Here is a 142,258-nt window from a genome sequence, read left to right as displayed (position 1 = left end):
CACTGCTTAATAAACATCTTCTTGAATTGAACAAAATTAGGTACTGAAAAGTCACTAGTTAATTAATTATTGTAACCAAGTCCTACACCCTAAATTCTGTAGTTGCGAGGCAATGAGGTATACTCCCATACCTCACTTGGTTTCTAGCCGACTCCAATAGTCTAGTAATGGCTCCTCACTAGAAGATTCTTGCAATGTCAATTGAAGCTAAAATTAAACACCACAACGTCGCATGAAGCATGGGCTTGGGAGAGCCCACGCTTAATCAAGGACTATAGGCCTGCCTTTTAGGTAATACCTGTCACGACCAAATTTTCAGATACACCACCTAAAATTAGGCTAATGGACTACTAAGTCTAAGCCTAGCTCGAGCTCTCCCAAACCCATACCAACTCGCGACTTAGGTTCAATTTCTTAACATGCAATTGATTTTTCAATTAGGAATCGTCACTAATCTATTTTTGGTGGGTCGATTAGAAACCCAAACAAAGTAACGGAAGACTTACTTTACTCCTACGAACCAAAGATTTATGAGTTCGGGGACTTGGTTACGCTAGATTTCTCTAACGCCATTTCAGTACTTTTCTCTTTTATTTTGAAAAATGTTTGGCAGACAGCTTGAATTGATTTTAAATCTATTTCCTAACATGTGAGGTGTTCATGCGGATGCGCAAACCACCAATTTAACATCCAAAAAAAGCAATGAATAAATTGCAAGACTTACCTCATAGCAACGAAAGCATCTGCGTTGTTAGATCAGAATTCACATCAACAGTCATAGATATTATTTCTAATTAACACGCAATCACTTAATTTTTGTTTTCACTTTATTTAATGAGAGTCATGCAATGCATGCTAATAATCTAACATGAAATAATATGACATAGTAACATGACCTAAACTATATGACATGAGTAAATAATTCCTAAAGAAATGCAATAGTTAAATGCAATCTAAATTAACCAAATGACCTAATTCTAATGATGGGCAATTTTTAATTAAATGACCCTAACAAAAATCACTAAATGACGTGCATTTCATAAACCTAAATTATATATGACGTACACATGATATTTCTAAAAAAACGTGCAATCTATCTAGAAGAAATTATCTAAACCTATAATATGCAATCCTAACATTTCTAATGACGGGCAATTTCTAATTAAATGACCCTAACAAAAATCACTAAATGACGTGCATTTCATAAACCTAATTCTATATGACGTACACATGATATTTCTAAAAAACCATGCAATCTATCTAGAAGAAATTATCTAAACCTATAATATGCAATCCTAACATGTAATGACGTGCCAAGAATGCCCTACTTATACATGACATATGCATGATATTTATTAAATTTTTAATAAAATTCGAAATTTAAAATTGCCACATAATTAAACAAGCAACTTAATTAAACAAAAACTAACATCCTAAATGAATGCATTTTTTTTGGATTTTTTTATTTAACAAAATAAAATTGATTTAACGAACATGACGGCAAATCAGATCAAGATAAAATCGATATCTGTAAATTGACGAACCATATCTCGCACATGAGATTAGGTTGACCAATTTCAAATAAAATCGTGAATCGAATCTCGAGCGTTGTCGATTTTCCGTGCGATTGCGAGTCGTATTTCGAGCGTGAAATCGGGCTGTCAATCATGTGCACGTTGTGAATTTAGGGAATAAATCCTTAATTTAAAAAGATTTTCGGGAAACTTTGGATAAGATACATCATTGGAAGATTTGAATTTTAACGCAATATCAATGAATTAAGTAGGGAAATTATCAAATTAAATTTGGATAATATCTTTACCTATTTCGTAGATATCATTCCCGAATTTGGACTCGTCAAAAGATGGCACTGGTGATGGCCTATGGTGAGCTCGACGCGGTGGTTCGATTGGGTGTGTCCACGGCTACAGGGCACGCGAGAAGACTACATTGCTGGAGGAGTTTATCGTGCTTGATGGTCTTGGACCACGGTGAACACTAGAAAACCTTTTATTCCAAAGGACAGCACCCTCCAGTGGACATAACGTGCGAGAATTTCTGCCACAGCTACACGCAATCGGAACTTGTCCTAGCGATTGATCAGGTGAACACGGAGGACCTCAGTCACCAACGGCATGAAGGAACTGCTGGGTCAAGCAAGACATTGACGTTGATCGTGTCGATGGGGCTCGCCAAGGCAAAGCCGCGGCAAGTTTAGAGTTAGTCGTGACTTGGTGATGCTCTCCAACGGGCACCGCCCAAGGGGTGCCCAACAGTTCACGGCCAAGGATAATTCACGGGCTGCTGGCTTGCCGTGGATGGAGTCCTGAGCGGTGTCTTGTGGACTCAAGGATGAACGGCAAAGGGGCTGTTTGCCAATATGGCTCGGCTCAAGAATCTGCAAGTGAATCTCACTTGACAACCTGCAAAACAGAAACTCGATGTTGCTAGTTCGATGGCTGCTGCTAGTGGCACTTGTGGCGAGGATCGTCGTTTGAAGGTTCACGGCTTGGCTGTATAGGGACTCCTCGACAGCAGTTGGTCATCGGCTAGAAGCAATGGCGCTGGGATTGCGGAGTTGGAGGAACCCGTGGACTGGGAATCGTGGTGATGGACTCAGCTATGCACCTCCTAATTCTCAGACCTGTTGCCAAGAGGAGAGTTCCTTCTCTTGTTCCTGTATTTCATGGCCATATATTCTCCATTGCGTGGCCTCTAAAACTTCGTGATTGTTGATCACCACTAGACGAGGGGTGCACGCTGCTACTTTATCATCGGAGAGGATCGCGACAAAGCTGGCCGTTGTCAATGCAACGGACGATTGGGAGCAGGGTCGGCGTCGAGGCACGGCCACAAACTTGACAAATTCATGGCCGTGAAGGGGTTTCAACCGTGACTTGTTCAGCTCTCGCGAACGTGCCCTCTCTCAATCGTCCCTTCTCACGTGTGTCTCTCTATGCTCTCAAAATTGTGGCCATCCCCCCTTTTGTCTATAGTGCGCCCATCTTTTATACGTCAAGGACGTGACCGAAATTTCCGGCCTATAATTTTTTTCTTTCTTTTCTTTTTTTTTTTTTTTTGGTGACCCAGAGAACCCGCGCACCGTACCAACACGGACAGCCCAAAAAGCCCGGAGTAACGGGGATAAACCCTGGGGGCAACACGTGCTAGCCACCACACACGTGCCACCGGGCAATTCACCCCGCGACACCCAGGAATCGAACTCCTCCCCTTGCATTAGGGGAAGAAGCTCGCCGCCAACAGCGCCACCCAGGTGGGTGGTTTCTTTCCTTTCTTTTTTTGCTCCAATGGACGCACAAAATCCTGTCTGTGAGCATCCATGATATATATTGAAATTCCTTTTCCTTCCTCACCCTTGCGTATCATGCATTTGTAAGCCAATTTTTCTTTATTTCCTGTTTCTTTTCTTTTCCAGCTCACATATGAAATCTACCATGAAATATTTCTTGTCTTGAAACATTGAATATATCACTCAAGATATGCCCCACGTGCGATATCCCCTCTTGATATTTCATCCTTAAACTTCCAATCTTCAGTAAATATATCACTCAATGTATAAATCGCGTGAATATATGATATATTTACCGAATATTAGAAGAATAATATGAATTATTTCTGAAAATACTGAATTGTCAACTTGTAAAAATGAAGCTCATCCGCCAATGAGTGATAAACAAATGAATAAGTGCAACTGAAATTATATGCTATGCAATTAATATTTTTTCAAGGATAAAATTAACCCCTAATTTTTTAATGCAATAAATGACTAAACGGGTCGCCTAAATTTAGATGTCAACAATACCCCTAAACTTATGTCTTTTCCCCTCCGGATGGAAAAAGTAGTTCGTGGCAACCATCACAAGCAAATTTGATTTATAATTGTCTCAAAGTAATACTTTTGAAGAATGATTTGCTTCCTTCTTTTAAATCTATTTTGTTCTGTTAACTCCCTTATGCAAAGTCTTTCTATTTCATATTATCCATGAGGATCCTCAACTTAAAGAACAATTGCTTCAAATATATACTCTTTAGGAAATCCCTTAAATTTCAGTTATCTTAGTCCCTTTACGATTCTCTTCATGTTAAATTGTTAGCATGTTTTTGATAGAGTGCTATATTTCTTCACAAGATTCCCTAGCCATTTTGGATTCCTAGCTCAAATTTACATGTCAAATTCGACCAAGGGTTGAAATGTTGATCAAATTCATCCTGTCTGAAAAATTATCTTCTAATTTTATGTTATGTTCATTCAAGCATTAGATTTTTTATGCCATGTAAGGTGTTGATGCTTGCTCCGGATCTTCGAAATAGCAAGATATACTATATCATGCTAACTAGGATAAAAGAAGGGATGGCATTTTGATATGGGACATTTAAACTAAAAAGAATTACATGTGCAGGTGGTTCTGATGGGAGATATGAATGAAGTGACTATGTAAAATGGACTATTTGTTTTGTCACCAGGATGAACGCATAGCTGGACGATGTAATTGCTTTGTGAGAGTTTTGGTGTCAAGACTACTCTGGAAAGATGGAGATTCCTCACGAGCACATTATGGCATTGGGGATTCCTCACGAGCACATTATGGCATTGGGGATTTGGAAAACTTGAAAATTTTGAATTTTGCTTACAATAAAAAATTGAGTAGTTTACCCAATACTATTAGCAAGTTGGACAAACTTGAAGTGTTACTTGCCTCATTTTGCCGGAGTCTGGGAGAAGAAGTTTCTATATATGGGTTGTCTTCATTGGAGATCCTTCAATTAAGTTACACGTGCATTCTAGCTTCCCCAAAGCAATTGCAAAGCTTTCTTGTCTCGAAGAACTTGATTTGAAGGATTGCAGCATGATGCCAATATAAAAGATCTAGTAAACACCTGTCATCTTCGCACATTGCCTCAACTTTTTGACCTAATCTATCTAAAGTAGCTCAATTTTCTTGATTGCAAATTGCTGGAATCTATGCCAGAGCTTCCCTCAAGAATATTGAAACTCTATATCTCTGAGTGTTATAAGTTGAAAGACTTGCTAAGTTTGTCGAGTTTGGAACTCTTGCCAGAATTATGAGTCAAAGTGTTCCAAGAGCTGACAGAAATCAAGGGTATGGAAGGATTAAAATCCTTAAAAAGGCTATATATAAATGAATGCAACAAGTTGTCCAACCTAGACTGCCTTGAACATTTGGAGTCTTTGAAATGCTTGGGATTGGGGATGGACTTAGCCAAATGCAGGGGGTTGTTCGGATATCTACAGTTAGATGCTCCACTAGTGAATGATGATCTATTTCAAGGCCTTGACAAATTGAAAAAATTGGAAGAGCTGACAATATATCGCTGCCAGTCCCTTAAAGACCAGACCTTTCACATTTAACACGTCTGAAGCTATTGATGCTCACGATTGTTACAATCTAATTGAGATTAAAAGGTTGAAAAACTTGGAAAGATTTGATATCGAGGGTGCAACTTATCGGAATTTTATATGTTCATGGCGCTCCTATGGCAGAGAAAACTCGGTTCATGAAAAAAAAAAATGCTCTGATCAATCGATCACTTTGGCCACGAAGTCAGAACGATTCACGATTCCCATCAAAGGTAAAATAAAGCAGGTGACACTATTCATTGTCGAGATGTATTGCCAATTTCATCAGCATTGCATATGCATTGTACTTTTGTCTTTGAATAATTTGAGGTAAGGAGACGCTGGTCGTGGAAGTTAGACACAATGCTTCATGGGTAATAGTCATCCCTGGATCATTGGAAGCGTTAAGATGGGTCACACGGTGCCTCATCAAGTAATAGTAAAGTTAGCAGAAGACATTATCTAGATATAAAGCTCTGTAAGTAGGATTCTCTACTATGCTTTTTTGGTCTCAATTTTGGCCAAAGAAAACGTCATTTCATGCCCTGCACCACATGGGTTTGGTACTATTCCAAATCAGATAACCAATGAGAGTATCCAACTTTGAGCTATGTGCATTGCAAAAATTATGTCATGTTTTCATATTTTTAGTTAAGAAAAATGAAGCCATTTATGGTTTCATATGAAAAATGTCTTAAGGTGAACTTGGAGTGAAATTAGTTCTGAAAGTAGATATCATTTATCATCCATTGTTGTTGGACACAAAAGTATGGTGATGGTAACACAAAAATTATAATGAGTAACTTGGGACATACTGATTTGAAAGTGCGGTATAAATATTAATAGACATATAAAATATATGTCACCCAACTGTCAGACATATTCTCTATGATCGATAGAAGCTTACAAATACTATTATGATTTTTTTTTCTCACATGACATGCAAAAACACTTGGAACGAAGTGGACTCTTTTTATTTCTTTCCCACGCTGATGAGTCAACTCTTTCTTTTTCTCCTCAATTTGGAGCCTGCAAACTTTGAAAGAGCCTCAGCTTTCATGCATGACTTTAATAGCTCCCCATCTTCATGTTCTTGCAAAAGCATCTATCTATCATACACCTCCCACATAGCTCCCTCCCATTATTACCCTTGCTATTTCCTACACATCAGCCTCAACAACGAAAATAATTTTCTGATAATTATTTTCGTCGAAGACAAAAATTATGGTATCTCTTCTGTGTTGGTCGCCTCCTTTCAAAAATTGCAAATTGGCACAAGAAAATTTATAAATGAGGGGAACATGAGGTCACATAATAAAAACTGTTTATCATCAAAAAATAGCGAAGACCAATATTACTTGGAACGGTCGGCCAAAAGTCAAGGCAGAGACGCAAGAACATTTCTTTCCCTCACATATGGACGAGCCAGCTCTCTTTTTCTTTCTATTAGCGAAGCTTTGCATGCTGAAGCTTTCTATTGCCCTATTTATAGGCACCAGTCTACTGCTGTAGGAACGTTAGCTATTGGAACGAAATTTTTCGAAATGTGTAGCCAAAATTCCTGAACACAAGAGTCGCACGTTTAGCCACGAAGATTGAAGCCCATAAATTTTGAAAGGCAAAATCCTAAACTTTATGAACCTCAGCTTCACGTACGACATCAAGAGCTCCTCGTCTTCTATTTTCTTGTGAAAGCATTTATTGTATGTCTACCAAATAGTTCCCTGCCATTAGCTTACTATTCGCTGCCCGGTAGCCCACAGATCCAATGATGCCCCGCCGCATGGTTCATTTAGAGGACAAAAACTTCGCGCGGACGTTTCTACGAACGTACTGATTGTGTAAGCTTCTCCTTTTTCCTTTGGACTAGCAACCAGGGCTTTTTCACGTTGACCCTAAAAAGTAGAGGTCCATGATGGCCTTTGGAGACTCGGAAAGGAAGAGCAATTGGGACGAAAGATAAATAATTGATGAATGCTTTTCCATAGTATGATGGTGATTGTCGTCTCTATCTTATCCCCTGTTCCATTGGAAAGTTTGGTATAATCGATTGAATTTAGGATGCATTTGATTGAATTTTTGAAAAAAATATAAAAGACTTTATATTAAAGGGATCTTTCAAAACATAAATTGTGTTTGATAAATTATAATCTAAAGGCCCATTGTAAAGTACTTTTGAGTAAAATAGTGTTTGAACAAATTATATTTATAAAAGACTTTTATTATTTAAAAAAGCTGGCCGATGAAGGGTAGCAGCCACCGACGATCTAAATCTATCGTCAGCAGCCGTCGTCTAAGGTTGTTGGACCTCAAGCGACCCCTAAAGACCATAGGTGAGGACTGCTTGAGGTTGGGGGACACCTAAGACCCAGCCAAAACCTTCGCCTAAGGTCGCGCAGTCTTGTTCAGGGTTGCCTGTGATTGGGCAACCCTTAATGCAGGTGGCCCTCGTCGAGGCCACACAACCTTGGCGAGGGTCTCCCGAGTCACACGACCCCCGATGAGGGCCACCTATGGTTGGGTGACTCCTAGCGACGGTCGTGCGACCTCAAGCAAGGGTCACCCTTGCGAGGGGTTGCGTGGCCTAGATAGCGCGAGGGATCGCAAGATGTGACCTTCGGTGATGGTCACCACTAACCTCTCTCTTGCCACTCGTCGACCCCCCTGCAACCCTATGTGACCCCGCCGGCTGCCTCTTAATGGAGAATATGCATAATCAAATAACAAGGGCAAAATCGGAAAATAAATAGTTAAGGATAATTTTGGAAGAAGTTTTTTTATTAGCCTACCCAAATTTGTATGCCAAGAAGGCCGAAAGCCCTAAGCACCCCAAGACCACTCTAGGCTTTTAGCCTTTAGAAGGCCAACTTTCCCTTAATGGAGTTTGTAAATTTTTTCCTAAATACCCAAATATTGGCCAAAGGGCTTTTGAGTGTCCAAAGCCCATTCCCAATGCAAATTCCAACTATATCCTTAACCTATTATGTACGAGCATTTAGTAAACACTTGAATTCATTTGGGATTTGAAATATAGGAAAAGTTTACATATTGTTAAAAGAGAGAAATTGAGTAAATTTTACGCATTTCTAAAAGGAAAATTTTGCTACTTGAAATTGTGTGTGGATATGTGGTTTCATTTTTTTTTTTTTTTTTCTTTTTGGTTATTTTAAATTGCATATAGCATAGACTTTAGTACTTGACTGATCAAATTCGGGATTTTGATGATGGTGGCAAAGTGTTAGTAGAGTCAGAGATAAGCGTTATCATGACCAAATCTAATTTTCTCGAAGTACTTATTTTGAAAAATAATTCGCTTCCTCGGCTTAAAATATATTTGATTATGTTTATTCCCTTACGCAAATTCTTTCCATTTCATATTATCCATAAGCATGCTCAATTGGAAGAACAATTGCTTCAACTAACCCATATGTTCTCTTCAGCAAATTCTTTAAGTTCAGCTATCTCAGCCCCTTGACAATTCTTTTCATGGTTAATCATTAGTATGTTTTTGATCAACTGTTATATTTTCTTCACAAGATTCCGCAGCTATCTTGGATTCCTTAAACAGATTTATATGTCAAACTTGACCAAGTGCGGAATATCAATCAAATTCATTCTGTCTGGAAAAATCATGTTCTGATTTTATGTTATGTTCATTCAAGCATCAGAATATAGCAGTTGAGGCCCAAAATGTATGTGAAGTTCAAGTTGAGGCACTGGACCAAGGTAGTGCACACAAGCCCCCCAAACAATCACCGTGTAGGTAGGTTTCTTGAAGGTTCACATTCCTTGACCCCAACTAGGGGAAAGATCTCAAGAGATGGTCCACAAAACGCGTATGATGGTCAAGCCACGATGGAGACAAAGCAAAGTGGATCCCCCCTTTGTCATTATCCCCATTAACTCGTGTTTGTACTCCATCCATGCCAGCCACATACCGAGCTTTCATGGATAGTGAGCGTCAGCCCATCCGTACAAATGCATTCCTCATTTTTGCAATGACTCAAAAGAGCAAATCTCACAAAAGCTTCCAATAATTTCAGCAGTAGTGCCATATCGCTACTATTGCATCACGGGTCACTTGCGAAAACAATCTCGGTAGAATATGACAATTTTATCAACTTAATTATACAAAATTTTATGTGAAATATCAATGTGACAACTTAATTATCTTGGATTGTCTAGTGGTTTCCATCAAAAATTGGTCACGAAAACTATATTGGAATATCGCATAAAGGTTTTAAATTAAATTGACTAAATTATAAATTTTAAAACTAAATTGGCATTCATAACTAAAATAAATTTAGGATTAAGTGGACGATTTTCTTGATACAATAATTGGTTTAAAATACGAAAAAACATTCATGAGTATGACGTTTGTGGCATTTGGTATGATGCATGTGATCCTACCTACCCATACTTGTCTTGCTCCCACTTTCTTATCTTTGAGCTATGAGCTTTGCAAAAAATTATGACATGTCTTCAAATTTTTAATTACAAAAAAAATAGAGGTCATTAATGGTTGAAAAATCATTTGGAGGTAACTTGAGGAAATTCGTTCTGAAACTAGATATCATTTGTCATTCATTGTTGTCGAGTACGGAAGCATGGTAATGGCTGTATAAGAAAATTATATGAGTAACTCAGATCGGGACATACTTAATTGAAAACACATTATGAATACTACACACACACAAAATAAAATAAAATTGTCACACAATTGTCACACACATAATTTATAATTAGTGAGAGCTTCTACTTACTATTACAATTTTTTTTCTCACATGACAAGCAAAAACACAGAGCGAACTCTTACATTTCTTTCCTGCATGGATGAGCCAACTCCTTTTTTTTCTCCTCAGTTTTTGGAGCCCGCAAACTTTGAAAGAACCTTAGCTTTCACGGATGACTACAGTAGCTCGTCATCTTCATGTTCTTGCGAAAGCATCTATCTATTGGACGTCTCCCAAATAGTTTTTTTTTTTTTTTTTTGGTAAGACAACGTCTCCCAAATAGTTCCCCGCTACTAACCCCTACTATTTCCTACACAATAGCCTCGATAAGTAGATGCTGATTTCTAATAGTAGTTTTCGTCAAAGACAAGAATTACGGCATCCCTTGTCAATTTTTGCGTGTGCTGCACAGAACTTGAATAAGAGCGGATAAATGAAACGTACTAACTTGGGAAGTGTATTGATTGATGGGGGCTATTTAAGCCTCTTTTCCTTTTCTTTTTTTTTACTTTTGAACGGCCGGAGGCAACCAGTGTTTCACATTGATGCAAAAAAGAAAAGGTTCGTCGCCTTGCAAACTCAGAAAGAATAGGACGGATGAGAAAACCGACAAAGGTCCTTGATTCATGAGATAGAAAGACCAATTTTTCCATTTGCGAAATACAATGATAGAAAAGGCCATCGACTGATGCAGTATAGGGTATAATTACATGTCGTGATGCATTGCTTGGTAACCGTAAATGAAGGGATTCTGGTCCTTCTTCCTTCAAATATAATTGAGATAGGATACCACTTTTGATTTGTAATTAGTGGCCGGCGCCACCACACATCCCCTTCCCGATGTAAAACTAAAGACGTCCTTCCCATTCACACCTCGACTCTATATTCTTCCCTTCTTTCCTATTTTATTCTCTCTTTTTCTTCTTTTTTTTTCAACTTTCTTCTTGCCGTAGTTCTTTCGCACCCAAACACAACCTTTTTATTTCTTCAGGAAAATATACAATTACTTACTCTCTCTTGATCTCAAAAGGAATAGGAGGTTCTTTTGGTAGAAAAGAAAAGGATATTTAACCAAAATAAATTAAAGGAAAAGGAAGGAGAAAAGGGGGCGTTGTGCTTCATGCAGCAATCGTCGAGGCCTTTTCAGTCTCTTAATCCTGAACAGAAGCCTGCACTACTTGCCATATCTCAGCGATTGAGGCGTCATATTATTTCCGATAATAATTTTTTCTCATGTTCAGTGGTAGTTAATCTACTGCTCGGAGGTTATCACTACTCCACTTACAGCTCCATGAGGGAAAGTGTAGCCAAAATTTCCTAAACAAAAAATTCATTGAAGCCCACAATTTTGAAAGACAAAATCCTTAACTTTTGGAGCCTTAGCATCCCAAATAGTTCCCTATTGTTAGACTTACAAAAACATTGATTTATCGATCCAATGATGCCCCTGCTACACAGAAGTTCAATCGAGAGGAAATAAGGCTTCACAGACGAAACTTCACACAGACGTTCCTGGGAACGTAGTGGTTGCATTTGTGCTTTAAAGTTCTTTGCTTTTTCTTTTGGGCCGATAATGGCGTTTCACATGGACAATGAAAAGGAAGAGGTTCATGACGGCCTTTGAGACTCAGAAAGAAGAGTGGTGGGGCTAGTTGAGAAAAATAATTGGTGAATACTTTCTAGTAACACAAGGGTGGTTGTCGTCTCAAAATCGATAGTGCTAATGTCATTTGGGCCAAAAAATCAAAGAAAAGTAAGAAAGAACATGAGTGTTCAATAGTTACGTTTATTATCTTTTGTCATTTGCCGAACTTCATAAGTTATTTAAAAGTAAATTTTGTTGATGTGCTTGCACACAGAGAGAGAGAGAGAGAGCATAATTTCTTAGAGATATGAATTAAGCTTATAAAATGAAACATGTTTCATATATAGATATAAAATAGATACAGTGGATATATCTTATCAGATAAATGTAAAAGTGATTTTCCATAACACTTACTTTCAATGGGTAATTAACAGATGACACTTTCATGAGGGATGTCTATCTTAACTTATTTTTGGACAATTCTCCTTTTATTTTTCCATTTTAATAGAACTAAATATTTTTTGGCTTTAATTCAAGGAGCGTATAATTACTCTCAATATTGTGGAAATCTCTTATTCTAATGAAGATAAAGTAGAGGGTTAATACCCTGAATAACCGCAAACTGGTACACTTGTGATAAATTTACCTCAAACTATTTTTTTTACCACCAAAAACCCTAATAGTATACCTTTGACAAATTTACCACAAACTGGTACACTTGTGACAAATTTACCCTATGTTAGTTTTTATTATTTTTATTCTCAAATTATTAAGTTAAATGACACGCAACGGTTGACCAAGATATACCAATTTAGGATTTTATGCTCCGTTTGTCATAGTTTACAATTTTTGTGATTTTTTTGTGGTATTAATCCAATTTAGCAAAGGGTATATTTGTCACAAATTTACCATTTTGGAGTTTTTTGCAGTCGAATAAATTAGTTTGGGGGTAAATTTGTTATAAATATACCCAGGTTTAGGGTTTTTTATAGTCGATCGGGGTAAATTTGTCACGCAGGTATACCAGTTTGGGGTTTTTCATGGTTAAAAAAATAGTTTGGGGTATTTTGTCACAAGTGTACCAGTTTTGGGTTTTTCAAGGTATTAACCCTAAAGTATATTTCTTGAATAATTAATTTTTGTGATCACGGTAATATAATTATAGTGGCAATATAGCTAATACGTTCCTTCATTTTCTTTTCTTTTTTTTTTCATAATGGGGGCAGTTGCCAAGGCCAGCAGGGAGCAGACGTCGAGGGCAAGGAGTGAGGAGTGAGGACCACAAGAACTGATTTTAGTCAATTAACAATTTAAATTTTTTTAGTCAAAATTCGAACAGGTCTCTGGATCCCAATATGAACACGTGAAATATATGAAACGACAATCCTGCTTCGTCTTCCAGCCTTGTCTCTGCTTTGCCTTCTTCCTCTTTACCAGCTCGAGTACGCTTCCAAGCTGAGGCCCTAGCAGTCGAACGGAGCCATCTTCCTGGTTGACAAGCAAACCACTGTACTCACCCCCTTCTTCCAGCACCTCAAAAACTATCCACAACAGCCGAGTCTCAGAGAGAGAGAGAGAGAGAGAGAGAGAGAGAGAGAGAGAGAGAGAGAGCTGCAATGGGAAATTATTCCTCAAAGCAACAACGCAAGCGTGTTAGAGACACCGATGCTTCGAGTCCGACCATTTCGAAGAAACAGAGACACGAAAAATTGGTTGAATTACAGTCAGAGCAGTGCGAGAGCGAATCGCCTCTTCTTCTTCCCTTTTCGGACTCTTTGGAGAAGATCGATGTGCCATCAGCATCCGAAGCAAATTTTAACCTACCTGCTCCATCCACCTCTGAGAATGGAAACAATTACTACGTATTCTTGAGCTTTAGAGGGTCTGATACTCGGAAAGGCTTCGTCGATCACCTCTACCAAAGACTCAAAGCTGTGGGCCTGAGGTGCCATGCAAACCCTGTCTTTAGAGATGATGAGGACCTCCCCTTCGCCGAGAATATTGGTGAAAATCTCATTAGTGCAATCGAGCGCTCTAAAGTTTCAATCCCAATCATCTCGGAAAATTATGCTAATAGCAAATGGTGCCTCCGCGAGCTCATCCATATAATGAAGTGCAAGGAAAGCAGAGGACAAATGGTCTTGCCCGTGCTTTACAAGGTGACACCCAAGGACGTGCGACAGCTAGAGGGGAGCTTTGGAAAGGCCTTCAAATCCTGTAAGGATAAATTTGAGGAGGAGGTCAAGCAACAGGGGCCACTAGCTCTCAGAAAGGCAGTTGATCTTAGAGTATTCGAATCAGAGAAATTTGCTGATGGGTACCTCGTTTACCTTCTTTTAACAGATCCTTGTCGGAAGAACTTTTCTATTTATCATCTTTAATCTATGTTTTGTGGAGCCATTAATAAGTTCTTATGTGTTGTGTTGTGTTGTTTGACAGGCGTGAAGGGGAGTTGATAAATGAACTCGTAGAAATAATATTGCATAAGCAACAACATGATTTTCAACCACATCTTCCCGTAAACTTGGTTGCAATCGAGGATCATGTGGCTAAGGTTATGGAATTGGTGGATCTTGCTTGCCGTGACACTTGAATTATTGGGATTTGGGGGATAGGTGGCATCGGTAAGACAACTCTGGCTACGATCATCTATAAAATGCTTTTTGACAAATTTAAGTGCCGGAGTTTTCTTAAGGATATTAGAGAAACAATTAATCGCGAAGGTGTCAAATGTGTCCAATCTCTACTGCTCTCAAATATAAGGAAAGGTCATAAAAGTACAGTGCATGATCTCGAGATGGGGATTAATATGATCCGATTAAGTTGTGAAAAAAAGAAGGTTCTTATTCTTCTTGACGATGTGGATCATCCAAACCACCTCAATAATTTGATTGGAGGTTGTAAATTCTCGTTAGGAAGTAGGATCATTTTCACATCTCGACATAAGGCCATTAATTGTCAAGATAAGGCCTTGTTGGAGTCTACATACTGGTATGAACTCCAAAAAATGAATATTGAAAACTCTTTGCTTCTGTTTAGCATACATGCCTTTGAAAAGAAACCACCTCCAAAACAACTAGCGACTCTTTCTCGTGATATTGTTACCATCATAGGAGGGCTTCCCTTAGCTCTCACGGTTATAGGTTCACGCCTCAAAGGAGAAGAAGATCAAGGAATATGGGGAGAAATGCTAGAGAAATTGAGGAATGTGCCTGATGAGGAGGTACAATAGCAGTTGAGGATAAGCTATGATTTATTAGAAGATGTGGTTAAGAAAATGTTTCTAGACATAGCATGTGTTTTCATTGGAATTGACAAAAGAATTGCCCCCTACCTATGGGATCACAAATTATGTCCAAGAATTGGATTGAAAAAGCTGATTGACCGCTCATTAATATATGTTGATTATGACAATAAGTTGAGAATGCATGATGACTTAAGAGATTTAGGCAGAGCTATCGCCCGTCCAGCAAATAAGAAGCTTTGGGATTGTAGCAGACTATGGGACAAGGAAGCCATGATAGTTCTAAGGCGCAAGGTAACAATTACGTCTACTTTTGCCTATTCCATGTCCTTTAATGGTAGCACCTGAAATAACTATTATTGTTCTTTTTCTCTATATCTTTGACCATTCTCAGTATGTTTTTAGCATTTTCTTGGTAAAAGCTACATCCAGTTTTGGCCTTTTATTTATAAAAACTTTGCACTCGTGACAATGAGACTCAGAAAATGGCTATTGACATTTTTTTAGCATGTATGTTACTCCTTCTTACCATATTGCTTGTTGAAACGCACAGGTTTGAAAATTTACTTTATGCCACTTATATATCCAGCTCTAATATGTATATAAGTCATTACAAATTTAACAAAAACTTTACTATCAATCATTACTTTCTTCTTCTTCTTTTTTATACTATCTTCCCAAAATATATCGGAAATTTATTTTTGAAGTACGTTGACATGAAAATAAATACATGGACGTGAAAATAAATGCATGGGTTGATAAATGTTAATTAAGAGTATATAACCACATGCTAAACTATCAAATTTACTTTCTTTTTTTTCATACTTAAATGGATCTGCTTAATTCATGGATCACATATTATCCACCTTTTTCACCCTTGAAATGTACTTCTGTATGATATATGTGATAGTATCCTTCTTAAGAATATAATGCATTATCTCATCTTTAATTTTCAACTGTGAATAGGTGCAATTTGCTCGAGTGCAGGTCCTACTTTATGACAACAAAAATAAAGCTTTTAGTTGAATTATTTGCACCGCATGACTATACTTAAGATTTTGTTCAATTCGAAGTAATAAAATCTTATGCAGTGGTTTCATTTGTACAAGGAATTTTTACAATTTCTTTTGCTAGGATTTGCTATGCATGTTCACAATTTAAATCCAATATTATAGTGTCAATGCTTAAGTGCATGTCTTAACAAAAAGAAAATTGAAAATTTAGTCTAAATTGTATGACTCAGTGAATGTCATTAACGTAATTGAAGAAACACCTTGAAATATATCAATTTTTAGAATAATCTAGAGATGCATAATTAGGTTAGTTGATTACCTGAAACAACACTACATAGTTTGATGACTATTACTCGATAATTAATAGAAAATCATTAGTTATCTTGTCAGTTAAAGCACTAGTAAATTTAAAAAATTACATTTAAATTTTCAATTGTGGATTTAGCTTTTCTTTTAGTGTCACTTTTAGTCAAATTAACAAATTGCATAAATTAATAATGGAAGATTGTTCAAGATACATTAATTTATAAAGGAAGTGGCATGGTTAAGGTTTTTTTTTTTTTTTTTAGTTTTTGTTATGAGCTCTGCACGTGTATCATGGAACAATCATGTTCATTGATATGAAAGATGAGAACTTGAAAGATTTCGATATGTGACATAACAGCATAAGGCTACTCTATGCAGTTTTCATAATGATATCCTAGTGTTCGTGCTAGTGGGATCTAGTCATAGGTATTTTGGGCACATCATTCAACATTGTGCAAAACTAAGGAATGGTTATTACAACAGAAGAAACTAAATAACAACTGACATATGATTTTGTACATATTCTTACAAAGTAATTTTCAACCAAAAACTGAAAAGGAAGATCAAATTTAAGAAAGTAAATGATTGAAGGAAGTAAGTGACGGAATAGTGGAAGGTGAAAGATATAGTATTCTCCTCAATGTATCTGCCTTTGGTGTCATACAATATCCACCTCTATTCTGTAATGAGCGAGCCTTTCCTGGTAGGGATTAGTTGAGCCTTAACGCACCCACACAAACAAGAGAAGAGACAAAAATTTACCGTTAGATATCAACAGTGAAAAAACATATAATTAATTTATCAAATAAGATAACTGGAAGAGCAACAAATAAATGATGCAATGCAAAAAGAGGAAAACGATAATAATTGCTATCCTTTGTTTACTAATTCTTATATTTTTATATGAATGGGTGAATGCAAAAATTCACCAACAAATTCTTAAGATCAAGTCGAATTTTATGATTGAATGGGGCAAATTCAATGATGACTAATTGAGTAGTGTGCTCACCTTAGAGAAAAATCATCCGATCAAATTCAATGTCAATTCGGTTATAAACTTACCAATTTAGCCCTGAATCTTGGCGCGAAATTCCAATGTAGTCCTTCTAATTAATTTTTGTCTCAAATCGTTGACATTGAGGGCCAATAATTTTCAGCCATCCTACATGGCACACTATCACTTCAATGATTTCATATGAAAATTGACCGGAATGACTATATTGAAATTTCATGCAAAAGTCTAGAACTAAGTAGGCAAAATTGATAAGTTTTGGGTTGATTAGACAATTTGTCCCTTGTCTTAGGATTAGTTGTTGAGCTTTGAGCTTGAATATCCAAAAATGAAAAGTCGAGTTCAATAGACCAAATTCTTGTTTCCATCCAGCCGTATGCCAAAACCAATAATATTTTATGAACATGAAGGGAATGAGTTGGCATCTTTTATGAATGCAAAAGTCTGATTAGGTACTTTTTTGTTTTTGAAATGTGTAATAGTTCTCACATATGTCAAAGGGACAATGGTTGTCAATATTATGTATGTTACAAAATTTAATTTCAAAATCTATAAGAAAAATAGGCTAATTTTATATAGGAGTTTCAAATAAAACATAAAAAAATTGGGGCATACGAGTGAAGATCGACATATTACATGATCATATAATTGTAGAAGATTAGATATATTTCTTTTTCCTTATAAGTGTAGACAAAATGCATCAGCCACAATAACATGCAAAGTACACTAACAAAAGGAGGGTGGATGGTATTTACAATCATCAATTTTATTTTATTTTTTGTAGGTGGAAAATGAAAATATTGAGGCACTACGTCTAGACGAAAGGGGCTCCAAAGAGTTCATGAAGCAAGAGAGCTTCAAAAATATGCCTAACTTGAAGTTCCTTCATGTGAAGGATGTGGATTTTGATGGAGATTTTGAAGGATCACTTGCTGAATTAAGATGGTTAAAGTGGGGGAGATGTTGTGACTCTTTCAAGGCGACCAACTTTCATTTGGAGAAATTAGTCATACTTGATTTATCAGGTGATTTCTTTAATGGAAACTATATTAGTGAAAATTGGAGAGGATGGAGTTCAATTAAGGTAAAGATGAAGAAGGCTTTTTATTTTGTTACATTTGATAATAAATCATTCTATATCTAACTACTAATCTTGGAACATGTTTCTTTCTTATAGATGGAGAGGTTGAAAGTTCTCGATCTTTCGCAGTGCTCCAGACTAAAGACCACCCCTAATCTCTCTGCATTTAAAAATTTAGAGATGCTAATTCTCAAAGAGTGTGTTTATTTGGAGGAAATTGACCCTTCCATTAGAGATGTCAAGCGCCTCGTTTCCTTGAACTTGAGCTATTGTAGAAGTCTCAAGAAGTTACCTGAACAACTTGGCGAATTAGAAAATTTGGAGGAACTTGTCGTAAACAAGACTCCAATAAAAGGAATCCCTTCTTCAATTGGAAAGTTAAGAGAGTTGGTTGAGCTGGACTTGTCATATACACGTATAAAAGAATTACCTGAATTTATTGGGCAATTGAACAAATTGAAAATTCTGAAGATTTCTTATAGCGACATAAAAAGGTTACCAAGCTCTATCGGGAAATTGCAAAGCCTCCAAGAGCTCAATGCCTACGGATGCTTTCACTTGGAAGGACAAATTCTCGTTGATAAAGGTGGATTGTCTTCTCTAAAGACCCTTTATTTAAAAGACACCAATATTTCTGGCTTGCCGGAAAACTTAGATCAACTTTCTTCTCTCGAGCACCTCTATTTATATCGCTGTTATGGGCTTCAGTCACTCCCAAAACCTCCTTGTAGCTTGTCATCCCTGTGGCTCACCTGTCGGAGCAATGAGCTGCCATCACTCTCTCACCTGAAGCATTTACAGGAGCTCACCCTTGATTCTTGCATGTCTCTTCAAAGCATCCCAGAGCTTCCCTCTTGCATACGGAAGCTTTGCATTTGGAGATGTCCCAAATTGGATGGACTGAAGCAATTGGATGGATTGGAAGCTTTAAAATCCCTAAGAGAGTTGAGCCTGTCACTATACTCTGATGAAGAGGCAGATAATCTCCATGCGATACGAGGCCTTGAAAAATTGGGATCCCTGGAAGTGGTGGATATCTCTAAGCGCAAGCACATTCAAGAACTAGACCTTTCAAAGTCGGAGCATCTGAAGTGGTTGAATGTTAGAAATTGCAAAAGCTTAGTTGAAATTCGCTGCCCCAGTAAATTCCTAAACCTCTTTGATAGGCGTGGGTGCAAGTCACTCGAGAAATTTCCGGACTTTTTACCACACGACGGCCATTATTTTTTAGGGAAGAAATAGCAAGAAGCTAACCGAGGTTTGCGGGCTATAATCGGATCTTCATGAGGAAGCCAACGAGGTTGCCGAGGACGTGGTGCTATTCTGGGCATTGGGGCAAGAAGAGAAGGAGGGTGGAAATCGAGCACAGAGAGAAGGGGAAGAGATTGAGGGGTCCAGCATCATCTAGTGGTCCGTTTCTATCTTCTTCCGGTGGATGACGATGGGACGACTGATTCAAAAGTAAGATTCATGCTCACATGCTCAGCTAGCTTAGAAATGGATTTTGACTTGTAATCTCACCCACTCACCGATTGCTTTGACCCTTTGTTCTCCACCCTGAAATGGAAGAGAGAGAATGTTGGAGGCGAGGAATCTGGTGAACGATCTTTGTGTTGGGTCTTCATTGCTTCCGGTTGCCATATCTTCAAAGTCAAGACCCTCTTAACATTAATCCACTCTTGTCGCCGATCAATCGGTTTATTCATCGGTTGATTCTTGGCGTGATTGGTGCATGTGCATTCTAGTGATTCGAGGTTTTTAGTCACTATTGTTGGTCTAATTTTGGATGTTCAATGTCTACACACGGAGGAAATGAATTGAGACTAATTCGAGCTTTTCTGCATGTTCAGCGAAGCATGTTTAGTTGTCTTGTTATATTTATCAGCTTGCAATTCCTATTAGGTGTAGAAATCTGCTCAGTTATTCTCTTCTACCAATTTGTTATGGTGTCAATGGTGATGAATTTTCCTTATGTTATCTGAGCGGTCGTAGAGTGGAAATTGACTGCAAAGTTGTCGGAACTAATGTGTACTAACTTTAGGTTGAATGGGAAGATTACCTTGATTGATGAGGTTCTACTTTCACAGCTACATCTTTCTTGTTCTCAGATCTTAAAGCACCTTGAGGGGTGATGAGAAGTGGAAAGGTGAACAATCTCCTGTGACCCATTTGTTTGTACCTATGATCCAAAGTAGCATTTTCTCCATGAGTATGTGAAAATTCCTTCTCATAAAATTCTCCAAGGATGTCTTCACTCATCCCAGTTAGCTAATAACGTAATGAAGTGGTGTTGAAGGCTACTAATTTCACACGGAAAAGGATGCTAATGTCCGAATTGTTGTGATGGTGATATGGCTTGTTCATTTTGTCCTTACCTTTTCTTTGCTAGCTTTCTAGTTGAATGGAATTGCTCCTTATCTCCTTCTGACTGTGGGAAAATGCAAAAGCTTGAGCTGCGATAATAGAAGTCCGTTGGTTTCTTCTTTCACCAGGAGTTATCAGGCTCTGACATTGTGGTGTGTTTGGAAGAACTTTTGCTTTTAACTTTCCTCTATACTATTATTTTTAGCATTTGCAATGCGTCTTTTATTCAATACTCAGTGCTTCAAACCCTTAGAAAGCATAAAACTTTGCCTTTTATGGCCAATTATGGCAAAATAATTCTTGTCTTGCCGACAAGGTCAGGAGGTACATTTTGATTTCTAACGTTGAAACAGAAACACCATTAAATTTGTTCCTATTTCCGTGGTTGGTTTTCATTATGTCATCCTTTGTATGGATCCTCTATAATGTGATGGTCTTGCTTTTTGAAGGTTACAAAGTCGATGCTAGTCGATTGTTGCCCACACTGATGCATAATTCATAGTACAGAGCTAACTGAATTTGACAATAAGTGGCTTTTCTTTTAAGTTAACTGAAGATTTAAGTTCACAAAAAGAACAGAGGATTTCCACTATCTTGTGGATAACAATGTGAGATCCAAACCAGAAGTATGGAGGAAGTCCTTAAATCAACCGTATCGCTTTCATGTTTTTTCGGATAAATATGACAAGCAATCAATGGGTAGCTAGAAAGGTGTTTTGCTTTAAGTCTTTTTATGTTTGAGAGCTGATCTAGATCTCTTAATGCCATCTTTTCTTGAACTAAAGCTCATATCAGAATGTTTTGTTACAGCTGCCACAGAACATAATTGGAAAGCCACTCCTGCAATAACTGTGGTTTTGACCAGAAATTTGCACCATTTTTGGCTAGCTGATGGCAGGGACAAAAAATCTTCAGAGCTTGGGTATTACTTAGCTATTTATGGCACTGAAATGAAGTAGGAGGAGCTGTGCATATGATCATTAATTCTGTGGACAGCTTAATTGGTACCGCATCAGAAGCGAGGACTTCCCACTATAACTGTAATCTTGACATTGGAATAGCTCATTGGCAATATTAAGAGTGCAAATTGACTTGGAAGATACTAGTCATGTTCTTTTATTATTATTTTCACAACAGTTTGATGCACGTCTCTGAATCCTGATGAAAGAAATCATGTTCTTTCATTACAAGTCACGCAAAAAGAATTCCAGAATGATGGAGAACACATATGCCTCATGTAGAATTATGAAGAATATTTGCATGATAGCAGCACAACCGAGAGCTAGTTTTGGAGATCATCTGTGTTTCCTAGTAATTGTAAATATAGCAGGTAAAGTATCATAGTCAGTTAAGAGTACCTACTTGACATTAGTAATTTCAGTTTGGCATGGGGTTGTGTCGATGCCTTATTGTTTCTTGTCTTATTTCAAGTAATCTCAGGGTCGCCTAAGTGAATGCAATGCTTTAGCATCATCTGGCTTGTGATCCTGGTAGGAATGAAAATAGATAAGAATGCCTTTGAAGCACATTGGATGTCATTATACGTCATCAGTCACAGAGAAAGACTCTTCATCCTTGACATCACATGAATATGTTCTTATGCAAACAGAGAGTATTACCTTTTTTCAAGTTCTGTTAAAGTTGGTTTCCTAGAGCATAGGATGTTTATTATGTGATTCTTTCTTTCATTCATGCATAATAAAACAGAACTTCATTCATTGTTAGCAAAAGTTCCACCCAAAAGCTTATGTCCACTAATTAGTTAGAGGTAGACCGCATGTATATAACCCTTATTCATACCCTTTATTCAATCAATGTGGAATAACACTTCTAAGGATTGATCGATCATAGCAAGTACTCATGTTTATGTGGTTTTGATTGCATTTTTAGTGGCTTATGTCCACTTTCTATCATGGATTAATTAGCCATTGAAGGTACCATCATAAGATTATTACTTTTCTCAAATTCAGGACACTGATGTTGAGATGATGAATATCCATGGATCTATATTCCGCTTTCTTTGTCAATTGAAGTGCTAATAGATTGCTCAATTTGATGATGGATTCATGGCCATGATCCAAAAGTAACATCTTCTATAGTGGAAAAACTGGTAGGAATCATGTTGCACTCTTTCTTGTTTTTCATCTTGCCTATATCCATCTCACATGTTCAGACCGTCAGTCAGTGTCTTTAATATGTTTGTTCTTCATTTGGCGATGACAAATTCTCATGCCCCTAAAGCTTTAAATGACCAGGAGCTTCACTGTTGTTTTTGGCAATGATGTGAGATACGAACCAAACATCTGGGGAATGGATGCAACAAGGACATTCTTTAAGCTGATTGCATTGTGTCGTGCTTTGTGAATGGGAGTTGTCTGTCATAGTAATTAAAATAGGCGCTATACTTCACTCCTGGAAGGTTTGAGAGCTGATCTAGATCCGTGAATGTCTATTTTTCTTGAACTCACTTAGTAACTACTCCTTTTTCTTTTTCTTTTTCTTTTTTTGAAGGACAGTAATTTTCCTCAAAATAACCCCACCTATATGTACTGAGTATCCTCAAATTTAAAAATGTCATGACCCAAGTTTCAGAACAAGTCTGGCCTGAAGAAGATATGAAAAACTTAGAAGACCCAATTCCCCAATTAAGATATATATGTTACTGAAGTTGCAGGACTTGATAAGTTGCTGAAGTAGATTACCATTCATTGGCAGCTCATTGAGATACACGAATGGAGCATTAGTTCAGATAAAAGTGAAACATGAAAGTTTTAATAGATATACAACTGTAATGTTCTGAGTAAATTTACCAGAGAGGAGTAGCTCAAGACGTTGAAAAGAGAATAGGCTTACCTGGAATTCTGTAATTCCCTTTCAACATCATATAATTTTTCTAAGTTCCTAATTATTACCGCCTCACTCCAACCTAAAACTCAACGAAAGTTCAAAAAATTTCAAAATTAATTAAGCAAACCTAACAATTAGTGGAGGAGAGAAGATATGATGATAAAAATCAGGTCAACGGAAACTGGGACTCACTAACATCAGGCTCCAATGTTGCTCTGTTCAAGTCAGAAACAAGCTTGCTGATGGAGTCTTTAGTTCCATTCTACATAAAAGAAATGTCAGAAGATGCAACAGTTAGGCTAAAATTAAATGGTACACAGAGAAAATGTGTAGATACCATTGTGGTTAGCATAAAAAGGCAGCTCTCATGAAGTTGACGAAAGAAGAATTTTGAGTTTCCAGAGTTTGCAGTCCCCGCGAATTGCCAATGCAGGCAGATCTAATTGGGACCACTTTCATTATCTTTCTACACCTACATTTTCATCTACCACAAGTTAAATTAGATTGCACAGCTAGATATAACGGGTCTATGTAATGCCATTCAGTTTAGTATATTTAAAAAGCCATCAACCCTCAGTCTACCATCAATTTTCCATTCAAGCCAACAGGATAAGAGAGCAATTACACACTTCCAGTTTCCCCCTGCGAAGTCCGCCTCTAAGTAGAAAGTCCATCCTGATTCAAACAGCCAAAAAGAATGAGTAAGTTCATAAATAGCATCGCTCCCAAAATTCGATGGAACTGAAAGGTATGCTTTGGCGGTGATCACCCTTCGCATCCGGTAGAAAATACATGCTTATCTTTTGAGCATCTTCCATTAGGTCCACTCCATTCAACCATGGTTGGTGCAGGCCATCTATGACAGAGAGGACCTGGTTTATCGCCTTCCCAGGCAGAAAAGCTATTTAAGTGAATAACAAGAAGACCCAGATAATATTTTTTCCTCAAACACGAGGTAGCCCACATCAAAACTTAGCCTATGAATTTCCCCACTCTCTAAATTATTGGTCCATGAGGAGAATCCAGAACGTGCGATAGCTTCAACACATACAAAGTCCACTCCTTAACCGCTAATCCAACACGGGTAATTGAGAGACCTCACTAAATATTAATCCCGAGATAAGAACAAACAGTTCATGGCACCCCATTGCAAAACAGCTTGGAAAGGAAGAATCTGTGAGAAACCTGACCTGCATAAATCTCTCCGACGAGGGTTGTTGCTCCGCGTCCGCCACTAAAGACTGGAGGTCGTGAATGAGAAAATCTTGTACTGAGGCAAAGAAAAAAAAAACCCATCCAGAGAGAGAGTCAAAATTCGGTGAATTGTGAACCAGTAAATCCTCTCATCTCCCTATGCTTTCCTCAAATTGAAATTAGGAAATCAAGAATTCCATTTAGAATTCTGATTTTCAGACCGCAAGTGCTAAGATTCTTGACTTGATTACGAAAAATTCCAGTGAATTAGGACCAATGCGTAAAGAAGACGAAGCCCCACGCCACGAGCGAATCAAAGGAGGAGCAGCAAAGCCCCACGCGAGCACCCACACATTTTGATGAACATTGAATAGAACCCAGAATGCGAGAGAGATCGAATACGCACCCGACAAAGGTGCTACAGCTTCGGATTGAGTAAGGAAGTTGTTCTCCGAATCGACCATGGGAGGGGGGCCTCCTCCTCCTGCTACAAAGCAAGGGACTTAGCTCTGCAAAACCATAGAATGCAAGGAGCGAAGAAGAGGGCAGCGGCAGAATTGACGAGAGGGCACAGTCGTCAACAGCGGCGGCGGCAGCAATGGCGGCGACCGCGCAGCGGCAGCAACGACGGTAGAGTCAATGACCGGAGAAGGCGTGGCGTCTTGTATCCTGTTTGGGTTTGGAACTTTGGGTGAGAGGAGAATTGTTTCAAACACACGAAGTTAATAATGTGTTTGGAACCGAACAATATTTCGACCCTAATCCAATCCAAAACATGTTTGTTTTCTTGTTTCATAACAATTACCCGAACAATTTTAAGACCTGAAACATGTACTCAACTTATTTTGTGTTTGGGTTGTGTTCGGGTCGGGTTGGGTTGAGTTTTTGGACACCCCTACCAGCAATTTGGAAATGTTTAACATCTATGATTGCCCAAGCTTCATGGCTATACCCAAATGGCTGCCCAATCATACAAGTCTCAAGGAAATTCACTTGATTCAATGTCACAACTTATCGTCCATGCCACAAGGAATCCAATTCCTCACTGCCCTTAAAGAATTACACATCTAACATTGTGGTGAATTGAGCGAGAGATGTCAACAAACAACTGGCGAGGACTAGTCCAAAATTGCTCACGTTCCTCGAGCTGTACTTGACCATAAACGGGTACAATGGACGGAGTGGTAGGTACAATCAGCCTCATTCTTCATTTCTTCTTCGTGTACATTGTTTCCTGACTTCCTCGCTTGACAAAACTTAGGATTGGAGAATAATGCATTTTGCACGTTCATAATATTGTTAGCTTAGCTATATATTTGGACAACTTTTGACAAATCTCAATTTCCAAGTTTCCCGTGCCATATTGAAATTGAGATTTGATTCCCTATGATGAAATATCGTTTTCTATTTTAACTGGAAAATTGGAATCTAAGGTAATGAAGTATACTTTTTCTTTTGATGATTATTAGTTTAGAACGATGAAAATTTTCCGGATTCACTACTTCAGTACAATCAGCACTTTGTTAAAAAATAATGTGAACCATCAAACATTGTGCACAACATATAAAAAGTACGGTTCCATGTGTTATTTCGCATGCATACCTCTTCGGAGTCATGATTCTATTATTTAAAAAAAAATTGAGAAAAACTTTTAAGAGCCAAAGTTTTCACATATTTTTATACGAAACAAAATCTACATTAGCTTTTACCGAAGGAATCTTACATCCATATATAAGTTGATTTTCATATCTATTGAAAAATATATGGGTAAAAAGAATATTCAACAATGACAAATTCGCATGATATTATTATGTTATAAATGCGTCAAGTTCATTCTTTTCTTATTTTTTTTCCTTTTCTTTCGAGCGCAGATAAACTTCCATGGTTTATTTGCCACGCTACGTGAATCTCTGGAATTTGAATGTGTACTCAGCTATTCCTTCATGAACAAAATGATTTTGAGATTGTGCTTATTACTTTCTTTCCTTTAATAAGTGTCGTCCTTTAATATTTGCTTGTGTTTGTATGGTAAATTTCTCTATTGACAAAATACCTTATTCGCATTGCATGCTATCTCTATTTGAATTTGTTGGAACAATATTTATCTCTCATTTATGGACAATGAATGAAATCGTGCCGCATAAATTAGTGCCAGTTACTAGATCTTTTAGAATTGCTCTTGTTGAAGAGTTTCCTAGGATAATGCATTTAAAACCATATCCTTTTCGTTTTTAATTTGTCTTACTTCGCTTCTGCATGGGAAGATCTTGTTTTTCTTTTCCTTCTGCTCCTAAGAGTGGACTTATGAATATGAATGCAACAAATGCTAATTACATGAGCAAAAGTTATTATTATTTATGTGGATACATAAATTTTACCATTTGTTTTTGTGACCTTTAGACCACTCACGCTAATACCCTGCATAAACCCCTCCCCTTCGTGAGGGGGAGAGGGCCCAAAGCCAGCAACGCCACCTAGGTGGGTGGTTTTTTTATTTAGAACTTAATGGCATAGAAAATCATGGATTAGTCTCTTAAAAAAAGAAAGTAAAAATAAAATAAATAATTTTTGTTAAATTGCATCACTTTTCATTAAATTGCATGGCATATAGATATAAGGACCATTTGCATTGCTGATATTAAAATTAAAATAAAATTATTTTTTTAAAAAAAGCAAGATCGGGCTAGGAAGGCCGTCCCTTTTTTTCTTTCATGTTCTTCCTCTTTCCCCTTGACCCGCCCGAGGACTTCTTCCCTCCTCCTCCTCCCTCAGCATCGCATGCAGTTTGCGTAAAGGGAGAGAGGAGGTACAAGGGCAGAACCTCAGCGATGACCAAGGCAAGCAGTCGGGGGCTAGGCTAGCAGGACAAATGGCGGTGACGGGGGCCATGCGCACCTACCGGCCAGGCTTAAGAGGAGAGAGGAGGATTCAATTCAAGGGGGTCTTCGAATAGAGGGAGAGAGAGACCAAGAGAGAGCGAGGAGTGAGGCCACGAGTGAAGGGCCTCCTCCTCTGGTAGCCACCATGCCTGGACTTTGGCCACCAACCCTCGCCGACGTGCACTTTTCCTTATGGTAATGGTCAAAGCCGTGCACCGTTCGCCCCCCCCTCGGGGTGAGCCGAGGACCGTCAACCTACCTTCTTTCCCTGCTTTTGCGCTTTTTCTCATGTTTTGCACAACATACTAAGCCCGGGTGTGCGTGTTGGGTTCTCTTATGCTGTCCTTCACCAATGTTGAGCATTCCTTGCCGACTCGTGTTTAACTTTGATCTGGTTTTGAGCCCTATTCTCGTCCGTGGTTTCCTTTCATCTATCGCACACCACATGTTTGACAAAATACCTTTGAGAGTCGATTTAAAATGGTTATGGTTAATTTTGTTAAATTGCTAAAGGGAGGAGATATGAGGCTTAAACTTCATCTCACATACAGAACAACAAAGTCTTTTATAAAAGACAAATACATAAGGTAAAAACACCACTAAAATAGGACCCATAACTACCCATGTTCTACATAAAGCACTTACTCCACCAACACCTAAAAACTAGGACAACTAACACACATTACTCCACTAACTCTAATAACTGAAAAATCAAATCAGCAAAACTTGCAAAAGGAAATAACTATTATTTCAACAATCCCTCCCTTAAACTAATGTTTATTAACATTCAGTTTAAAGCCTTGACTGTTTTCAATGTGCAAACACCTAGTAACCTTCTAAGCTTCACAAATAACTCCATCTTGAGGGCCTTGGTGAATATATCAGCAACTTGATCTTCACTCCTGCAGTAGATTAGATCAATTGTTCCATCATTGCTAAGATCTCTCAAGAAATAAAACTTCACATCAATGTGCTTGCTTCTTCCATGTAACACTAGATTCTTGGAGAGTTTGATTGCTCAGTTGTTGTCACAAAAAAATTTAGTAGCTCCTGGTTGCTTGAATTGCAGCTCCTCAAGAATTCTCCTTAGCCAAATAGCTTGACAAGCACTAGCTGTTACAACAACAAATTCAGCTTCTATACTTGACAATGTGACAATCGGTTGCTTCTTGGATGACCACGAAATAGCACTTGTCTATAACATAAAAGCATAACCCGAAGTGCTTCTCCTATCATCTTGATCTCCTGCATAGTCACTATCAGCAAATCCCAACAAATTGAACTCTTCACCCTTCTTGTAAAATAGCCCAAAGTCTCTAGTTCCTTGCAAATAATGAAGGATTCTCTTGGCAGCTAACAAATGCATTTTTGTAGAATTCTCCATATATCTACTAATTAAACTCACAAAATACATTATGTCTTGTCTTGTTGCAGTTAGATACATCAAACTACCCTTAATTTGTTTATAAAGTGTGATGTCAACCTTCCTCCCTTCATGATCTTTTATAACTTTAAGCCAAATTCAACTGGAGTGTTTACAGGTTTACAATCCTTTATCTAAAACCTGTCCAAAATTTCTTCCACATATTTCTTTTGAGAAATAAAGATCTCATCATCCGATTGTACAACTTCTATACCAAGGAAGTAATTCATCATACCAAGATCAAACATTTCAAACTCATCCATCATAGATTTCTTGAATTATTCAAACATGCCATCACAACTTCCACTAAACATAAGATCGTCAACATACAAGCAGACAATAAGCATTTTCCTTTATCTCCAATCTTGACAAAAAGCGTATGCTCATAAAGACATTTTGAAAAACCAACTTTAAGAAAATAAGTTTCAATACGACTATACCAAGCCCGAGGGGCTTTTTTTAGCCCATAAAGAGCTTTCTTCAATTTATAAACTTTATGCTCATTTCCAATCTTGACATAACTAAGGGGTTGCTCGACAAATACTTGTTCCTCCAAGTACCCATGCAAGAATGCCGTTTTGACATCTAACTGGAAAATAGGCCAAGAATTATGTGCCGCCAATGCAACCACCAATCTGATTGTGTCATGTCTCGTAACTGGAGAAAAAACTTTTGTATAGTCGATCCCATATTGCTGCTTGTATCCCTTGGCTACCAAACGTGCTTTGTATTTGTCAACTTCACCATTTTCTTTTAGTTTTGTTTTAAAGACCCACTTTACACCAATGGTTTTTTGTCCATCTAGAAGATTGGATGGCATTAATTTCATCATCCATCGCTTTTCGCCATTTTTCTTTTTTGACAGCACTTTCAAAAGTTGTAAGGTCATAATCTGAAAATAAGGCAAAGTGAGTAGTTGAATCTCCAATTCCAGTTATCTCATAATCTTCCATTCAAGCAGGCCTTCTTCTAACGCGGCGAAGAGATTTGGCTTCTTCTTCATTGACTTTAGTGCCTGTTGGTGAAATTCTAGCAACTATAGAAGTTGTATTTGATGAATTTTTGGGCATATAAGGTGCTGAAATTTTCTCCTATTCAACATCATTATCATAAAGAACTTGGGTAGACTACTGTCTATTCTAATCTCAAGTGTTCTCTTCATCAAAAACAACATCCCTGCTAGTCACAATCTTCTTTGTTAGTGGATTGAATAATTTATATGCTTTAGATGCTTCACTTACACCAAGAAAGACACATTTTTCAACTTTGTCATCAAGTTTCTTCCTTTTCACATCCGGGACATGGGCATATGCGATGCATCCAAAAATTATGAAGTGATCTACAACCGGTCTTCTCCTACTCCAAGCCTCTTCATGTTTCATATTTTGAATAGCAAAAGTTGGACTTCTATTCAAAATATGAATACTCTAATTTACTGCTTCGGCCAAAAGTCTTTGGAACTCTTCCTCTTGTCAATAAGCTTCTCGCCATGTTGAGAATGATTTTATTTTTCCTCTCAAATACACCATTCTGTTATGGTGTATATGCAGCATAAGCTCTCTTCGAATGCCATGCTTTGCACAAAAAACTTCAAAAAATTTTAGCAATATTCACCACCACGATCTGTTCGAAAAGTCTTTCCTACTTCATTTTCAACACGAGTTTTGAAGCTTTTAAATGTGGAGAAAGCTTCTGATTTTTCCTGTAAAAAATAAACCCAAGTTTTTTTGGAAAAATCATTAATGAAGGTAATTAAGTATCTTTTACCTCCATTAGAGGATGGATTTATAGGACCGCAAATGTCCTAATGCACCAGCAGCAAAACATCATTTGCTCTCCATGACTTCTCTTTTGAAAATTGAGAACGATGTTGTTTTCTAACAATGCATTCTTCGCAGACTTGGGAAGGAACAGTAATTTGAGGAAGACCTGTCACTATGTTTTTCTATTGGATGGTCTTCAATCCACCAAAACCCAAGTGACCATAGCAAAAATGCCACAACCATGAGGGATCTTTCTTTTCAGCCATCAAACAAGATTGAATATTTTCAATCTTTAATGGAAACAATCTATTTGAACTCATAGGAACAACTACAATAGCACCTCTAATAGAATCATAAATTTCACAAGCACCTCTCTGAATGGTGATTACATAACCATTTTCTTGTAATTGGCCAGCACTCAATAGGTTACTTTTCAAGTCAAGAACATACAACACATTAGAGATCGTTTCCACAAAACCATTCTTGGTTCTTATCTTAGTATCACATTTTCTCATCACTTCCACAGTAGAATGATCCCCAAAACTCACAATGGAATGAAAATCTTCATTTAGATGAGAAAAAAAAGACTTATTTCCACTCATGTGGTTACTACGTAGCTATATCCACATACCAAATATCTTACTCGGGCTTCTTTTCATCTTGAACAGCCATCAACAATGTTTCAACTTCTTTTTCTTCAACAAAATTTGAACTCTCTGCCTTTTCTTTATGATTAGGCAGCCTAGTATAACATTTAGATGCATAATGACCAAATTTATGACATCTAAAACACTCTACCTTGGATTTGTTAGGATCCCATCTTCTGCCTTTGCCTTGAAATTAGTCATTGTTGGCTTTAAAATTCCTGCTAACATCTCTATTTCCTCGATCTCCCCTTCCTCTACCTCTATCCCTTCCTCTGAAATTGTTAGAATGAGTATTGGTAGAAGCTTTCAACGCTTGCTCTTCTACTGTTGAACTTCTGTTCATCTTTTGTTCATGGACCAATAAGGAGCTTCACAATTCATCAAGAGAGAGCACATCTATGTCTTTCACTCTTTAATCGAGCAGACAACATAATTAAACTTTGGTATCAAGGAACGCAAAATCTTCTCCACAATGGTGACGTCATCCATCTTCTCGCCATGGAATCACATCTTGTTGCCGATCTCCATTGTTAGTGCACAATAATTAGTGACAGATTCTCCATTCTTCATCGCTAGTGTCTCAAAATCTCTTCTCAAGGCTTGAAGTTGTGCACGCTTCACCCTAACAGAGCCTTGATATTCCTTCTTCATAGAATCCCAAATATCCTTGGAAGTTTCTTTGCAAAAAATAGTCTCCAAGATGGGACGATCAATAGGCTGAAAAAAATAATTTTGCCTTCAAGTTCTTCAACTTTCTAGCTTCCAATTCTGCTTTCTAGAAATCTGTCAAAGCCATGCCCGCTGGTGGCTCTTGAATTCCAGATTCGACAATCGACCAACACTTCTTTGATTGTAAAAAATTCTCCATCAGTAAGCTCCAATGGTCATAGTGACCATCAAAGCGTGGAATTGCTGATTGAACAAAATTGTCGGTGGCCATTGGAAATATTGCTACTGCAATTTTCTCACGAAAGTATCTCACACCTCTAAACCTTCATTATCTTTTTTTAAAAGAACTCACTCACGCTTCTCTCAGGTTCTGATACCACTGTTAAATTGCTAAAGGGAGGAGATATGAGGCTAAAACTTCATCTTACGGACAGAACGACAAAGTCTTTTACAAAAGACAAATACATAACGTAAAAACACCACTAAAATAGGACCCATAACTACTCATGTTCTGCATAAAGCACTTACTCCACCAATACCTAAAAACTAGGACAACTAACACACATGACTCCACTAACTCTAATAACTAAAAAACCAAATCAGCAAAACGTGCAAAAGGAAATAACTATTATTTCAACAAATTCGGCTATGGTTTATGTGAAATCGGTTGAGTAATGTATATTAAGCCTAAACTCGACACATAGTGGGTTGTCGAGTACTTTATTAAACTTTTATTTTGTCATGTTCTTCCTATTTCTCTCTTCATGATGAACGTTGGTGAGGAGAGTGAGTGAGGGTCTCTGTATGCATATTACCGAATCTCTAGTGATGTTTGCATTGAACTCGTGTTACGTCCCATTCTCTATATCCATGTTTTCGGTATTTTTGTGAAGTAATGAGTGCGAGTGTCGAATCAATGAATGATGGTGATATTTCAATGATAGCCGATAGAGATAATTTGGTATACACTCGGAGTGGCGAGGAGGGTTTCACTCGTGTTGTGGATGTCTTGTTTTAGATTTAGATGGGTTGTTGATTTTCTTCTAGCGTCTCATTTCTTGAGTCTGATTGAAAGAGGGGATCTGGGAGGTACTAATGCTAAAGAGGGAAAGTGCAGGTGTCTGAGAAGGGAAATGTGAGAAGATTTGGCTGTGGGCTCATTGGACTTTGGGGTTTAAAGGAGATTTATGGGCTTGAACTTAGCTAAGATTGGTAAATTCGGGCCGGTTTGGACTAAGGGAGTTTGGGCTAGTTTGAATTAGGTGAATCTGGGCTGGGGCTTGTCATAAGTGATTTTGGGTCTCCTCCGATTTTGGCAAATTGGACTTCGCTTGGTCCTTTTCTCAGAAGGCTTGCTCTGACAACCAATCTTTTGTGCATGAAGCCAAAATTTGTGTGACTAGGCTTCTGTCCTAACCCGAACGGGGCCCAAGGCCGGGCCTAGCTCTTCTTTTCTGAATTAAAAAATTAAATTAAATATTTTTATAAAAATTAAAATTAATTAACAATTCCAAAATTTTTGTTTTATTAAATCAGAAAAAGATTTTTAAAAAATTAGTTTTTTTGGGTAGTTCTCCCTAAAAGTGTGAGAAAATCCTTGATAAATATTTTCTGCTCAAAATTGAACAAGCCTAAGGCTTTACAATAGGGTTCGAATGGTTCTTTGATACAAAGGTTTTGACTGCACCATTTCCATTTGATGATTTTGGCCTCCCCTTGCTTAACCGGGATTGCATTAATTTATTTTTTAGTGATATATGTTTGCTTTTTCATGCAATTTATTCAACATCACTTTGGTTGTCAATTGTTATGTTAATAATCAACTTACATGTTAGTGAAGAGATATCAAATCAATTTAGACTACCTAATAAAAATCTTTTTTTAATGAGCAAAACTCAACACCAAAAGGGCATTAATTAGTTAATTAATGTAATAAAGTCTCACACCCTAAATTCTATGGTTGCGCGGGAAGTGAACTACGCTCTCACACTTCATTTGATTTCTAGTTGACCCTAATAGATTAGTGGCAATTCCTTTTTCAGAAAATTCTCATAGCGTCAATTTGAACACCCAACGTCATACGAAGTATGGAATTGAGAGAGCCAATGTCTAAATTATAAGCTGTAGGCCTATCCTTTAAGTAATATCCTTAAACAATTTACAAGTTTTACTCTCTCAAGCACTTTTGGTTGAATATTTGATTGTGTATGCTACAGTTTGTCATAAGTTTAGCACCGCCTCAATCAATTTTGGGTGCGTTTGGGAACTACTTTCCCAAAACCCCTTGGGTGTTCAAAGCCCTTTGGGCCAAATGCTTGGTGTTCAGAAAAAAAAAAATTGAGCTCCCTTTGCCAAATGCAAGCCTTCAAAAGGCTGAAAGTGCCTTGGGCTTTCTTGGCATGCTACCCTTGAGGGCTAGTGAAAAAAATTCTCTCAAAATTGTCCTCACTAATACTTTTTTATTTCGATTTTGCCCTCGATAACTATTCATCTTCATCTTCTTCCCTTCTCTCTATTAAAGAGGACCAGCGTCTACGCGTGGTCATCAACAAAGGGTAGGTGAAATCAGCTAGGGTCATGTGACCCTCCGGCGAGGGTTGCCGCACAAAGGACAAAATGAGGCGAGGGTCACCACAACCCAAATCACGCAGCCTCAACAACCTTCGCATGGAGGTTGTGGCACGGCAGGTCATGTGACCATCCGGCGAGGGTCGCCACAACCCGGATCTCGCATTCTAGGCTACCGCGACCCAGATCTCACAATGCGACCTCCTTGCGAAGGTCATGGCGCAGCACGCGACCATCCGGCAAGGATCGCCACAACCTCCGTGCGGCGGTCACTAGGGCTACACGATCTAGGTCATGGCGACCCTTGCCGCACCGCGTCCTCCGCACGGCAACCCCAGCCGTACCACCTATCCTTCGTCGATGACTATTAGCTCTTCGCCAATAGTCGTCGGCCAAGCCCTTGGCCGGCCAACTCTCTCTCTCTCTCTCTTTTAATAACAAAAGTCTTTTGTAAAATTAATTTGTCCAAACACTATTTTACTCAAAAGTATTTTACAATGGACTTTCACAAATACGATTTACCAAACACAATTTGCATTTTAAAAAACTTCTTTAACTCAAGGGCTTTTGTATTTCCTCAAAGACTTTTTCCAAAAGACTTCTCAAACGCACCCTTCATGATTACACAACAGCCACAGGACTGCTTAGAATAAATATCCTAGAAGATGAAAATGAGGTTGAGGGGGCTTGGTTCGTAGATTCAGCCAAATCGATATCCTAGGCTTCAACTTCAAAGCTAAAAAATAAAGAGATAACCATTAACCATTGTGTACTAAGACAGTGATCAACTCGCACCATATTAAAATCTCAATGTCCAGACCATTGCTTCTAAAGCAAAATGATTATTTTAGTTGTAACGGAGTTTAGTGTAGCCATTATAATCACTCGCCAAAGACGAGACAATTTATGCATTCATGAAGCTCTCTCGAGATGCCTTGTTGTTATTTCAAAGGTAAGAAAAGAAAATAGCCAAGTCAATCCTTCTCATCATCGCAAAGAGCGGTCTGAGGGTGGCAAATGGGTGGGTCGGGTCGAAAATGGATCGACCCATATTTGATCCATTTAACCCGTTTTGACCCATATTTTTGTATTGTAAATCTAGTGACTTATACCCGACCCAACCCGTACCGACCCATACCCGACCCAACCCGTATTGCTAAAACTTATTAATATTCTAGGAAAACCCACTTCTACTATATGCTAATTGGATTAAAACTTCAAATTAAATTAAAAATAGTAAATAAAATAAAATAAAATAAGTTGAAAAAACCTATAAATTGAAATATTTATAAAAAAAAAAAATTAGACTATGCACATGCTTCTCTTATTTGAAGTGAACATACCATTGAATAACTTAAAACTATAACATAAAAAAAAAAATTTAACTAAACCTAAAAAAGCTCATTTTTATGATTTTTTTTTAAAAGTATTTTTTTAAAAATTATGCAATACAAATTTAATGGAAAATTTTTATAAATATTTTTAAAAAATTGAATTTTTAATTTTTTAAATATAATTTTTATTTTTTTTTTTTAAATATAATTTTTATTTATTTTTATTTTTTACAAATATAATTTTTAATTTTTAATTTTTAATAATTATTTTTTTTTTTTCTTCTTCTTTGGCCAGCCACCTGCCACAACGACGGCGGCGACCGGCCACAGCAAGATCAATCTCGCCAAAGATCCGGCGAGGCCGAGGCCCCACTCGATGCCGGCGAGGCTCAACTAAGCCTCGCCGGTCGTTGGTGACCTGCCGACGAGCTTGAGCCTCACCTGGCCGGTCGCCCTGCCGGCCTCCAGCTAAGGAAGGAAGAAAAAGAAAGAAAAATAATTTTATAATAAAAAAATTTCATTTTTATAAAGTTAAAAATGCCATTTTTTAAACTTTAAAGAATGCCATGGGTTTAAACTTTAAAGTGGGTTTCCTAATAACTCATTTAGACCAATTTCTTTTTGTATTTTACTTTCTCATACCCATTTCTGACTCATATTTAATTTTCACTTGACCCATTTCTGACCCATATTTAATTTTCACTTGGCCCATATATAACCCATTTAACTAAAGATGGGTCATAATATGGGTTTATGACCCATTTTGCCAGCTCTAGTCAGAGCCAACTTGGATGGCATGCCCTCCGATAATCTAGACGGGAGGCTTTGGCAAAGTCGTGCTTATTAAGCTATGCACAACGACAAAAAGGTCCAAGAACAATTTGATTTTAGAATATGGATGTGCAATTCCATGGTTTTGATTTAAAGAGAGCTCTCGAAAAAGTCTTGAGAGACTATTAATCAAGCTAGATCAAAATTCTAGCTATTATTAAATATCTGGGACATTGAAAATTTATAGACCCATTTGTGAGGAAAATTATCAAAAAAAGTTCTAAATCTATTGTAATTTTTTTCAATTCAAACCTTTTTTTTTTTTTTTTGGCCAGACTAACATGGATGCCTGCTAGGCACTAGTGAATAATTTTTAATAATATTTTATTTTTTTGAAATTTTCTCCTTTTTTTTTCCCTCCTCCCTCACTCTTCCTCTTGCTCTAAAGGGGAGGGCTAGTTGCCGGCCAATGGTGAGCTTGCCTCGTCGCTGTTGGACAAGGGTGAGCTCACCTAGTCACTAGCAAAGCAAGCCCTTGCCAAATTTGGTGAGGACTCGCTTCGCTAGATCTAAGCGATGGACGACACCCCCAAGTGCAAGCAAACTAGAGAAAAAGAGAGAGAGCCCATCGACCGATGTGCACGTCGAAGGGAGGATCACCCACCATCGTTCGGAGGAGGAGAAAATGGTCTATGTGATTTTGTGGTTGAGGCACTCCAATTTGTCTCCTCCATGGTGCAAGGGATTTCTTGTAAGTTTCGAGACAACCAAACCATATGAGACCCACCTCACCGATCCACTGGCAAGGTCAACCTCGTCGTCGCTAGGCGAGGCAAGCCCTCGCCAAATCCGACAGGGACTCACCTCGCCAGCGGTCGGGCAAGGTGGGCTCGTTATTGGTCGATGACCGGCCCTCCCCTATGGTCGGTCGTCAAAGCAAGAGGAGGAAGGGGGAGGAGGGGTAAAAAAATAAACAAAAAAATAATAAATAATAATAAATAAAATCAAAAAATAAAATATTATTAAAAAATTATTCACTAACACCATCTTGTGTCCACTTTAGCATCGGCAAAATTTGGCCGAATGGACTAAATTGACATAATTGTGCAAAACATTTAGAACTAAATTGAAAAAACTATAATGGTTTCAGATTTTTTGGTAATTTTCCCTCCATTTGCGAAAAATTTTCATGTGCTTGATGGTGAATAAGACAATGGTCGTCCTCGTAGCATGTGGAATGAGATGAGAGGTTTGTTCATGGTGGAGAGGGAAGTTTCCTGAATACGATGACCAGTCACAAAGTCATTTCCCGGGATCTATATTAATATTTAAGTTCAAAGCCTTTGTTGCTTCAAATGGTGCATTCGACTGCAAGCAAGAAATTGCCTGCTACGCAAAACAATCAAGACCGTCAAGAAATGCAAGGTAAGGGTGTCAATGGGTCAGGTCCGACCGAAGTGGGTCAGGTTTCTATAATACCCGACCTGATCCAAGATATTATAGAAGTATGCTTGACCCTACCTGACCTAAGACTCGAACAGCAAATAACCCAAACAATCAGGTCGGGTCGGGCCGGACCTAGTCAGGTGGTGGCTGTGATGAAGAGGAGGGTGTGTGCCGGGAGAGAGAGGAGGAAGAGCTGTTGACGGCGATGGGGTCGACAAGGAGGATGGAATCACAAGAGCTTAAGGCAGAGATAGCAAAGGTGTCGAGCGTCGAAGGACATCACCCTTGGCTTAGATTTGCATTTGAAGTCAAAGGCACGGACACTAAGACAAACAGGCATTTGGGGTCGAACAATATTAAGATCCTCACCCAACTCAAAACATGTACACTACCCGTCATTTATCCAAACAATATTAAGACTCAACCCCAATATATCCCATTTCTTGTAATCTGGTCTGGTAGGATCGAGCTGTTTTGACAACCCTTATTGTAAGGAATTCCTCTTTCTCTAAAATCTCTCAGAGTCTTCCCTATCGACGATGACATGCGTCGATAAGAGAAAACGGCAACGTCGAGAATCGGTACAATGACGAAACAACATCCGTCCTTTGCTCAAACTTAGTCAAAATCTATGAAATTTTATATCATGACTTATTGGCTTAGACTATTGCAAAATTCTTTTTTGGGGGGGGGGTTTCTCCTCCTCTTAATCAAAGTATTTGCATCCACTAGGTGCAATTACATAGAAGTATATAGACTATAAAATTTTCCCAAAATTTTGTTATTTTGGGAATAATGTGCTAGTTTGGTATTGACCTTTGCCCTTAAGTGCAAATTTGACAGTGGATTAATCAAGGACCTGTGCTGTGCGATGGGAGTTAGTGTAACCTAAGGGTTGTTTTTATAACGTTACAATGTGAATTATGCTATTTAAAATATTCTTGTAAATTATATAGTACGAATTTTCAACTTTTAAGAAATACAAGTTTCAAAATCTAGAGAGAGAACTAGAAAGATAAAATACATCTTGTTGGGAATCTTGTTGGGAACTCAGTTCGAACAATGTCGGGCAAATGAATGACCCAAAATGAAACGAGATTCCGTATCAATACATCCAATTGAGCAATATCACAAGTAGAAAAGATTTTTAAGTTTTCATATGGAAGTAGACATATTAAGACACACAGCATCTTGAGCTATCTTTCAGCACGTCTCATATGGCAAGTTGCTAATCGAAAACTCGAGTCCATGCATTCACTGACAGATCTAATTATGCCTACTTTTTACTTAAAAACTTAAATCGATAGATTATGAAAAAAAGTGCACATATTCATCGTTCTAAATCACGTCAATTTTTTGACATGGGAAAACTTTCATCAAACACCTTGACACATGTGCATGTACCTCGTTGTCCCCGCAATTTTTTTTCACAATATATAAGTTAACGTTTATTGAAATTCACGTGTACGTTTATACAATGACCAATCGGTTTAGGGGTGCATGACAACCACCTATTTCATTCCCGAAATAATTTTTCTATTCCGATTTGTTTCGGAATAGAAATCTATTTGATAAACATATTTTATTTTTCTATTTTTGAAATAGATTCTTGTTCGAGAAATAAGTTTGGAATAAAAATCAAAAGTAGAAATTTTCTACTTCTCTATTTCTGAAACAAAAATGAAAAATAAAAATTCTTCTCATCGTTCGTCAATTGCTCCTTCATCCGTCATTGTCGACCACCGTCCCACCGCCGCCACCGCGATCGCCGATTGCCACCGCCGCCGCCATCGCCCCCACCGGCCACCAGCCACCACAAAGGCCTGGTCACCGCCACCGACCGCCGGCCACCTCTGCGCCACCACCCACCGCCACCGCCACCGACAGCCGCCGGTCCACCGCCATCCATAAAGAAAAAAATTTGTGTCATTATCAAATGAATTTCTATTTTTAGAGTAGAAATTTTGTCGTTATCAAACGGTTATTTTTGTTTAGAAACTCTTCTAAAATAGAAATAGAAAAATCTATTTCTACCCCCTTAGAACTCTCTCTCTCTCTCTCTCTCTCTCTCTCTCTCTCTCTCTCTCTCTCTCTCTCTCTCTCTCAAGTTCGCGTCAACTAGGGATGCAAGCCGGTCCTAGAGGCATTTTTGGGTCGGCCCAAACATACCCGGCCAAACTTTGCTTAGCTTGGGTCGAAACATACCCTGACCAGACTTACTCGGTTCAGTCCGAACCGGTCGGGCCTTAGCCCATGATTTTTGCTTTTTAATTTTTTTCAAAAATATTTTTCATTAGCAAATTTCAAACTCTGGCACTCAAATATTAAATTATTAAAACAAACTAACTTAAAATTCATAAATTTCATCAAAAGAAACGAAGGTCGCACATCTTAACTTTATCACGATATAATTTTTTATGACTCGGTTGAAGTTTGATGGTTAAATTATTGTTTTATACAACATCACACATGTTAACAAATCATATGACTCGTCTCTAAATTTTGTGTTTTATATTTTTCCTAATTCTAGGCATTTCTTGTTTGTTTAAAACATTTTAGGCCAGACCGGGCTAATTCGAGCCGGAGCACCTTAATTCGGGCTAGTTTGATATGTGATTTTGGGCCTTCCGGACATTCCTTTTTTTTTTTTTCTTTTTGCATCCTCACGTCGACGCCATTCGTGGCAACTTAGAAAATGGACCGTCCCTATGCCGATCGGGAGGAATTATTTTTACTTATGGGTTGCTACAATAATATTATAATGCGATTCCATTTTTTTTTTTTTTTTTTTTTGCAAACTCACAATGTGATTTTTCCAACTTTTGAGCAACTTATGTGTCAAAATGTGACCATGTTTTAAAAATATTCTAGGATTTTTCTATTAAACTAACGACCACAATCGAATTCAAATTGGAAATGAAAGGATCCTAAAATAAAAGGATATTTAATTGTGAATCGAGTTCAAACAATGCAAAAAAAATATGAAGAAAAACTAAACTTTTGGATAAAAGTGTGTCCAAGTAAATACATCGATGCTCATGATATCTCGAGCTTCCCTTTTGACCCATGCTTCATCCCATGGAGTCATTGCACAAAAGCTTAGGGTCCACATAATAAGCATTCTATTTCTATTCCAAAATTATCTTTTTGTTCCATACTTATTTTTGGAACATAAATTCATTTGGTAAAACTATTTTTTTTTTCTATTTCTAGAATAGATTTTTATTTCAAAATAGGTATGGAATAAAAATTAGAACTAAAAAATTTTTACTTCTCTATTTCTAAAACAAACATGAGAAATATAAATTCTTCTTATCCTTTGTCTTTGTTATTAGCCGATCGCCCATTTGTAGCCGCTGGCCACCATCCACCATCGACCTAGTCATCGTCCATTGATCATCGCCAACCATTCATTGCCGCCATCAATCAGCGACCAGCCCCGATCATTGCTGTCCATCGTCGGCCATCCATCACTACCCAAGAGAAAAAAAAATTATGTTGCTATCAAAAGAATTTCTATTCAAAGAATAAAAACTTTATATCTTTATCAAATACATATTTTTCTTTAAAACTCATCCAAGACTAGTAATAGAAAATTTTATTTCTTTTTCAGAAATTAATTTTTAAGCAGAATAGTTATCATTTATGCCTTCAAAGTCTGTGCCGTATAACAAATTCAAATATTCTCGCTTTTCACTTGAGTAATTCAAATCGATAAGGTAAGAGTCTGCCTGATATGCTAATGTTCCCTGTCACATCGCTTTTGCAATACTAGATTGCTTTTAACTGGCACGCTCTGATGCATGCCTAATTATTCTCTGCCATTGGCTGCGATTTTTAGGCATGTTCGAACTTTGAGGATTTTAAATGAAAGGCCTGTGTTCTGCTGCTGGTCTACTTTTCATTTATGGGTTATTCTGATCATACTACTAACGTGCACGCACACGCGATGGAAGAGTGAACGTTACAATCGATCTTTTTTATTTTGATCATACTAATGGAAAGATAATCGAGGTTGCTAGTAATCAAAGAAATATATTGTGTTTGAATTATTATTTTTTTAAATAAGAATTATGGGTTATGTTTGTTCTACGAAAAAGAATGACTTGAAAAATATTTTCCTAAAAATGATTGGTCGTTTTACTTATAAAAATAAATAAACGAAAAATATTTTCATCACCCGAGAAAATGTTTGGACATAAATTATTGTTGGTAATGTAACATAATTATTTAAGGCAATATAAGCGATAATTTTTAGGAAAATATTTTTAAAATTATTCATCTTATGCGGAACAAACGGAGTTTTAGTATAATTAAAATGTAAATTATGTCATTTGAGCCCATATTCGTGTGAGTATAGAATATATATAATCAGACTTAAGAGAAACAATAATAGAACTGTAAGGATTTTATTTAGCTTTTGCTAGCAAAATGCATTCCATCTATTTTTGGTTTTTTAATCAAGATAGTGAATAAGATATATCTTATGTGCCGATATAAAGGAACGTTGAATATATGGAAGACTACTGTAACGAAATTAGCTGTGAAATAGTTTTTAACATAATTGTCATATTACAACTCGATTCGATTTGTTTGAATTATAAATTTGTGGGTTTTTCATTTCGTGCTAATTTGTATTTTTCTCCCTTCCATATCTTTAATACACCAGTAATTCACCAAGGTCAAAAGTGGAATATGAAGGGTTCCTCTCCTCGAAATTAGGACCCCCTTTTTCCCCTTATGATGTTATAGATAATGCACAAGTATATTATTTAAATGCGTTGTTGTAAGCTATACTTATTGCTAAGCACATATGTAAGCACGTACGCATTGCGCATGCGCCTGCTCAATATTACTTTTAATTTTTTTTAACCTTGGTTTAGGTTAATTTTTTTCCTCGATAATTTTATACTCCCCCTTAAGCATGAACCAAACAAATTCCAATGACCATAAGCGTGTGTTATGGATTGAAATTCATTTTGAAAGACTAAGGGAATGTAAATGCGAATTAAGCAATTAGCTTTGATTCAAATAACGATACCCCGTTGCATATTGCCACTTCAAAACCTTTTTTTCTTTGTGTCGTTTTAATAATATTCACGAAATTTTAGTATAATATAAGGGCCTCTCTATTCATATCATTATCAAGAACTTATACTTGGATATCGAAATTACCCAAAAAAAAAAAATCAACTGTCCTTATCAAATATTTTATTGTCATATTAATTGATATTATCATAAAATAATTATCTCTAACCAAATTCTTCGGAGCTCGGCCCCTTCTCGTTGAAATTTCTCCGTGATTTGGTGCCAAAATATATCGCAATCAATCTATTTATAAAAATTGTCTTTTGGCCAACTTTTTTGTTTTTTTGGTGGGATCTTTTTTGGCCAACTTTACTTTTTGACCCGTTTGAATACAGACTATATCTCGTGATGAAATAAAATATTAGTAAAATAACTAAATTAGTATTAAATTAAATGAATTTCTTTTTCCTTTTCTTTTATCCTTTATTTATTCCGGTGGTTGTCAAGATGGAGAGAGAACATGGAAAGTTCCGATTCTTGTGGCGGCCAATTCTCCACCAGGCGCCACCCAGGTCCAACTAAGCCCGCGGTGTAATCTTAGAAAAAAATTAAAATAATAATTAATAAATAAATAAATAAGAGAGAAGAAGTCAGAGAAGCAAAAAATTCCAAAATAAATAATGAAAAATTGGAAAAGCCGTCCGACCACTCCGACACACCGCAGAATTTTCAACGAGAAATTTCTCTGAGGAAGAAAATTCTACCCCTGCTGCGTCTCTCCTCCAGAGTCCAAGGCTCTCCCTTTCTCCCTCCCGAGTGCTGCCAACGGATTTTCAACTTCTGGGTCTGTCTCAGCTTGCCTTGAACATCTCCCCTCCCCTCTTCTGGAAGTGGGAATTAAGCCAGAGAGAGAGAGAGAGAGAGAGGAGAAGAGGAGAGAGAGAGAGGGAGAGGGAGGGATGGAGAGCATAGCACTTTGGCAAGCTGGGACTCTCTGTGGGATCGTGTGCTGGATCTTGGTGTCTTCGTACTGCAATGTGACGCCAGCTCTCAGATCTCTGCTCCAACCCTGGGTTGCCCACCATGTGGATGTGGGAGTTCCTCTCATCCTCCAGATCCAGGTCTGGGATATGGAGAGGCAAAGAAATTAGAGAGAGAATTGAATGGAACATATGTGGAAGTACTAGTTTAGTGAATGAGAATTGAGGTTTGCTTTAATCTGACTCCGTTTTCTTACCCCCTTTTATTTATTTATTTATTTTGTCCCTGCAGAGGTTCCGGCACAGGGCGTTGGATGCTTTGTTCTCCGGGTTGTCCTGTGTCGTTTCTGTGCCTTTTTACACTGCCTTTCTACCTGTGCTTTTCTGGGTACTCTCTCTCTCTCTCTCTCTCTCTCTCTCTCTCTCTCTCTCCCTGTGGAAATTAGACACATAGCTACAGAAGTGGTTTTCTCTGTATATCTATAGAGTAATTTGAGTGGCTGCATTACTTGAATATTGATGATGGCTTGGCTTTTGGATATTTTCTTTTTGAAGAGCGGTCATGGCAAATTGGCGAGGCAGATGACCCTTCTGATGGCTTTCTGTGATTACATGGGCAACTGCGTCAAGGTACTCTATTTTCCATTACTTGGTGACTTTACATTGTCCCTGTTTAATTTAAGTGGTGAGTGTATGTTTGATGATGAATAAAAAGAAAAATGCAGGGCAAGAAAATGCGGGGCACTGTCTTTCTTTTGCTGAGCTCTTGTTTGTGTTGCATAGGATGTGGTATCAGCCCCAAGGCCAAGTTGCCCCCCTGTTAGGAGAGTAACGGCGACAAAGGATGAAGAAGAGAATGCAATGGAGTATGGATTGCCTTCTTCTCACACGCTCAACACAGTTTGCTTATCCGGGTATGACATTGTCATCTCTTTTCACAAGAATCCTCATTTCATTTTGTGCATGGAATTGTTTTATGATCGATTTGTTAACTAGAAGCAGACATTATGGTTTTTTTATCTTTCTAGAGGGGTGTTGAGGCTTAGAATTTTGACCCTGGAACAAAAATTGATAATGTTGTTTGTAGGGCATCATAACCTGTTTGATGCAGTCATGCAGGCAATAGTCATGAGGCATTCATATTGATGTGGAGCTTTCAAGTTAAATACTCTGTTGCCATATCTGAAGCACATGTATTGAACTAAGAAAATGTAGAGAGTGATGAGAAGAAAATTGAGGTTGCAATAAGAATTTAGATATAGATGAGAAGAGAATAGATGTGAAGAAAAAGAAGAAGAAAATGAAGAAGAAGGGATAGTGAGTTGAGAGAGAATATTGTTCTGTATTTCATTTGTTAAGGAAAATAGCAAAAGAAATGAACTAATATCTGCTCTTACAACTTCCCCACTCACATGACAATGGTATAACAGGAAATAGACCTAAAGTAAACCTCCACATAGTAATTTTCCTACTACCAATTATAAATAACAGCAAAGATGACAATCATCATCCTTTAATCTACCCTCTCATATGCTGTATTAGCTAATAAAACTACAGGGATGTGATGGTACATTGCAGTATGATGGCACTTTTTTTCTGTTTAAGTGAACATTTGTTGGTAGATTGCCTATGGTAGACTAAGCCATGAAAAGTGATCTTGTATTGTTTGTCTTTTTCCTCTGAAGTACAAATATAGCTGTATCAATGCATATTGTAAATACACTGACTCTCATCTCTTCTACGGTGGCTTTGCAGATATCTATTGCACTATGTCCTGTCTTATATCCAAAGCAGGGATGCTTTAATAGCATTTGCTGGTTTTGCAGTCGTTTGTTTGCTTGTTGGGCTTGTTGGCTTGGGTATGTTGCATCATCATTACTATCAATTTAAGGGAGAGCTTGGGGAGTTGGTCTCGATTTGGCTTCCCAAATTATCGCTTTCTAAATGAAAACATGAACAACGGATAAGGTTAAAGATGTAAAAGAACATCAATCTCTTTCTTATCTTGCAGCTTATCAATTAACTCATTGCTAAAGTTGTGGCAAAAGATTGGGGAAAGGCTCCTGCCAAATAACTGCTCCCAAAACATCCCACATTTATGTCTTCCTTTCCTCTATTAACACGCTGAAACCCAAAATTTTACTGACAATTGAGATAGCAGGAAAAATTGGCTGATGGTTCATCCTCAGTAGAAATAGTATAGTGGTAAAAGAAATTGACATCAAGTATTTTATTTCCCTGCCCATTTATGGTCGTGGTCTTTTGTCATTAATTCATTATGGCATTGCGCAATGGATAAAACATAATTGCGCATGCTTATTAGAACCTCGTTATTTATCTTATAATTAAGTTGACATCTGGTTTTTCCATGGTAGGAAGAATATACCTCGGCATGCACAGTTTGATTGATATCATAGGCGGCCTCATTATGGGCTTGGTGATCCTTGCATTTTGGCTAACAGTCCACGATTATGTTGACAGTTTTATAGTCTCAGGACAGAATGGTGCGTCTTTCCTCTTGCTACTTTTATCAATTCAAACCTGTGCATGGCTTCATGTCTATTGCCCACATAAAATAGCATGAATTCCTGAAAAAACTTGGATTTGTTGAGCATATTGTTGCTTTCTGTATGTATGATGCTTAATGTAATGACTGGTCGATGGATTGACAGATGTTGAAATGGAACACTGGGGATAGTACTCCAGAAATTTCGTTGTTATATTTGTTGTACAAACTCTCATGAGGCTTGTTTGGAACCAGATTGAGGATTCTTGGTTGATAGTTTACATTCATTATCTGCTTCTCTAATGGAAGAACCTCCACCAGTCGATATGCTTATGTTTTAAGCTAAAAAGTTTTGATTCAATCCTCCTGAAAAATGATGTTAGGATGATGGCTTATGGAGAGGAACTACTACAGATTTAAAGAAATGAAAACTATCGAAATATGACTTTTTTTTTGGGGGGGTGGTGGGGAGGGTGAATATGAACTTTAATAGGTGGTGGTTAAGAATAAACAATTATAATTAGTAGGAGGAACCAACCACTAATCTCGCCCCTTTATGATGGTAATAGTATAGAAAATATTGCTTTGTGTGGGAGAGACCAACCGGTGATCTATCCCTTTATAGTAGTAATGATGGAAAAAAAAATTAGTGGGAAAGACCAATCGTGATCTCTCTTGTTATACTATCATTCATGTCGATAGCCTTACACACGAGCAACTTGGATAATGAGTGGGTATTACTTCACATGTTAAGTGGGGATTTTTAAAGTTTCATGCTCCTCATAGTTGTCTGTCTTGCCTCTGCAGTAACTTATTTCTGGACAACCCTTAGCTTCTTGTTGCTTTTTGCTTATCCAACTCCTGAACTTCCAACTCCGAGTTTCGAGTTCCACACAGCCTTCAATGGTGTTGCCCTGGGAATTGTAAGTCTTCATCGTTATTTGAGATCGAAATGCTGCTTCAGTTTTGTTTCAAGTTTTGCTAATCTGTGGCAGTCACTGCACTAGGATACCACATTTCCTGCACAATGTTGACATCAATATTACTTGGATTCATGAGCCTTGGGTGTGACTTGTGAGCACGCAAGACATTTTAAATCTCTGAAATGTATTGGAGATTATGTCCTTCCTAGTATTAGTCAAGCATAAGATGAGGTACCCAGATTGAGATTGTGGATATTCATAATGTCGGTTGAATGACTCATGTTAAACCATTTAAGAGCTTTTGACTTGATACTCCATAAGATTATCCCCCCTTGGCCAAAAAAGGTTGATGTAAAGGTATGTTCTTTCTTTAGAAGTCACAGCCATTCTTAAATCTCTGAAACCTCAGGCATATGTTCTTCAGAGTTAACCTGCTGAGATGGATATTCAGAGGAAAGGGAAAGCATGCTTCCAACAAAATTACTCCCCTTTGTCTTTGTTGGATGTTCACGGATGCTGCCCTTAGTTGTAGCTTCCTTAACTGGGCTTTCAATTTGTCAAAAGTCTACTTCAGAGTACGTCAAGCTGCAGCTGTAGATTAGCTATCCTGCTGATGTTAGGAAAGTTCATTCCCCTAGGAGTACCTGAAAATATTGGTGGGCCATCATAGGTTTATTATTCACTTGGCCGAGGAAGGTGTGCGAAACCTCACAGGGGAAAGTTCGCAAATTGTTGGGTTTTGAACAGATAACTTCCCTGTATACTTCTATCCTGGCAAATACAGTATCCTAAAAAAGCAGAACCTAATTGCACTGGGTAAGAGACAAAATCAGTACGAATAGAGTATCCTCGTGGATGATCAATTCCTACCTTCCCTTCTCTTCCCCCTGCTTGCCCATCATCCAAAGAAATAAAATAAAATAAAAAGAAGATGGCATGCTTTGGGAAGCCCGACAACATCGTTTGTCATTTTGCACAATTCATATTCAGTAAGAGAAAAGAATCACCTATGTATCTGTCTTTGTAGATCTCTCATGTATATGTGTTTGTCCTATATTTCTGTCCCCTATGTTACATTCTGGGTCTTATGGTTTATTGCCAGGATTGAGATGTCATTTTTCCCGGGTCTCGATCATTGTTTTGTTGTACATGAGCTAATGAAATAGTTTTGGTGCAGATTGCCGGCGTCCAACAGACATATAGTCAATTCCACCATGAAGCTGTTCCGAGGATATTTACACCACAACTATCACTCGCGGCGCTTCTGGGAAGAGTGCTCGTGGGAATACCGACAATACTACTGGTGAAATTCTGCAGCAAGGCCCTCGCCAAATGGACACTTCCCATGGTCTCGAACATGCTGAGCATACCGATCAGATCGACTAGCTACATCCCAGCTCTAAATGGATCGGTCACTCTCAAAAAGTCAGACGAGATCAAGCAATCCGGCTATTTGCAAAAGCTATTCTTTTACGGCCACCAGCAGTCATTCGACGTAGATACAGGGATCAGGTTTCTTCAATACGCAGGCCTTGCCTGGTCTGTTGTGGATCTGGTTCCTTCTCTCTTCTCTTATTTGGGGTTGTAATGCTTAATGTGATGTTGAATTTTGTATATACATACATATATAATATGTATGAGCTCACCTACGAGGATCTTACCAGTATGAGATTTAGAGTGTAAATCATATGTATGGAGCTTAGTAATGAAAACCCATCCATTTTTTCTAGTAACTCATGCTAATTTTTGTGTACATAGCCATCTCTATTAACTATTGCATCACATCTTTTCGATAATGGGTCTTACCTTAGCAACATCTCCCTATCCTTTTAGTTACTTACCTTGAGAAATTTGCACGAAAGGGGGAGGAGGGGGAGGCGAACATATTAAGATGGCAAGCAGATCGTCATGTGGCCCAGAAAAGGAAAAGTTTCGACTGTCACGGTGATTATCCACGTTGCAGTTCGTTTTTTCATTCTTTCGTATCATTTCATATGCTGTGAATCACATTCGAGGGAAGGCAGGCTTCCCGAAGTTTTGCTTTGGCTCTTCTTTCCAAACCCCTCAAAGAAAAGTACTGTTATGTGAGGATTTGCTCGCCTTACTGAATCCTGAGATTAATTTTCGAGGATCAAACTTGATTTTGAATCTACTTGACACTTTTTTTTCCCAGGAGAAATCTAATTGGACTCTGCCTAGAAAAGATATAACCTCGTCCTAATTGGGGATGGATGTAGGTTTCCAATTCTTTCTTGATGTTTAATAAACCCAAAGGATCAGCTTAAAGGCGAAGCAGCGCTGCTACGAGGGACCAGCGTTGCAATTCATTTTGATCTCCATTTAGCAAAGAAATTTCCTTCTCGTGTCCAGCATACGATTATGGAAGAGCTAATAAATCCTTTTTGACAGTGCAATTCTGAACTTTCAAACTTTAAGAGTTTATCGTATTAAAGACTCGAATTGCAATTTACCTTTCAGATACAAAGACAATGCAGAAAGCAAATGATAATCTTAACTGAAGCCCTAAGATTTTAAACAAACCTCTCCAAAAGAACCAAAATAGCATTTTAAATAAAGTAAAGGTGAAAACAACTGCATAAAATTAGGAGTTCTCGACAAATTCATGTTTTGATCACGACAACCCACTGCTCTAGTAAATGAACTACAAAAGTGAGACACATTTACTATTCACAGGGTTCACTCAATCCTATAACTTAACAATAGATTGCATTGAGCAAAACTTAGAAAGCCATAACAAATTACACACTTACTATCCACATCTTCAACCTGTTCCTTATACACTGACCCAAGATAGCCAGTTAAGCAAACCTGCTGTGTTATCATATCATAAATAGTTCATATGGTAAGAGCAACGCCTGCTAATGCGAAGGGAGAACTTAAGAATTTGCAACCTGACCTAGCTCCCAGCAGGATCAACGGCCTCCAGACACTCCGTGGAAAGGCATGAGTAAAAAATCAGTTACACAGTGGAGTGACTTCAGAGGAAGTAATCAGGTGTTCTGCGGGTGACATCTGGTTCTCCTCTCCTAGGAGCTGGCTCGAACTGCCAAACAAGCAAAACAAAATCACAATGCATAGATCGAACTAAACATTTCCACATTATTCACATCTCAAAGTACAATTGTTATGGAAAGAGTAGTATGAAATAAGTGTATTAAAAGAACAAAGAAATACCTGTATAAATGTGTGGCCCTTGAAGTCATCAACTTCCAAGATGGAAGCCATGTTCCCACAGCGATAACAATAGTTAGGTGCACTAAATATAGTCACAACCTTTTGTTCCTGTCCCAAGAAGAAAAAACAGAAGAGTTTGCTGGTCTTTTAGATTGTTCTGCAAATTATTACCCTAAGACAACCTTTTTTAAGTCAAAACAACAAAACAACTTGCAGATTACGCATACATTGTGCAAAATGGTTTGTGTGCAAAAGGCCAAATGTTTTACCATCGAGTAGCTTAGGCCTGAATGTGGTTCACTTAAGTTTCTCAAATTTTAAAAAGTAATGTTGATGAAAGCCTTATTTTAGAGCTATCTTAAAACAAGCACATATCTGTTCGGAAAACAGCTCCCATTCTAGCTTTCTCAAATCTCTATTTCAAGTACAAAGGATGAACAGAAAACCACAATGACAAATTTACAAGAAAAATAATTACATGTGCCCAGTTAAATCCATCCATGACCAGCTGATGAGCTCTAGCAATCAGCTTTAAGTTGTTTGTGTGATTGAATTGTTCAGATATATCCTGCGTAATTGAAAACAAAGATCAGAAACAACAATCACAGAGAAGAAAGTACACAGCAATTCAACCTCACAACTGAGAAATCTCACACAATGACCTGGCCAAAAGTATAACCAGCACCCCGAGGTGAAATGCCCCAACCACATCGATCATCAGGATCTGACCATAGTAGATCACACATCGGTCCTTCATGAGGTACCTCTTGAACGCGATCAAAGTTCCTAATGCTGTCAAGAGTTTCAATTGAAGGAGATAATCCGCCATGCAGGCAAAAAATCTCTGACTCAACCTAAATAAGAAAAGGTGAAAGGCATAAGTGGGTTAATGGCCTTATATAGTCAATCATTCACGATTTCAAAAAAGCCATTAGTGTAAGCAATATTACCACTTTCCTCGTTTCTCCAATATAATCTAGCCACTAAAGCTGGAGCCCAAACCCAAAAACCCCGCAATCAAACTCAATGGTAAGGACATTAAAGCATGCATTAACTAAAGTTTTATTGACAAAATACCAGTGTGTGAACCAACTTGAGTGATTTGCCACGACTGTTGTACATACTGCTTCAGGGAACAAAAAGGAAAAGAGGCCATTCTTCCAGGGATTATCCTAAGTATGACACTAAAGGAGACGAAGTATGCCAAAGAATATTTTCTTTTCACAGAATTCTCCAGCAAACAAATGATTGACCAGGTTTGATGGACAAGGCCTTTCAACCATTAATTAACAACCTTCTCCTAGACTAAGTCCAGCAACTAAACAACTGCTTAGTGACATCTCTTTGGTCAGCAAATATCTGTTTATGAAATTATGTTAGTTTATCTCAATTTAATCAGAGCTATGACCTAATTTAATCAGAGTTGTGACCTAATATCGACTATTAACAGCTGTGACTAAAAGGATCTTCTCACCAATGCTGTCAGTGGAAAATAGTCAAACAGATCTGTAAATATCTTCCAAACATTAGCATTTCCATACCTGCAAGTGAATCAGCAGAAAGAAACATTGTCACAAGTTCATCTACAGAAGAAACAAGAAACAGCATAGCTAATAAAAATATGAGACCATGACACCGCAATGAAGGATCTATTCATTTCAACAGCTCATGTCATGAAATAGCTAATGAAAAACGCCAATTGCCATTTTATATCAACAAGTCTTTAGGAAACGTGATATGCCATCCATTCCTGAAAAGGAAGGTCCATACCACAGGATGAGTTGCTAAGTCGCATCAAGTGACTGTTCAAACCTATGTAGCCCATATCTAGGGGAATTCCTGCACCACTACTAGGTCCCAGAATCCAGAAGTTAGGAACTTCTTATGTGTCACAAACCCCCAACTTTAGCAACCAAATCGTGATATTCCATATATTTTCTGGGGAAATAAATGCCCCAAGAGACATGACATGATCCTTTTTGAGGTAGACATTACTAAACCAGCTTTGGTAGGGTCCCAATGATGTAGGGAACAAAACTACTAGACTGAGTCACAACATTTTTCCAGCTAAACATATCTGCACAATGGCAGAGTTATAAGCCACATTCTGGTCTCAAGGCATTAGATGAACCAAGATGTGCAGAGGGATCATTAAAAATAAAAGGACAGTTAAAAAAATTATAAAAAAGAAACTTCTCTTCATTTTTGGATTTGACATTGCCCCTTATTTACATATGTAGACTATGATGAAGACCGAGGGAATGAAGTATGATGAAGACCGAGGGAATGAAGTGAAGATCAAAGCAATCATAGATAGATCGCTGCAACCGTACAAACCAATGTCAAAAATACACAGTTTAAGATATCTTAAAGAAGAACACTAGCATAGAGAACTCACTTCCTTAAGCATTCATCATAAAAACCATAAACTTGAGTAATCTGCCAAAAGGGGAAAAAATTAATGAGTTGAATGGTACAAAACATCTCTGGGCAAGATTCACAAAGCAATATACGATTTAGACGTATAACGGGTAATTCCAAAACGAACTGTGAAGAAGAACGGCGTAACCTGCATCAGACGGATATCAAAGTCAATAGGAAGGTCAAGCAACGAGAATCGTTGCTTTGCTTTGCAATCACTGATATCTCAGGTAATAAACTGATTCCATGAGGGAAGGGAGAAACTTTCCAAAAACAATACTTAATATGAGCAGTTGTCTAGTCCAGCTCCAGCATGTTGCACAGGTTGGAGAGGAAGGACAGCAAGACAACAAGAGGTGAATAGCATAATAATGGAAAGCATTACCTGACGACTTTCATGATTCCCTCTAAGGATAGTAATTCGCTGAGGATATCGTACTTTCAAGGCCACTAATAGCTGGATAAATGAAATGACCAAATGTTACAAACGATACGGGAAAACCGTCAAGAAATCTTAAAACAACAAGAAACTGAAAACAACTTGGAGATGAATGCTTTTTCCATGCAAAGCTCACACCTCAGGATGCTCATCATTTCCTTTTAGGGTATAATTCAATTTCCACTGACTTATTATTTTTGCACAAACAGTTGATTGAGTCTATAGTGATGAGTTGGGAACAATGGCTCGGAAAATTCCATAGATTGTTGAATGGAAAATCCGACAACCATTAAGCAGATATAGAGTAAAATAGACATAGTATAAGAATGCAAACTTAATTGCCATTGGTACAAAAAAGTTCAATTGTTATTCAAATGTGGGGCTGGTATTAAGGGACGTGTGAATGTTGACATGTCAATGCAGTCCTTTTCCACCAGGATAACTGTGTGAATTGTTTTCCTTTCATAGAAAAAGAGAAGCATAGATCTCCTTCCCTGGCAAACCAAATACCTTCCTAATGTGAAAATCCATCCGAGCAAAATCCTTTTATCCATCCCTCACTCCATCCTTCCTGTCCCTCAAATCCGTCTACCAACTAGAAAGTAATCTGAAAGGTATGGTTCTTCCCAGAGGTCGTGTTGACTGAATAAAATACTTCTCAAGTTGAATGGCTCTGAACCTCTTTCTTTGTTAATACTTCTAACACCTTAAAATCCATAACTCCAACTTCGAGCTCCCATGTCTGAAGTAAACAATCTGAAATCAAAGATCCTTATTTTACCATCTTTGTTTACAAGAATTATTTTAACATTTTAATATGTTTTTAGCAATTTCAGCAACCAGCTTTCTCAGTCGGCAAGCACTCAGAGTCCTTTTATCCCCTCGTTAAGGCTTGAACCCTCGTATTGCATCACAAACTCACTATTTAAGTATGAAAAAGAGGCAACTTTAATCTGCCCGTCACAAGTCCCTTTCTCCGGCAACACAATGTGATCTTCAGAGACATCACCAACTTTTAACCATAGTGATCTGACTTTGCTTTTTAGACAGTTCTTTTATTTGTGGGCAAGTAAAATAAAAATAAGACAAGAAATAAGGGGCAATACAGCAATCATGACTTGAAAGGAAAAACTATAAACTACAAAATCTTTCACCAAATGACTCCCTAATGTGTACATATTTTCACCATATACCCATTTAACAACACATTAAGCTCTCGCCCAAAGTTAAACCACCAAACTCCCAGTAACTTCCAGACCAACGACTGGATAAACATATATGTGCAGATTCATGTAACTAAGAAATCTTCATATCCTTCCCATAGGCAGATAATAAGCCACTGACATTCCATTGCAACATGACCAGTTTTTGGCAGAATTATGCCCAAGTTTGTTCGCGACAAATCACATTATATCTTAGTCTTATATAATAATATTTATGCTTGTTGCAGAATTCCAAACAAATGTCTAATACACAATTAAAACCAACTAATACTTACTGTTACAGTTTCGACAGAATAATATCCACGGTCCACATAATCACCCATGAACAAGTAATTGGTATCTGGACACTGTCAATGAAAAAGAAAAAAAGATTAATAGATTCACAAGTCATCTAATCAAGAAATATATCCCACAGAAAATCTATGCAAAACTTTAAGATTTTAACACAGATATTATACATCACAAAAGCACAGGAACTATGAGATTTGTCTCCATGACTTTTGGAGGCTCATCTTCAACTTCTAAAGATTATGAAAAAAATTATCTCTGCCGGTACGAGAGATTTTAATGCTCAAACTGTCAATTCATAAAAAATAGGTTAAGTAACAATTATTACCTCTCCCCCAATTCGAAAAAGTTCAGCAAGATCATGAAACTGCCCATGGATGTCACCACAAATTGTTACGGGGCTTTTTACAGGCTGCATATAAGTATACAGAATAACAATCAATTAAGGAAAACCAATGTCATCACATATCTTCTCCTACCATAGTGCAGAGCAAGAACTAGCAGCTACTTATATGAGAATGGTAAACTAAAGAAGATCAAGTAGAACAGTCATGAAAACCTCAGTGATCACTTCCAATGATGAAAGCAGCTTTCTTATGCTCTAGGTACATGCTAACTTACTATATTATCTCTTAAACTGATCAGTCCAAGGTTTTGAAAGGAAAACAATTACTGAATATCTGGGAAAATAGGAGAACATTTTAATTGGCAGATGAATGGTTTTTCCACTGACTCAAGTAATAAATAGTTTTAACTTTAAAGGTGCATGAATAGAAACACTGAGAGAGCTTGAAAGCTATCATACTAAAAATAGTTGAAATAAAGGATTATCACCGAGGGTACACCACAGTGTCTGAATCATTCACATGGATAACTGGCTACCTATTTCACAATTTCAAATGCACTGTGCGATCAAATCCTTTGAGTTGCCAAAAGTTTGGATTTATTGGTCATGCCAATTCCATTCAAAAGCTCAAAATGGGCAGGCATTTTGGTGTTTAATCTAATAAAAACACTAAACTATAGAGGAAGGCCAGTCCAGTTAGTTGGCTTTAGTGAATTCGAGGACATTCAGCATACAAGTGTACATAACTTTAAATTGGGCATGTGGTTCATGCTGTAAACGATCTTCAAATCTTAAACTATGTTCTCAATGACCAGGATACTTTCTTATTATCTTATCAAAAGCAATTCTGTTTCTTTTCCTGCTTGTACAGAACAGTTACTAGGTTAAGAAAGTTAGCTATATCCTAGACTAGAGGAAACACACACAAAAAATATAGAAAGATGTCAGTCACAGGAGCGAACTTCAACAAACGAAAAATTGAACAAGATATATAATTATTTTACCTGGACGTTGCTCTCTTCCATCAGTATCTCTTTAGCCTTCTCACATAAAGCTTTAACCTACATCATAGTTAAATCAAATATTATTATCATTTTTGTTAAATCAAACAGGAAAGGAAAGGTGGAAGAGGACGGGACTTATTAGCTGTTTTTGGCAATTCATAGAACTTAATAAAATAATAAAAGTCTCCCGGATATAGATGTCCAAGTGTATGCAAACAATATGCACACACCCTTCAGGCAAGCACATGTTCATGTTGTGTGCTTGTTGCACATAGTGAGAATGATGCTTATGGAGAGAAGGACTGATGGACGAAGTGAGCACTCTACAACCAGCAAGTAATTCAAAATTACTAGCAGTCAGCAAACCTCGACATCAGCATAAAATATAAATGTACAATAACAGAATCTGCTTAATGCTGGTCCAACTTTCGAGCTTCAGTTTTCACATGCAAGAAATCCTCAAGTTTATGGGTGTATCATTTTCATTCCACACCACTTCATACATTTATAAACAATACTGTTGAAAACGAACTGCACTATGATTCCTATTATAAGAAAGCAGTCATTGAAGAGCAAAAGACAAGCTTTGCACTCCGAAATTGATTATGATAACCCTGCCCCCAACTGTCGGAGATAAATTGCACCATTGTGTGCTAATTTACAGAACAGGGTTATTAAAGAATGAAGGCTAAGAATGGAATGGATGGATTTGGTGCTAAGCACAATTTAGCCTTGCAGTGGCCTCTTTATTACCCCCACAAGCATCCATAGTTAGACAAAGATAAGCTTCTTAAGAACAAAAGCCCAGTTTATCAAAATATTTGAGCTTGAACAAATCTCGTATGATCTCATACCAAATCCTTCACAACTACTACATCTAAGCTGGAAAGAGTGGGAGAATCACATTTCACATATACTCCAAAAACTCAAAGATGGTTTGCCCCCCAACATTAACTATCTACCATCGCTTTCTGAAGTAAAACAAATTCCCACATGAGTAGAATGACACGACTCTTCATTCTTAAGTAAAGACCCTTTTCGAGTCTTCAAAACCAAATGATCGCATTTATGTCATTTAAGATTAATTCAGACATAAAATTTATTACTCCAACTCCGTTAAACCCCCCTCTCCAGATCACCTAAGCGGCGATTACAACATCTCCACCAGAAAAATTCCGCTTTCGACACGCGGAGTACCAAAACATCCGATACCAATTCCCAATCCCTTTCAAATTGCATTTCGGCATCTACCTCCTCCTTTTTATCTCATTCCTCTCCCACGAGAAACCCTCGTCACGTGAGGGGCCCATTTCTCTCCTGTAAACCTTCCCAGCTAAACAAACCACTGGCAACAGAAACCTCCTCACCCAGTCCAAGACTAATTCTCAGCTCATCCACCTGCGACTCGACACGACATCGACCGACCCCAACGGAGAATCGCCAATCCCGCCACGAAACAGATTCAGCGGAATCAACCGCTGCATCCGCTCAAAACCCCAAATCACGCCAAATCCCAACCGCATCATCCGCAGCCTCGGAATCCTCACCGGGGCGGGGGCGAGGCAAGACGAAGCGCAAAACGAATCGCATCGAGAAGCGAGTGGGGAACGAAACGGAAACGGAAACGGAACCGGACCTGTTGCTCGGAGAGGGGCTTGCACTGCATGAGCTGCGCGATCTGCCCGTCGAGATCGAAGCCCGCATCGGAGGACGGGGAGTTGGCGCCCATCTCTTCGGCTCCGGCGGCTCCGGGGAGAGCCCGGGATCCACGCGCCGGTGAAGCGGGGGGACGGACGGCGGGATCGGATCAGGGGGAGCGGTGCCCTAACCTTTCGCTCCGCTTTGTTCCCCCCCGATTCGCAGCGAGCGAGGGAGCGAGCGAACCAATGCGCAGCACGGGAAGGGAAGGGAAGGGGAGGGGAGGGGACCAGCGAGAGGCGCGTGAGGAAATGACGGGGCCGCTGCGCGTAACGATTTTTTGCCCTTTTTTGTGGTGGGACTATCGGAGTGACCAATGCCAATGGATCCTTTTTTTTCTTTTGTTTTCTAAGGGATTTTCTGTTAGTTTTCTCAATAAGGATAACAACACGAATGGTATCTACATTTCTAAATTGTGACCTAATGTGTAATGAGATATTTGAATTTTTAATTTATTTAATATAATTCATAAACTTTAACTTAATATTTAATATTATTCCTAAATTTTTAATCAATTCAACATGGTCTTTTAAATTTTGGTACACATTCAATGTAATTCTTCAACTAATTTAAAATTAGAGATAATATTAGATATTTTCATATAATTCGGGAATTAAATTAAATATATATTAGAAGTTTATGGACTTCATTGAATAAATTAAAAATTCAAAAACCACATTATACATTGGACTAAGATTCAATGATAATATTAAACAAATTAAAGATTTTATGGACTCTATTGTACATTAAACCAAAATTCATGGATTATCTATGTCATTTGTCATTCGTCAATATTTTCTTTATAGTTCTCTCTGTTCTGCCACTAAATTTTTAAAAGCAAATAAAATAGATTTCTAAAGGTAAAATTTCTACGTCTCAAATTTTTAAATGTGGTGTAGTGAGAGGAGAGCAACGGAGGGGAAAGAGAGTAAAGGGGAAGGATGTACATTTTACACTATGTTTGGATTAGAGATTAAGGGAGAAGAGGATATGTTAATGGTGCGTTTGGTAACGCTTCTATTTCGGGAACAATTTTTGATAAAAAAATGATTCTTTTTTATTTTGTTATTGAGAACAATTTCTAAGTATTTTAAGCCGTTTGGCAACTATCCAAAATTTTGATTTTGGAATAGAATTATGTTTGGTACCGTGCTCAAAATTTCTAATCCAAATCATTTTCTTTTAATTTTTAAATAATTTTATTATTTTTCCTTTTTATTCTTTTCTTTTTTTCCCCTTCTCTCTCCTATTCTTCTTCTTCAAATGGTCGGTCATCGGACCGACGATCGGCCAAATGAGGGCCGGCGACCTCACCGAAGTGTCGCCAGCCCTCGGCGAGGCCGGCCCTCATCAGCCGAGCCTCACCGATGGCTAGGCAGGCCTCGCCGGGGCTGGGTGATCCTCATGATCTAGCGAGGTCGAACCTCGTTAATGGCCATACAAGCCTCTCAAATGTGAAGGCAATCTACCAACTAGCGTATTCCGCTATAACTCCTAGAAAATGTTGATTAACTTCGAAGTTTGGAAAAAATCGATCCCGCATTACTATAGTAATTCGAGAGCAGCAAACAAAAGGTTCATCCTTATTAGAATTATGCTTCTTCCTGTTCATCAAAGAATATTCCATGGAGTAAGCAATTGGCATGGTTACACCCTGATAAAGAAGAAATTGCCTAGCACAGTATTGTGAAGAATAAGTTTCAAATCCATGGTAGAACCTTCCCTTGCTATATAGTTATATTGGAAGATCAGTCGGCATAAGTACACTCAACCAAAAGGCATCAAAGTCACCCATAATCAGTTTTATCATAGAAAATGTAATAGAACTCAGGAATATCATAAGGAAAGAGATCGGTACAAGCTTGGTCGAGGTTTAATATCTCCTAAAGGAAATAAACAAACGAGGCAGTGCCATCAAGAACCTTCCTAGGTGATAAGATAAGCAGTTGACAACCTAAACTTTAAAGTTTTGGCTATTTGGATTTCGATGATGGATTGAATGAAGTGCACAAGGAATTTTCCTAAACAAAAAAGGAAAATAAAGGGCCATACACGTTTACAAAATCCAAAATGGGCCAGAAAGAACCCTAGTTTCTTTTGATGACATTGAAAAGGCACCATGGGTAAGGCTTCTATACAAAAACAACCATAATGAGTGGACCAAGAGCTACTTTCTTTCCTTTCACAAGGTTGGCAACGAGTCTAGAGAAATTTTTGAAGACTTTAAGAACTAGATTTAAGAATACATATTTCAACAACTAACAAAGCAATAAAGTATTTGCTCTTTAAAATGAACAAGACCCAAGATTTTACGATATTCATTGAGAAATGTACCATAAGTTAGGACATCATTGGGGATATGGACATGCTCTACGGCTTCGATGGCATCTACAAAAATGCCATCTAAACAAATTCAAAAATAATGAATATGTCTAAAAGGGTCACAAGCATGGGTCCCCAGGGGAAAAAAAAGCAATTGATTAATGGGGAACAAAAATAGACAGCAAAACCTAACAAACCTCTTTTGAAATCATGGGCCAGCATGTTAACCTCTAGTGCCATTTCAATACCCGTGTTCTTCCATGTTAAACGGGTAGGCAAATCATCCTGTAATCATAGATACCAAGCATGGAAATTCTCCTCAAATAAAAGGAAACTTTGGAACTTGGTGGGGACAGATGTCCATATATCTTTTATGAATGAATATTGTATTGGAGAGAGATGGAACGTGATTGTAATCCAAGAAGGTAGGAACCAAAGGTAATGCTTTCTTATTCTTTTCTACAACATTCAGTAGTTGAAATCAGCAGTAGTTGGCTTCTTTGCGTGGGAAAGGCGGTTGAAGTTTGAGACGAAGGATTCAGGTTTTAATTTAGGAGCTTTGGCAACCATGGAAGACTTATGAATAGTGTGACATCCACAATCCGACCTTGATTTTCAGAACAGAATTACATCGGCATCCATTCTTCAAACGGGATTACAATAAGGATTGGTAAACCCCAAAAACGTCGAAAATGCCACCTTGAAATGAAAACTCAATTTTTCATCGGCGGAATGCAAAAGTTCAGAAATGTAGAAACAGGTCATAGGTGAAGGCCCAAGTGGGCCCAAGCCCGTGTTGGGCAAAGGCTCAAGCCCACGATTAGGCAACCCATGGGCCGAAGCCCATCATGGATGGCCCAAATGGGCCTAAGCCTAAGTGGGCGGCCTAAGGCCCGCATGCCCAAGAGGTGGGCTACCATAATGGGGCTGCGGGTCCTCCAAGTCTACCAAGCCATCAATGCAAGATCTTGACTTTTAATGTACCCTATGTGCGTGAACAGTACCCAATATTGGCGAAATGACCAAATTACTCTCTCATTCAACTAAGGACAAAAGGGCAAGATAGGAAATGAGCTAGGAAGGGGCACCCATGTGTTGAAGATGAGGGAGGTGATGTCATCCCCTAGCCTAGTCTAAGCCTACCTATCCATCTTAACCTAGCCATGAATGGTTCATCAATTGGCATTAATAAGACTTGGACAAGAAGTAAAGTGAGAAGTGATTCAAGTTCTTGATCTTAGATGGGACATAGCATGATGTAATCTTGGCCATTCAATAGCCCAAGCATGGATCGCTCTTCCTCTCTCCCCAAATTCGTCCATACCTCTCCATCACTCTTATTTTCTCACTTTTACTCTCAAATTTATCCTTTTCTCCCTCCTTGCCATAGCCAAACCACCCCTTGTCCATTTGCATCTCATTTTCAAGCCATCCTCTTCATTTTTCCTCATATCTTGCTCATCGACAACCAATCACTACCCACCGCCGCTGTGCAGCCGCCTGGGACGCCGTCCAGCCCACTCACGGGAGCTTTAAAGGGGTGACCAACAGCCCCATCCATTGTCCAGTCTTGTCGCTCCTCCCCCGATGCTTTTTAAAGCTAGGACTTGGGTGTGAGTGGCTTTCTAGCCTTTGAATTGGGTTGTTGTTGCATTTTGGAGTTATTTTAAGGCTAGATTAAGGTTAAATGATGTTTTGTCAATGTGATAAGTGGGTTTTGATATGATAGTTTATCATAGGGTTCTGATAGGTTATCTCGATAGCTTATCATATTCTACCAAATAACTTATTATATTTTTGTCGATAGCTTATCATGTTCTAGCCGATAACTTATATGAAAATCTTCTCATGCATATGTATATATATGAGTGTGGTTATAACTATCGATATTTGTTGATTGAGTGAATTGTTTATGCTTCCACTTACGTATTTAATTGAATAAAGCGATTGGTCGGCGACGCCTCTTGGGACGTCGCAATTAAATGAATTAAACGAAATGAATGACGATGAGCACGGATTGTCACGGGTCTCAAGCATGTCGGGTCATGACAAATAGGGAATGAAAGGTTTAGAGTTTTAGGAAGAAGACAAAGTGCGAAAGAGACGGTGGTGTGTATTCGTCTCTAATAGAGGATGATGATTAAAAAAATTAAGAAAATCTTCCAAAAGCTTAAATGACGTGTCAAGATGCAATAAGAGCCGTTGATTTGTGTCGGCCGTGAATATGTCAAAGAATGGAAAGGTATAATAATCATCCATAGTAGATGACGCACAAAACAAGGAATTTTCTTTAAAATAAATAAATTTTCAATTTACTTCTTTTAAAAGGGGTATATTTTGACACCCAAAAATATCCCAACGGGCATGTGCATGGCACAAGGGACAGAAAGCTTTGAGACAATCATCACAACCATAAATGGGTCATAATCTATATCAGCCCGACCCATGAGTATCCATGCAAGAACAGATGATTGAGGATTTTAAGGAATTTTGGGCGGCTAAGTTTCGATAGACCGAGACATATAATATCATGACGAAGTAATGGAGCACCACGTGTCAAAGCCAAAGATAAATGATGAAGATGCAACATTGGTGATGAAAATAGGCAAAATAGTTAGAAGAACGCCAACTCAAAAGAGGAGCAGTAAACACTCGTTGGGCAAGCCACAACATAGTTGTCGAACCAGCATGGATAAGGCAGTTCATCTTAAAACGTGGAGCAATTCTTGAGGAGAAAGCAACTGACCATTGACAATTACCAAGTTAACCTAGAAATACCACAAGCCATTTAAGAAAAGACCTCCCCAAACAACACACAAAACTACTTCACGTTACCTTTATCTTTACTTAGTCTTAGCCTAGTTGTTGTAGCTTAAGTTTCCATCGTAAATTCAATTTTGACGAGTGTCTATATCTTAAGAAGTGATGTCGATTAGATTCCAATGCTATTCCATAATCCAACGTTGTTGATTAGATTCCAGCATTGTGTAATCATCCTCATCTAGAGACAGTGTTCATTAGGTGTTGCTCTAATTCAACGTTGTCGATTAAATTCCAACGTTGTGTCTACATATGCATTTAAGAGCAATGTACACTAAGTGTTGTTACCATTGTCCAACGTCATTGATTAGATTCCGACATAGTGTCATCATATCCATCTTGGATCATCATCCATTAAGTGTTTTTCTCATTGTCCAGCATCGTTGATTAGATTCCGATGTTATGTCTAAAGCGTAGTGGAAAGTAGCGATCTATTAAGCATTATATTTATATCCAACATTGTCAAAGTACCTTCGATATTGTATAGACTACTTCGATTTTAATGGGCTTCATTATTATACAAAGTCAAACTAATGTCATTAATGAAGTTTTGACATTAATTATCATTGGTATAACGTAATGAGTGGACCAAGAGCTACTTTCTTTCCATTCACAAGGTTGGCAGCGAGTCTAGAGAAATCTTTGAAGACTCTAAGAGCTAGATTTAAGAATACATATTTCAACAGATAATAAAGCAGTAAAGCAGTTTGTTATTTAAAATGAATGGGACCTGAGATTTTATGATATTCATCGAGAAAGGTACCATAAGTTAGGACATCATTGGGGATATGGACGTGCTCTAGGGCTTCGATGGCATCTACAAAAATGCCATCTAAATAAATTCAGAAATGATGAATATGTCTAAAAGGGTCACAGGTGGGTCCTCAGGGGAAAAAGAAGCAATTGATTAATGGGGACCAAAAATAGTCAGCAGAACCTAATAAACCTCTATTTAAATCATGGGCCAGCACGTTAACCTCTAGTGCTATTTCAATACCCATGTTCTTCCATGTTAAACAGGTAGGCAAATCATCATGTAATCATAGATACCAAACATGGAAATTCTCTTAAAATAAAAGAAAACTTTGGAACTTGGTGGGGACAAACGTCCAAATATCTTTTATGGGAAAATATTGTGTTGGAGGCTTCTCATTCCTTCTAGTAGGAAAGCAGGGCTTAAGAGCAGGAACATGATTATAATCCAAGAAGGTAGGAACCAAAAGCAATGCTTTCTTATTCTCTTCTACAACACTCAGTAGCTGAAATCGGCAATAGTTGGCTTCATCTGCGTGGGAAAGGCAGTTGAAGTTTGAGATGAAGGATTCAAGTTTGAATTTAGGAGCTTTAGCAGCCATGGAAGACTTATGAATAGGGTAACATCCGTAATCCGACCCTGATTTTTAGAACAGAATTACATCGGCATCCAATCTTTGAATAGGATTACAATAAGGATTGTAGACCCCAAAAAGGTCGAAAATGCCACCTTGAAATGAAAACTTGGTTTTTTATCAGCGGAATACAAAAGTTCAGAAAAGTAAAAACGGGCCATGGGTGAAGGACCAAATGGGCCCAAGCCCGTGTTGGGCAACCCAATAAGCTCAAGCCCACGATTAGGCAGCCCATGGGCCGAAGCCCATCATGGACGACCCAAATGGGCCTAAGCCTATGTGGGCGGCCCAAGGCCTGCACGCCCAAGAGGTGGGCTACCATAATGGGGCTACAGGTCCTCCAAGTCCACCAAGCCATCAATGCAAAATCTTGACTTTTAATGTACCCTATGTGCGTGAACGATATCTAATATTGGCGAAATAACCAAATTACTCTCTCATTCAACTAAGGACAAAAGGGCAAGATGGGAAATGAGCTAGGAAGGGATACCCATGCGCTGAAGATGAGGGAGGTGATGTCATCCCCTAACCTTATCTAAGCCTACCTATCCTATCTTAACCTAGCCATGAATGGTTCATCAAATGGCATTAACAAGACTTGGACAAGAAGTAAAGTGAGAAGTGATCCAAGCCCTTAATCTTAGATGGGACATGGCATGTTGTAATCTTGGCCATCCAATAGCCCAAACATGGACTACTCTTCCTCTCTCCCCAAATTTGTCAATACCTCTCCCTCACTCTCATTTTCTCACTTTTGCTCTCAAATTTATCTTTCTCTCCTTCCTTGCCATAGTTGAGCCATCCCTTGTCCATTTGCATCTCATTTTCAAGCCGTCTTCTTCATTTTTCCTTGTATTTCCCTCATCAACAACCAATCACCACCCATCGCCACTGTGCAGTCGCCCGGGACGCCGTCTAGCCCACTCACGAGAGCTTTGGAGGGGTGACCAATAGCCCCAGCCACTGTCCGGTCTTGCCGCTCCTCCCCTGATGCTTTTTAAAGCTAGGACTTAGGCGTGAGTGGCTTTCCAGCCCTTGAATCAGGTTGTTGCATTTTAGAGTTACTTTAGAGCTAGATTAAGGTTAAATGATGTTTTGTTAATGTGATAAGTGTGTTTTGATATGATAGGTTATCATAGGGTTTTGATAAGTTGTCTCAATAGCTTATCATGTTCTACTCAATAACTTATTATGTTTCATCGATAGTAACTTATACGACAATCTTCTGATGCATATGTGTATATATATGAGTGTGGTTATAACTATCGCTATTTGTTGATTGAATGAATTGTTTATGCTTCCGCTTGCATATTTAATTGAATAAAGCGATTGGATCGATGACGCCTCTTGGGACATCGAAATTGAATGAATTAAAGGAAATGAATGACGATGAGCACAGATTGTCGTGTGTCTCGAGCAGGTTTGGTCGTGACAAATAGGGAATGCAAGGTTTAGAGTTTGAGGAAGAAGACAAAGTGCAAAAGAGACGGTGGTGTGTACTCATTTGTGATAGAGGACGATGATTCAAAAAATTAAGAAAATCTTCTAAAAGCTTAAGCGACGTGTCAAGACGCAATGAGAGCCGTTGGTTCGTATCAGTTGTGAATATGTCAAAGAATGGAAAGGTATAATGATCATCCATAGTAGATTACGCGCAAAACAAGGTATTTTCTTTAAAAGAAATAAATTTTCAATTTACTTCTTTTAAAAGGAGTATATGTTGACATCCAAAAATATCCCAATGGGCATGTGCATGGCACGAGGAACAGAAAGCTTTGAGACAATCATCACAACCATAATTGGGTCATAATCTACATCAGCTTGGCCCATGAATATCCATGCAAGAAAAGATGATTGAGGATTTTAAGGAATTTTGGGCGGCTAAGTTTTGATAGACCAAGACATATAATATCATGACGAAGCAACGGAGCACCATGTGTCAAAGTCAAAGATAAATGATGAATATGCAACATTAGTGATGAAAATAGGCAAAATAGTTAGAAGAATGCCAACTCAAAAGAGGAGTAGTAAACACTCGCTGGGAAGCCACAACATAGTTGTCAAACCAACATAGATAAGGCAATTTAGCTTAAAATGTGGAGCAATTCTTGAGGAGAAAGTAACTGACCATTGACAATTACCAAGTTAGCCTAGAAATACCACAAGCCATTTAACAAAAGACCTCCCCAAACAACACACAAAACTACTTTACATTACCTTTATATTTACTTAGTCTTAGTCTAGTGGTAGCTTAAGATTCCCGTCGTAAATTTAATTCTAACGAGTGTCTATATCTTAAGAAGTGATGTTGATTAGATCCCAATGCTAACCCATCATCCAACATTGTTGATTAGATTCCAACATTGCGTAATCATCATCATCTAGAGACAATGTTCATTAAGTGTTGCTCTAATTCAGCGTTGTAGATTAAATTCCAACGTTATGTCTACATATGCATTTAAGAGCAATGTACAATAAGTGTTGTTACCATCGTCCAACGTCATTGATTAAATTTTGACATTGTGTCCTCATATCTATCTTGGATCGTCATCCATAAAGCATCTTTCTCATTGTCCAGCATTGTTGATTAGATTCCGGCGTTGTGTTCTAAAGCGTAGTGGAAAGTAGTGATCTATTAAGCATTTTGGGTGTGTTTGGAAAGACTTTTGGGGAAAGTCTTTGGGAAAATGCAAAAGCCTTTGAGTTGAATGTGTTTTCCAAAATGCAAATTGTGTTTGGTAAATTGTAATTTAAAAGCTCTTTATGAAGTACCTTTGAGCAAAATGGTGTTTGGGGGACAAAGGACTTTTGTGAAAAAAAAAATATCAAAAGAAAAATAAAAAAAATAAAAGAATGAAAACCGCAAAGGGCAAGCGGCATCCGGCGGCCGGCGGCGACCCTCGCGACCTCCGGCGACCCCCTCGATCCGGGCCGGCGAGGTCGCGCGACGCCGTCGCGACCTCCGCGACCCCGGATGGGTCGGCGAGGTCGCGCGACGCCGTCGCGACCTCCGGCGACCCCCGGATGCGGGCCGGGAGGCGACGCGCGACCTCCGGCGACCCGGATCGCGCGACGCCGCCTCGACCTCCGAGAACCCCGATTGGCCGTCGCGAGGCTACGCAACCCTCGCCTGAGGTCGGGGGACCTCGGCGAGGGCCGCGCCTGAGGTCGGGGACCTCGGCGATGGTCGCGCGACCTCGGCGACGGCCGCGCCCGGGTCGCGCGACCCCGATCGGCCGTCGCCGAGGCTACGCAACCCTCGCCGAGGTCACGCGACCTCGGCGAGGGCAGCGCTGGGTCGCGCGACCTCGCCGGATGTCGCGCGACCTCGCCGGTGGTCGCGCGACCCGAGCAACCGCCGCCAGAGCCACCCTCGACGGAGAAGATGAACAAGTGCTCCTCACAAGGGCAAAAAACGGAAAAACAAAAAGTTCGTAAGGATAATTTTGGAAAAAAAAAATATGAACAGTGACACCTCAGCTTACCGAGAAAGCTGAAATGCCCAAGGCAGGGGTACCCCTGCCTTGGGCTTTCAGCCTTCAAAAGGCAAGTTTTGAGCTAAAGATACTTGCAAATGTTTTTGCCAAACACCCATTTTTAGCCCAAAGGGCTTTGGAAGCCTAAAGTCGCTTGGAAAAGCTGAATCCAAACGCAGCCTTTATCCATATCCAACATTGTCAAAGTACCTTTGATATTGTATAGGCTACTTCGATTTTAATGGGCTTCATTATTTTACAAAGTCAAAATAATGTCATTAATGAGGTTTTGACATTAATTATCATTGGTATTATATGTGCGACAGCAACTTCTTTTTGAGATTATAAAGTGTAGTCTCATTTACATTTGACCACTCTCCAAGACTAACATAGAGAGCGTGAGTCTTCTTTAATATATATAACTTGGTGAAAAATGTTTCGTTACGGGATCCAAACCGACAAAACATAGTAGTACCAAAATCGCTCAAGGATGACAAATGAACATTAATAGCAATTTAAAAAAAAAAAAGACAGGATAATTTTAAATTTAAATAGAAGTCTAACAGCCAAACCCAACTTCAAATCCATATTCTACTCCTTTCTTCTCTCCCTAAGAAACACAATACCATATCATAAGGAGATTAGAAGGAGCAAAAGTCATTACAATTCTAATGAAACTAATGAAGGTGGAGCCTTATTAAATATGAACATCTTAATGCTAACATTAATAAAAATAAGATCCAAGATAATTGCAGCCCACAGCGGGTTATTACGTCATTGTCTAGGAGCCCACTTGGCTCCCAAAGGCCCACAGTTACATTTTCGAAATAGGGGCACTGCTCCTAAAACACAAATAAATTATCTCAAGGAGTATATGTACGAAAACATTGCCCAAAAAGAGACTATGTCGTGGTTAGGCCAACCATTACATGAAGCAAAATCATTTAAGAATTCTTTCCATTCTCCCAGAAAGAAAAAACATTATAAAACCCACAAAAGAAAGGCATCAAGAGTAAAAAAAAATGGAAAGCCTTTACATTCCAAGGCTTATCTTACTCTTACAAAAGGAAATATTTTTAATATCGTCCTCAATTTTACTTTCTTGTCATCCTCGATTTTTTTTCTCTCTTATTCTTCACATTTCAAGATTTACTATAGTCATTCTTACATTTTGCATTAGATTTCAAGTGGCATCTATATTTCATGATAAAGATTAATAAAAATATGAGACAAGTGTACTTTCTCGCAAACCTGGTCCTCTCTTGCCTTTCAAAGAGATTGTCTTTTAGTCTTCAAACGCCATTAACCTTAGACCTCATACACTTTCTGATCTGCAAGATCCATCCAGTTGCAAGTGAAGAACATGCTAAGATTTCATCGTATAGAAATAACAAGTTGATTATAACTTGAGACTGGTGAAATCTATTTTGGACCAAATGACCTTCCTAGTCCTACAAGACTTCAATCAAGCCTTTCGAATTCCCCATCAATTTTTTTTTTTGTTGGAGATAACTCAAAAGAAGAGAGTTCTTTCGTTAAAATAATTATAAAGACAAGAACTTCAAGGAGATAATAAAGCAGTCCTCGGCATTAAATTTCACTTTTGGGTTATAGATGTCAGGCACGTACAAGGGTAAATAGGTCGTTTAAGACTGAGAGATACAAAATGTGGATATTATGAAGTGAGAGGACAGTGAATTTGCGGATAATTATCCGAAAAAGAATGTCTCCTCTCCGCAAGCAACCATGATTCCTGTTCAAAAAACAAAACCGTGCAATTCAATCAAAACTCTGGCCCCAGCTCCATCACTTAGGGGGACGGAAATAACCGTAGACGGTAAAGAAGGTCTGCGCCATCGTCAGCAGCAACAGGACGGACGCGCCGAGGGACGAGAGGAACAGCCATGACTTGAAGAACGCCCACTGCACGCGCCAGCTGTTGCTGTAGTATTCGTGCACGCTGTTGAAGACCCCGGACAGGTAGCACCGGTCGATGTCGAAGGCCACGTCCTTGCCGAGGTTATTGATGAACCGTGCGACCTCGCCATTGGTCCCGAAGTAGTTCTCCATGATGCGCTGGTAGCAGAGGTACTCGACGTCCCTGTCCGTGTTGACGAGGCAGTCGAGGAGGGTGGCGTAGGCGGTGATGTGGTTGGACGAGCTGTCGTGGCACTGCTCGTAAGCCACACAGTTGAGAAGGAACGGGCTCGTGAAGTCGTCGATCATGATTGTCGGCATCTCCAGAACCCCGTCCCTGAACCTCACCACCAGGAAGCTCTCGCCCTCCTCCCCGATACGCCGCAGCTTGAACCCGGCACGGATGAGCTCTGGCACGCTCTGGATCAAATGGGTGAAGGCCCTTGTTCCCCTCGGCGGCTCCTCCAGCTCAGGCCGGTCTCTTGGGATGAAGCTTGACCGGACCAGGTCCAGCAGGTGTGTCCCCTTAAGATCGCTGCACGCGGCAATCACGCCGTCGGGCCTCTGCATGATGTTATTGAAGAACTCGAGCGCGAGCTCGGCCAGCGACCTTTTCGATTCCTCAGGGGACACCATCGACATCTCGAACAATCGCTCAAGCACGAAGTAGGGGATCTGGTTCTCGAGCCTGAGGAAGTCCTGATAGAAGAAGGGCAGAATCCAGGCCACCCTGAAGAGCGGATCGTCCCGCTCGTGTGGGACAAGCCGGCTGACCTTGCGGAACAGCTCAATCATGAAGAATGCGTCGACCACCATCATCTCGATGAACTCGTCGTCGTCCAGGGGTATGGCCTCGGAGTAGCACTCGCGGGAGCTCCCGACCAGGGGCGCCACGGTCCGCATGTAGTCCTCGAGACCGAGGCCCATGGGGCGGGTGCGCTCCAGCACCATCCCGAGGTACCGCCACTTGTGCTCCTCGATCATCCGGAGGTGCGGCTCGCCACGATGGTACGGACCGATCGAGACGATGCGGGGCTCGTACGCCCGGCCGTTGATATCGGCCAGGCTCTTCGGGACCCGGAAGATGCAGCAACCGGTCTTCCCGGCGGCTCTACTCAACAGCTTCGGGGGTTCGGAGATTCGCCGGTGCATGGATTCCAGTCGGTCCTTGTTGGCCTCCCAGACCTTGATCGTGTGCTCATTCTGTTGAGCTTTGACGGAATCGCTAGCCATTAGGGACACAGACAGAAACTAAACCACCGTCGACGACGGCGATGACTCTGTCGAATGGACTCTGGAATTAGAACTCGAGGGAAGATGAGAAGTGTTGAGATGGATCGTCGATTAAAAAAGATGAGCTGGAGTGGAAAAATCAAGGGTCAACATTGTCACCACAAAGATCTTCTTTCTTTTTTTAAAATAATTTATAGACGATGATGGATTGGCAGGAACAAGCTTTGATAGACAGCTGTTGCTCGTTACATGTCAAGGGGGCTTGATCTCGGACCGTCCATCCGACGGCAAGAGAGAACATGTAACAAGTTGCTCGCCCGCCACTGCAAAAGCATCGTCACGTGTTGAATAATCAAAAGAAATCGCAAAACTCAAAATAGCCACCGTGTTGGACTGACTAGATAATTGAAATAGATCAATAAATAATTGAATTAGGAAAGAAAGAGGAGGCGGCAAGCATTGGCTGTTGACTAGCTGGTCTTGTCAACTGGAAATCTAATGAAAAATCTTGGTTTTTCTTCTTTCGTAAGTGACCAATTTAGGCACGAAGGTCTAAATTTATGAGTAAGTAACGAGTTGCTCGCCCGCCACTGCAAAAGCATCGCGACGTGTTGAATAATTAGGGGTGATTGGTTCCCGGTTCGGTCCGGTTCCAAGGTGGAACCGATCGAACCAGGAACCGGACCGGGAAAACCAGTTCCCAATTTTGGGAACCGTGGACCGGACCATCAGTTCTAGTCCGGTCCGATTCAGTCCAATATGATCAACACTTTCTTTTTTTCACTAAATAACGACCATTCATTAAAGAACGACCATGTTTTGGACCGATCAATTCAATTCGGTTCTCGGACGATTTAATAAAACTACTCACACGTGTTTTCACGTGCAAAATATTCAAACTTCACTTGCGTGAATATTAATCATAATTTATGTGTTTCACTCTGCATAAAAGCCATGAACAATTTGAGTAAAATTTGTACTTGGCTTAGGTTTTATAGACAATCTCTCTTATATGCTTTGAATGTTTAGTTGATGTCGGATTCTTTAAGGCTTGAAGTGCCTTGTCATTTGCAAGTGAGGGGAGCAAGAGAGAGAGTGAGCATGAGGAACTCCTATAGCCTTATCCCACATCGAGTAGAAGATAAAACTAACAAATAAGTTTTCTAAGAGCTTTAGTGGTCTCTTGGCCACATAAGAGATTGCTACCTCAATTGCAATTCCGATTGCAACAAGTTCTATATATAATATTCATATATTATATGTGTTTATATATTATATGTATATAAATTATATATGAAAAATTTAGCCCGGTCCGGTCGGTCCGATTGGTCCGGTTCCCACCTTGGAACCGGGAACCGGACCGCCGACCGTGGGAACCGCCCAAAACTGGCCGGTCCGGTCCGGTCCCGGTTTGGGCGGTTTCCGTTGCACATTCCTATGAATAATCAAAAGAAATCGCAAAACTCAAAATAGCCACCGTGTTGGACTGACTAGATAATTGAAATAGATCAATAAATAATTGAATTAGAAAAGAAAGGGGAGGCGGCAAGCGTTGGCTGTTGACTAGCTGGTCTTGTCAACTGGAAATCTAGTGAAAAATCTTGGTTTTTCTTCTTTCGTAAGTGACCAATTTAGGGACGAAGGTCTAAATTTATGAGTGAGACTAGGTGAAACATCTTGTTGACAACTTGCAACTATACCAAACACTTACCCTCTACGAGGGTAATATCACAAATCATTTCTGAACTTTTCTTCATTGTAAATGATTTTTTTTTTGCTTAATTTATTCTTTGTAATGTTTTGTTTTTGCTTAATATGATCCTTCCGTTAAGTATACTAAAAGAAAATTGCTAATGTGACAGCTAGATTGATCAAACGGGTGAGTCAGATTTAGTCAAGTCAAAAATGATTTGATCCAAATTAAACCATTTAATTTATTTTGATCAATTTTCCATATAAGAACAAATGTAATGACCCATACCTAATCCAATTCATACCCAACCCAATTCATTTAATTAAAATATTTTGACGTTTAAATTAATTTAGAAAATTTATATCCAAACTGAGGTAAGAGCATAAAGTAGGAGTCTATTTGTTAAAAAGTATTTATGTTTCCCAGAATAAAAATTTCTGTTCTTTTGTCCCAAGGAACAAAAAAAGAACAGAACCACCGCCCGCGGTGGCCGCGCGGTTAAGGCTTGGTACCCTCCACGCCAAGGGGAAGAGTTCGAGACTTCGTGGACGCAGTCTTCAATGCTCAACGCGCGTCTTACTTGTGGATGGGCCAGCGGTGGGGCTCCACCCATCCCGGGTTCACTCTCCGCCGCGAAGCGCGCACGGAGGTTCCCGGGTCACAAAAAAAAAAACAAAAAAAGAACAAACGTGTTTGGTAAAAATTTTGTCCGAGAATAAAAATCTATTTTTTTGTTCCCTGGGAATAGATTTGAAACAAAATAAGAAGTAGAAAGAAGTAACTTCTTGTTCTTGGGAACAATTCCGAGAATCAATTTTTCTCTCTCTTCTTTTTTCTTCTTCTCTTTTATTTCCTTCTTCTTCCTTTTTTGGCTAGTCACCAGCCTCGGCCATGGCTAGCGACCTCGCCAGATCTAGGCGAGCTCGAGCTCGCCTAGCTAAGGTGAGGCCAAGCCTTGCCGATCGGTGGGGGCGAGGTTGGGCCTCATCGGCCCTCGCGGTGGCCCGACGAGGCTCGGCGAGGTCACCGACCTCGCCCAACAGTTGCCGGCCACAAAGGAGAAAGAAGGAAAAAAAAAAGAAGAAAAAAATAAAAATATTGAAAAATTAAAATAAATAACAAAATTATACAAGTTTACCAAATGCATTTTTATTCTTGGAATATAAATTTTTTATAGTTACCAAGTGCGTTCTTATACTCAGAAATTGTTCTTAAGAATAGAAAAAAAAATTATTTATGTTCAAAAATTGTTCTCTAAAATAGAATGGTTACCAAACGCGCCCTAAGTAAACATAAACATAGTCATAGAGATAGGTTGCAAGTAAGTTATAAACTCATTTAACACATATTTCAACCAAAATTAAATATACATATGATTTTTGGCTTTATCATTATAAACCTATTTATGACAAATTTATTGAATATAATAATCCATATAAAATTCAACCTATTAAAAATTGGGTTAAGAAAAGTAATTATGATCTATTTTGACAGGTTTAGTGATAGCTAACACTGTTATCTAGCCATCTAATACATTGATGTGGACTATGTCACACAATCCTCTCTTTGCTTCTCTCAATTTGCATATTAAAAAATTAAAAAAAAAAAACCTCCTTCAACTCCCATTCCAGCCTATTCAATCCAATGACCATTGCCCTTCTCTTCGTTCTGTCACTCTTTTTTTTTGTCTACCTCCATTGCAGGTCTCATCGGTGACCAAGTCGCAGGCCCCTAGATTGATAAGCCAAAGTGTATTTGGTAACCATATTAATTAAGAGTTGAAAATCAAAATTTTCAGCCTGTTTGATAACTTCTAATTGTACACAACTTAATGGGTTATTCTAATAGAGAAATCAAATGCAATAAATAAATGCAAGCTTACTAAATTGATTAAGTCATAAACTATTCAATTGAAAGTAAAATGTTACCGACAGCAGATGTTAGAGCCTCCCAATAATCTTTCCTATATTGAAGAGAAACTATTAAGATTTTCATCTATTACCATGTGACTTAAAGACTTCAAAATATGATACTTCGATTCCTAAATTTTTAGTATTTATTTTCCAATTTTGTCAAACAAGCCCTTGGTCTTCCTTGGTAATGCGCGAAGTACAAACTAGTTCTTTCCGTTAGGGTGATCGAGTCCCGGGGTGGGTGCAGTCTAGACCCGAACCCCGTTCCCGACCCCGTTATAACTGGTTCTCTTTTTTGGACCCGTTCCCGACCCATTTACATTGGACCTTGTTCCCGACCCACCCTATTTTTCCGATCCGGGAACAGGGTCAACCCTGTTTATATTGAAACCTGTTTTGCAAAAATTAATGTACAACACTCATATTTCAAATAAAGCATTTAACACTCATATCGATTAGCATAAGCACATCTGAAATAGCTAGTACGAGTACCTAGAGGGGTGAATAGGTATACAAAAAAATTTCTCGAAGCTTGCACGATATTTAAACAATTAGAGAATTTGCAACGATTAAAAATTCAATCGCAAGATCGAGTAAGTGAAAGAGAGAATTGAATACTCGGATTATAGTGGTTCGGCTTGATTCAAGCCTACGTCCACTCTTATGCACCGATTGGCCGACCGATTGGGGCGGATTCCACTATGATCAAAGAGTTGTTCTGATGTTGATCTTCCTTGATTTCTAGGTGTAGATGATCTACCACACTCACTCAAGGCGTCACCAAGTATAAACACTCTCGCATACAATTTCGCTCGCCTCAACTAACAATCAAGGATCTTCAGACTCTGGAATTTTTCTATCGATCACACACTTAAAACAACTAGAACATCTTCCTTTTATACTCCTTCATGCCATCATAGCCGTTGGCACTTACCAAAGGAATTCCTCCAATCTACCCGTTGGACGGAATCAATCAAGAAGATCATCCGAGCTATTTAAGGAATCGATGATAGCCCATCAATCTGTTCGCCCATACAATCGGGATCTCGGTTTCAAGAATAGAATAATCCAAGATTATTTCGTCGACCATCGGATCTTCAATTGATCTTAGATAAGAATTAAAGAATCCGAAATGATTATCCAACCAAAGAATCTATTCCGAGAGGATAGAATCAAATCCTCAACCATAAACCTCGACTTTGGATTTCCTTCAACACTTTGGATTAGAAAGATCGTCGGTGAGAATAATTTTGAGTCTTGAGTCTTGAGTCTTGAGTCTTGAGTCTTGAGATAACAAAGTCTTGAGACTATAAATTCTTGAGACTTTAACTATCGATATCCAGACTTAGATCGATAGAAATGTTTTGTCGGCTTCAAAATATTCTCGGAAAGATTTCTCCAACAATCTCCCTTTTGATGGTGACAAAACTTTCTTGAAGATTTGAACAACTTTGACCTGCAAAAACATTTCTCAAGCAATATGGCTAACTAATAAAGATTAATAAACAACCGGACTCGCATCCACAAAGAAATTGGTTAGTCTTTCATGAGTAATACCATGTAACAATACTTGATATAAATGCAACCAAATCAAGCATCAAAATCCACAACCAATTCAGTCTAACACTCAAGTTCAAGTTCTCAAGTCATACTCAAAAATAAACATAAACACAAAAGTCACTTCAAATAAAGTTTTAAAATAATGTTTGTTCAAATTGGTTCTCCCCCTTTTGTCATCATTAAAAAGAGGGTGAGAAAGGAGTCATGTCCGCTGGGAATGCGCACGATCTGGAAATCCCCAATGGACTGGACTACTCCTTCGCTTGGGAATGCGCGGATGAGCTACCTCTTCTCTCTTCGCATTGGCTTGAAGTTGCGGAGCGAGGTCTTTGTATTTATCTTCCAGAGATCAAGATGCTTGTCCAAAGATGCTTCAAAGCTTGGATTTCACAGTCCGAATATATATTTGGTTACGCATTTCCGGAGAATATTCATGATACTACGAAGATCTACAGAATCATCCGTCTGTGTACTGGCATTGGCTTTCTCGAGATGGTGTGTGTGCAGATGATGGCGCTTCTGAACGGTCTGGCAGATTTGGAATCGTCGTATCATCTTCTTTAGGCAATTGAGAGACCTGAACTTCTTCTGGGTCTTCTGGAATTTGTCTTAGATCTTCAGCGGCATGAGGTGGAGACCTCTCTTGCTCGCTAACTCCCCGTCTCTAGGACATCGAAAGGGAAGAGTGATGATCATGCTCTTGATTTCCCTTCTCTCCGTTTTATCAAAGCAGATGTTCTTTTTCTTCTTCTCCTTCTTCCTCAACTTCTTTCTCCTTCTCTCTCTCGTTCTTCTTCTTCTCTCTTTCTGCTGAAGTTACGTCGGATAAGACACGTAACGTCTTGTTCTTGTCGATCTCTTGGAATAGTGGGATCTTCATCATCTTCATCCTCATCCTCATCCTCCCGGATAAGAGTTCTTTTCCTCTTTTTCGAAGAAGCACCAATGGCCTTCTTTCCTTTCCCTTTTTGAAGCAGATTTGGAGATTTCACTTTGAATTTCTCCATTGCCTTAGAGAGTTCTTGCACGCATCTTCATTAACATTTTCAGCCCTACCACCATCTTATCACACGTTCGAACACAAAAAGTATGAGGCGTTCAATATTCGATGTCTGAAGATCTTGGTCACCGCACTGAAATAAGGCAATTGTCCTTTGTCTTTTGACACGCTTTCTGTACATATGGAAAAGAATAGTGTGCGGGAGAGAAAACTTCCGTCCTGAGTTGATCGCATACATCAACTTTGCTTCAGAAAGAGACACAGAAGTCTTTGAAGTAGACTTAGGTCTGAGACAATTGATCACAATCTTGTGAAGCACAATGTTGATGGCATTCATCCCGGAATAGATAATTTTCTTATCTACATCCCTATCTTTGACAAGATCCGAGTAGTTCGAGCGGTGAGACTTTGATTGGGAGATAGCATCCCCGTTCAACTCCAACTATGTCCGCCAACATATTCACATCTACCACATAGACTTTGTCTCGAACACTGAATGAAATTCTATTCGCATCCAAAAAGCTAAGATTTGAGTAGAAATAAGCGGTCGATGATCATACCCGTCGTAGAGTCGAGCGAAAGTCTCAAGTTGAAGCAAATTCAACTTCTCTCTTAGGTTCAAGTTGATGGAATCCGGGAAGTCAAAATCGACACTTCTAGGGTTGATTACCCCTCTTTTCAACAGACTGTAATACACTTTTTCCTGATCCTTGGATTTAAACAAATCCATCCGATTTCCTTTCACCTTTGCCGCCACACCCATTTTAGGTTTAAATTCAAGGAACATTTTGTCATCATCGTTCCCGTCAATCGATTTTGTCACGGCATACGAGGATCTCTTGGAATGTTCGCAAGTGCTTCCTCTGCTTTTCCTTTCGGGGCAATTCCCCATTCCTCCATTTTCTTCAAAAAGATACTCATTCCCATAATTTTTGTCCTTAAGGAAGTCATCTATATAGTTCAATGGAGTACCCGTGCTTTTCAATGCACGATAAAGATTATACAAAAAGGAGGGCTTTTGAACTCTTACTTGGGTCGGCATCCTCGATTATCTCTTCTTCAGTTATGACTTGCACTTTGTGGGCGGGAGATGCTGAATGACGTGGAGGAGAGCGAATCGGACTTTGTCGCCGACTTGGTAAGTCTTCTTCCTCAGTGAGATCGAAATGAGTCGGTCCCTTCTTCATTCTTTGTGGTCCCCTTTGCGATTCTTGATGATTTCCTCGAAGACGACATCTTTCTTTGTCTATTGGAGGATTCCTTCACTTGCTTTCCCAAGAAAAATGACCACTTTCTTGACGATGAACAAAGAGTAGAAACAGTATCGAGAGGAGAGTGCTTTTTAGGGTTTTGAAAATTGGGGAAAGGAAAAAACTGTATATATATAACTCGTTTTTGAAAAAGGAAGTTCGATCGGTGCAAGGAAAGTGAACGATTACTTCTTTTCAAAATCGATAATCGCAAAATTATTAAACAAAAGATCGTACCTTTTCGAGTTAATTATAACTAAATGACAATTAGTACCTTTTAGATGAAATACAACTTACAGTCTTTAGCCACGAATGTCTGAGTCTCAGGACTTAGAGTCTAAGAGATCAGAGTCTTAAAGTTGGTGAGTCTCTAGACTTTAACTTCTTCAAGCTTCAAAATGTTGAGTCTCGAGCGGATAAAGTCAAACCGATTCTTCTCCAAAGGCTTTGTGAATATGTCCGCTAGTTGACTTTTTTGAATCAACAAATTGAATCGAGATTTCTCCATTTTGAATATGATCTCTAATAAAGTGATGTCGAATCTCAATATGCTTTGCTCTTGAATGAAGGATTGGATTTTTGGTGAGATTTATCGCACTGGTGTTGTCACATTTGATTTCTGTGCATGAATCTTCAATGCCAAAGTCTTGTAGCTGTTGTTTTATCCATAGAATTTGCGAATAGCGCTTCCAAGAGCTACATACTCGCTTCGTCGTTGAAAGAGCTACGTTGCTTTGCTTCCTCGAAACCAAGACACCGTTCGTTTCCAAGTAGTTGACAAGTTCCGAAGTGCTCTTTCTATCGACTCGCAACCGGCTAGATCCGCATCCGAGTATCCTAGAAGATTAAAGTCTCCCTCTTTGGATACCAAAGACCGATGCTTGAAGATGAAGCAACGTATTTGATAATTCGTTTCACGGCAATGAGATGTGATTCTCTAGGATCCGATTGAAACCTAGACGATACAAACACTAAACAAAATATCGTGTCTAGAAACGGTAAGATAAAGAAGTGAACCGATCATGCTCTGTACAGCTTTTGATCTACTTTCTTCCCTTCTTCATCCTTGTCTATCTTCCGAGAACATGACATTGGTATGTCGATCTTTTTTGCATTTTTCCAATCCAAACCTTTTGACAAGATCATTCGCATATTTTTCTTGATGGATGAAAGTTCCTTCCTTCATTTGTTTCACTTGGAGTCCAAGAAAGAATGTTAACTCTCCCATCATACTCATTTCAAATTCATCCCGCATAGACTTAGAAAATTTCTTGCAAAGACTTTCATTAGAGGATCCAAAAATAATGTCATCAACATATATTTGAACAAGTAAAAAGTTTTTGTTTTCCTTTTTGATAAACAAAGTAGTATCTACTTTACCTTTGACAAAACCATTTTGTAATAAAACTTACTTAGTCTGTCGTGCCAAGCTCGAGGTGCTTGCTTTAGACCATACAGAGCCTTTTTTCGATCCGAAGACCGAGTCCTGCTTCTTTGGGTCTTCAAATCCAGCGGTTGTTCCACATAAACTTCCTCATGGATAAATCCATTTAGGAAAGCACTTTTGACGTCCATTTGGAATAACCTGAAATTTTTGTAACAAGCAAACGCAAGTAATAGACGAATAGCTTCTAACCTTGCAACGGGTGCGTAAGTCTCGTCATAGTCTATTCCTTCTTCTTGCGTATACCCTTTGGCCACGAGTCTTGCTTTGTTTCGTACGACTTTTCCTTTTTCGTTCATTTTGTTCCCGAATACCCATTTGGTTCCAATAACGGTTTTACCTTTTGGTTTAGATGTCAATTCCCGGACATCATTGATTTTGAACTGTCTAAGCTCTTCTTGCATAGCTTCGATCCAGCTTTCATCGATAAAGCTTCTTCTATGCTTTTGGTTCAATTTCAGATATGAGAGCCACAAAGACTAGATTCTTCATGCCTTTTTGATCCGGTGCGGATTCCTTCATTAAGTTCACCAATAATAAGATCTTTGGGATGACCGGATTTGTGCTTCCAGCTACTGGAGTTGATGATCTCTTTCTTTATTTGATTCTCCATGAGCGTCTTGATGATGGACTTCCGTAATCCGAGATGCTTCTTGAGATGTAGACATTTGAAGATCTAGAGCGGATTCGGTCTCTTCTTGACCGAGTCCTGGGCCGGATTCATCTTGCACCGAGTCTTGGAATTTGACATTCATTGATTCTTCCACAGACCGGGCTTTTTTTGTTGTAGACTCTGTAGGCTTTGCTTGATGTAGAATATCCAAGGAAGATGCCTTCATCGATCTTTCTTCAAACTTACCAACTCGATCATTTGCATTTTTCAAAATAAAGCATTTGCAACCGAACACATGAAAGTATGAAACAATAGGCTTCTTACCTTTGAACAATTCATAGGGGTTTTGTCAAGAATAGGTCTTAGAAAGACTCTATTTATAATATAGCAAGCAAATGAAACAGCTTCTTGACCCAAAATCATGAAGAAATTTTACTTTCAATTAAAAGTGTTCTAGCCATTTCTTGAAGAGATCTATTCTTTCTTTCCACAACTCCATTTTGCTCGGAGTATACGAGAGGAAAACATGTGATTAACACCCGATTTATCACGTAATCTCGTAAAATCTTGATTTTCAAATTCACTTCCATGATCTGTTCTTATACTAGAAATAGCACATCCTTTTTCATTTTGAACCTTTTTAGCAAACTTTTCAAAGTACGAAAAGGTTTCGATTTATTTGCAAGAAAATATACCTGGTAAAACGAGAGTAATCATCTACAATTACTAGACAATATTTCTTACCTCCAATGCTCGGGTTCTTGTTGGTCCGAAGAGATCCATATGAAGCAACTGTATTACATGATTAGTAGATACATGATTTATTTGCTTAAATGAATTTCTTACTGCTTTCCCGAGAATGCATGGAGTGCATAAGTCGACTTTTGGTATGGCGGTTTAGGTAGACCTCGAACAAGCTGTTTTGAAGAGATTTTGGCTAATTGCTTCTTGTTGATATGGCCAAGTTTTCTGTGCCATAGAATTGCTTCATCTTGAATTGAGATTAAGCATTGTTCTTCATTTGGCTTTACATCAAGGAGGTAGATGTTTCCATGCCTTCGACCCATGAAAGACTCGAGTCGAATCTTTGCTAATTCCAGAACATATGCCTTCTTGAAAGAAGATCTTGTAACCGTATCACACAATTGGCTAATCGAGTAGATTGTAGTTGAGTCCTTCCACTAGAGAGACATTGCTTATTGTGAGATTTCCAATTTTCGCAATTCCGAATCCCACAATACTTCCTTTGCTATTTCCTCCGAATGAAACTTTTCCACCATTTACTTTAATAAGCTTTATGAAACATTTTGAGTCTCCGTCATGTGTCTTGAGCATCCGCCGTCAAGATACCACTTTACCTTCTTTTGACAGAGACCTGCATTCAAAAAAAGAGTCTCAAGCTTTCTTTGGTACCCAAATTTTCTTGGGTCCTTTCGTGTTAGTAGGATGAGCATTATTAGGCCATACTCTCTTAATGTGCTTCCAAACCATAGGACACTCTTTTTCAAAATGATCCCGACTGTTACACTTAGAACACCTTAAAGCATTTCGACCTACGTGCTTTACAAAACTCTTTTGAAATGATTTTTATAAGCCTCTCTCGATGGTCTTTTCTTAATTCTTTCTTTTACTTTCGGAAAATCAATCAAAGGGATTGTTTCAATTTGTCATACCTAGACCCGACTTATTAAAGTAAGGTCTTTGGATTGAAAGGACTTTTTCAAGTTTTTCGGACCCTATTGAAAATTTCTTTGAAATATTTGATAAATCAGTTTTTAAGAAAGCATTTTCTTTTGAAAGATTGTCTTTACTTTCTTTAAGAGTAGAAACATTCAAGTCTAAATTTTTTACCTTTTCTTCTAAAATGTCTTCCTTTTGTTTTAAAACTGAGTTTTCCTTTTTAAGTTCGGAAATCCTTTTAAGAGAAGTCTTAAGACTAAAACATAACTCATCAATATATTTAGAGACTTTGACAGGGATTTTATAATCACTTACCTCAAATTCACTTTCCGAGTCCGATCTAGTAGTCCGAGTCCGATTGCGCCATTAGACACGGGTTGGCATATTCCTCATCACTCTCTTCACACTCGTATCGCTCCGGTTTCGGCTTTAAGAGTTTTTCGAAATTTCTCAGCTTTTCCTCTTTTCTTTTCTTCGAAGAGGACGGTTGGGTCGATGTGTCCCTTCTTTTTACATTCGAAGCAAACTACTTCTTTGTTTGGTTCCTCATCATCAACGTAGACTTGGTCTCATTGTCTCGAGAACTTTGTTTCTTTGGGATGAACCTTCGCCTTTTCTATTCAGTTTTCTCAATCTTCTTATCATGAGGGCGAGCTCCTCATCATCCATATCATCTTCGAATCTGCATCATCGAATCATCATTTGATTTTAGTGCAATAGATTTCTTACCTCTTGGATCTTCGTCTTCATTAATTCGTTCCACTTCGTAAGATCAAGAGTTCCAATCGCCTCTACGATAATGGCATGATTCTTTGCGTCTCTCTTATTGAAGTCTTTATATGATTCCAATCCTTGGAGAGTCCACGTAGAAGCTTGTTCACCTTCATGGGATCGAAATTTTTTGTCCTTGGTTCTCAAGACCATTGACAATATCTCGTAAACGACTAAACATGTCGGTTATAGATTCTCCCGGTTTCATTTTGAAGGATTCATATTGACCAAGAAGAATGTTAATTCTCGGTCTCCTTCACTCGATCTGTCCCTTCATAAGTGATATGTAACTCCGTCCTGGACTTCTTTTGTTGTGACACAAGAAGATATTCTGTTATATTCGGTTGGTGACAAAGCACAATATAAAGAATAAATTGCTTTAGCATCGAGTGCTTGTCTCTTGTTTATTTCTTCTTGAGACATTCCGCTGGTTTCAACGGTTTCTTTTCCTCTTTCGGTGATTGATGCAGAAGGGAGTGATTCCTTTTTCCACTACGTCCCATTCCGTAGGATCTTTTGATCGTAGGAAAGCTTTCATCTTGTTCTTCCGCATGTTGTAATCCTTTCCATCGAAGTAGGAGGTCTCGGTATTGCTTTGCCCCTCCATCGGCCCGGTGCTAGCATACTAGCCATGGATCTTTTACTCAAGTAAAACACTTCAAACAAAGTAAGAACACGGGCTCGATACCAATTGAAATAGCTAGTACGAGTACCTAGAGGGGGTGAATAGGTATACAAAAAAATTTCTCGAAGCTTGCACGATATTTAAACAATTAGAGAATTTGCAACATTAAAAATTCAATCGCAAGACCGAGTAAGTGAAAGAGAGAATTGAATACTCAGATTATAGTGGTTCGGCTTGATTCAAGCCTACGTCCACTCTTATGCACCGATGTACCGATTGGCTGGATTCCACTATGATCAAAGAGTTGTTACAAGTGTTGATCTTCCTTGATTTCTAGGTGTAGATGATCTACCACACTCACTCAAGGCGTCACCAAGTATAAACACTCTCGGTATACAATTTCGCTCGCTCAACTAACAATCAAGGATCTTCGAACTCGGAATTTTTCTATCGATCACACACTTAAAACAACTAGAACATCTTCCTTTTATACTCCTTCATGCCATCATAGCCGTTGGCACTTACCAAAGGAATTCCTCCAATCTACCCGTTGGACGGAATCAATCAAGAAGATCATCCGAGCTATTTAAGGAATCGATGATAGCCCATCAATCTGTTCGCCCATACAATCGGGATCTCGGTTTCAAGAATAGAATAATCCAAGATTATTTCGTCGACCATCGGATCTTCAATTGATCTTAGATAAGAATTAAAGAATCCGAAATGATTATCCAACCAAAGAATCTATTCCGTAGAGGATAGAATCAAATCCTCAACCATAAACCTCGACTTTGGATTTCCTTCAACACCGGATTAGAAAGACCGTCGGTGAGAATAATTTTGAGTCTTGAGTCTTGAGTCTTGAGTCTTGAGTCTTGAGATAACAAAGTCTTGAGACTATAAATTCTTGAGACTTTAACTATCGATATCCGAGACTTAGACGATAGAAATGTTTTGTCACTTCAAAATATTCTTGAAAGATTTCTCCAACAACATCTACCGTTGTAGCAAATAATTTGTACCTCATAACATCACTAGAAAAGGAAAAGAAAGAGTATTTCATCACATCACAGGTATCCATTGTACCTCCATTGATTATTTGCTGTAAAGAAAAGGCAAAAAGAAGAATTGATCGTATTCCACTACCCCATCAACATACCAATCATCGCATCTCGACCACTTCCATGATATTTAAGCTGCAACAATGCCAACAATGGCATACATCAACTGCTGAAACTAGAAAAAAAATAGAATGCAACAACTTGAGGCATTCGTTTTCTCACAAGAAAGATATGCAATAACTTACCATTGGTGGTGGCAAAACACGAGCATCAACGACATCAAGTTCCTTTCTCATTGACATTCCAAAGAGAACTAAGATTATGAAAAAATTATTGACTGGAAAAAGATGGATACTTTCTCTTGTGTAAGACAAGGATTTTCACAGCACTAAAGCTCTCAGTAGCAAACAATGACATGTAACTCATAGCTGGATCACCGTATATTCTTTGAACAGAGATGTTTATCAAATGGAAGAGCATCACCACACCTAGATATAAAACATGTGCAACCTGCCAAGCAACCATATTGGTGCTTGTGTCGAATGTAGTATTCAATTCTCATATATGGATGAAAGAGAAAATGAGAATGTACTGCAATGGCCTCTTCAAGTTGCTAATGCATTTGCTTTTGTTTCTTTATTGTTTTCTGATGTATGGACCGCAGAAAAAACTCACTGGTCACCTTTTTGCAAGAATCACACAAATCAAAAAGAAAGATGGATAATGACAATAGCAGTTATTTCATCATTGAGGAATGAATAACAAGTAATAGTTCAACCATGTACCAATTAACTCAGAAATGAAGCAATTCGCCAGCATCCATTATGCTATTCCAACAAGACTTGAACATGTTCTAGACAAGGATGAGGCCATTTCATACATCTTCTTGCCCCTTCTCTATATTATTTTAAGATGCTAGCTTGTAACCAGAAAAATTCAACCAGATAGACAAAGGAATGCCCTTCCTTGGTTAACACTTCTCAATAAGCCATTAACTCTTGACACCTAGACAAGGACGGTCGTTAAAAAAAATGATATCAATGGATTAAAGGAAACATTGAACTTGCTCAGCTCAGTCAAATTGTTACCGTGAGGCGGTGGTGCGAGCGCGAGGGGTGACGAGAGCAAGGTAGGGCGTCAGATGGAATCGGGATTAGTGCTCAGGCAAAGGGAGGCATGGGCGAGCAAAGGTGCGACTGCGGGTGCAGGCATCGGCGGAGGAGTCTCGGCTGCAGGTCCCGGACAAAAGGCAGGCGGCCGGGCAACGCTGAGGACAGAAGCAGATCTCGTGGGTGAGGACATAAGGTGGGTGGGCGACGCTGGAGTTACTATAGGGCAGAAGCAGGGGCTCGACTGCAGATCTCATGGGTGAGCAGGGGGCTCGGACGGACGGGTTGAGGACGGGCAGAAGCAAGGGCTCGGCTTCTGGCGGTGGCGCGGGCGACGCTGGAGTTGCTGCAGGGCAGAAGCAGGGGCTCGGCTGCAGATCTCGTGGGTGAGCAAAGGGGCTCGGACGGGGCGAGGACGGGCTCTTGGCTTTGGTGGTGGTGCCCAGCCGCAAAGGACGAGGCTCGGGCGGAGAAGTAGTAGCGGCTTCGTGAAGGGACGGGGCTCAGACGGAGAAGCAACAGCAGCTTCACGAAGGGACGGGCTCAAGCGGAGAAGCAGCAGCAACTTCGCGAAGGGTTGGGGCTCAGGCGGAGAAGCAGCGATGGTGGCGCCCAACTTCGCGAAGGATGGGGCTCAGGCGGAGAAGGAGCAGCAGCTTCGCGAAGGGGTGAGACTCGTGAGAGAGAGGTAAAGATAGAAATTAGGGTTACACGGTTTTTTTTTTTTTGGGTGGCTTAAATGGTTCTCCAACCGGTTCCAAAACCGGTCCGGTCGAACCAGTTCCCAAGTGGGTAATCCCTCGGAACCGGTTCCCGGACTGGTTCAAACGAGGGTCCGAGTTGTTGGAACCGGTTCCGGATCGGTTTCACGGAGCCCGTTTTCCTGTTTCCGGGTGGGCCGAACTAGGAACTGGGTTGACCCGGTTCGGTTGCACACCCCTACTTTCCGTCGTAGGGCACGAAGCAAGGGAGCAAATGAGAATGGACTCACTATGGGGGAGAAAATCCCGGATGGGCTCAATCCACTGCTCAAGGTTTGATCTCAATCTCATGGGTTGATTTAGTTCGGGCTCAAACTCTAGTGTTTTCTAACCCTCAACCAGTTCAGAAAAGTGAGCGAGATTCATTTGTTTCATGGAAAATAACTTTTAGGAAAATATTTTTCGAAATTTCTTAGTGTTTATTTCATGAAAAATAATGGTTGGGGAAAACATTTTCTATCAAAGGAAAAAAAAAAAAATTTTAAAAAATTATGCTTTTTAGAAAGGGAAAACATTTTTCCTACTCTTTATTTCACTGCTCATTTTAATTATTTTTCTTTTCTAAAATTTAAATTCTTGCCAAATCAATGATGCTCGAGCTTGCCAAAGATTGTGAGGCTTAGGCCCTGCCAAATTGGCGATGCCCAAGCATTGCTAGAGGCCGCTAAGCTCAAGCCTCACAAATTGGTAGCACTTGTCGGTCAACCAATAACCTGCTAAGGAAAAGGAAAAAAAAAAAAAGAGGCAAGAAAAAAAAAAGATAATTAAAAATTATATTTTTAAATAAAAATAAAAATAAAAAAGAACATAAAAATAAAATAAAAACAAAAAATGATCAAAAGAAGTGCACGGATGAAAATCAAATCCAATACCGAATGACAGAAAATATATTCTACTTCAATTCCAAATTTCAGTCAAACACCATAAAAAATTATCATTTTTCTAGAAAAATGACTTTTTGACAGATTTTTTTTAAAAAACGCCACATTTTCATATTTCATGAAACGAACAAGGTCTAAAACTAGGTCTAACTTAGCGAATTTTAGGAATGATGTTGGTTTTTGCGATTTTACAGTTATAGCCCCATAATTAGGATAACTGAGATAGAAATCTTGCAAGCATAGGTTGAGTTCTTCTCATTTGTTGATATTCATACCACGTGCTAAACCAAAAGTCCATATAAAGTAAAGAGAACCTTTGTAACTTTATGTTATCTTTCATATGCTTCTTTTTTACAATACTCCACAAGAATATCAAATCCCGGTATGATTTTCAATTTACATATGCATGCTTACAACTTCTTTGCATTTTCTAAATTCTAAGTGACAGGTTTTCTTTCAGCGTGCATTTGTAATTCCCTCGATGCTAATTTTCTTGATGGGACGATATTTACTCAACTTATAAAATGTTGCATTCTAGCATAAATACATAATTTGTGCACGTTTGTGAGGCTAGGGGGATAAATAAATCTTAGTGTTAATATCACAAAACCCCAAATTAATACATCTATAATAAATTTATGTGAAATTTATCTTTTGATCACAAAAATCCCAAATTACTCAATTTGTGATAAATTTACCTCTCGTCATTTTCTATTAATTTAATTAATATTTCAAAAAATCATAAATTAATATATCCGTTATAAATGGAAGGCTGAAACTCCATATCAATACACTCATCAAATGATATGTATTATCCAATTCAGCAATTTGACGGTAAAATTTAATAGGATAAATTTATTACAAATATACTAATTTGAGATTATCAATTAATTATAAGCCTATTAATTTGAGGTTTTTCGTGTTATTAATCATAAATCATATTACACATATGATCGTAGGTAAGTCTCATCACTTACAAGAGATGGGAGAGAAAGTGTTTTTTTAATCGCTTAACTTTCTAAATACGAAATATATAATGAACTCAGAAAAATTCCGGAAGGCGAATATTCGGGGAGGCGAATATTCCAAATTATTTTTCGGAAAGATCGAAAGAGGTTTAGTACTACTCTCTCTGAACCCGTCGAAGCAACGCGAGCATCCGACCGAGGAAGCCAGCTGCACACGACATCCGATGATCCGAGCTGCCAGTTCCGACGCCACGTGTCGACACCAGGGGGCGGGAGGGGGCGGAACCCGGTTTTTTGAAAAAAGCAGAAATTCGGATGCGCGAGGAGGAGGGGAAGACGAGAGAGTGTTGAAAACGCCGAGAAAAAGAAAAATTCCATTTCCGCAATTTCCCCCATTTTTCCCATCGCAGTAAACGCACGCATCCCTCCCTCCTCCCTTCTCTCTCTCTATCTCGCTCTGCAAATTTTTAGCAACCTCTCTCTCTCTCTCTCTCGCTCCTCCTCCGCTTCGCGTCCCGAATCCGCAGCAGCAGCAGCGGCGATCTAGGGTTTCGCTCGCGCTCCCGACGAGCCGCTCCCCACCCCCGGCCGGGTTCGTAATCTCCCCTTCTCGATCTCCGATCCCGCGCGCCGCCTTCTCCGTCGCTGTCGCGGATTTCCCCCGCGCGGAATCCGGCGCGATCGTTTCCCCTTCCGCTCGTTCCGGCTTCGTCGGAGCTCGCGGTTTGTGTTCGTATGAAGTAGCGTCTGATCCGTGGTTGCGATTTCGTTTTCTGCGATCGAGTGCCTCTTTTTTTTTTTTTTCTTTTTTTTGTTTGGTGTTTTCGGCGTTGCATTTTTGCTTTCGATTTTTGGTTAGTTTAAGTGATATGCTGCGTTCGCTTGTTGCGCTTCCGAGTTTGATTTTTCGTTGGCTTGTCGTTGGTCAGGTTTGATTCCGGGTTGTTGCATGATCGGATTACGTCTTCCGGGACTTTGAGAAGCTTAGTTGGGAATTATGACAACTTCGTGGGCTGATTCTGTTGCTGCTTCGGAGGAGGAGGCAGTGGCGGCGGCGCCAGCGCCAGCAGCGGCGGCGTCGGCTAAGTTTTCCTCTGATCAAGCTAGCCAGCCGCGTCCGACGAGGAGGACGTACGTCCCTCCCCACCTCCGCAGTAGGCCGCAGTCCTCCGTTGCTCCTGCTCCGCTCCGCCGAGTGCTGCTGTGCCTGCTGTAAATGACCGTAGTGGTTATGGCGGGCCTCCTGCTGGGTCCTGGTCGACCGGTGGGTTTAGACCTGATGCTGGGCGCAGCGGTGGTGGTCATGTTCCTGCTGGTGGTCGGAATGGAAGAGGTGGAGGACGGGACCGCGGAAGAGATCGCGAGGTGAATCCTTTTGCTGACAAGGATGGACTCGAGCAGGGGATTGTCGGGCAAGAGAACGCTGCGATCAATTTCGACGCTTATGAGGACATTCCTGTGGAGGCCACTGGGAATAACGTGCCCCCTCCTGCGGCTACCTTTGCAGATATAGACTTAGGGGAAGCGTTGAATTTGAATATTCAGAGGTGCAAGTATGTGAAGCCGACGCCAATTCAGCGTCATGCAATTCCGATTTCTCTCGCGGGACGCGATCTGATGGCTTGTGCTCAGACTGGGTCTGGGAAGACTGCTGCTTTCTGCTTTCCAATAATTAGTGGAATTATGCGAGGGCGCTATGTGCAGAGACCACGCGGAAGAACTGCGTATCCTCTTGCTCTGATTCTTTCCCCTACTAGGGAGCTCTCTATTCAGGTATAAATTTGAGTCTGCAACATTATTTGACATACGATATGGGTTATAGAGAATACCTTTTGGTTTTCTATCATAATTGGACGTGGTATTAAAGTTTTCATTTTCTTTTGTTTGGGGGGTGGGGTGTGGGGAATTTGTCATGTGCTTGCAGATACATGAGGAAGCAAGGAAGTTTTCATATCAAACTGGTGTCAAGGTTGTAGTTGCTTATGGAGGGGCACCAATCAATCAACAGGTTACATTCGGACTTTAATGTCTTCTACCTTCTATTATGCTGGACAGTTATTCCTTTTTTTTTCTAAAGAATAATCAAATTAATTTTCATGGAGTTAAGGCTTTTGACATCTCTAGTGCTATGGCACGTGTCATGTCAAATTGTTACTTTTTGATGGGTTGATGAACCTTCAGGCCCTTCACATTTCTTGTCAAATCGTTACTTGCATGCCTTTTCATTGACCCTGCCTTTCCAGAGAACAAATTACCAAATGTCAATAATTTGTATGCTTGAGAAGTTTTTTTTTTTTTTGTTGTATTTCAGTTTAGTGTTATGATTTGGCTCAGTTATACGCGTGTCCAACAATGGAGCTGCAATGTTGGTTTTTCATGTTATGCTTAACTGGGACACTCTCCTAAGCAGCTTATGGAACCAACCCCCCCCAAAAAAATAAATAAATAAATAAAAAGAAAAAGAAAACACTGTCTCCACTCATCTTTGCTGAAATTCTAGTCCTTCTAGCAACGTGATCAGTGAAGGTGCATGGATCTTGCTGGAAGATTGAATTCCAGAAACCTGCTATAACAACTGTTACCCAAATACTGCAGTATTTTAGTCATTCTGATTTGTCAATAAGGGCTTTCTATTATCATATCTGGAGTATACAGTTTCTCCAAAGCAAATGTTTGATACTTCAAATCCACTAATTTATAACCACGGGCTGCTTCCTCCCTCTCCTGTCAAAGTCTTGATTCATAAGTTGTTTATGTGGATAGCTGCATTATGTACGATGTTGTAATGTTGATGTGTAGGCATTATGCTGGATAAGTGCAGAGTAGGAGTGATCTTGTAGCAATGAAGTTTTTAGGTGTTGACAGTTGAGTTGTAGATTGGGTTCTGAATACCAAAAATTAGGGCTTGTCCTCAGTGAAAGCAAAATTGGAAAGTCTGATTATCTTCTTATACCTTTCGAGGGACACTTGTAGCGAGTTTTGTTTTTTCCCCCTTTGGTAAGTTGTGCCAATGGTTCCTCTAATGAGGACATGGGTGATAATTTGGAGCATAGGTCGACCAAAGAGGAATCCTTCTTCCCTTGGGATAAGTGATGATGGATGTTACCCATTTGTTGCGGGGTTGTTGAAAAGACATAGAGATGAAGAAGAGTTTGTGCATAATTTTTCTAAATATAGAAAAAGCTTATGAAAAGGTATCAAGAAGTTCTTGAGGGTTGTGGAGAGTTTATAGGAGCAGGTTGCATACATTTATGATCTCTATTAGTGTTCTTTTAGGGAAGAACACATTAAGGGTTTAATGAAGAACCCTCGATAGAACTTAGATGAGAACGAATGTAGTTGGGGTTTAAGCCTTATATTTTTCATACTATAGGATGAGCTTTGGCCACATCTAAGATTTTGTTCCAATATTATTGCCTTTCACAGACGATACAGTATCAAGCTGAAGCTTTGGAGGAAAACTGGAGTGTCAAGAGTATTTTCATTTAATTTTATAGGAACTGGAGCATTTTGAGTAGAATATTAGTACAAAGTTTGTAAGTACTACAACATACTAGTGGTGAGAAGCGAAGATTAGAATATGACCAAAACATTGGTTGAGGACGTTCTGGGTATATTTAGTTCATTTTTCAAAAAGATTTAGTTTTGAGGTGTGGGGGGACGAGTGCATTTCCATTTTTTTTGGGGGAGTATCCTGTAATGTTCAGGAAAATTCAACAAAGCTGCAGTAAGTTGGGTGAGAAGTGGGTATGGTGTTTCTTCCTGAATGCTTAGGTTTTGTACAATTTTCTTTTCAATAGAACTTATCCACTTATAAGGCAGAATGGGGAATGAAATGAGTGTAGTTGAGGTGAGAAAGCTTTGAATGATGTGGTTACTTAAGCAAGGATAACTAATTACTGAAATTAGAATATCTTCAATTATTAAAGAAAAAACTTAAGAAACCAAAGTAATCTGGTATGATGTCACTCACGAGTCAGTCCAGAGTAAATGGACTATCACTTGAGAAGAAATCAATGATTTTCGTTATGTTTTTGCTAAAAATTAAGTGAACTTGTGCAGAATTTTTCTTTTGCTAGGATTCGCATCTAGCTTTGTACCATAATCAGTTCTATAGCATATTTCCCCCTCCTTTCTGAGTTTTATTTTATAAGGTGTTTGAAGTTTATTACAAAGTGGATTGCAGTTGACAGAGTTACTGGACTGCTTGCTAATTATTACAAATTCATCTTTTAATGGTTCCCCTCTTTGTGATTAGTTACGCGAACTTGAAAGGGGAGTTGATATTCTAGTTGCAACTCCAGGAAGATTGGTTGATTTTCTTGAAAGAGCCCGAGTATCTCTGCAGATAATTAAGTATTTGGCTCTTGATGAGGCAGATCGAATGTTAGATATGGGTTTTGAACCTCAGATAAGGAAAATTGTGGAGCAGACAGGAATGCCTCCATGTGGTTTGAGGCAGACAATGCTATTTAGTGCCACTTTCCCAAAAGAGATTCAGGTACAATTTGATTAGGCATAACGTATCAATTTCTTGGCTGATTTGGTGTTTTCTTATAAAATCTAAATCAATTTTCTTTTTAACTTTCTCCAACCTATCTTTTATGCAGAGGCTAGCTTCTGATTTCCTTTCAAACTACATATACTTGACTGTTGGAAGGGTCGGTTCTAGTACTGATTTGATTGTTCAAAGAGTTGAGCTTGTCCGTGAGTCTGACAAAAGGAGCCATCTTATGGATCTTCTCCATGCACAAAGAGAAAATGGGTTTCATGGAAAGGTAATCTATGATATCTGGCTTTAGATTTTTTTTTTTTTGACTTTTTTCTATGGAAGCTTCCTTTCTTGTGATAAGGACAGGAGGGTTTTTTTTGTCAATTTATTCAGTGAACTTACTAGTGATTTGTCCCGTAAACTTTCAGCAAGCTTTGACTTTGGTTTTTGTGGAGACAAAGAGGGGAGCAGATTCCTTAGAAAACTGGTTATATACAAACGGGTTTCCTGCTACTAGCATCCATGGGGATAGATCACAGCAAGTAAGTTGCCTAGTTCTGTTTGTCTTATGAGAACTAAAACATCATTCTTCCACTCAAAATATCAAATACTTTGGCTTGTCAAGTCTTCTGGGGCCATACAGTTTTGTCCCTTGAATGATCGTTGAAATACTAGATAGGTTGTTTCTTTCACTTTTGATACCGGCGCTTAACTGTTATATAAAGATTTTAAGTTCATGAACAGTTTGGAACACATTGGTCAATTTTGAGACTTCACGGTTGAGGTGGCTACATTTAAAAAAGATGGAACATTTCTGGACTCATGAAACTTAAGAAGGCAAAATGTTGCCCTTTTCTTCATGTTGGACCTTTCTTGTGCTTTTAATGATAGCATGAAATCTGGTACAGGAAAGAGAACTGGCATTGCGATCATTCAAGAGTGGAAGAACTCCAATTCTAGTTGCAACCGATGTTGCAGCGCGTGGTCTTGACATCCCTCACGTTGCCCATGTGATCAACTTTGATCTTCCCAATGATATTGATGATTATGTTCACCGGATAGGACGGACAGGGCGAGCTGGCAACACAGGACTAGCAACAGCCTTCTTTAATGAGAACAGCTCATCGCTGGCAAGGCCACTAGCTGAATTGATGCAAGAGGCAAATCAGGAAGTGCCTGCTTGGCTCACACACTACGCATCAAGGTCACATGGCGGTGGCAGAAGTAGGCGATCCGGAGGGAGTCGATTTGGTGGGCGTGATTTCAGACGGGAAGGCTCATTCAACAGAGGTACGGATTACTATGGTGGAGGTTATAATAGCACTGGACGTGGTGTTTCTGCTGGTTATGGTGGGTATGGAGTGTATGGTACAGGGGTCACCAGCGCTTGGGAGTAGTTTTACTGAGATTGGATGCGGTAACCAATTCATGATCTGGCGTGTACAGAATGGAAGCCTTGTTCTCGATTCTCAATTCTCAAATTCAATGAGAATTTATGAAAGCCTTTCACATGCTTCTCTTCATAGGGTAGGTATTTTATCCTGCCGTCTTGTAAATATATGCTAAGTCCACTAACGCACAGGATGAATACTAGTTCTAGTCCCTCTCTAATATGGGCACATGCTTTGTACATATGTTGGAAGGCTAGGCCTTTATGAGGCATTGGTTCTTTCGCAAGCAGTTGCAACTTCATGTAAAGCTGCTGTTTGGTTTCTAAATCCCATGCTTCATGCTCGTTTTCAATATGTTGATCTGAGCAGTAAATTCTTGCATTTACCATGTGCCAGGTACATTGTTTTGTCTTCTCTTCCCAAAAGTTTAGAAAAAGCCCATGTAATTTGCTCTACTTCAGAGAAACATAGGTTATCTGAGCAATTCGAAAGCATGCTAGCTTCTAGCCTTCTATCTTGTGCTATATTAATGAGGTTTACTGATTCACCTACTCTGCTGAGTCCCGAGAGCGATTTTAGAAGTAGGCATTGGGAGAACGCCAAAGCCAGAATAAGGTAAGATGGTCTTGGTTTACTTTGTTGCCCTACACGATACGCAGCCCACCACAAAATGCCCTCTGTAAGTCTAAGATGGCCCCAACAAATAAATGGCCTGAAAAAAAAGTCTGAAATCTGCTTTTAGCTTCTTGAGAACGGGTTATGGCAAAGGTTAGAAGCGGATCAAACTCATATTTGGTCACAAATCCTTCCGTTCATCTAGTCTGGAGAACGGATGAATTTCTTGACAGGGATGAAAACAGAAAAATTCTATGCATACATGCTTGCTAGTTATAAACATATTGATGAGTTCCTTAATGAAGGTCCTGCTTGCACACTCCAAGAATGGGGGCTTATAGATTGACATCTAATCGGAAAGGCCGTCATCATACGGGAAGGGGAATCGGCCCAAAAATGCAGGCCGGCATATGATCCAATGTAGAATCTCGGGCGCGAACGACGTTGGTCCTCGCGGTTGAGATCCATTGAACAGGACAATTTCAAACGATGGACAACACACTAAACCACATCAATCGAGACCGTCATCGTTTTAACAAACAAGATCAGGAAAACAAAACAAGGACGATGCATTCACGGCGTCGTCCAATATCGAGGTGAATTTCTTGGCTTGAGAACATCAAAAGTAAAAATCGACCAAAACTACCGTTCAAGGTTACGATAAAAGATGTCCTATGATTGTTGCCAGCGTCTCTACGCCTCCATGAGATGAGCTTGTTCAATCCGGCATTCTCAGTGAAATCTTTCAATCATAATACCGCGAGCAGATCTCGCAGGATCCCCACATACAAGAGGCGCGCTGAAGTCTGCTCAAAAGCAAAACGAAACCCTTCATCTGGATTACAGGAAATTTCACTTCCTTCTAGCAAATTGCAAGAGGAAGCTGAAAGCATAAATAGACGGATCATAGCCTCATGCTGCCTCAGCATATTCGAAACTCAACTCAACTGCAAAATGATTAATCAGTCGTTCTTAAGTTTCTTTTAAAGAATATGTATAAATAAATGTCTCTTTACTCATCAAGTGGAAATGGTGGAGTGCGCGTGCTTCACCATTACAAATGCAATGCTGTAATTCCTTTGCTATTGTTTGCTTTTTGTCCTATTCGTTCTCTGAATCCCTTTCAAAATTGCGTATCCGTATCCAATGTATCTATTATAAGCTTCACTCATGTGTCATAATAGTATTTAGAATGAGTCACATTGTAATGAATGTTTGGGGTGAGTCATGTAGTAATAAATGTTTGGAATGAATCATGGTGTTGTAACAAATGCAAGTCATAGGTATCATAATGTGAACCACATGTTATTAGATATTAATATGCCTACATCACTAGTGATGTAACCTTGTCTTTCCCTCATGCATGGTTCGTAATATGTCAAGGCAGACTAGCCTCCCATTAAAAATCTGTGTGTTTGCATGCAAAAATAAATTCTCTTCCTTCTTTTCTTCAAATATCTATCTAGTATTAGAGGTTTTAGAATGATAAGATAGCATTTTGTCCTAGTGATATGCTGTATACTTGCTTTCATGAAGATCCTGTGCATAAAAAACTGAGGCCAGAGGGCTTCATGTTCGAACTGAGAAGTTAGCTAAATGCTAAAAGTTGGTCCCAACATGGTAAGCTTATGAAAAGCACCACAGGGGGTTTGAATACTTGTAATTGCTAATTTCTTGCTCCGAGGATGTTGTTCTTTGGAGCCTCTACAATCATTAAAAAAATCCAATTATTTAGGGAAGAAAGCCGATGTTAAAATAAATTCCATTTTGAAAAAGGATAAATGCGCTAAGTGTAATTGTGTCTTAAAACTTTTTAAGAGTGCAATAAAGTCCTAAAAATTTCAAAAAAAATACAGTCAGGTCAGAGAACTTGTCAAATTTGTATAATTAAATCCTAAAATTTGTTAGCATTTTATGTTCGTCAAGTTAGCCAGAGTTTATTCTTTTTAGTTTTACTCTAATTTTCAACTTATTCTCAGACTTTTGTCATGTCTCTTTGTAAGGTGTAAAAGTTAAAACATATACTTGAAACTAATCGTTCCCACCTTAACCCTTTGAGAATGTAAGGATTTAAACCCCCCACCTCCCCTTTCCCATGTGGAAATAGTGGCCATTAGGGTTTAATTGCACTTTTTAGGATATGATTGCATTTTTTCTAAAATGTTTCAAAATTTTATTACACTTTCTTAATAAATTTTAGGACTTAATTTTACTTTTCAAACTTTAGAATTCAAGTGCACTTTCATGACGAGTGTTACGATCTTAAGTATATATATCCTTTTTAAAAAAGACAGATTCCTACCCATTAACCTTGAGGACTAGATGAGTTAGTTTCAAGGGACTATGGATATGTGCTGCATATACGTGAAAATGTAAGTTCGGAATAATCTACCACCATATCTAGATTCACCAACTCTTAAATATGTGTCCAAAAATCTAAAAGCAGCCATGTAAGAGAGAGCCTATTGTGATCGAAGAATGAGAATGTTTTGAGTGGCCGTGCTGAAATAGAGTGGAAGGACAGCATTTTGCATAGACTTGGTGAGCCATTTCGCAAGCATTTACCTAAGCAGCCGGTGTCATAAACCTAGGGGACTTTTGCACCCTATCATCAACCAATATATTTCAATTGTTTTTATTTAATTCCAAACTGCTTGCATATGTCAATTTGTAATCGGATCTAATTAGATAGAATTATATATTTGGGGTGATCGGTTCTTGATTTGGTCTATTCCAATGCATAAACTGAGAACCGGACCTAGGGGACAGGTTCCTCATTTCTAGAATCGAGAATCGGACCACTCCATATTGATTAGTCCGATTCGGCTCTTGGACGATTCAATAGAACTAGTTGATTCACATATCTTGATCGAAAGTCTTGGTTTAATTGATTTACCAATTGCGACAAATTGAGATTTTGTCCAAGATTTACGAATAAGATTAAGAGATAATGGGCCATGATTGTACGATAGAGGTGTAAGTGGTTGGGTTTGAAAAATTGAACCAATAAGGAAATTCATTGACCAAACCGAAATCCAATTCGAATTGAACTGAAATCCGATTCATTTTGGTTTGGTTCAATTTGAATTTTCAGTTTTTACTTTCATTTTCGTTTTTCGTTTTTTTTTTTTTTTTGCTATATATTGTAAGATTAATTTTCCAATCAAATTGTCTTTTCCCTAGCAAGATAAAACTTCATTGATTTTTTTAAGAATTTTTTTAATGAGGTGAAAAATTAAATTCAATATACCACTATTACATTTTTAAATGAAAATAATTTTGCGAATGCTACCACGTAGAAATAGATAAAATGCAATACTAAATTCCATAGCAATTCAATTACCTTAATATTAGCATTTTACTTAATATTTTTATCACTTGTAAAGACACCGAAACTCTTATTTTTTGCATGAAATTTAATGTAACATATTAGGCGTATAATACATATAATAGATAATGAAGGCTTGAGGATACAATCCATGATTGCGTACATTATATTATGAATTCGCATAATAGGCTTGGAGAAGAATTGGTCATTTGGTCTTGCATATCTTTGAGATATAGAATTAAAATATCAACGATACCAATAAATAAATTTTAATTAAGAAAAATATGAATGAATTTTATATTATCTTGATTACTAATTATAAACTGAACAAATTACGAAATGATGGAGTGGTCTAAACTTAGTGAAACAAATATTAGAGCCCAAGCAAATTAATTTTTCATTGAGGCTCTGGTTGTTTTGCAAAAAATATGGCTTTTTTAGAAAATATTTTTCAAGAAGTCATTTTTCAAGAAATAACCATATTTTCTGTTGTTCAACAAAAACCTGAAAATAAACTAGAAGATATTTTTCTTTGTTCAATAAGGAAAGTCTTTTTCTATATGAACCCTTAAAATTGTTTTATTTTTATTTTATTTCTTTTCTTTCCTTTTGATTGGTCGCCGGTCATGTTGGTAGCCAATGACCAGCCAGAGGTGAGCTAGAGCCTTGCCACATGCTCAAGCTTGGAGCTCGAGCATGCTAGATCCGGCGAGCTGGGCAGGGCTTGAGCCTCACCGACATCTAGCGAGGCTAGAGGCCTACTTAGGTGGTTGGATTTAGTGGGGCTCAAGCTCGGGGCATTGGCTAAGCTAGGCTTTACCTTTGCCTCGCCACAAGCTAGCGAGGGTCGACTTGTCTAGAATCTAGTGAGTTTGAGCCTCACCTTACCTCTAGCCAATAGTTGACCACCACCAAGGTTGGCGACCGGCTAATGAAGAAAAAGATATAAAAAGAAATTTTTTATAAAGATTTCTTTTTTAAAAAATAAAAGGAAAAGATTTAGATTTTCTAGGTTTGGTTCGGTTATAAAAACCGAACTAGTTAAAAAAAAGTTTCAATTTTTAATATTATCTTAATCAAACTTAAAAAAACCAAATTTTTCGGTTCGGTTTTTGACATCCTTGAAAAAAGGATGAGGATTCAATGGATTATTTTCTATAAAAGACGGACTCACAAATTTAAAGATGATGCGAGTTATGAAGCATAGACACTCTTTGGGAGTTTTCGTATGGTGTTGACATTTCGACATGTGTCTATACTCTTTTTTGAGAAATGTATTTTGAATAGTTAGAAATGTTACTATCCTAGCATCCTAAGTGTCTCGAGACTCTGAATTAAATTTTTAAGTAGTTTGCTACTAAAAGGCTGTCTCCGAAGGACTTGAATTGAAGTTCACCTATTGTGGGTAGGCAAACCTGCAGAAATTGACTTAGTCATCCTTAGTTCTAAGCTTAGGCTCATTCAATGGTATACGTGTCGCAAAATTTGACACTTAGTCAACTTTCTTGACACTCTCAAACACTCGGAGTTTCCGACAATTTAGACACGTTAGTTTTCAAAATTTCAAATGATGAGTCAAAATATATATATGTGAAAAAAATAAAGATAATAAATAGGGAAAGAAAAAAACTAACGTATCCTAATATGTCGAAATTTTCTGCTTTTTTAGGAACGATACATCTGTGTGTCGTGTCGTGTCGCGTGTCGATGTCGGTGTTACTTAGGGTGTGAGTAAGCAAGTGAGGTAAAATTGATGAATCTTTACAGGAAAAGAAAAAAAGTAAAATAAAATAAAAAGCAAGAGGTAAAAGGAAGAAGTTGGATGAATCATAATAGCATTATGAAAGAAACAAAGATTTGCTCAAGTAAGTAAGCCGAGAGAAAATTAGGATTTAGATTTAGATTTAATTTTTTTTAAAAAAAGAAAAGAAATATAAGTCAGTCTAATCTAATCAGTTCGGTTCAAACCTGACTAAAAATCATTGGTTCCAATTTTATGAAAACTGAGGCACCTTAAAACCACCAAAAATTGGTCGGACCGTTATACATGCTCACCCCTGAAACCCCCCGTTCCGTCGTCCCCCGTCTCCTCCATTTCACCGCCTTGAATCCGCTCCCCAAACAAGGCGGTGCGGCGCGACGCGCTAAACCCTGAAAACCCTAATCGGAACAACCTCCGCCGGACACCGGCGGCGGGCCTGAACTCCGACAATGCGCTTCCGCCGGTTCTCTTCTCTCCGGCTCTCCGTTTGTGCGAACTAGCGTTGATTCTTCAGTCCCCAGCTCAAGCGAACGCCCGACCGTCTGCATCTCCGAGAAGCGATTTTGCGGGGGATGAGCTTCAGGGCCGAGGCCGGCGGCCTCTTCTCCGCGCTGCGCCGATCGCTCCTCCACCACCAGCACCACCAGTGCCGGTCCATAACCAAGGTCCGCCTCAAGTGGGTCAAGAACCGGAGCCTCGACCACGTGATCGACACCGAGACCGACCTCAAGGCCGCCTGCCTCCTCAAGGACGCCATCAAGCGGTCCTCCGCCGGGTTCCTGACCGCCAAGTCGGTCGCCGAGTGGCAGAAGGCGCTCGGCCTCACCGTCCCCGTCCTCAGATTCTTGCGCAGGTAAACTTCAGTCTCCGCCTCGTCTCTTTTACGTTTTGGGATTCGTTCTTGCAATCGTTGTAGCTGAAATTTTGAGGGAGTTTTAGAGCTATTTAGTCGATTGGGGTTGTCTCGTTAGGGGGAAAAGGTTGAAGGTGTGAACTTTGCCGGGTAACAAGTGCTGGTGTGATATGGAATTTGGGTTCTGATTGTGGATTGTGATGTTGATTTTGTTCAAAATTTCTTCACTTTTAGGTATCCTACACTCTTTCATGAATTCCCACATGCCCGATACGCGGGTTTGCCCTGTTTTAAATTGACAGACGCTGCTCTGCTGTTGGACTCGCAAGAGAAAAGCATACACCAGAAATATGAACACGACACTGTGGAGAGGCTCTCTAAAGTGCTCATGATGACGAAGACAAAGACCTTGCCATTGCGATGCTTGATTCCATTGAAATGGGATCTGGGTTTGCCAGATAATTTCATGAAGTTGTTGATTCCGAATTATCCGGATCATTTCCAATTTGTCAAGGCTTCGAGCGGTGACGCGTACTTGAAGCTCGTGAATTGGCCTGAGAGTTATGCAGCCTCGGCATTGGAGAAGAGAAACGAAAGTAATGGGGCAGGGGGTGAATATAGGCAGTTTAAGAGGGGCCAAACAGCCCTGGCATTCCCCATGAATTTTCCCAGGGGATATGGTGCACAGAAGAAGGTGAAGGCGTGGATGGATGAGTTCCAGAAATTGCCATATATTTCTCCATATGAAGATTCTAGGCATATCGATCCGAGCAGTGATCTCATGGAGAAACGAGTTGTTGGGGTTTTGCATGAGATCTTGAGCTTGACCATCCATAAGAAGACTAAGAGGAACTACTTAAGGAGCTTGAGAGAAGAACTAAATCTTCCTCATAAGTTTACGCGAATATTTACTAGGTATCCTGGGATTTTCTACCTCTCTTTGAAGTGTAAGACGACTACTGTTGCTATTAGGGAAGGGTACCGGAGAGGTAAATTGGTGGATCCACATCCGCTTGTCCGCCTAAGAGAGAAGTTTTACCATGTGATGAGAACTGGGTTAATTTACCGGGGTAAAGGGCTAGGTATGATACCCCCGGAAGATATTATGCTCGACGATGTGGAGGATGAGACAGAGCAAGAAGAATCAGAGGGGGAAGAACTTGGTGCGAATGAAGGTTGCGACGAGGATTCATCTGAGATGGATGATGAATTCGATGGGCAAGAGTGATTTCAAAGGAAAGAGAGAAGAACAAACGCCCAGAATGTCCAGATGGAGCAAAATGAGAAGAATTTTTGGCATTGGCTGCTACGGACAGTTAAGACAACCGATGTCAAGCTTGCATCAAATTTAAAATCGTAGATGAAGTTTGGGTAGTTGCCAAAGTTTCACGATGTTCATGGCCATCCTTTCGTTGATGATAAACAAAAATATTTGATGCGATTCTATTGCTGGAGCTTGTATAAGAGTTACGAAAGCATATTGCCAACTTAGCAGTGAAGAGGGGACTGGATAATGATGGCTTTAGGTGATGCGATTGACAAAATTTCTTACAATTAAAGAGAAGAAACCTGATTAGTGCGGGCGATTGGGGAATAGTAGAATGGAAGGACAAAATTTGCAAAGATATGTAAAGAGGGGAGGAAGTCAGACAAATGGGTCTCTAGTGGGCCGAAAAGCATTTATCAGAGCTGGTAGTGCCAGAAATGTATGGGAATTTCGCAACCTGCGGCGGCTAGCAGATTATTAATTTGTTTTTATCTGATTCAAAGTTGCTTGTTGTATGTCAATTTTGACAATCATGTAACATAAAACCAACATTATTTGATCCTCCTCGTCACTGCAAAGGTAGGAATATGCTTTCGTAGCTTTATACCGGCCGTGGTAATAGGAGTCAAAATACTATTATTTGTATCTGTTATGTATCGATACAATCATACCATATGTTTTTGTTTATCATCAAAGAAAAGATCATGAAAATCCTTAAACTTGACAACTACCCAAACTTCATTTTGGATTTTGAATTTAATGCTAACTTGTTATCTTTCATTGTCTTATAGATATCTCTTTAAGCATCTATTTGTTCATGAGATATGATTGGTGGAGAGTGTCCTTTACAGTTCTAAAGAAATATGCATCTTCGCAAAGGTTCTTCGCTATTATTTGTTTTTTGTTCTATTGGCACTTCAAAGCCATTGCAAGTTGCGTAATGCATTGTATGTATTAAAAGAAATATGCATCTTCACAATGTTTTTTCGCTATTATTTGCTTTTTGTTCTATTGGCATTTCAAATCCATTGCAAGTTGCATAATGCATTGTATGTTTTACAAGCCTTCTCGTGAGCAAATGTCATGTCAATTTCAAATTTAAATTGTTTATCAACATTATGCATGATGATATTATCTTATCTTTTGGAGCCTATACAAAAAAAAAATAAATAAATAAATAAATAAATAATTTAAAGAAGAAAGATAAAGTGAAAGCAAATCTAATTCCAAAAAGATGGAGTCCTATCCATTTATCCCGAGAACAAGGGAAGTTAGCTAGGGGGATTAGGAATCTAACTAAGGAGTAATCTACCAACATCACCGGTCATTACCATTTTTTTAAAAAATGTGCCCAAAAAATCTAAAAGCATTTATGTAAAAGAGGTAATCTATTATGACCAAAGAACAATAAAGCACGAGTGATTGTGCTAAAGTGCTTAATCGTGTTCAATCTTCGAAAATAACCGGAATGGTCATGTTGGATGTAAACTAAGGTTTTAAATCTCTCCCCTAGTTCTGAGTGCATCTCTTTGTTGTGCTCAACCTTCCCAATGAACTATAGCCATGTTATAAGAGGACGAAAGATTAAGCCTCTTAAGCTACGTTTGCTTGTCCATATCTCTAGTAAAGATAGGACTGAATATGATAGAATATAAAATCCTAAATTTGCTATATTTTATCAACTGTTTAGTGAATCGCGGTAATAAAATCAAATATATTCATATCATATCATGGCATTTTTTATATGAACAAAAATATCAATGTAAATGAACTTAAAAATTTGCAAACAAAGATGGTGAAAATATGTTGCAATACTATTCCTTAATTTATTTTTATTTGCTAATTTTATTTTATTTTTCCTCTTTTTTAATTATTTTCTTATTATTTATTTTCCCGCTTCTATCATTCTTGAACAAAATTTTATTAAATAGTAAACTGTATTAATATACCTGAAATAAAAAAATCCCTAAAATATGTAATAAATATTATATGTTTATATTTATAGATTGAATGTATATTATAAGATAGAATTATAGTCAAATATATGCATAGAAATAAGATTAAATTAAAAATAATTAATTTTTATTTTTTTGTTATTTTGAATTTTTTATATCATAATTCAATTATTATTTATGTTGAAATATAATTTCATTTTTGTTAATTTAATAAGTTTTTTATTTGAGAAAACTAACTTTTTTTTTATAGACATTACAATCCTATTTTTCTTATTTCACATCTCACGTTGAATAATTTTATCCAATACATATATCTCTTATATTTGACTTTTTCTTATCATGAGTAGACATCAAACGCAAAGATATAATAAATCATATTCTATTTCTCCTGGCTATCAAACACAGTTTTAGCAATGGAGTTTTCATAATGGTCTTTATGAAGCCTGTGGGGCAAAAGGTGAAATGAAAAAAATAAAAAATTTGGGTAGTATTATGGATGGGCAAAGTTTTGCAAAGAACTTAAAAAGATGGGGGCACAGTCAGATAAGTGGATCCTTGGCTAGCCATTTCAAATTTGCTAGAATCTATTAATCCCGCTGGTGTCATAAATTTATGGAACGTTTGCAACTTGCCATCCGCTAATAATTTTTTAATTTGTTTTTATCTAATTCCAAGTCACTTGCCACATGTCAATTTGTAATCGGAACTGACTAGATAGATGCATGCCACATTAGCTGCTGTCGTGATACAGTGATATTAGGGAATATTTTCTCCTCTTGCTCCTCCAATATCAAATAGGAACTAGAGATATAATCCAGGTGGAAAGGATTCGTCAAAGAATTTTTGACAATTCTTCAAACAATTAGTTATTCAGATTCGCAGCCATTATCAATTTTAGCGGTTCCAGGTGCACAACGTTTAGAAGAAACGTACATAATTCTGAAATAGAAGGACAATAGCAAAAACTAGAACAAAAAATCAGGCACCTCTCCGAAGAGAGGTAGACATGCAAGGCATCTTCTGGTGCTTATTTCAGTACTACTTGTGAGAATTATCACTCGCATGATTCAAAAGCTTGTGTGATATTTAATCCTATCGAATCTGTGACAAAGCATATTCATTCAGAAATAACCAAAAGTTGGGTCAATAAACAGTAGGGGTGTCAAAAAAACCTGACCTGAACATGAAACAAGTTGAGGACATATTTCGGGTCTTAAAATTGTTCGGATAATTATTATGAAACAAGAAAACAAATATGTTTTGGATCAGGTTAGAGTCGAAACATTATTTGGTCCGGAACACGTTATTGCCTTCATGTGTTTGAAACAAACACGTTCTCTCATCCAAACCCAAACACTCTTCGGTCTTCACCCTAAGTAAACGGTGATTATCTCAACCAGCGGACATCCGTACGGATTCGGCGTGAGGACACTGGGACCACACCGCAGTCCGTTGCCATGTATCATTCTCGCATCAAACAAGATTTACTAGCACCATCCATCTGCACAGTTACAACTCCACCACGTTTCGTAACTTGGGTATTCAATAAAATAATGTTCCCTTGTCATCCCTTCTGCTAAATATCCTCTCATTCATTCTTTGCGAATATTTTCTCAAAATTTCATTGTCAATCATACAGACTTCAAGAGAGACAGCAAGCAGACTTTGAAATCCAGGGGAAACATGACAATCCAGCTGAAAAATCTCAAATGGCGTTATGATATGATCTTTTCTAGCAGCTGCAGCTGTATCACCACTTTCTTACAAAAAAGAAAATATATAATTGTCATCTATATCGGTATATTGTCCTCCTTTAAAATGTCAGCTATGAACCTTAAAACATTTTAGGTGTGGAAACAATTTGAGCAGGTCTTCACGGCTTCGTCTCTGAGGAGGAAAGGAATACATATAGTAAACAGTGACATAAATTCACTCAAACAGCAGCAAACCTCGTTCCATGCACCAACAAAGAACATCTCACCTTGATGCCGATGCAACCATTCACATCAAGTGTGGTGAGTGTGTTTGAGCAGGTTGTCGAAAGGGCTTCAAGGCACTTGTCTGTCACCCCAACTATCCCAAACAAGCTGCATTTCGCAGCAATTATCACTAACTGAACAATGAAGAGAGAATTTGACATTTGATGAGGTTTAATTACAGCTTTTGTACTGTATATCTTGTGGAAGATGCATATTCATTAAGGCAAACTATCAAAATGCAAGATGGTCCGGGAGATCAGCAATCACAATGACCTACAATCCAACTTGTTTGGCATCAAAAGACAATAAGAGGGCACCTACAGAAGCCAAAAGTAGAAACTCCTTTTCCCCCAACTTCTGACATGTGCTTGCTTGAGTGGAAACATATAAGAAAAAGTACTGACTTTTCATTTTAGGAGTGTAAAATGTAGGAAAAGAAGACACTTTAATCTACACTTCCATCTTTTTCAGAATAAAAGCCACCAAATAATAATTTCAAATAAAACTGCCAAACCCTCAATGCAATGGAAAGCATAGATAAGACCAACAATCTGAAGTACTCAAAGCCAAAAGACACTGCAACTTAAAACATGTCCTGCTAACATCTTTGGGGCTAACTACCATACTACATTGGAAAAAATCAGTAAGAAACACCTCATTAATTTGATTAGAGACCACTTGGATAGAAATCATTGCAAATATGCTTCAGCAGCTTATGAAATTATATATTAGCCAAGCTTCTCTAGCAGATGACACAACTATGCAGAAATGAGGTTTGAAAAAGAGCCGGCAAGATTTTATAACCATACATGAGAAGTACTCTCCTTAACCCAGCTAGAATGACGAAGATGCGGAGCTTAGTATTCATCAAGCTTTGTAATATGCTTACTGACCATCTCTGAATTAAATCAATAAAATTCAGCCGAGATGCTTTTATTTCAGCCCAGAGAACTTTTATCCTAGTTGGAAGAACCTTATCGTCAAGACTTACCTAAGGAACTCGAGTGAGACGCAGCCTTCAGCAACTGCTATGACCCCCTTGTCAGTTATACGTACACACCTGTGAAAAGTAACCATAGTATTTTTTTTTTTTTTTTGGGTCAGAAAAAGTAACCACAGTATGTTGACTCCACGAAAATAAAGGCACTTTACTACTAAACTTACCATGTCAAATTCAGGGCCACGACTTTTCCACATTTGGCTATACAGGAAAGTGCATCATCTGATAGGTTCTGCAGAATCATTTATAACATTGCGGCAGAAAATTCAGGCAACGCAAGACAATTAACATGTGTTGATAAGTGGAATTTACCTGGGCTCCACAAAGATCCAAGTACTTCAGATGGGAAAGAGAGGAAATATTGTTGTATGCGTTATCTGTGAGACTGGAAAAAAACAATCAGAAAGTGAACTACTAATACCAAATAAGTGGCTTCAAACCTATACATAAGAACAGAAAGCACATTTACCTAGAAAGGGCATAAAGGTTTAGACTCTGGAGAGAAGAGCACTTGAATAGTATTTGCTGCAAGCCAATATCTGTAAGCTTGACACACCTGATAACCGAATAATTACAAGCTTAAAGGTGCATATCCATATCAGCGACGGCAATAATTATTCTATTTTTCCTGGATTAGCATCATTTGCTTCCTGAAAATAGGGTTAAGCTTTTCTTATCAGACCTTAACATACCTAGTAAGGTTTAGTGACTGTAATTCATTATAACTGTCAGCAACTAACTCCAAGCTCTTGTCTGTAATATTCTGCCATCGACAATTGAAAACAGCTTTGTAAATAGAAACTCCTTCCACACAAAATGCGTAGGCATGTCAAAAATCTGAGTGCTGAGAATAGAAAGAAGTAAGACCAAAAGGTCGGGAACTATAGAAGAAAAAGGAAGTAAAAGTGACATCACTGTAAATCCTTTTGTACTGATTATGACTGTCTGAGGCAATTGCATTTGTCATCTCAAGTTGTTTTAGCAAGCCCATTTGGTCAAGTTGTGGATGTAACATCCATATACATAGGGAAGAAATCTCTCATAGCAAGTGTGTTCAGAATTTCAAATGATAAATACTTGGAATGTCAATAGCAGGTTTGCTAAAGCAATGAAATCTGTATCATTGTAAATACAAACAAGAAACAATTGCTCACAAAGAACTAAAAATCTCCAATAAAGCTCGCCCACATTTAAAAATCTAAGTAGAATTGCAGTTGCATATACCAGCCAAGACTTGAGACTAGTACCAAGCACAAAATCGCATTTTTTGGAAACACACGGTAAGAACTCAATTGAGTGTCAAAATAAAACTGTCCTCTGTCTTCCAGAAACAAAGTAGAACTCCAAAACTAGAGTGACCAGAATACATGTAAGAAAGTTGAGAAGGCATAGATGTTCAAGAAAAACTTAGTTAGCCATTCATCATATATACAAATTTGATCGGGCAGTGTTTCAAATCATGGTATACTTCATTGATGACATTGGAGAAAGTCCACCTTCCATCATCATGTTAATAAGTGTGAGCAAAGATACCAACACAACATATGCAGAAGAAAGTTGAAGGAAGGCTTTGGCATGAGCAAGTAGATACCTTGCAGCCACTTAAGTTCAAATCAACTAAATGTCTGCAGTTCTCTACCAGATGCTTTATGCCTATGTCTGTCACTCTGCAGCTCCAAAAATATGCAGTTAATTTGTATAAATATTAAGGTGAAGTGAGGTTTACAAGACAAGTGCATTTATAGAAGACTTACCGCACATTCCAATAAATAGAAAAAACCTTAAGATTTGGACAACAACTGGTTACAGCAGCAATTCCCTTGTCAGAGATCTTTTGGCAACCGTTCAGATTTAAAGTCTCCAAGCTTTTGAGAGATTCAGAATACTGTTGAGTGGTTGACAAGTGATCACAGGTTAGCGATACAAGTTACTAAGAGTTGAATGATCAACATATATTAGTGTTACTAAAAAGGTAAACTCGAGCACCATTGGTAGTTCATGATAAAACCAATGAATAATTTGCCTAGAAGACAGAGTGTATGGGATACTAATGTCATGGGAAGTATGCTTTTCTAAACTAGCGAAAAGAATTGTGCAGAACTTAGTCATGGAAAGGCAAACTAAAGTAACATAGAAACAAAGCACTATCTTTTTAAAACTTATGAGAAGTATTCACTCAAGCATCTGATATGCTTTCCCAAGAGATATGTCACTGAAGCATCTAACGTCAGTCCTAATAACATTTACAGGGCGACAATTATTAGTCAATATGTTATTTTCCACATGTCATCTGCTAAATTTAGAACAATGTTGTCAAAATAGCAACTTTGAAGAGAAGGCGAGCACTAATCGTTTTCCACGGTAAAGAATCCTCAAGAGGACACTAAACAAACAAAGCCAGGATTACGGTTAAAAAGTGAGCGACAAATTACATTATTGAGAGGATCCTTTAATATGGGTATTGAAACAAAAGGGCATATCTTTCTGATTCGTATCAGAATCAATCAATATCAAATTGCCTATGGCTACCGATGGATCGAGTAGACTTTTCCCTGAGATTTCACAAAATCCTTCAAAATACAACATCTGTCTTCAATTCATCTACCGTGAAAGGATGCCCCATCATCTAACTTCCAGTAGCTGGAAAAATATTACAATGCAATGTCCCTACGATTACCTCGTTCTCGAGGGACTCCAGGTGTTTGTCCTCGATATCTTGGGCGAACTCGAGGTCGATTCGCTTCACCTGGCGATACCTTGGCTGCCCAAAATCCACAGATAATCTCATCAGCAAAATGGGTCAAATCAACACCATCAAATTATGCAACTTCAACTATGGCTCACGCACGACCCCAAAAATCCACTCAAGATCAGACAACCCAGCACAGGAAATGCCTCTACAAACTAACCAGCGAGAGAGCGCCCAGGAGCCGGTTCCCCGCGTTGGTCATCTCGCGCAAATCAAGAACCTGAAATGCGCACCGGACGAATCGGAATCACGCGCGATCGAACCTGCCGAGCTGACGATTTCAAGAAGAAGAGGTCGGGAGTTCTTGTTTCCAAGAAGATACCAGCCAGAGAGAAGGGTACGAGACGAGGGTGCGGTGCAGCCACGGGCTGACGAGCAGGAGAGAGACGAGGTCCCGCTGGGGGAGCCTGGCGCAGGCGATCTTCATGACCCTGGGAATCGTCTCCCTGCTCCATGCGAGCTCCTCTGTTTCCTCTGCTTCCGCTGCCATTTTCGGTGCAGCTCTTCTGCTTCAGCTTTTGGCTTGTCCTGTTTATTATTGTGCGCTGGAGTCTCCTCCTGTATTCAAATTTTTTCATGACACTTTCGAAATTAGGGTTTGATTAGTTAAATAATTAATGATGAATACCATGAAAATTCACATATGAATACATTTATAATAAATTTATCCTCTAATGTTTTATTATCAAATTGTTGAGTTAGATAATATCAATATGCAATTTGATTATTGAATTTTTAATTTATTTTAAAAAGTCTTTAAATTTTTTATATATATTCAAACAGTCCATAAATTATATAAAAATTGTTCAACATAGTCCCTGATCTTGAATTAATAGACTATATTAAGCAAATTAACTTGTTTGTCATGGTCATCGCTCTTCAATGAGCAACGGTGCCCTCTCCACCGCTTGTTTTATATCTTGAAATCGATTAATAATTTGTTTATCAGGCTTCAGGGAGAGAACTTTTGTTGCGCTATTTCTCGCTTAAATAAGAAGTAATGTTGACAAAACAAAGTAAAAGTGACGGTGGTAATTCCGAACCAAAATCAGGGTCGTCCATGATTCACGCCCTATATTCGAGCAAACGGCACCGTTTCTTGCTTAGCTACACCCATTTTCCTACGATGCGGTATAAACCAAATGCAAGACGTGAATAAAGCTGACTCGCGTGACGAACCAAACACATCGCAACGGGGGAGAGCTCAATCGCTATTCCGTACAAGGTCTTGGCCACATCTCACTTTCTTCCATAATCTCAAAACCTTATCCCAAACAAGGCCAAGACATTCGGGTGTTCTTTCCTCATCTCAAACCAAATAGCCTGAACCAGTTTCCTCATCGCTCAGCATGGCTGAATCACTCCTTTTCGGCATCGCACAGGGCGTGCTGAGGAAGATAGCATCGCCGGCGCTCCAAGAAGCTGTCGCTATTTACAACATTGAACATCAGATCCGCGAGCTTAGAGAGACGTTGATTGCTATTAAGGCAGTGTTGTCAGATGCTGAGGTGCAGAAGGCGAAGAACGACCGTCTGCAAGTGTGGTTAGATCGGCTTCAACATGTATTTTACGACGCGGAGGATGTGCTCGATGAGATCGAATGTGAAGCATTACGGAAGCAGGTTATAAGTCGCTATGGGAGTGTCAAAGGGAAGGTACGCCGCTTCTTCTCCATCTCTAATCCACTCATGTTCCGTGTGAAAATTAGTCATAAAATCAAGGAGATTCGGGAAAGGTTGTCCAAGATATCCACTGAAAAAAATCAATTCGATCTTAATATGCGGAGTGCTGACAATGGTGTGGGACATATGTCATCACGAAAAATGACTTACTCATTCATAAACAAGTTGGATGTCATAGGGAGAGATACTGATAAAGAAAAAATAATTGAGATGTTGATGCAGCCAGATGACAAGAACCTCTCAGTGCTTCCCATTGTTGGAATAGGAGGTATGGGCAAGACAGCCCTAGCTAAATTAGTTTATAATGATGACAGGGTGAAAGAGCAATTTGAGTTGCGACTATGGGTGTGTGTACCCGAGGACTTTGATTTAAAGAAAACTATTGAAGGAATTATCAAAGATGCATCTCGTCAAGATTTGAGTAACTTTGATATTCAACAATCGCAAAACTTTCTACAAGACATCATCAAAGACAAGAAATTTCTACTAGTCTTGGATGATGTTTGGAGTAATGACCGCAGTAGATGGAAAGAATTGAGAAATTTGCTAACTAGAGGAGCTAGTGAAAGTAAGATAATTGTGACTACTCGTAGTGTAGAAGTTGCTTCTATTATGGGTACCCATCCGGTGTATAATCTAAAAGGTCTTTCTCATGAAGATTCTGTGGCCTTATTCAAAAAATGGGCATTTGACGAAACGGAAAAGAAGCCACGTCCTTACCTTTTAGCCATTGGAAATGACATTGTCAAAAAATCTCAAGGAGTTCCTCTCCTTGTGAAAACTCTAGGGAGCCTTTTGTATTCAAAGGATGACGATGGGCATTGGAAACATGTAAGGGACAGTGAAACATGGGAGTTAGTGGAAGCAAAAAAGGACATTGTGCCAGTACTCAAGCTTAGCTATGATCATTTACCATCCCACTTAAAACGTTGTTTTGCAACATTTTCACTTTTCCCCAGAGGAGTTCAAATGAAGGGCCCTGCTTTAGCTAGGTTATGGATGGCTTTAGGACTCATTAGTTCAAAAAGGGAAAAATTAGCATTGGAAAATGTTGGTATTGAGTACATCAAAGAGTTTTGGAAGAGATCTTTGATCCAAGAAGTTGAGGAGTGTGGAGCAGAATTACTATTTAATGTACACGATTTGGTCCATTCTCTTGCAACGAGTGTGGCACAAAATGATTTCTCCATTGTTCGCTTAGATACTACTAAGAAAGGAGTTTGGTGCATTTCGTTCTCTAGCACTTCGTTAGAGGGAATCTCAAATTTTGATGGAGTCCCACCTTTTCTGAGAAAGACAACTTCAAAGAGGCTGCATGGCATTTATTTTCAATACCAAGTTAATGATGGAGTTATTACTAAAGAGTTTGCTAGAATATGCATCACCAAGTTTAACCACTTACGGTATCTGAATTTGTCATATAGTAGTTTTGAAGAGCTGCCAAGGTCCATATGTAAATTGAAGCAATTGAGATCATTAAGTCTCTATGGGAACAAGCTATTGAAGAAGCTTCCGGGTACCATTTGTGAGCTGCAAAGTTTGCTAGAGTTATCCCTTGTTGGTTGCTTAGAGCTACGCGATTTACCCAAAAATATGGAAAGACTTGTCAGTCTTAGATATCTATACATAACAACAAAGCAGAAGAGTTTGCAAGAAAGTGGAATACAATACTTGGAAAATTTGCAATTTTTGGGACTCAATGAATGCGCAAATCTCCAAGTTTTGTTTGAAGGCACTTGCCGACTAACTCGTCTTCGAGGGTTGGAAATTGTAGATTGTAGGGGACCAATATCTTTGCCTTTTGGGGAATTAAAAGCCGTAGAGTCCTTGAATATTGCTAGTTCCAAGCTCGCGCTGACCTTGGAGAATAAGTCCAACTTTTCGTTGAATCTTCATACTTTGGTAATTTATAACTTTGAACAAGTGATGGAGCTACTCCAATGTCTCGAAGGATCAGCCTACACTTTGGAGTCATTTTTAGTCTATGATTGCCTCGAGCTTGACATATGTTCCCGCATGGCTGCCCAATCATACACGTCTCAGATTAATTTACTTGATCCGATGTCCCAACTTATCATCCTTGCCGCAAGAAATCCAGTCCCTCACTAACCTCAAAGAATTATGCATCGAATACTGTGGAGAATTGAGCAAAAGATGTGAGCCTCAAACCGGCAAGGATTGGAACAAAATCGTCCACATTCCTCGAATCCAACTTGATTTGATAGATGTACAATGGACAGATGATTAGGTACGCCAATCTACCCTTCTATTTTTCTTTGTGCTTAAGTGTGATACAGTCATATATATTGAGATTCCCTCCTTTTATTTTTTTTCCTAACTTCCTCACTAGATGAAAATTAGAATAAGATAATGATGCATTATGCACATTCATAATACTGACGACTTTAACTATATGTGAACAACTTTTGACAAATCTCAATTTCCCAATTTCATGTGACGCATTAAATGTAAATATTGATTTCCTACTATGAAATCTCAAGTCCTCCTTTTACTTGGAAATTGGAACATGACGTAATGTTTTGAATATATACTTTTTCTATTGATGATTACTATTGCATTCTATAGCTACTCTCGCTCAACTCGATAGTTTGAATATAATTTACCAAATATTTCTGTTGCAAGTCTACTAGAAGGACCGGTTAAATTCACCAATCATTTCATAAAGAAATTGAGAAATATTTGTAAATTTATTGTAGAAAATGCACTTGCTAAAAATTTACAATTCCTTTGATTTAAAGAACATTTTCGGTTTCCATTTTTCTGCTTATTAAAAGAAGGAAACAGAAAAAATGTTTAAAAGTTTAAGCAAAAATAAAGATTTATTTCTTGCAACTTGAGTACGTAAAATAGGTGGTCTTCAAAAACCCCAATTTTCTTTTAGAACAAAAACACGGGGAATCCTGAAAGGTTATTTCGAATCTACATGTTTAACTCGGAAACAATTTTCCTCATCTTGATTTGACAATTTTTTTTAAATAATATGATTTAAGGGCTCGGGATAATCGTTGTTGCAAGACACTTGGCTTAATGCCATTTGTTGGAGTGTCAAATGGAGCCAATGAAAATGCCCACAATCAACATTAAAAAAGACGAATGATCTATTTTTATCTAATAAAAAAATTATTTATTTTAAATGCCAGAAATATGACACATAGAAAATCAATTTTAATTTAACTTTCCCACTTGAGAAAAACTAGTTTATCGATCTTATTACAGAAATACCGAAATGTCTTCCCTTAATTTGTTAAATCAAAACAGTTGCACATATCTATATTCATAATTCTTTAAGTGATGTGACTCAACTTCTTATAACTATTTCTAATTATGTTTTGCAATATAATCATTTTTTTTATTTCATTATCGCAATCAGATATAGATCATAACTCACACAATACAGCACATGAGAGTAAAATAGTACTGACAACATTCGTTTGAAATTACTATCATAATCGCACAAACGATGCATGTAAATGAAGCCATGATCATAAAAATTCTTTCCAAACTGCACAGTGTTTCTAAAATAGTAATTTTTTCGCATGGAACTTTTTAAACGAAAAAGAGATTAACGCATAATACTGTCATATGAAGGGTAATTGAGAGCAACTAAACCGATTTCATTTTATTTCTACAGTAGTTTAAATAACAAAAAGCATAAAGTTAAAATCCCTAAAATGCAGGCCCTTTTTTGGAACTTTATTGTGTATCAATTTACCTTCCCCTGTTTTTTTAATAAGATATAATAACATCAAATGGGAAAAGAGGAAATTTAATTGGCTGAGAATATTTCTACAAAATAGGACGTCATTTTCTCACAAGATTGAATATAGATAAATATTTATTATCATTTGATTTGGCAATAATAAAAAGATTATTAGTAATTCGTGTTGCTTTCAATAAAGTGTCCATCTATGAGATATTGATATTTGTAATTCCCGAGCGAGGGACGAGTTCGCCAGCTAGAGAACTAGGATGGTAATATGTAGGTCCTCAGCTCAAAAGTTTCAGGGCTTGTTTATTTTGGATTACGCAAAAGCAAAAGGTATATTTTTTAGCTTTCTCATAAAAATATGAAATATTTTTCAAATTTAATAAAATCATTATATATATATATGTGTGTGTGTGTGTGCGAATATGCGATTTAGATTAGAATTTATCATAAACTCTCCATTTTGATGTAACATGTCGATAGTAAGTCAAGATTCATTACTCCAGTACCATGAGAACTTTGTTAAAAGATAATGCGAACCATCAAACATGTAGGCACTTACGGATAGAGTGTGCACAGCATATAAAAAGTATAATTTCCGTATGTTATTCGAATGCAAAACAAAAACTTCTACAGAGTTTCTAGTAGAAGAAATTTTACATCCATAAAAAAGTTAATTTTTGCAAAAAAAGAAAAATATCTTGGTTAGTATAATATCATGGAATGACAAATTTGCATGACACCACAATAAATGCTGATGCGATGTAATGGAATAGATATTTTGAGCTCATTTCTTTTCTTTTCTTTTCTTTTTTTCATTTTGACCGCAGATGAACTTTCATGATCTATTTGCCGAGCCATGTGGTTCTCCACGAAGATTTGGACTTGCACTCGGCTAATTCTTCATCAATCTCATTTATTTTCAGAGATGAAAACAATGGTCATTTATACTGTACTTTTTTCTTTCTTTCTTCAAATGGGTGTTGTTCTTTATTACTTGTTGGTATCTGTATTGTGAATTTCTCTATGGAGAAAATGCCTTGTTCGTATTACATGAGACCAACTTTAACATTATCACCATTTGAATTGTCATAGAACGATATTTATTTTTCATTCGCTGATAGGGAATGAAATTGCGCCGCATAGTAAATTAGTGTCAGCAACTTGATGGTTATATTATTATACCAGTAGACTTTTTATCAAGTTTCTAGAGATGATGCATTTTAAAAAATCATAACTTTTTCGTTTTTAATTTGTTTTAATTCACTTCTGCATAGTAAGATAATGTTTTTCTTTTTTTTTTTTATCCCTAAGACTAGATCTTGACCATGAATGCACAAAGGCTTGCATCGACAAAAGTTTTTGTTATGCGCTGAAAGCCTTAGTCAGGTTTTAGTCTCCCAAGTACTTCTATTTGAACTCATGATCGTGTATGCTATAGTACCCTATAAATTCATCACCCCTTGGTCAATTTCATGACTGCAATGGAGCGCACAAAACTGCCCAAATTGGACAAATCAGTATCATTCGAGGCTGAAACGGGTTTCCAGCCTTGAATTGAGAAAACAAACAGATAGTTGTTAACCCACATGTCCTAGAAGAACCAATGGTCGACTCGCTCTATTATCTTAAAGTTCCGTCCATTGCTTGTAAAACAGCACGACCCTCTTAGTTTTTTTTTTTTTTTTTTTTTTAAATTGGAAAATGATCCTCTAATATAGCCATTATGATAACCTGCCAAAGATGAGAGGACGTTGGCATCCATCGTTTACAGTTCATGAAGCTCCGTCGATTACTCCTACTGTTCTTCCAACAACAAGAAAAGAAAATAGCTGGATCACTTGTTTTCGATATCACAGAGAGTGAGCAAAGCCAGCTTAACTCGCATGCCCATCCCAAGTCATGCTTGCGCTCTTTGTCATGTTTCTTCACTAATTACTTGATTAGGGGATGTGGTATTAGATAAGTAAAACCTTTTACAAACTGAAAACGAGGTTAATTTCAATTGATCATAGATATTGGCCCATAAGGAAGAGCAGCCACAATCTCTCTCAGGATGTTAGGCCAAATATCTGTATCAGTAGTCAGCTGCTAATTATCTTCTGATGATTTGCGTGGTGGCTACGATTTTTTGCTCTGAGTACTGGGAAACAGAGTGCTCTGTTCCTATAGGTTTCCATGTTTTGGAACTTGGGAGCAGAGTACTCTGTTTCTTTGGGTGTTAGTTTTTTTCCAGAGAGATGGGAGTCTTTTAGAGGTTGTAGAGGATCCGAAGACCGGAGGAGAAATGATTGTGTTGCAACCGGTGCCGGAACACTTATCAAGCGTTTATTGAGTCTTTAATCATCCAAATGGGCATTGTCGCGACCCAATTTTTCGGGGTGTGAACCACCTAGGGTTTGGCTAATGGATTGTTAAGCCTAGACTTAACTCGGGCTCCTCAAGCCCATACCAATTCATGACTTAGATTTGAAGTTTTAACATGCAATTGATTTTCAACTAGAGTCGCCACTAATCAATTTATGGTAGGTCGATTAGACACCTAAGTAAAATAATGGGAGAATTATTTTACTTTTACGAACCAGAGATTATGGAGTACGGGGACTTGGTTATGTTAGATTTCTCTAATGCCCTTTCGGTACCATTCTTTTAATTTTGAAAAATGTTTGGCAGGCAGCTTGAATTGATTTTAAACTATCTCACTAACATGTAAGGTGTTCATGCAGGTGCGCAAACCACCAATTTAACACCCAATAAAGCAATTAAATAATGCATGACTTACCTCAAAGCTACGAAAGATCTGCAATGTTAAATTAAAATCCACATCAACAACCCTAGATATGGTTTCTAATTAACACGCAATTTTTTTTATTTTGTTTTCACTTAATTAATGAAAATCATGCAATATGCAATGCATGCCACTAATTTAACATGAAATGATATGACATGGCAACATGACTTAGCTTATATGACCTAAGCAATATGACATAACTAAGCATGTAATTAAATATCCTAAGCATGAGATGATTTATTCTAAATAATTTTTTTTATTTTCCATGAGATTCGAAATTAAAGAAATGCAACACTTAAATATGCAATCTAAATTAATCTAATGACCTAATCTAATGACGGGCAATTTCTAATTAGAAATGAACCTAACAATAATCACTAAATGACATGCAAATGACATTTTTTATTTTGAAAATGCAATCTATCCTAGAAATTGCAACTAATTTATCCTAAGACAAATTTTATGAAATTTGAAATGATCTAGCTAGATTAAGATTTTATCTAATTTAAACTAGGGATTAAGTCATATTAAATCCTAATTTAAACTAAGACATTATCTAAATCTAAAATGCAATTTATCTATAAAAAATTATCTAAATTTAAAATGAAACATGCAATTCTAATCTAATATGCACAATGATTTTTTTGTGTTTTTCTTTAAGAAATTCGAAATTAAAACTAACATGCAAAACTAACAACCTAAATTATTGCACTTTCTTTTTGGATTTTTTATTTAAAAATTCGAAATAAGATTGCAATCTTAAATATGCAAGATAACAACAAACCTAATCCTAATTAAGATTTTTTTATTTTTTATTTTACGAAAATAAGATTTGACTCAATCCAACTTGACGATAACAAATCAAATAAGATAAGATTGATATCTAAAATTGGCGAACCATATTTGCGCATGAGATCGGGTTGATCAATTTTAAAATTAAATCCCGAATCGAATCTCGAGCTTGAGATTGGATTGTCGATTTTTGTAAGGGATTGCGAGTGGATTTCGGCGCGAAAATCGGACTATCATCCCTAGCTTGAGGGACTTTTTCATGTCGGAATATCAATCATACATTTAAGGAACAAGTCTACTAAAAAACTATAAAGGAAAAATAATAAAGACTTCAAAAAAGAGATAAATAAATAAATAAATAAATAAACTACCTAATTTTCCTTTTTTCTTTTATTTTCCCACAAAGCTTGCTCGTGCAAGGCTGGTCACTGAAGCAGTGGATCAGGAAGCTGGTTGATTAGTCCGGCAAGGGCAGTGGCTGTGGTGGTGGATCACCGTCAACGGAGGTCACGGTGGTTGGAGCTCCGGCGAAGGGACTCGGTGGCTGGTGGACGCAGCTACAGCAACTGGTCACGGGTCAAGCGGGACAGGGGCGGCACGGGCGAAGCAATCGGCGTTCGGGCACCGGCGAGAGGGTGAGCAACGGCGTCGGGCAGCAGCTCCGGAGCGGCAGATCGGGGACGGAAATCGGTTGAGGCGCGGTGGGCTTCGTCGGTCTGGTGGAGCGGATCGGCGAGGCAGCAGCAATTTCGCGGGGGTACGGCGAACCGGCTCGGGATCTGCTGGGTCGCGGGTTGCAGACGAGTCGCAGCGTCGGATGGCAGAGGGTTGCAGGACGCGGCGGTGCAGCGGCCGCTCGGGACCTGCTGGCGTCGCGGTTTGCTCGCGGAGGAGGTGCGGCGGGGCGACGTCGGACCGTCGTGGGTCGGTGCGGGCTGCAGGCGAATCACCGGCTAAGGCGTGGCTGCGTTGCTGCTCGGAGGCCGGCGTTCGGATCTGGACCTGCTGTCGTCAGGGGCCGCGAGCAGCAAGCAAGGAAGGCTGGGTCGCGGCTATTGGCGTCGGACGAAGCGAGCTGTCGGAGCGGGGCTCAGGCGCGGCGGAGCTTCACGGGTCGTCGAGTTGGCGCGACGATGGCTGGTGGAGACCGGCGGTGTGAGCGCAGCGCGGGTGAAGAGAAACTGGCGATTGGGGCAGCGAAAGTGGGGAAGATGATGAACAGTGGGAGTCAAATCACCTCTGCTTTTTACTTTTCTCCTCTCTCTCTCTCTCTCTCGTTCTTTTTCTCTGCCCCCTGTGTACTTTCTGCAGCTTCTCTTTTTCTTTTCTTTTTCTGAAATTTTTTTCCAGAAAGCCCCCTTTTGACGCTCATACGCGGATGGCCTTTTATAGGGAAGGAATTGGATTTTCAAATTATTCCTCGAATCAACATCCGCAATATTTTTCACAAAATTCATCCCTTATTGATAAGGATTCGAGATTAAGATAAAATTTTCTCTAAATCCAAATCTTTCAAAACCAAATCGCAATATTTTTTTTTACCCATCTACCCTATCCAAAAAGATTCATATCTCGAAAAAATTTTAAAATATTATATTCCCATGAGATAATTTTTAATTATTAAACAAACACGGGCTTGGGCCAACCTGCTCGCTTCGTGGGCCTGATCCATCTAATTCGAACTCATCCGCCACCAGTCCAATAAAATGCAAAAAATGCAAAAAACAAAATAAATGCAATCTAAATCTATATGCTATGCAATTAATAAAAATTAACCCATAATTTCCTATGCAATAAATAAATAAACTAAATCGTCAAAATTTAGGTGTCAACAGCTTGCCCCTCTTTGAAGGTGAGCTCGTAGAGGTTGTATTTAAAGACAAATTGAAACATAAATTTTGACCATACACATGCCATGAATGAATGATTTTTTTGTTGTTGGAAAATGAATTCCATTTTAAAATGCAATATATATGATGCATGAAAATGCTAATGCAAATGTATGATGTGAAAGGAAAGAGCGTACCTATAAATTACTTACCAGTCAATGCGGTAGAGCATCTTGAGGTACATGATCAATCTTTGTTTACTCCACAAGTACCCAACTCTCACTTAGGTTCCTTGAAGAGTGTAACAGGTAATAGATTGAGACATTGAGATTGAGAAGAACATTCACATCCAAAGTGAAATGTTCAAAGAATTGAGTTGAGACATCCAAATCCGATCGAGATGTCAAAATTTTTGAACTCGAAATACCTAGATCCAAACTAAGGTATAACAAGAAGGATCGAAAAACATTTACATCCAGAGTGAAATGTTCAATGAAAAGAATTAAGACATCCGATCCGACTAAGATGTCAAGAGTTTTAAATTCGAAATACCTAGATCCAGACTAAGGTATAATGAAAAATGTCGAAAAACATTCACATCCAAAGTGAAATATTTAGACGAAAATAATTAGGACATCCGCATCCCAGTCGAGATGTCGAAATTTTGAAATCGAAATACCTAGATCCAGACTAGGTATAACGAGAATAGTTGAAAACATTCACATCCGTGAAATGTTGAATGAAAATAATCAAGACATCCGGGCCAAGACATCGAGATGTCAAGAGTTTGGGACTCGAAATACCTATACCTAGACTAAGGTATGACGAGGAAGATCAAAGAACATTCACATCTAGAGTGAAATGCTCTAACGAAAATAATCAAAACATCCGGTCCGCATCCATGTCATGATTTTGGAAGCTCAGATGTCATGATTTTGAAGCTCAAAATACCTAGATCCAGACTAAGGTATAACGAGAAAGATCGAAGAACATTCACATCCAGAGTGAAATGTTCAATGAAAAGAATCAAGACATCCGGGTCCAGACAGAGATGTCATGATTTTTTAAAACTCGAAATACCTAGATCCAGACTAAGATATAACGAGAAAGATCGAAGAACATTCACATCCAGAGTGAAATGTTCAATGAAAGAATCAAGACAAAGAATGGAGACATCCAGATCCAAACCGAGATGTCTAATTTTTGGAAAATGGTAAAGAAACTTACATCCGGATCGAATATCTTACCTTCAAGGAGGGTAGAGTGATCCAAAGTAGTTGGTGTTACATATCCAGGACTCGTACTTTTCTACGGTCACCTAGCATTGCAACATTGATTATCTGACCAGGACTCGAACCTTTTCTCAATCGCTTGAATCTGAGGAAAACTTCTGGGGGACAACTCCGTCGAGTCGAGTGTCGGTGCATTTGAAAGGGAAATACCTGTACAATGACAAGTATTTAAGGTATGGATAGAGATATACTTACCTAGTAACATCATCTCTATTCCTAGGGGAAATGTCTCCCGCAAAACATTGTCATAGGAGAAGCAATATGCATTTATGATCACAAACATGCATTAATTTAAGGGAGTTCATGCACTGTGATTTATATCAAGCTTGCATCACCTAACTTTCCATTGGGAAGATTTCACAAAAAAAAAAAAAAAAATGTTCCAATTTGAACACATGAGTGTCATGGATGTGCCAAATGGGGGACCTCTTGGTCTGAAAGGACTTTTCACTCATCCTCATTAAAATGGGTTGTTTTATCCTGACCTTTGATGCAGGATTTTGACAGTCACTTCATCTCACCATCGTCATGCCGAACAAGGGTCCGAGTAATCTCGCAAGTGGTACGAACTTACCAATCTGAGAGGTTTTTAACAGGGACCGTAATGCGGGCTTGGTCAACGGCTTAGCAAAGAGACTTTTTGAGTGAAAAAATGAATGATATTTCACCATCATCTTAGGGTTTACAAGCCAAGAAACATGAGAAATGAAGCAGAAATTATCTTACTCGCACTTTTTCAAGCGATGCTTTCAAACATATGAACTTTTACGTTAATTCAAGTGCCATAATTTGAAGAGACTTTGTAAGGGACATAACGTAGGTTGGTTCATGGGTTGAGAAATGAAATGATCATTTGGCTCAAAAAGTGTTTATGGGGGTCAAAGTTGGTGATCATCTTGACATTTCCAGCAAATTTCACCTCCATCGTCAAAGATTTTCTTCACATCACAACTCCACTTGATTGCAACATCTCAACATTTGAGTTTTTTTTTTTTTTTTTGGTACCACCTTGTTGGAGATACACTCACTTCATCAAGTGTTTGATTTTTCTTTGGGCATTGGTCTTGCTTTTACCAGACACACTACTTTTTCATGCCCCATTTTTGCACTCTTTTTTTTTTTACAAAGTCTTCATTTTTATCAGCATTGTAAACCATGCTACTTGAGTGGTTTGATTTTTCTTTTCTTACCCCAGTGTGGGGGATGATCACCAACTGGGTTTAATGTGAAATGAATTCATAGGCTCAATGGGGCTATGCAATGGATAAAGTGTATAGGATAGAGAAAGAACTGTTCTTCGTCATCCTAAGGCACTTTAAATTATCGTACAAGTCACACTATAAAAGCAATACTCGAAGATTGATGCAAGTACGAGTAAGAAAATTCCTATAATTTATTTCAAATATTGACCCAATATGAGACGATTCTTGACAGGGATAATTTAAAAAGCTCTTCATGTGTGTGGGCTTAAAGGGCTGAACAATGGATATACCTGGAGTGTTTTGGGTAGCAGAAGAAACTGCCTCTCATCACCTTGGTTGATGTACCCTTTGCGAGATCACCCTTTTCCTCATAGGAATGGAATTTTTCCACACAACTCACTAGGGGTTAGTATATGAAATAGGGCTTGGAATTTTTTCATCATTCCAAAGTATCCCATTTCACACATTCAATCCATCTCACACAATTCATCAAGGAAGAAAAATACAAGATTTGCAACAAATTTGAACAATTCAATTCACTGAGGCAATTTACTCATCATTGAAATGCTTGCAGCTCAAATTATGACATGGCAAATTCTATCATGGATTAATACTTCTTGAAAGCATTAGAATTTACTGGAGTTTGAAAACTCACGACCATCCATTTCTGCTAGGACCTCTTGGAAGTATCTTCCTTACCACATATAGGTTGTAATTTGGAGCAAACTTGCCCCCAGGATTTTCCACCGGAGAATGATGGTTCTCTTTTACTTGACCCAAATCTTTTTTCATTGCAAGTGCACTTTAAACTTGTTGATCACAAGTCAAGTTTATGATCATTGAAACTTGATATGCTATTCTCAGATGTCCCTTGTCATAACAAGCTATAGAATCATGCTCTGAGACAAGAAGCAAATGAGTCAGACCAACAAACAGGTTTAATCTGCTACAAGCTTTGGGAAAATGTTTTTTTTTTTAGCAATGAAATGCTTTTGTTTTTTGAAAAAGTTTTTGGGAAGAAGCATGAAAGAGTCCAGCCCTCAGGATTTCTCCGTGGATGATATTTTTCTTTTTCATGGTTGGATATCGTCATTGGACTGGTTTGGTATACTCCATCATGCCCTCAAAATAAGACTTGTAATTTCATTGATATTCATCAATCAATTACATTTATTGAATGGAAAATGCGAATTCAAGTCCTAAAAAGAAAGTGAAAAAGAAGAAATCGAAAACAATCGCTAGATAGCGATAATAACTCCTAAAAAGCGATAAAATTCCTAGAAAGTGATAAAAATTCCCGCAGGGAAATGTGCAAAAGTAATAAGTTACTCTTGTGGGTCGGGGCCCATTTCTTCCAAAGGTCCTTCATCAATGGCATTCACCCTATCCTCATGCTCAAGTAGAGGATTCTTTTTGACATTCGGTTGAGCGGTACTGAAGGCAAACGCTTTGGTGTCCAGTAAGTTTTGGACCTTATGTTTCAAATTCAAGCATTCATCAGTCGAATGTCCTACTTCCCCCCATATGATACTCGCATTTCTTGGAGGGATCGTAGTTGGAAAATTTTTCAGCATTGGTCGCTTTGGCTCATAAGACAGCAACTCCTTCTTTTGAAGAACCTTTAAGACTTGGGACAGAGGGCCAGGAAGAGGAGTGAATTGCCTCTTAACATATTGTCGAGGGGCAGACGGTCGGCCTTCCCCTTGTTGGTTCTTAGGGACATGAACAACTGGAGGCTTGCTAGATTGTGCATATGTGACATTGACTTCCGTGCTTGGTTCTTTGTCTTTTTTCATGGTGAACCTTTTGCTTTGATTGGTTGGTTCATTGAACCATCCATCTCTTAGCCCAAATTCAATCTGTTCACCCACCGGGATAAGTTGGTTGAAGTTCTCGACGTATGTGCTAGCCATTCGGTTGCGAAACTCAAATGGGAGGGTCTTGACGAACAACTTCATCAGCTCCTTGTCGGCCAGGCTCCGGAGTGACTTGAGCGGCCAGATTTCTCCACCTCACAGCATATTCCTTGAACGACTCGCTTTTCTTCTTCTCCATCCGCTCAAGATCCTCTCGGGAAGGTGCAATATCCATGTTGAACTTATATTGCTTGAGGAATGCATCACTCACTTCATTCCGTGTCAAGGAGGTTTACATTCTTCATTATATACCAATTCCCGATGCAGCCCAATCAAACTAGCATGAAATGATTGAATCATGAGGGGCTCATTCTTGACATATTGGGCCATGCGTAGTGGTACATCTGCAAATGAGCTTTCAGGCAGGAAGTACCATCGTACTTCTCGAACTCCGGCATCTTAAATTTCTTTGGCATCTTGACTTTCTCATACACTAACTAGTCGAATGGAAGTGAGCTCTGTGATCCTTGCAATTGCTTCACTTCTCTTCTAGCTTTGCAACGCGCTCATCTTGATTTGTCTTAGGAATGTTATCAAGCTTGGTCTTTCCAACAAGGACAACGGTGGGTCATCTTCCAGCCCAGGCATGTCGTCGTCAATCGTTTGAACCTTGTTTGCTTGCTTCGGGATAACTACTTCAGGAAGAGCGGGTGCAGCCGTTGGATTTGCTTGGAGGAATTGGAGTTGATCCGTCACAAGCTGTATAGAGGCAAGTACTTGTTGGAGTTGAGTCTCCACAGCGGACATACGATCACGCATTTCAGCTTGATTAGCCATTCTAGCTCTTAATCGAGTGATGATGGGAGAGCATGAAGGATCTGTTATCACCTAATCTAAATGAACGAAAATATGTAAACACAAGGTGTAAATAGAGAGCCAATCCATGACAACAATCTATTTTAGTCAAGAAAAGTTCACACATGAAAAGGATTTCCTAAAAATGGATTAAGAAAACAAAGACATGGGATGCCCCGAGTAAGGACGAAATTTCCTAAACATGAACTAGAAAGAGCCAAGACACAAATTGAAAACAAATTTCCAATTTTTCAAATGATTCATTGCATGGCAAATTCCTCATTTCATTCATAATTGACAAATGAATTAAATCAATGATTGACCTAAATTGTCATGGACCAACCAAAAGTAGGACAAACTAAGTAAATTGCATAGTATAGGGATAGAAGACTTACTTCACCAAATAAATGGCAGCCACACAGACATGCACATGAGATGTGAGGCTCGATTTCTACTCTAGATAGGCTTAGCAAAGTGAAGCCACAAGGATGATTAGACTAGCTACGGGCGTGTGGACTAAATCGGATCCTCATGACTCCAGCTTGGTCAAAGAGCCGACCTAGGTCGCGGGCATGCGGACCGAGGTGGGTACTTTTGACACCATAAAAAAAAACTTTGGGATTGAGATGGGCGACCCATACCGCAAGCACGCGGTCGAAGTGGTATCCATCTCAATACCATCCTAAATGATCTTATGCGGCCCAGGTCCGGTGGCAGGTTATGTGTGCAAAGTGTAGTGATAAATGCAAGGCATGCATGACAATTTATATCAAGCAGCACTTCATATATGAAAGTAAACCCTACATTCCTACACCTCCCTGCATAATAAAGGTTAGCAAACACTTCCCCTTATACCTCCCAATCTGCAAGAACATTTAACACCTAAATGTTAGGGACGTACCTAGAATCCTTGCTGCCAAACAAAAGCATTTTTTCAAAAAAGAAAATTGGCCTAAGTCCATTAAGAATTTCAACTCAAGTTCCCAGCGAAGTCGCCAAGCTATCGCGACCCAATTTTTCGGGGTGTGAACCACCTAGGGTTTGGCTAATGGATTGTTAAGCCTAGACTTAACTTGGGCTCTCCCAAGCCCATACCAATTCGTGACTTAGGTTTGAATTCTTAACATGCAAATGATTTTCAATCAGGAGTCGCCACTAATCAATTTATGGTAGATCGATTAGAAACCTAATAAAATAATGGGAGAATTATTTTACTTCTACGAACTAGAGATTATGGGTACGGGGACTTGGTTACACTAGATTTCTCTAATGCCCTTTCGGTACCATTTTTTTTTTTTTTGAAAAATGTTTGGCAGGCAGCTTGAATTGATTTTAAACTATCTCTCTAACATGTGAGGTGTTCATGCAGGTGCGCACACCACCAATTTAACACCCAAGTAAGCAATTAAATAATGCAGGACTTACCTCAAAGCTACGAAATCTGCAATGTTAAATTAAAATTCATATCAACAACCCTAGATATGGTTTCTAATTAACACAGCAATTTTTTTTTTTTGTTTTCACTTTTAATGAAAATCATGCATATGCAATGCATGCCACTAATTTAACATGAAATGATATGACATGGCAACATGACTTAGCTATATGACCTAAGCAATATGACATAATAAGCATGTAATATATCCTAAGCATGAGATGATTTATTCTAAATAATTTTTTTATTTTCCATGAGATTCATAAATTAAAGAAATGCAACACTTAAATATGCAATCTAAATTAATCTAATGACCTAATCTAATGACGGGCAATTTCTAATTAGAAATGAACCTAACAATAATCACTAAATGACATGCAAATGACATTTTTTATTTTGAAAATGCAATCTGTCCTAGAAATTGCAACTAATTTATCCTAAGACAAATTTTATGAAATTTGAAATGATCTAGCTAGATTAAGATTTTATCTAATTTAAACTAGGGATTAAGTCATATTAAATCCTAATTTAAACTAAGACATTATCTAAATCTAAAATGCAATTAATCTATAAAAAATTATCTAAATTTAAAATGAAACATGCAATTCTAATCTAATATGCACAATGATTTTTTTTTTTATTTTTTCTTTAAGAAATTACATAAATTAAAACTAACATGCAAAACTAACAACCTAAATTATTGCACTTTCTTTTTGGATTTTTTATTTAAAAATTTATGAATAAGATTGCAATCTTAAATATGCAAGATAACAACAAACCTAATCCTAATTAAGATTTTTTTATTTTTTATTTTACGAAAATAAGATTTGACTCAATCAACTTGACGATAACAAATCAAATAAGATAAGATTGATGTCCAAAATTGGCGAACCATATTTCGCGCATGAGATCGGGTTGATCAATTTTAAAATTAAATCGCGAATCGAATCTCGGGCTTGAGATTTGATTGTCGATTTTTGTAAGGGATTGCGAGTCGGATTTCGGGCGCGAAAATCGGACTATCGATCCCTAGCTTGAGGGACTTTTTCATGTCGGAATATCAATCATACATTTAAGGAACAAGTCTACTAAAAAAACTATAAAGGAAAAATAATAAAGACTTCAAAAAAGATAAATAAATAAATAAACTACCTAATTTTCCTTTTTTTCTTTTATTTTCCCACAAAGCTTGCTCGTGCAAGGCTGGTCACTGAAGCAGTGGATCGGGAAGCTGGTTGATTAGTCCGGCAAGGGCAGTGGCTGTGGTGGTGGGTCACCGTCAACGGAGGTCACGGTGGTTGGAGCTCCGGCGAAGGGACTCGGTGGCTGGTGGACGCAGCTACAGCAACTGGTCACGGGTCAAGCGGGACAGGGGCGGCACGGGCGAAGCAATCGGCGTTCGGGCACCGGCGAGAGGGTGAGCAACGGCGTCGGGCAGCAGCTCCGGAGCGGCAGATCGGGGACGGAAATCGGTTGAGGCGCGGTGGGCTTCGTCGGTCTGGTGGAGCGGATCGGCGAGGCAGCAGCAATTTCGCGGGGGTACGGCGAACCGGCTCGGGATCTGCTGGGTCGCGGGTTGCAGACGAGTCGCAGCGTCGGATGGCAGAGGGTTGCAGGACGCGGCGGTGCAGCGGCCGCTCGGGACCTGCTGGCGTCGCGGTTTGCTCGCGGAGGAGGTGCGGCGGGGCGACGTCGGACCGTCGTGGGTCGGTGCGGGCTGCAGGCGAATCACCGGCTAAGGCGTGGCTGCGTTGCTGCTCGGAGGCCGGCGTTCGGATCTGGACCTGCTGTCGTCAGGGCCGCGAGCAGCAAGCAAGGAAGGCTGGGTCGCGGCTATTGGCGTCGGACGAAGCGAGCTGTCGGAGCGGGGCTCAGGCGCGGCGGAGCTTCACGGGTCGTCGAGTTGGCGCGACGATGGCTGGTGGAGACCGGCGGTGTGAGCGCAGCGCGGGTGAAGAGAAACTGGCGATTGGGGCAGCGAAAGTGGGGAAGATGATGAACAGTGGGAGTCAAATCACCTCTGCTTTTTACTTTTCTCCTCTCCCTCTCTCTCTCTCTCTTCTTTTTCTCTGCCCCCACTTCTGTACTTTCTGCAGCTTCTCTTTTTCTTTTCTTTTCTGAAATTTTTTTCCAGAACAAAACGAAGCCCCCCCCAAAAGCGCTCATACGCGGATGGCCTTTTATAGGGAAGGAATTGGATTTTCAAATTATTCCTCGAATCAACATCCGCAATATTTTTCACAAAAATTCATCCCTTATTGATAAGGATTCGAGATTAAGATAAAATTTTCTCTAAATCCAAATCTTTCAAAACCAAATCGCAATATTTTTTTTACCCATCTACCCTATCCAAAAAGATTCATATTTCGAAAAAAATTTAAAATATTATATTCCCATGAGATAATTTTTAATTATTAAACAAACATGGGCTTGGGCCAGCCTGCTCGCTTCGTGGGCCTGATCCATCTAATTCGAACTCATCCGCCACCAGTCCAATATAATGCAAAAAAAATGCAAAAAATAAATGCAATCTAAATCTATATACTATGCAATTAATAAAAATTAACCCATAATTTCCTATGTAATAAATAAATAAATTAAATCGTCAAAATTTAGGTGTCAAGAGGCATTTAGCAAGCAATTTTATTTTTTCCTGAAGAAAACCTTGACGTGGTTCATCTCTGTCCTCTGTCAGCCGTCACCAGACTTGCCATGGGCACCACCGTTCCACCCATCATCGACGCCATGCCACAGCCACCATTGTGGAGGCTCTTCATTTGGACAGCGGTTAACTGCTACCCGACCGTACCTAAATCTTTTCCGAAGGTCCTTGCCAAATGGTTGTTTATCTGTAAATTTAGCATAAAGGGAGTCGGAGAGGAAGAACCAAGAGCAACTTAATACGCATGGCGGAAAACAATGCGATAAGAAAAGGTTTGAGAACTACACTGTAGGACAACTCAAGTCAAGGGATCAAACATATACCAAAGTCGTATAGTTTGATTGTAGGACCGATACTAGTGTATAATTCCGACAGTAATTCATCATAAACTTGTTGTAGCCTCCCAAATAACAAAGTCAAATCTTACTTTTGATTGTTATATACAGTGTGGTAATGAATCTCCATTACGTAAATTGTCTTTATCGCCTGTCAAAAATGAATCTGCCTTAAAAAACGCGAGTTGAAATCCAGCTAGTGACCCAAATAAAACTTGCATTTGCTGTTGTGAGTTTGTGGTGTGCCCCTGATGCACAACATAAGTCCGTTCCTGAACCGCCAAGCTGATCCTATGGAGTTACGTAGCCAATTATTGTGTAAAACACATCTAAACATCACAAAACCTAATTTAAGATAAAGATAAGGTAGAATAGCATTTTTCCGTTAACATGCTGGCCACTCCTAAGGAAAGAACATTTCTTTCATCCAGTTGTAGCCAAGTTATCATCGCAGCAACTAACGTTTGAAAAGAAGATGTTGTGTTCGTTTTTGTCTCCACCAAATGGCCTGTATCAATTTCCTCATTACTCAGCATGGTGTGCTGGGGAAGATAGAATCTCCGATGCTCCAAGAAGCTGTCGCAATTTGTAGTGTTGAAAATCAGATCCGCAAGCTTAGAGAGACGCCGACTGCCATTAAGGCAGTGTTGTTAGACGCTGAGGAGAAGTAGGCAAAGAACCACGGTCTGCAAATGTGTTTAGATCGGCTTCAACATGTATTTTACAATGCCGAAGATGTGCTTGATGAAGTTGAGTGTGAAAGCCTTACATGAGCAAGCAATCAGTCGGCAGGGGAGCGTTAAACAGGACTTATATCACTTTCCCTCTCTAATTTACTAATACCCCGTATAAAAATCAATCATAAAGTCAAGGAGATTAGGATGACGTTTTTGGGAAAATTGTGCATAAATCCTAAACTATTGAACTTTTTCCAATTCAGTTATAAACTTTTCAATTTTGTCAATTAAGTCAATTTAACCAATCTTAGCGGGAAATTGCTAACGTGGATGTTGAATGTCTTACGTGGCACGATTAGTGCTAACGTAGACAATTTTATAATTTTTTTTTAAATTGACTTTTTATTTATTTCTTTTTTTTTTTTCCTTCTTAGCCGGATAGGAAGGGAAAAAATGGACAAGAAAAGAAAAAAGAAACAAAGAAAGAAAGAAAAAGAAAAGAAAAGAATAAAAAATAATCAAGAATTCAAATTTTTGAAAAAATTATAAAAAATTATCCACATCGGTGTTGGGTGTCTTACGTGGCATTGCAAGCATCTATGTCAATGATTTTTCCAATTAAAATTAGCTAAATTGACTCAATTGACAAAATAAAAAAAGTTCTTAACTTAATTAGCATAATTAAAAGGTTTATGACTAAAATGACAAAAGTACAATAAGTTTCGGATTTTTTTGAACTATTTTCCCAGACGTTATCTGAAATTTTCATCAACACTCCTCACATTAAGATCAAATTGCTCATGAACAAGTTGATCCTTAATGGAGAAGGAAGAGTGTCTTTATTGAAGTTTCTCTCTTCCAAGAGTTTGTTGACATCTAAATTTTGACAACCTAGAGCATGCTTAATAACCATTAAGCCAAATGCAGTACCTGTGCGATAAGGATTTTCTCTGAAGCCCAACTGTCGATTTCAATGTCCTCCAAAGGAACAAACGAGCCTTTTTTGGATGGAAATGCCCTCGAATTTTCCCTCGATTTTGTCCTTTGGTTGTCTTTGTGCAATCTGACGAAGATGACCAATTTGGGGCTTTTTGGTTCAATTTGGGGCTAACCGAGACGACCCCCTTTTCTTGGAGCTCTTTCGATCATTCAGAGACAATCAATTTCAACTCATTAGCATGCAATCGTGTATCGTGACCCCTAGCTTCGAAGGAATGCAAGCAAAATTATACTAATGGAAATGATATGCCGAATGAGAATGAGCAGTGCGTCCACATCTCCATGAATTATGAAAGATATATCAAGATAGATTTATAAAATTGATATCCACATTGATGATATATACACTAACTGAATGTTGAAACATTGATTTAGCTCAGGAACTTGAATAATCTGATTAAATCTCACAAATTGCGTGCAAATTATTCTGGTTCAGGGCTATATGCAGAAGTCAGAGGCCTAGACTTGCCTGGTTCATGAGCCACGTATAAGTGTTCCATAAGTTTTTAGGTAATTGGATGTCAACGCTTGTGCTCCTAAAAAATTAAATAAAAGAATGCTCATTTGTTATATGTCACGTTATTTATGGGACCAACTTTGCAAATCCGTCATACATTCGGTATCACTCAAGCTCATTGAAGAAAACGACAATCCTTTTGAACATGTGGATGATTAAGTAGAAGAGAAAAATGAATAAATAAAGTCGGGATGTCATTTATCATTCATCATTTTGGACGAAGTTGATGGAGGAACTTGAGTGCATCAATTTGATAAATTTTATAACTTGATCTTATTTTTTTTAAAGTTTTAGAACTCAATCAAACTTGCATCGCAAGTTTTAGGCCTTTTGATGCACATATTCTTTCACTTTAGCCAGAATTTAGATACTCTTTTGTTTTATCTAATTCCATCCCGTTTGTGCTTAAAATTAGTATGTCATCCACATAAAGACATACTAATGCCATTAAGTCTATGGTAACTTTAGAATAATCTCACACCTTCTAATTCCTCCTATGTTCTAATTAACACGAGTTCCACTATTTTATCTTCGTTAATAAAATAAACCAAAATACACTAAGAGAGAGAAAAAGGAATTAATATTGAGTTTTGGATGGACAATCCAACATTATCTTAAAACACAAAAGAAAATAAAGAATAGAAGGAAAGTTGAAATATGACCATGATAGATGTAAAAAGAGAGGGGATGTACAAAAGAGAAGAGACGAAATTGGAATATCGGTATTTTACTTCGCATCTAAGTTATATTGGATTCTATTAATTAAAAATTTCAAAACTACGAAAGAGTTCAATCCACGTTCCGGACAAAGTCTTGTCCCTATCTCACTTTGTTCCATTTTGCTTTATGCATATACACCATCGCTATAAGCTATCTTGCGATTCTTTGCTTGTTTTGATTGGCACGGAAGAAAAGTTATAGAAACTGAGGTAGCCTTTTGGTTCAAATGGTTGAGGCAGAATCAGCCTTTGATTGTTCTCTGTCTCTTCGGATGCCAACTAGACTTTGTCTTTCGGTTTGGTCAGCAATTCTTTTCGTAACCTCCTTATTATTCTGGGCCCCCTTCATTGAAATGTGGAAAAAACATGGGGTGAACTTACTCGTTTGTTTAGCTGAAAATCAACTATTTAGAAAATATTAATAATTTATATCGCTTACAAAATTTAATTAAAAAAGGTATTTTTATCATCAATATGAAAATGCGGCATAGATTGTTATTGATTATGGAAGTATTTTTTGTCGAGTAATTAGTCAAAGCGACGTAGACAATTATTTTTAGGTAAATTATGTACTGAAGTAAAGAGTAGACACTTTGAAGAGACCTTGTTTAATCTTCGAAGTAATCTGAATTCTTGATTGTTCCCACTAAAATAAGATGACAGAAAAGGTAGAAGGCATGTTTCTGTTAACCTGCAGGCCACTCGTAAGGGAAGAACCTTCCTTTCATCCAGTTGCAAGCAAAGTTATCATCATAGCGACTCACATAAAAAGAAGACAACTTCTTCGTCTCAAACGAAATAGCTAGAATCAATTTCCTCATCGCTCAGCATGGCTGAATCACTCCTTTTCGGCGTCGCACAGGGCGTGCTGGGGAAGATAGCATCGCCGGCTCTCCAAGAAGCCGTTGCTATTTACAACGTTGAAGATCAGATCCGCGAGCTTAGAGAGACGTTGACTGCCATCAAGGCAGTGTTGTCAGATGCTGAGGCGCAGAAGGAGAAGAACGACCGTCTGCAGGTGTGGTTAGATCGACTTCAACATGTATTTTACGACGCGGAGGATGTGCTCGATGAGATCGAATGTGAAGCATTACGGAAGCAGGTTATAAGTCGCTATGGGAGTGTCAAAGGGAAGGTACACCGCTTCTTCTCCCTCTCTAATCCACTCATGTTCCGTGTGAAAATCAGTCAAAAAATCAAGGAGATTCGGGAAAGGTTGTCCAAGATTTGCACTGAAAAAGATCAATTCGGTCTTAATACGCGGAGAACGGTCACTGGTGGGGGACCTACGCCATCACGAAAAATGACTTACTCACTCGTAAACAAGTTGGATGTCGTCGGGAGAGATGATGATAAAGAAACAATAATTGAGATGTTGATGCAGCCAGATGACAAAAACCTCTCGGTGCTTCCCATTGTTGGAATAGGAGGTATGGGCAAGACGGCCCTAGCTAAATTAGTTTATAATGATGACAGGGTGAAAGAGCAATTTGAGTTGCAACTATGGGTGTGTGTACCCGAGGACTTTAATTTAAAGAAAACTATCGATGGAATTATCAAAGATGCACGTTGTCAAGATTTGAGTAACTTTGATATTCAACAATCGCAAAATGCTCTACAAGACATCATCAAAGACAAGAAATTTCTACTAGTCTTGGGTGATGTTTGGTGTAATGACCGCGGTAGATGGAAAGATTTGAGAGATTCACTAGCCGAAGGGGCTAGTGGAAGTACAATAATTGTGACTACTCGTAGTGTGGAAGTTGCTTCTATTATGCATACCCATCCAATGCATAATCTTAAAGGACTTTCTCATGAAGACTCTATGATCTTATTCAAAAAATGGGCGTTTGACGAAAACGAAAAAGAAGCCACATGCTGATCTTCTAGATATTGGAAATGACATTGTCAAAAAATCTCAAGGAGTCCCTCTCCTTGTGAAAACTCTAGGGAGCCTTCTATATTTAAAGGATGATGGTAGGCATTGGAAACATACAAGGGATAGTGAAACATGGGAGTTAATGGAAGTGAGAAAGGACATCGCGCCAGTACTCAAGCTTAGTTATGATCATTTACCATCCCACTTAAAACGTTGTTTTGCCACATTGTCACTTTTTCCGAGAGGACGTGAAATCAAGGGCCCTAGAATAGCTAGGTTATGGATGGCTTTAGGATTCATTAGCTCAACAAGGGAAAAACTAGCATTGGAAGACGTTGCTGATGAGTATGTCAAAGAGTTGTGGAAGAGATCTTTGATCCAAGAACTTGAAGATGACGGATCGGTAATAGCATTTAAAGTACATGATCTGATCCATTCTCTCGCAACAAGTGTGGCACAAAAGGATTGCTCTATTGTTGGCTTAGATACCGCAGAGATTTCAGAAGGAGTTCGGTGTGTTTCGTTCTCTAGCACTTCATTAGATAGAACCCCAAATTTCGATGGAGTCCCACCTTTTTTGAGAAAGCCAACTTCGAAAAGGTTGCATGCAATTAAATTTCACTTCGAAGTTGATGATGGAGTTATTACAAGAGAGTTTGCTAGAACGTGCATATCCAAATGTAAACACTTACGGTATCTGGATTTGTCCTATGGTAGTTTTGAGGAGATACCAAGTTCCATTGGCAACTTGAAGCAATTGAGATCGTTACGTCTCTCTAAGAACAAGCGATTGAAGAAGCTTCCAGGTACCATTTGTGAGCTGCAAATTTTGCTAGAGTTATCCCTCTATGGTTGCTTAGAGATAGGCGATTTACCTAAAAATATGGAAAGGCTCGTCAGACTTAGATTTCTATACATAACGACAAAGCAAAGGAGTTTGCAACATAGTGGAACACAATACTTGGAAAATCTGCGATTTTTGGGACTTGAGGGATGCAAAAATCTCCAAGTTTTGTTTGAAGGTACTTGCCGACTTACTCTCCTTTGGGGGATGGAAATTGGAAATTGTGGGAGGCCAATATCTCTACCTTTTAGGGAATTAACTGCTCTAGAGTATTTGTGTATTGAAAATAGCAAGCTTACGTTGACCTCGGAGAATAAGTCCAACTTTCCGATGAAGCTTCATACTTTGGCAATTATTAATTCTGAACAAGTGATGGAGTTGCTCCGATGTCTCGAAGGATCGGCCTGCACTTTGGAGTCCTTTTTAATCTATGATTGCCCAAGCTTGACAACTGTTCCGAAGTGGCTGCCCAATCATACATATCTCAGAATAATTTACTTGATAAGATGTCCCAACTTATCATCTATGCCGCAAGGAATCCAATTCCTTACCGCCCTAAAAGATTTACGCATCGAAGACTGTGGTGAACTAAGCAAAAGATGTAAGCCTCGGACCGGCAAGGATTGGCACAAAATCGCTCATGTTCCCCGGAATCCAACTTGATTTGATAGATGTACAATGGATGGATGATTAGGTACGCATCAATCTACTTCTCCCTTCATTTCGTCTTTGTGCTTAAACGTGATATAGTCATATATATTGAGATTCCGTCCTTATCTTTTTTTTCTAACTTCCTCGTTTGATGAAAATTGAAAAAAGAAAATAATGCATTATGCACATTCATAATATTGACGACTTTAACTATATGATTTTGGACAACTTTGGACAAATCCCAATTTCATGTGGCGCGTTGAATGTAAAATTTGATTCCCTACAGTGAAATCTCATGTCCATCTTTTACTTGGAATTGGCCACATGACGCACCGTTTGAATATATTCTTTTTCTATTGATGATTATTTTAGCATAATATAGTTGCTGTAGCTTAAAGTTGATAGTTTGAATATAGTTTATCAAATGAATTTATTGTGAGTGTCCTAAAAGGACCGGTTAAGTTTACAAATCATTTCATAAAGAAATTGAGAAATACTTAGAAATTTGTTGTAGAAAATGAACTTGCTAGAAATTGACAGCTCCTTTAACTTCAGAAAACATTTTCAGTTTCCATTTTTCTTCTTATTAAAAGGAGGAAACAGAAAAAAGTTCAATATTTTAAGCAATAATAAATTTTTCCTTCTTGCAATTTGAGTACGTAAAATTAGTGGTCTTCAGAAGCCCATGTTTCATTTGGAACGAAAGCACGGAGAATACTGAAAAAATATTTTGAATCTATACATTTACCTTGGAAACGGTTTTCCTCATTTTAATTTGATAATTATTTTTAGATAATATATTTGAAGGCTTGGGATAATCTTTGTTGGCAAGACACTTGCCTTGATACCAGTAATACTAGTTGTAGGGGTGTCGAATGGAGCCAACGAAAAATGCCCACAATCAAAATTTAAAAAGACGAATCATCTAATAAAAAAATATTTATTCTAAGTTGATATGAATGAAAGGATAACACGTAGAGAAATCTATTCACTTTTAATTTAACTTTCCCACTTGAGAAAAACTAATTTCTCTTTCTTATTATAGAAATATCGAAATGTCTTCAATTCATTTGTTAAATCAAAATAGTTGCATATATCTATGTTCATAATTCTTTAAGGTGATGTGACTCAACTTTTTATAACTATTTCTAATTATGTTTTGCAATATAATATTTTTTTTATTCCATTAAGAAAATTTACTTTTCACAATCAGATATAGTTCATACCTCACCCAATACAACACATGAAAGTAAAATAGTACTAACAACATTCGTTTGAAATTACCATCATAATCAGACAAACGATGCATGTGAATGAAGCCATAATAAAAATTCTTTCCAAACTGCATAGCACAATGCACTTCTAAAATAGTAATTTTTTCTCATGAAATTTTTTAAGCGAAAAAGAGATTAACACATAATACTGTCATATGCAGGGGAGAGATGCCTAAGATGAAGGGTAATTGAAAGCAACTAAATCGATTTCATTTTATTTCAATAGTAGTTTAAATAACAAAAGCATAAAGTTAAAATCCCTAAAATGCAGGCCCTTTTTTGGGACTTTATTATGTATCAACTTACCTTCGCCTGTTATTTTTCTAAGATATAACATCTAATGAGAGAGCTTTTTTAATTGGCTAAGCATATTTCTACGAAATAGGATGTCGTTTTCTCACAAGATTGAATAAAGATAAAGATTGATTATCACTTGATTTTGCAATAATAAAATGATTATTAGTAATTTGTGTTGCCCTCAATAAAGTGTTTTTTTTTTTTTTGGGTAAAGACCAAGAAGTTAAGGCCTAATTAAAAACCTCAATAAAGTGTTCATCCATGGAGATATCAATATTTGTAATTTTTCATGAAAAACTGCCGAATGAAGGATAGATACGCCAGCTAGTGGACTAGGATGGTAATAAATAGGTCCTCGGCTCAAAAAATTTAGGACTTGTTTGTTTCCGATTAAGTAAAAGTAAAAGGTGCTTTATTGCTATCTTGTTAAAATATGAAATATTTATCAATTTTCATAATATCGTTATATATATATATATATATAAATAAAACATTTGCACGATGTGAAAGTTTCGAATGTTTTGGATGAACAAAGAGTCAAAGTGTGTATAAACTCTCCATTTTGATGTAAAATATCAGTAATGAATCAAGAATCTTTTTGAACAAAGTGCTAATACTAATTTACCTATCGTGTGTACACAGCATAAAAAAAAAAATTATTTCACGTGCTATTCGGATACATGTCCTTTTGGAGTCATGATACTATTATTTGTTAGAATGAGAAATGATATTAAAAGCAAATATTTCCACATTTTTATACAAAACAAAAAAATTCTACGGAAGTTTCCAGTGAAATAAATTTTACATCCATATAAAAATTAATTTTGCTAAAAATGAAAAATATTTTGGTAAGTATAATATCAAAGAATAACAAATTTGCATGACACCATAATAAACGCCATAATACTATGTAATAGATACGTTGAGCTCATTTCATTTTTTTTCATGTTGACCACAGATGAACTCGCGTGATCTATTTGCCATGCCATGTGGATCTCCGCAAAGTTTGGACTTGCACTCGGCTAATTCTTCATCCATCTATTTTATTTTGAGAGATAAAAACAATGGCTGTTGATATTGTACTTCTTTTTCTTTTTCTTTCTTACTCGAATGGGCATTATCCTTAATTATTTGCTTGTGTTTGTACTGCAATCTTCTCTACGGAGAAAATGTCTTAATTGTATTACATGAGACTAACAGTAGCATCATCGCCATTTGAATTTTCTTAGAACGATATTTATATTTCATTCACAAACAGTGAATAAAATCACGCCGCACCATCGAATCTTATTTTCGTAAATTAGTGTTAGCAACTCAATCTTTTTGTACGTATCCCATTAGACTATAGAGTTTCCTAGAGATAATGCATTTAGAAACCATGTCCTTTCATTTTTTATTTGTTTTTAATTCACTTCTACATTGGAAGATAATATTTTTCGTTTCTTTTTGTTCTTAAGACTAGATCTTATGATAATGAATACCCAAAGGCTAATTGCATTGACAAAAGTTTTTGTCATGCGCTCAAAGCCTTTGTCAGTTCAGTCTCCCATGTACTTTGGGTATGCTATGGTACCATATAAATCCAGCCCCCTGGTCAATTTCATGGCGGCAATGGAGCGTACAAGACAACCCAATTTGGACAAATCAGTATCATTCGAGGCTGAAACGGGTTTCCGGCCTTGAAAGTGAGAAACAAAAAGATAATCGTTTAACCCACATGTCCTATAAGAACATCCTTGTGTTCCGTCCATTGCTTGTAAAGAGAATGATCTTGGATTACTTTTAAATATAACCATTACGATGACCTGCCAAAGACGAGATGAAATGGGCATTAACTGATTGCTTTTTAATATAACCCCTACTGTTTTTCCAACTGCCAAAAAGGAAAATAGCTGCATCAGTTATATTTTGACATCGCAAAGTGCGCAGAGCCAGCTTAAATCGCATGCCCACCCATGATTGGGATGGGATGTTTTAGGCAAAACCGTGCTTCCTAAGTTCGTGTACAACAACGAGAAGGTCCAAGAACAATTTAATTTCAGAATATCGGCATGCATTTCAGGCGATTTTGATCTAAAAAAAGAACCTCTCGAAAAAGTCTTGAGATATGCTATCAATCATGGCATGGTTAGAGTTCCTCCCATTATTAGATACCTTGAACATTGAGCATTTCACTGTAGATCCAATTCGAAAAAATTACAACACTAATAGTCAGCTCATTAAAGGCCTATTAACAACAACTACAAAAGTAAACATACAAGCTTACTCACTTCAGATGGTTCAAAAGTTTAATACAAAAAAATGAGTTAGCTACCCCCATTTTCCAACTGTCAATTCTATGGTGTTGCTAACCACCATTTGTGTGCGCCCTATACAAATCACTCAAAGTTCCTCTATTTTAAGTCAATCAGTATGACAGAGTTCGTACTTTACCTAAGTCATACCTGCACTATTCGTCATACTTCTTCACTAATTACTTAATTAGGGGATGCGGCATCAAATAAGTCAAATCTTTTACAAACTGAAAACTGAAAACAACGATAATTTCAATTGATCATAGGCGCATAAAGAAGAGTTCCTACGAACTCTCAACTCTCTCTCTCTCTCTCTCTCTCTCTCTCGCCCGCGCGCTCTCAAGTCTGAAATACCTCTCAAGTCTGAAGTACTTGAGGATCTTCTAGTACACGCAAAAGAGCAAATGGACATTCCTAAGCAAATTTCTCTCTCTTTCTGTTAGCCCCAAAAGAGAATAAAACGCATCTAAAGGGGGAACTGTCATTTCTCTGTGGACTAAAAAATGAGGGCATGATATAAAAAGATCACAGCAGGGATCCCCAACTGGAGGAAGATTGCAGAAAGAATATGTACCATTCTTATAACAAGTGAGTGCTGTCGAGTCATTTGCTTCTTTATAACTTTCCCTGGTGTCTCTGGCGTGATCTACAAATGCTTCAGCATACACAATTAGTCCTAGACTTCCAAAATCGCCGGACCATGAATCCTAATTACGAACATGTTTATTCAGACTAGTGTATGGCATTGGACCTTACAAGTACACACTCAAACAAACCGATGGGGAAGGGCTTGTGATCTTTAGATCACCAAGCAGCTCCACCAAGGCCGTTTAATCATCCTAGTGCTATAAAAGAAACCACGGGAAAAGACAAGCTTGCCCACCTGGAACATCAACGTCTGGGTCTAGGATTGCAGCGAGATTCAGCTAACAAAGCTATATGATCCCAAGACCACTCTGGAGAAGGAAGGGCTGCGTCTTCCCTCAAGCTCTCCTCATCCAAGAGCTTTAGTAAGGACTCCGCCGTTACAGCAGCAACAAAAAGAAATATTCATACAACGGTGAGCTCATTTCCAGGTAGACATTACAGAGACTTAGATGTGCAAATATCTTCATTAGAAACCTTTAAACTAGCCCCCCATGGAAGGCGAAGAATCGACAAAAAACAATCTCACCCTTGCGAAAAATGTAATCCAGGGTGCCAATGAAATCCCTAGCGCAGCTTGCAAACAAAAGGGTTCATTTGTGGTGGGTGCCCTTTCTTTATTCTGCCGTTCTGAAGCAAGACCAACACCCAATTCTTGCGAAAGACCATTACGCACTGCCCTGCAACATCAACTGTTTCTCAGGTAGCTGCAATGTCACACAGTCATTATGCATGTGAAAAAAAAAAAAAAGATACCCGGTGGCAATTGATGAGGCAGCTTGCTAAGGGGACACGGATATCTAGAGGGTCAACCACTA

The 142,258-nt window shown here is 38.5% G+C and overlaps 11 protein-coding genes and 2 long non-coding RNA genes across 19 annotated transcripts in view; 8 read left to right on the top strand and 5 right to left on the bottom strand.

Annotated features, from left to right (window-relative positions):
• Positions 1-13,095: 13,095 nt before the first annotated feature.
• On the top strand, positions 13,096-20,010 carry LOC104427525 (disease resistance protein RPV1-like). 2 transcript variants are annotated; one of them, XR_005547378.1, is made up of 5 exons: positions 13,096-14,015; positions 14,138-15,236; positions 18,058-18,357; positions 18,451-19,815; positions 19,924-20,010. XR_005547378.1 is itself a non-coding variant. In XM_010040604.3 (4 exons), the coding sequence occupies exons 2-4, from the start codon at positions 14,976-14,978 to the stop codon at positions 19,594-19,596; spliced, it is 1,707 nt and encodes a 568-aa protein (XP_010038906.2). In that variant the 5' UTR covers positions 13,096-14,015; positions 14,138-14,975; the 3' UTR covers positions 19,597-20,004. The 2 variants fall into 2 exon arrangements, 1 of the variants encoding a protein (XP_010038906.2); XM_010040604.3 differs by having other exon boundaries at positions 18,451-20,004.
• Positions 13,315-14,291, top strand: LOC104438878 (TMV resistance protein N-like). The gene is made up of 2 exons (XM_039305209.1): positions 13,315-14,015; positions 14,138-14,291. The coding sequence occupies exons 1-2, from the start codon at positions 13,315-13,317 to the stop codon at positions 14,289-14,291; spliced, it is 855 nt and encodes a 284-aa protein (XP_039161143.1).
• Positions 20,011-20,014: 4 nt separating the features above from the next.
• LOC120289410 lies at positions 20,015-21,852 on the top strand. Its single transcript, XR_005547379.1, has 2 exons — positions 20,015-20,500; positions 21,529-21,852. It is a non-coding gene; the product is annotated as an uncharacterized LOC120289410 (long non-coding RNA).
• A 1,610-nt stretch (positions 21,853-23,462) lies between these two features.
• LOC104425521 (DNA repair protein RAD51 homolog 4) lies at positions 23,463-25,458 on the bottom strand. Of its 3 annotated transcripts, XM_039304266.1 has the most exons (6): positions 25,166-25,458; positions 24,756-24,835; positions 24,335-24,449; positions 24,195-24,240; positions 23,758-23,827; positions 23,463-23,644 (listed from the first exon to the last, which is right to left on the bottom strand). In XM_039304266.1, the coding sequence occupies exons 1-5, from the start codon at positions 25,221-25,223 to the stop codon at positions 23,785-23,787; spliced, it is 342 nt and encodes a 113-aa protein (XP_039160200.1). In that variant the 5' UTR covers positions 25,224-25,458; the 3' UTR covers positions 23,463-23,644; positions 23,758-23,784. The 3 variants fall into 3 exon arrangements, with proteins under 3 accessions (XP_039160200.1, XP_039160198.1, XP_039160199.1); XM_039304264.1 differs by having other exon boundaries at positions 23,463-24,240; XM_039304265.1 differs by having other exon boundaries at positions 23,463-24,240; positions 24,335-24,437.
• An 18,516-nt stretch (positions 25,459-43,974) lies between these two features.
• On the top strand, positions 43,975-49,429 carry LOC104425520 (lipid phosphate phosphatase delta). The gene is made up of 8 exons (XM_010038221.2): positions 43,975-44,408; positions 44,560-44,655; positions 44,823-44,897; positions 45,051-45,181; positions 46,023-46,126; positions 46,643-46,771; positions 47,581-47,696; positions 48,874-49,429. Exons 1-8 carry the CDS (start codon positions 44,247-44,249, stop codon positions 49,282-49,284), a joined length of 1,224 nt encoding a protein of 407 aa, XP_010036523.1. The 5' UTR covers positions 43,975-44,246; the 3' UTR covers positions 49,285-49,429.
• Positions 49,430-50,268: 839 nt separating this feature from the next.
• Positions 50,269-58,533, bottom strand: LOC104425519 (serine/threonine-protein phosphatase PP2A-4 catalytic subunit). Of its 2 annotated transcripts, XR_001982472.2 has the most exons (12): positions 58,249-58,533; positions 56,613-56,669; positions 55,591-55,674; positions 55,250-55,321; positions 53,698-53,769; positions 53,290-53,330; positions 52,366-52,432; positions 51,554-51,745; positions 51,370-51,459; positions 50,892-50,999; positions 50,614-50,760; positions 50,269-50,525 (listed from the first exon to the last, which is right to left on the bottom strand). XR_001982472.2 is itself a non-coding variant. In XM_010038220.3 (11 exons), the coding sequence occupies exons 1-11, from the start codon at positions 58,339-58,341 to the stop codon at positions 50,695-50,697; spliced, it is 942 nt and encodes a 313-aa protein (XP_010036522.1). In that variant the 5' UTR covers positions 58,342-58,532; the 3' UTR covers positions 50,269-50,694. The 2 variants fall into 2 exon arrangements, 1 of the variants encoding a protein (XP_010036522.1); XM_010038220.3 differs by having other exon boundaries at positions 50,269-50,760; positions 58,249-58,532.
• Positions 58,534-69,899: 11,366 nt separating this feature from the next.
• LOC104425518 (UPF0481 protein At3g47200) lies at positions 69,900-71,586 on the bottom strand. Its single transcript, XM_010038219.3, has one exon. The coding sequence runs from the start codon at positions 71,464-71,466 to the stop codon at positions 70,123-70,125; it is 1,344 nt and encodes a 447-aa protein (XP_010036521.2). The 5' UTR covers positions 71,467-71,586; the 3' UTR covers positions 69,900-70,122.
• Positions 71,587-89,137: 17,551 nt separating this feature from the next.
• On the top strand, positions 89,138-95,032 carry LOC104425517 (DEAD-box ATP-dependent RNA helicase 37). The gene is given in 8 exon segments (XM_018865623.2): positions 89,138-89,390; positions 89,736-89,969; positions 89,972-90,568; positions 90,720-90,803; positions 93,054-93,296; positions 93,406-93,573; positions 93,716-93,829; positions 94,196-95,032. Coding segments are annotated over 7 exon segments (1,872 nt in total). The 5' UTR covers positions 89,138-89,390; positions 89,736-89,792; the 3' UTR covers positions 94,685-95,032.
• Positions 95,033-100,658: 5,626 nt separating this feature from the next.
• Positions 100,659-103,101, top strand: LOC104425515 (protein WHAT'S THIS FACTOR 9, mitochondrial). Its single transcript, XM_010038217.3, has 2 exons — positions 100,659-101,236; positions 101,471-103,101. Exons 1-2 carry the CDS (start codon positions 100,956-100,958, stop codon positions 102,462-102,464), a joined length of 1,275 nt encoding a protein of 424 aa, XP_010036519.1. The 5' UTR covers positions 100,659-100,955; the 3' UTR covers positions 102,465-103,101.
• Positions 103,102-106,029: 2,928 nt separating this feature from the next.
• Positions 106,030-110,727, bottom strand: LOC104425514 (F-box protein At3g58530). 2 transcript variants are annotated; one of them, XM_010038214.3, is made up of 12 exons: positions 110,509-110,726; positions 110,347-110,406; positions 110,115-110,198; positions 109,192-109,322; positions 109,029-109,104; positions 108,130-108,200; positions 107,907-107,993; positions 107,750-107,822; positions 107,602-107,669; positions 107,429-107,497; positions 106,440-106,545; positions 106,030-106,345 (listed from the first exon to the last, which is right to left on the bottom strand). In XM_010038214.3, exons 1-12 carry the CDS (start codon positions 110,674-110,676, stop codon positions 106,280-106,282), a joined length of 1,059 nt encoding a protein of 352 aa, XP_010036516.2. In that variant the 5' UTR covers positions 110,677-110,726; the 3' UTR covers positions 106,030-106,279. The 2 variants fall into 2 exon arrangements, with proteins under 2 accessions (XP_010036516.2, XP_010036517.2); XM_010038215.2 differs by lacking the exon at positions 106,030-106,345 and having other exon boundaries at positions 106,446-106,571; positions 110,509-110,727.
• Positions 110,728-111,370: 643 nt separating this feature from the next.
• On the top strand, positions 111,371-116,754 carry LOC104425513 (putative disease resistance protein RGA3). Its single transcript, XM_018865614.2, has 2 exons — positions 111,371-114,116; positions 116,426-116,754. The coding sequence occupies exon 1, from the start codon at positions 111,536-111,538 to the stop codon at positions 113,975-113,977; it is 2,442 nt and encodes an 813-aa protein (XP_018721159.2). The 5' UTR covers positions 111,371-111,535; the 3' UTR covers positions 113,978-114,116; positions 116,426-116,754.
• A 17,631-nt stretch (positions 116,755-134,385) lies between these two features.
• Positions 134,386-135,438, top strand: LOC104427524 (disease resistance protein RGA2). The gene has a single exon (XM_039305208.1). The coding sequence runs from the start codon at positions 134,386-134,388 to the stop codon at positions 135,436-135,438; it is 1,053 nt and encodes a 350-aa protein (XP_039161142.1).
• A 4,607-nt stretch (positions 135,439-140,045) lies between these two features.
• Positions 140,046-142,258, bottom strand: part of LOC104425512 — a 2,452-nt gene continuing 239 nt past the window's right edge. Inside the window, exons 1-3 of one of the 2 annotated variants that reach the window (XR_005547605.1) lie at positions 142,197-142,258; positions 141,370-142,120; positions 140,046-140,306 (exon numbers count right to left, since the gene is read on the bottom strand). The exon at positions 142,197-142,258 is cut by the window's right edge and continues 239 nt beyond it. This is a non-coding gene — a long non-coding RNA (uncharacterized LOC104425512). Of the gene's footprint in view, positions 140,307-140,675; positions 142,121-142,196 lie in introns of those variants that run through there. The other variant, XR_721684.3, reaches the window with a different exon arrangement.

Source organism: Eucalyptus grandis, chromosome 11, assembly GCF_016545825.1.
Source record: "Eucalyptus grandis isolate ANBG69807.140 chromosome 11, ASM1654582v1, whole genome shotgun sequence".
Lineage (NCBI taxonomy): Eukaryota > Viridiplantae > Streptophyta > Magnoliopsida > Myrtales > Myrtaceae > Eucalyptus > Eucalyptus grandis.
This window is presented reverse-complemented; position numbering and strand designations above follow the sequence as displayed.

What these genes read in the sequence shown, in the direction of transcription:
- LOC104425514 (XM_010038214.3), bottom strand. Translation starts at nt 110,676, where the DNA reads ATGGCAGCGGAAGCAGAGGAAACAGAGGAGCTCGCATGGAGCAGGGAG. An exon ending in TGGAGTCCCTCGAGAACGAG is followed by an intron (nt 109,323 to 110,114) that starts GTAATCGTAGGG and finishes ACCACTCAACAG; the next exon opens with TATTCTGAATCTCTCAAAAG. An exon ending in ATGGTTGCATCGGCATCAAG is followed by an intron (nt 106,346 to 106,439) that starts GTGAGATGTTCT and finishes TTTCCTCCTCAG; the next exon opens with AGACGAAGCCGTGAAGACCT.
- LOC104425513 (XM_018865614.2), top strand. Translation starts at nt 111,536, where the DNA reads ATGGCTGAATCACTCCTTTTCGGCATCGCACAGGGCGTGCTGAGGAAG.
- LOC104425521 (XM_039304264.1), bottom strand. Translation starts at nt 25,223, where the DNA reads ATGGTCGATTCGGAGAACAACTTCCTTACTCAATCCGAAGCTGTAGCA. An exon ending in AGCTGTAGCACCTTTGTCGG is followed by an intron (nt 24,836 to 25,165) that starts GTGCGTATTCGA and finishes TCTTTGCCTCAG; the next exon opens with TACAAGATTTTCTCATTCAC. An exon ending in CGTCGGAGAGATTTATGCAG is followed by an intron (nt 24,450 to 24,755) that starts GTCAGGTTTCTC and finishes CTGCCTGGGAAG; the next exon opens with GCGATAAACCAGGTCCTCTC.
- LOC104438878 (XM_039305209.1), top strand. Translation starts at nt 13,315, where the DNA reads ATGGGAAATTATTCCTCAAAGCAACAACGCAAGCGTGTTAGAGACACC. An exon ending in TCAGAGAAATTTGCTGATGG is followed by an intron (nt 14,016 to 14,137) that starts GTACCTCGTTTA and finishes GTTGTTTGACAG; the next exon opens with GCGTGAAGGGGAGTTGATAA.
- LOC104425520 (XM_010038221.2), top strand. Translation starts at nt 44,247, where the DNA reads ATGGAGAGCATAGCACTTTGGCAAGCTGGGACTCTCTGTGGGATCGTG. An exon ending in ACATGGGCAACTGCGTCAAG is followed by an intron (nt 44,898 to 45,050) that starts GTACTCTATTTT and finishes TGTGTTGCATAG; the next exon opens with GATGTGGTATCAGCCCCAAG. An exon ending in TATAGTCTCAGGACAGAATG is followed by an intron (nt 46,772 to 47,580) that starts GTGCGTCTTTCC and finishes TTGCCTCTGCAG; the next exon opens with TAACTTATTTCTGGACAACC.
- LOC104427525 (XM_010040604.3), top strand. Translation starts at nt 14,976, where the DNA reads ATGTTTCTAGACATAGCATGTGTTTTCATTGGAATTGACAAAAGAATT. An exon ending in TGATAGTTCTAAGGCGCAAG is followed by an intron (nt 15,237 to 18,057) that starts GTAACAATTACG and finishes TATTTTTTGTAG; the next exon opens with GTGGAAAATGAAAATATTGA. An exon ending in GAGGATGGAGTTCAATTAAG is followed by an intron (nt 18,358 to 18,450) that starts GTAAAGATGAAG and finishes TCTTTCTTATAG; the next exon opens with ATGGAGAGGTTGAAAGTTCT.
- LOC104425518 (XM_010038219.3), bottom strand. Translation starts at nt 71,466, where the DNA reads ATGGCTAGCGATTCCGTCAAAGCTCAACAGAATGAGCACACGATCAAG.
- LOC104425519 (XM_010038220.3), bottom strand. Translation starts at nt 58,341, where the DNA reads ATGGGCGCCAACTCCCCGTCCTCCGATGCGGGCTTCGATCTCGACGGG. An exon ending in TATGATGAATGCTTAAGGAA is followed by an intron (nt 52,433 to 53,289) that starts GTGAGTTCTCTA and finishes ATTCACTTGCAG; the next exon opens with GTATGGAAATGCTAATGTTT. An exon ending in AGGGCCACACATTTATACAG is followed by an intron (nt 50,761 to 50,891) that starts GTATTTCTTTGT and finishes CTTGTTTGGCAG; the next exon opens with TTCGAGCCAGCTCCTAGGAG.
- LOC104425515 (XM_010038217.3), top strand. Translation starts at nt 100,956, where the DNA reads ATGAGCTTCAGGGCCGAGGCCGGCGGCCTCTTCTCCGCGCTGCGCCGA. An exon ending in GTCCTCAGATTCTTGCGCAG is followed by an intron (nt 101,237 to 101,470) that starts GTAAACTTCAGT and finishes CTTCACTTTTAG; the next exon opens with GTATCCTACACTCTTTCATG.
- LOC104427524 (XM_039305208.1), top strand. Translation starts at nt 134,386, where the DNA reads ATGGCTGAATCACTCCTTTTCGGCGTCGCACAGGGCGTGCTGGGGAAG.